The following is a 142,394-nucleotide window of genomic DNA, read 5'->3' as shown; positions in this document are numbered from 1 at the left end:
CAGCTCCGTGTGTCACAAACCGGACTGGGAGCAAAGCCTGACTTTTTGGGTTTGGGTTTGTGAGAGAAGAAGGAGAGGAGGTGGGAGACAGCGAGAAATCAGCTGCTTGCAGCTGGATCAAGCACACGCTTTAGGTATTAGGAACATGTCTGCAGAAGCTCTCAGCACTCTGAATTCCTCCTGCCGGCTCGAAGAGCAGCCTCTTTTCAGGCTGAAGAGTCATAAAAAGTATTTGAAGATCCCCACTCCGATCCCACAAACAATCCCTCCTCATTTTATTTTTGCAACAGTTAAAAGATCTTCCTGACAGCGAGGTGTGACTAACCTGGCAGTATCAGATCGTGTCTTTTCTGGGAGCAGTGGATCCTGTTTAAAGCTGGAACCTGACCCGGACTGAAATAAAGCAATGTATTTGTATTTTCCATGTTCTTGTTTTTATTAATATGGGATATCACAATGGGATATTTGAAATGGAGCGTGGTGCTCTGTGCTGGTTGCTCTATACTGATGACTCTCGTACAATAAGGTGAAGGCCAACATTTTTGGTTTTAATCCATCTGAACAGGCCACCTCTGCCCTGGAATGAGTAATGGAAGCAGAAGAAAGTAAAGATAAATTTCTGGTCAGCTAAGGTAAAAATAATCGAAACTGTTAGCAGATAAAGGCAGCAGCTACCACCACCAGCACCACAAGGAAATGGTGGAGTATTAAATTAATATTTCTTTTCCATGTTTGTTTGGGGGAGAAAATCAGATAGTGTATTAGTATCAAGTTCTGGTGAAAGAACATTTTGGGCTCCATTAATAACTAGAGATGATGTTAAAAAGCAACCGCAGAAGTGAAATATTTTATAATTAGCCAGTCCAGGTAATTTATAGCCAAGAATTTCATAACTCTTGGAACCCGAACGTGTTGGAATATAAATGCTGATTCTTCATTTTGGGACAGTGAAAAGATTTTAGAGGACTATGAAAACTGATATCTGCTTGCTATTTAAAAGGACTGGGAAAGTGATGTGGGTAATACTAAGACTGCCACAGGCAAGAAATAGAGGACACATCACTTGGTGGATGATTTATTAAAAGGAAAGCATAAAATTGATGTAAATGAGTGTGCATATATAGAAAACAAGCTTTGTCAAATCAAATTGCCATTGTTTTCCTGTAAGAGAAGCAACTCTTGTCACTGATTTTTGGAAGGGTTTGGTTGATACTACATTGGAGGTGGATTAGAAAAAAAAAAAAGTTAAGTGCAAATTAAGTGGATCTAACTGGTTAAAGAGATATCTCAGAGTGTCACTGTGAAAAATGAAGCCTTGAGTCTATTTGCAGGGAAATCCTGTGGAAACTGGTTCATTGTTCTGTCATTGATTTGGGGGGAAACTAAAGAATCATTGTCAACTGAATTTGTAGGAATCTAAAACGGGGACTATGTGTATACATGTAAATAATGAAGAGGACATGAGTCTACCACCATCTCCACATGGGAACTGGGAGCAGATGGGTAGGATGTATTTTGATATGGAAAAACAAAAGGGTAGAATGAAGAACAAAATCTGAGACTGACGAAGTGATGGAGACCATCCCGGAAATTAATTATATTTCATAAAGTAGTTGTGGTTCTTGTGAATAATCAGCTGCTCCTTGTTGTGACCTTGGGGTGAATGCAGCGTTGGAATAAGGAAACAATTTCATATTGGTGCTGTACTGAATTATGATAGTGCCTGTAAAAACATGAGTAGCAGGGGAAAGTGATAGGGATGAAGTTCTTTTACAATTTAGTCAATTTTATTTATTTATTTATTTACAATAAAACAAATATTTTTTATTATTTAATTTTTTATAATTTAGTCAAATACAGAGGCGGGAAACTTTCAAATGTGTCAAATGTTGCAGAAGTCTCAGAAACCCTAGGGAACCTCAGATAGTTCTAAACACCCTCATTTGTGACCAACTTAAGTCCAAGGCACCCATTTTGACTACGGTGCATAATTGCTAGAACAAGTTAGTAGGGGTTATTGTGAATTCTTCACCACTTTTAAAATCAAGACGGGACATTTTTTTTTTTTTCTAATACATACTTGAAAGAAGTTGGAAAGAGAAACCTTAGCCTGAGTCCTTCTTCATGCATGTGAAATCTCCACAGTAATCTCCTAGCTTCCCATTTTCCCAGCATCGGTTGTACATTGAACATTGCACTATACTTGGTCGCTTTGCTGTTTATAGTCCCAGACTCAGAGCTTCCCTCGGTTGGTTTGCTGTCTTTGCACTGGGCTTAATTTTGCTTGGTGCAGATGCATCCAGTGGTATTTCTGTCTGGGTTTTAGTGCCCAGGTGATTTTGGTAATCTGGATACAGCTATGATGCCTGAACAGGAATCGTCCTCTCTTGGAAGTATGGCTCTTAGGAGAAGAGCTAAGCACCATGTTATCACCTAAGCCAAAAACTCACTCTTGAGGAGTGCTCAAAAGATGCACAGCAACATGTGCTGAGACCTGCAGGCCATGTCTGCCATGAAGGCTACTGGCAAGAAACACTCTGAGCTCTGTCCAGTCGTCTTGGCTATGTAGATGCTGTCTGACATATGAGGAGAATCATAGAATCATGGAATGATAGAATATCCTGATTTGGAAGGGACCCATAAGAATCATCAAATCTAACTTATGACTCCACACAGGACCACCCCAAATTAAACCATTTTTCTGAGCGCATTGTCCACATGCTTCTTGAACTCTGGCAGGCTCAGTGCTGTGACCACTGCCCTGGGGAGCCTTTCCCAGTGCCCGACCACCCCCTGGGTGCAGAACCTTTCCCTAACCCCCAGCCTGACCCTCCCCTGTCCCAGCTCCATGCCGTTCCCTCGGGTCCTGTCGCTGTCCCCAGAGAGCAGAGCTCAGCGCCTACCCCTCTGCTCCCCTCGTGAGGGAGCTGCAGGCCGCCATGAGGCCTCCCCTCAGCCTGCTCTGCTCTGGGCTGAACAAACCAAGGGACCTCAGCTGCTCCTCATACATCTCGCCCTCTAGACTCATCACCACCTTCATAATCCTCCTTTGGACACTCTCTAACAGTTTTATGTCCTTTTTATACTGTGTTGTCCAAAACTGCACCCTGTACTCAAGGTGAGGCCTCACCAGCTCAGAGTAAAGTGAAATGGAAGAAAAGCTACTAATGGAAGCTTTGGCCAGCAGGGAAAAAAAAAAAAAAAAAAAAGAATCTCCGATCATTTTGGGTAAAATCTCACTGCTAATGAGCAAGTTAAAGATATACCAGGATAATAGTGTGTCCCTTTTGAAAATCAGATGGATAGTCATGGCAGTGTTGTCACATTGGATAACTTTGCTTTTTTATTTTAATGATACAAAACATGCAAGAGGCATTAGCAAGAATCACAACAGTCAAGATACAATGATACTGGTCAGCTCAAGGTTTGTTACCTTTCAGAAACCAGCCTTGTGGTTTCATCGGGATATAGGGCTGTGGAACAGGTGCTGAAATACTTATAGACATTTGGGCTCCTATGACAAATGCCAAGGAAAAATTTATTTGATTTCTTCAAATAATTTCAGGCAATTTTCCACCAGTCAAGGCATGCCTAAGCCATACCTCGGAGTGAACCATTCATGTACTCAGTGAGGTACGTGACTGATTGGCACATGCCGAAGATTGGCAATGAAAGTACTAACCAAGAGCAAATAAGGCAAAGCCTGCAGGCTTTCATGAGGCTATAGAGTCTACATATGCAAAAGGGTAAGTGCAAACTAAACAGGAAGCAGAGCTGGAAAGCTCTGACTGGCATGTAGGAGACCAAAACTGACAAGTAAAGGAAGAGCAGCTACTGGATACCCTCTGTAGCAGAGGTCTTCTGCAGTTGTACCCTCATTTATTTAACACAGCTTGGTTAGAAATGTGAACTGAGAAGGCTGGTTGGCTTATGGCTGGAAGAATCAGCTACAAAATGGTTGAGCTAGAAGGACCAAACATACGAAGGAGTAAGGGAGATTCCTTCAGCCAAGAGCTCAACTCAGAAGTTGCCACTGAGAACCAGCTACAGAGGAGTCATCAAGCCTTGATGTTGACCACCATAAAGGTAGGCAGCCACTGAGTCTGTAGGAGGACGTTCTCCATCTGGCCAGCGATAAGCAGAATGGATAGGTGAGAAGGAATATATCCTCAGCAAGCATACCCAGAGCTGGGTAAAAGTCAAAAAGTAAGGGCAGTCAAAGAAAATAATCTTAAAAAGTAAGCAGTATTAAAACGTTATTGTGAAAGTCCAAATCAAGATAGCCTTTTGTAATAGATGTAAAGGAAGAAGAACCAGTGTGTTCTCCACAACATTAAGGATAAGGCCAGCCGCCACATTCAAAAAAGAACAGGCTGAGGAGATGGGTGAAATATTACCAGACTCTACACAGACGACCGATCAAGAGATGAAGAGATTTGCAGTATTTGGGAGATTATAACGCTTGAGGAGCTGGGTGACAAGACATATTTAGCTGGCAGAGGTTGTAAAGAAGGGTCAGGAGGCTGAAGAAATCTGAGGGGCTGAGAATGGATTGATGGAGCTATAGCATGGGTCATTGACCCAGCGAAGCAACTGTATGTTATCAAGAAGGAAAAGATCCCCTAAACAAGGAAAAGTGGATCCTAGTAAGCAAATTCCCGCAGTGGTGACCTTCCAAATTCTGTGCATTTCCCGATGCCTGAGAAAATTCCTCAATGTGTTCCTTGCTGAGGATTCAGAAGGTGGATTCAGGGACAGTACAGCAAAAGCAGTGCAAGAGGCTGATCACTGGCAAGTTCAGAGATATCAAGAACACGAACCTCAGTTGCACAATTTCAAGAAGTCATTTGACCCAGTGTGTTGCAATAGCTGCGTGGAGTGTCCTAGGGCTATATGATATGTGTAAGAAGCTGCTGAAAAACATTATGAAGAGGTGAGGTCAGCAGTCCTGGTCAAGAGAAGCTGAACAACTGGTTCAACACAATGACTGGTAGCAGACAGGGTGACCAGATAATTCACAGCAACTTCTGGAGCTGCCTGTAGAAAGTGAAGGATGGAGTTACAGTCACCAAAGATTTTGGGCAAAGTCAGACAAGAAGATCAAGAGCCTCGGGATAACCACATCTTCAGTGGTGGTGCCAGTTCATCAGATGTGCCAAGTCAGGTTGCAGTGTCCCACGATGAGTGATGTAGATCAAACATTGGCGTGGGCCGGACAAGGACCAGGAGGAAAGGCAGAAAGGATGAGAACTACACAAGCAGGTAGCAGCAGGGTGGACAAGATGGACAGCCCCATTTATCTGAGAAATTTCGCCACACGGGACAGCAACAGATCCCTCTACAGAGATCGGAAGGAGGATGTAGCTGGTGCGTGTGGGTGTAGATCACCTGAAACAGTCACGAAAAGACAAGAGTCATGGGTACATAAGTCATACTACCCAGTAGGATCCTTTCCGTGCTCTGTGTGCAGAGAAATAGACTTTCAGGAAGGCAAGACAAAAAAAGTGGCAGTCATCTATGAGAGGAAGATCCCATGATCTGGCTGCTGGCTCTCTCAATAATCACTTTCTAGGTACACTGTTGTGGTAAGGGGAAGAGAATTAAGATGATGATGGTAGGAGAAACAAGACTATTAATTTTTATTATTATTTTTTCTTTACAACTTTCTCAACAGACCACTGCACACTGAATTTATACCTACCTCTGTGAGCTGCTGTTTCTCACTCATCCTTCACAGGCCCTTTGGGTCTGCAGTCTGTGGACTTGAAGGAGAATAGATGACATAAGAAAACAAGTCCATGTTTGCTGGATGTGGCGGAGTACCTGAGAATGACTTATAACACTACTCTTTGGCCAGTACTCTGTGTGACAAAAAATAAATAAAAAAAATAATAAAGGGAAGATCTTTCTGAAAATGTAGGTGGCACAGGCAAGGGAACCAAAAGGGAAACACAAGATTTTTATATGCAGCAGTTTCAAGTTCATCCTTGAGCAATGAAGCCACCTTTGGTTTCCAAACTATGGACCTATGACACCATCACCCTGATGGGCCAGGTGAAAAGAGCTCTGCTGGACAGGAACCAGCACCAAGCAAAGAAGGGGCAAAACCTAACTCGAATTTCCACCCTCTCCTCTTGATGAACCAGGGGTAATTGGGCTCTTTACAAGTCAGGAGGTCTCTGCTGAGCAGTGAATTCACATTACATAGTCCCAAAGTTTTGGATGGGATCCCTAAAAAACAAATCAAATGCAGGACGGGGAGAACCAGATGATTTAATGTGGGTTGTAGGAAGGGTGAGTGAGATAGAGGTGATTGAGCAGCATCAAAGGGTGACAATCAATTTGAATTTCCTTAGAAGTGATGTTGATGCCCGTGTTGCTTCTCCCTGTGCTTTTTCTTTAATTAAATACCAAATGTTCCGTTAGTAGTTGGAATAACACACTGTTCTTGGGGAAAAGAAAACCCAAGTAATCCCTTCATCTGCTAAAATAGATGATTTCTAGTAGATTAAACAATGGCCTTTCAGCTACCAGAGCATAGTTCAGGCCATAATTGAAGTCCTCTCCTTGGCCTCTCCTCGGTCCCTCGCAGCCAGTAGCCCGTAGAGCCCCATCATCAGAGATAACCTCAGTGACTCTTGTCTGCAGTGAGTGTTTCTCCAGATGAGGAGATTAGGCAGAGATAAAGCATATTACCTGAAAATAATAAGTGATTACGGTCCCGGACTGTCTCTCCACATTCATTTCATGCTGGTTAACCCTTGCAAAACTGGCTGCTGCCAGGGCTGTAGGTCTTGAAAGAAAAGAAGAGGGGGAGGTGAGGGAGGGCTTCCCATGTCTGAGCAGAAATAAAAAGGAGACTTTTTTCCTTTTTTTTTTTTTTTTTTTTTTTTTGTCTGTATTTATTCTGCTGCATCAAGCATGAGCAGGCTGTGGGCTCTGCAAGTGACCTGCAGTAGTCCATGCTGTTAAATTATTAGCGTGGGCCAGGTTTGTTTTGGGGTTATCAGTACTCTCCCATGCCCTGGCAGGGCTCACAGGCTATTATTTTCTCGGTGGGCAGTTTCCACGGGACCAGTCTGCCATGGGCAGTGCTGGCTGGGGTGTGTGGATGTGAGCTCAGGGCACTTCAGTTGGGCTCAGGGCCCAAGAACAGCCCCTGATGGTTTTTCTACCATAGATGTCGCTATCATGACTTGACAACGTGAAACCATTTATAATTTCTGTATTCATTCATCAACAGGAGATCCAGAGAAATAGAAATAATATATATATATATATATATATATATATATATATATATATAAAATGAGATTTTAATGTCAAATTGGCTTAATGTCTAGGAGGGAAATAAAGAGAATATTGTGGTTTTCTAGAAATTCAGGTCACTTGCCCAGGTAGGATGGAGAGAAGAAATGTAAAAGGAAACTCAGATAGCAGAAATGCCTTGAAATCTGCCTATGGGGCATTGCTATTGTTGTCACTGAGAGGAGTAAGCCCCTGCGCTGCCAAAAATAAACATCCTGATGGGAAGATCTTTTCCTTAGTCCCCCTGCAAATATTAGAGGTGAAGTCCCGGCCTTGTTCAAGCTGCTGGGAATATTATTAATGCCTTCACGAGGGCCACCACCACCTCCTGGGTTTCTTTGACGAGAGGCGCCTTCCCAGCTCGCGTGCCATTACAGCATCCTCCGTCTGTCATCGGGCTGGACCCTGTGAGTGAGGGACGAGCGGCTTCATCCTTCTTCCCCGAAACGCTTCATCAGCCGCTCCCTTGAAAACTGTAAATAAAGGCCGCTGGGGATAGCTTTTCTGCTTGACCCCTCACCTGAAATGAAAATAAAGGTGGCTGGATTTCATCCTGATGCGCAGCTCCTTCCCAGGCTGGCTCTTTCCCGTCGCTGTTGACAGTTCCCTGCCAAGCCCCACGGTTACCTTTGATTTTGCCGTAATGACATCGAGGTACTTAGGATGGCTCTGGGCTCGTAATCCTCTCTGCAGCCTTAACCAATTTATGGGGTAACCTGAGCCCAGGCTCTTGCTTCCTCATGATTTTGCCCCTTGTTAACAATCACCGAAGGTATCAACAAACTCGAGCTTGCTGCAGGAACGCGGAGACTCCCTCCCAAATGCAAGGGGTTTGCTTTATTCAATGCCCAGAGCGGGCAAATATTCACATGCACATCTGCTCTTAACTCTGCTTTTAAGCTGCGTGTGCTCGCCACATTAAAACCGCACAACATTTTATTTTCCCAGTGTGTGGCACTAAAACAAATGCTGGGTTAGCCATCAGCAGGCAGCGCTCCGAGGAGAGTAGAGAGCAGGAGTGAGGATTCAGCCAAGCAGGATTTATCTGCAGTTTTGCCACCAGATTTGCTTTGTCTCTGAGTGCTTTGTCTTTAAAATCGTTCAAGTCAAAGTCCTTTGTCTGCCTGGTGTGTTTAGTGTTAAGGTCCTCTGGGCCTTTTTTTTAATTGTTTTGTTTGTTTGCATAACATCCTTTATAAAAACTCTATCTGATTTCTGGGGCATCTACCTGTGCCTATATAATACGGTTATAAAAGAGCAGCTTCATTGCTGTGAACAACCCAGGAATTAGAGGAGGACACGAGCCCCGGTTCCCCAACATGTATTAATTGGCTTTTCTAAAGGAAATCTCTGGGGAGATGGTTTACACCGGGGCGGAAGTAGGAGGAGGATCCCCGGGGAAAGCAAACACTTGAGACTTCAAGGTGGGGTGGGTTTGGTGGCACACTTCTCTAATGACCACCTGATCCAGGAGGTGCCCGCTTCCTAAGCGCAGATCAAAGGCAAAAGGTGACTTCTGAAATGACATGCAACCACCTCTCGCATTGCTTAAATTCTCTCCCCCTGCTAGCGTTTGATCTCGCTTTACTTCTCCTGTCACTGGGAGCAGGTGGTTGCTTTATTCTCCCCGACAAGCTTGGCTCAGCTGAACGGCTAATGGATGCAGTGGGAAAGTTGTGGACCCGGCCCAAACCTTGGTGCACTCAGCTGAAAGGCTCCTCTCAGTGTCCTCACTTTTGGACAAGGTCTAGGTTTGGAGCGGTTGCTTTGCCAAACATTAAGAAGTAGCTGTGCTTGTATTGCAGGCTGAGACTGGAGGGAAGTCCAGCCAGCTGAAAGCCTTCAGCTCCTCCAGACACACGGCTTTACAGGTTGAGGATTTTCCATGACACACTATGAACGCACAACCTGCTCATATTTGCTGCTGGCAAGGGCTGGTGCTTGCTATGCTGGGCTCTCTCTGGTGGCTCCACCGCTTGCCGGTGAAAACGTCAGAGCCTTGGCCACAGCGAGGTCTGTGACGAACGCGACTGCAGGTGACGGGCGTAAGTCAAGCCAAAGTCATATTGCTGGGTTAGATCAGGAAACTTCCCAAGACTCTGATTTGGCCAGCTATTCCTACGAGCCTGTAACACTCATGTGAGCCTATCTCTAATTTTAACCTTCTCCTTCCAAGGAGAATGAGTAGCAGAATTTACCTAACAGGCAAGCTCTTAACAAAGCCTCGGATATCTGATACACATAATGGTCCCAGAGGCATGTTTACTTTGGACTGAGTGAGTGAGTGAAAACCATTTTGGAAGGGCTTTTTCACCTCCAGCGACTTAACCTAACGAGGAGAAAAGTGATGTGGTTAAAGGGCTATTTAAACAACGGCATTAGCGAGCAGATTTAGGTTCTCCGACAATACACACATGTATTTGCCTTACACAGGTGCATAAATATGCATTGATTTCTATCACAGGACATAAAATGCTCCCACATAGGCAGTGAGGAGATTTTAGCAGCCCTCTGCTGATGGATACTTTTTTTTGGGGGGGGGGGGACTGTGAGCAAGCGACTGATTGTTTTAGGAAACTCCAGAAGAATGGCCCCAAGATTTGGGACTTCATCACTGAGTTTACCAGCTGCCCTTGCCTGCTGTGGAGGGGAGCATCGGTGTAACAAGGAGTTTGGCATTCAGGGCTCATCTTGTAAGTGATTTCAGTGATTTCAGTGGCTGGAGGATGGCTCCAGGTGCCTTAAATTTAGGCAGAAGGGCACTGTTTGTTTCTGGTCACTTGGTGCCATAAATGCCTCCACCAATTTATCGAGAAAACTGGAGAGGAGCGTGAAATAAACTCCCTGGGAACCCCTCCTGTGCTGGGCTTGCTGCACCGTGACAAAAGTTCATGTTTTTAGACCCAAATGCATGACTGCCCTCGTGCTGACAGAACGGGCTGTCAGCACTCATCCCTTGAAGAAGAGTCTCCCCTTTGCACCTTATCTCCTCGCGGTGATAACGCGAATGGAGATGCGCAGATTACGCCCTGCCTCTTTCACGCGATGGGGGTCCTTGCTTGCTGATCGCTTCCCGCTTTCAACATCCTCGCGGGGGCAATGAATCTTCCTCCCAGCCCAAAGAGCGCCTGTCAAGAGCTGGGCTGACAGGAGGAATGTCCTCCTTGCCACGTTGTCTCCCAGTGAGTTGTTAATAGCTGAGGTGGTTGACCTGAACCATGCTGGTACCCAACTCGGCACCTTGCACAACAGCAACACGGGCTTAGACAGCACTCTTGCCACCTCACGAGTGGAAAAAGACAGCGGGTAGGGGAAGTTAGGGCCAAACTGAGGTGAAATTCATCTATCTGCTGAGTCCTATGTGTACTGACAGTCCTACCAGGGCCACAAGGCTGACTTTCTGGGGGTGCATAGGTACCTCTGAGCACAGGGAAGTGCCCAGCAACATGCTGGGAAGGAGCTACATGGGTCAGGTACATGAATCTCATGGCTTTATATTCTAGCTAAAGTCCTTGATTCTAATTTAAACTCCTCCCAGCTGAATTTAAAGGACCTGAGCTCAGCTATCACACACTTGGGCCTTCTGGAGAGCTCACCCAAGGTGCTGTTGGAACACATAATTGCTGCTTTGACAGCCTGGTCCTGGCTGGCACGTTGGCCTTGCTTCAATTTCTTAATATCCACACACATAGCATGTTGTGGAGGGGTCAAAAGCACCAACACCCTCTGGAAACCTCCCTGGATTTTTGGGGTGATGAGTGCCTTGAGAAACAGGGGCACTTCCAGTCAGGTGCCTCGTATTGGTATCTAGTCCTGGAAATCTCAGATGTCACCTTTATGGAGCATGGTGAAAATAAATCCCTTATTTAACAGCAATTTTGATCTCGTGGTGGTTAACGCAGCAGGGAAGGCACAACTCCAGCCTGTGTGAAGACAGCACGATATTCCCGAGTCTTGCAGTTGGACCTATCCCTCCCGGTGTGTCTTGTGTGCTGAGATGTGTGCGGGGGTGCCAGGGGAAGGATGCGATGTGGGAGCATCCTTCTGCCAAGTGCCTTTGTGTTGGGGTCGTGGAGACATCTGGGGCCATTTCAGGGAACTGGTATTGTGGGAGGAGTAATGGCACTACAGCCCACAGGCATCTGTGAAAGAAGTTAAAAAAGAAGTCTGTTATGTGTAAAAACACTTAAAAAAAAAAAAGAGCATATGGCTGGTTTTTCTCCATATCTGAATTAGCAACCAGGAGGCAGATAAGCTCGCTCAGAGGTAGGGGAAGATGAGAGCTGGGAGTTTGGTTCCCACCCACTTCTAATTGGGATCCTGTTGGTAATTATCAGCCCCATCGTTTGGTATTAGGGAAGAAGAAATGGGAAGCTGAACAGCAGTAGCGGGCTGCTCCTGCATGACCTATGCTGGCAAAATGCCTTTTAATTTCATGTGAACTGTGCCTGCGAGAAGGCGGAAGGATCAAGCCATCATCAAGGAAGATTAGGGTTTGGAGCCAGCTTTTGGAAATTGTCTCCTATCTCAGTAATGAATCAGACACCTTAGGTGAAATTCGGATCCTCCTGAATAAGCATTTTGGGATTTTGAGTTTAGCAGGGCCAGGATTTCGCTAATAACTTCAAATATATCCAAACACCGGCGTGCCTGGAGCTTGGAGCTGGTTGCTAATGTTCTATCCTAAAATTGTATCTCATTTATATGAGTCGGGTAGGACCTGACTCCGCTCCCCCTGTAACCCATGGGAGTTCGGCTGCTGAGTTAAAGATGATGGGGCTGCCCCTCCTTTCCCATCAGATTTTGCAGAATGCAGAAATTTTAAAAGTGACTCATCGAATTTATGTTGCTCCTGATAATCTAGAGTGCAGATTTGGGTTTATTTACATCAGAAACAGGATTCGTTTTCCCTGCCCTGGAAGGAAGACACTCTTGAGAGCTTACTGATAGTTGTGTGTTTGACTTTAAGGCAGAAGTTTGTTCCTAATTAATTGAATAAGTGCTTTAATCCCTGGCCTGAGGGCTTCCCATAGAGCATTAGCTGTATTAAGAAGGAAATGGAGTGTAATCCCTTTAATATAAGCACAGGAGCATATGAGAGTTTCACATTTCTCGAAATAAATTATTTCCTTGTCGTGTTGTTTATTCTCATATTAATTAGCATAAAATACAGCGGGGACAGGGGACAAAGGGCTTCTCCTTCTGACACCAGCGCCGAGGGGCTGGCAGTGCACGACCCTTGCCGGAGTGTTAGCATCCCTCGGCTCCAGTTATGCACTGGTGCATAACAGGTTGCAAAGAGAAACAGCTCTGGAATTCGGTTCATTCCAATGCTGCCTGCGAGCCCAGGTCCGTGACCGGCTTTCCTCTGTAGGCAGCTCCACACAAGCACAGAACAAAACAGTTTCTCTCCCAGTTTCGAGACTCGGGAACCCCTTGGAAATAAGGTCCTGTAGAGCAGGTCCCTCTCCACACCCTTCAGAAGAAATTGTCAGCCAAGGAGCTTCGTTCTCATTGTTTTCAGTAAATTCAGCCCGGGATCCCGGGGCCGAGATGTCATATTTCTGACTCATGCATCATCGCTGGCATTTACCACTATTTGCATTACTGCGGTGCCAGCGAATCTTGTTCCTGATCTGATAGCCAGGCTCATGTGTGGCTACAGAAATTGGACTCTTGGATGAGATTCAGCCGAGCAAACCCAGGCTTTCCGAGAAAGCAGCTCATTTCTTCCAAAAGTACACATCCCCGCTGCTCACACAAATCAGGCTGAAGGAGCCAGGAGGCCAGGAAGGCTCGGCTCAGAGGGAGACATCCTCTTTGTGGACGTCTAAAATTAGTTGAGATTAGTCTTGGATGAGGTGGATCAAAGCCTGCTTAAAGCTTGACGTTTTTAAGAGAGTAATTGGTGTTTTGTGGCTGTGGTCTGGTGTTCCTGTCCATCTATAGGATCTCCTGTCCACAGAGTGGGTCTCTTTCTCCCTCCTTTCACCATCTTTTGCTCCCACCTGTGCCTTTAGCAGAGGTGGAGGCCTCAAGGGCTCGCAAAGGGCTTTGTCCCTCTCCTGGCCATGTATCCTTCTCCTGGCCATGTGTCCCCATGTGGCTGCAGCTGAAGGAGCAGGTCGCAGCTTCCCAGCTTTGACTGTGGGGTGGCTTCTCCTCCATGGAGCCTTCACCCCACACTCCATGGGAGGCCCCATCCCACCAAGGCCTCCAGGGTTCTGGAGTGTGGGTGCCTCACAAAAGACAGGAGCTTTCCCTAGTCCACGGAAACGCTGCAGCCAGCAAACACTGGGATATCCCATTGTGCACATACCGAGGCTCCTGTCCTGGGAGGGGACACCCAAATTCACCTCCCATCTGGCTGCTGGTGCTGGGTTCTCATCATCTCCAGCCTGCATGGTCCCACCAAGCTGAGGGGTCTGGCTCTGTCCCTGCTCGTTTTTGGATGGGTACACTCGGCACTGCTGAAGCTGGATGAACTCAAGCATAGCCTAAATGCCAGTTTGGGGTGTGCAGGGGTCCTAGAGCCCCGTCTGAATCCCCTTGCTCCTGCCAGGACCCACACGAGGTCTCCAGATAGATCCTTCACCCCTTGGGGCGGTGTGGAGGAGAAGATCTGGGACGCTGGGTGTTAACTGAGTGACTTCTGGTCCAGGTTCCTGTGTCACCATGGCAGACGCGATGAGGAAACCCGTGCACTCGAAGGTGAAAAAAGAAAGAGAGTCTGGGGTCCCTCTCTCCCTGTGGTTTGAGTAATGGGTTTGCAGTCTGCCAGGCTGGGAGGATAAGAGGAGCTGGTGACCACAAGCTTCTGGGTCCCAGCCCCTGGCAGCCATTTGTCTGGGAAGCCTGGAGAGGGAAACGAGTGAAATGTTGGAAAAGAGTAAGGAGGATATAAAATAGATTCTCGTACATAATGGATGGCATTGCTGGCAAGGCGCGAGGAGCCTTCCCAAGAAGCTGCGTGCTGGTGCAGTTATTGATTCCTTTTTATCGCAGGAGGTGCCTGAAGTATTTCAAGGCTGTCCAACACGCCGAAGTTGTACATTTTCCTTTGAAAGCGTTTGGCCAGGAAGAGCCGAGGCTCTGACAGTGTGCCCTGCTGGTTTTCAGGCAGCTGTGCCCTGCTACCCCGCAGATCTCCTCGGTCACAGCCCCAACACGAGGCGTGGGAGTGCTGGCTCCATGGCCAAGCCACCCCCGCGTGGTGGACATGCTGGTGTGGCAGTAGGGCTGGCAGTGACCCTTCAATTCCTCCTTTTAATTAGGGCTCATCTCCCCCAGCCCTCTGCAGAGCATTTGTAAATCAGCCCGTTTAATCCTTTAACATAAAAGCAGCTCTGTTGGATCAGCCCAAAGGCCTGTTTCCCCCTCTGCCCTGTCTCCAGCCCATGGTGGATGCCAAGGGAGGAGCACGGGAAGCAGGAGGAGCGCACGGTGCTTCTTCCCTAAACCCCTCTCTGCGGTGATTTCTGGTCTCGGGGCTGGAGTTTTCCCCCATAACATCTCCAATGGCTTCGCGGAATGTGTAGTGACATTAGCCAGAGCTTGACTTTAAATCTGTGACGAGCACATGGGAAATATCGCTGAAACACGAGACGGAAGCACGTGCTTACTTAACCTGAGTGCCACTGGGGCCTCAGCACTGATCAAAGTATTTCAGCAGCTTTGTATTAGTGCTCTGCCCAGGGGTGGGCGTCCGAGCAGTCAGAGGAGGCCTGAGAAAGGCAGGAGGAAGGTGTTCACTGTGAGGGACCCCCTGGGGCCAGAAGAACCCCAAAGCTCATTGCCAAAAGAACTCAGGACCTTCCTGGTCACCCTACTCAGGGCTTGACCAAGCAAGGGGACAGAGGTTGCGTCCAGAAGATCAGCTCCTGCGCTACCAAGAGGCATTTTGTGTTTGCGTCACTACCTTCAAAGACTTCCCCCAAATCCTAGCAGCTCCTTGTGTTTGCCTCCTCTCCTTCCAGCCTCCGGTGTCGCTGGGCATGTACAGGAGTTCATACAAGAGGGACTACGGGTGGTACGATGAGAACCAGACAACCTCCGAGGTGTACGCGCAGGTACTGTGGGCTTCTCGTTGCTTCACTCTTCGACCCCTGGTGCCAGATACCCACTCGTGGCTGTGGGACAGCCAAGGGGGGTCACTGGGTGCCTTCTCCACCAGCAGGGTGCTGGGGCCACCTCGGTCCCCACCACCACGACCCACCGGGTCCCATCAGGCCCCAACGCCCTTGGCTCGTGTCCCCAGCCCTTCTGTGGGAAATCCCCCTCCAGTAAAAGCATCTGGGGCGGGCTGTGCTAATTACACTCATTAAGTCAGGGCACTAACGACTGCTCGCTGAACTGCACCTAAGCCTTGGACTCCTATTGCTCCCCGTGGGGCTGGTGGGGTGAGTCAGGATCAGACCCATCCCGCTGCCGCCCTGAGGAGGGGGGCCTGCATTTGGGATGGAGATGTCTCCGTGCCCCGACACGGGCCTGAGAAGGCTTCTTGGGGGGAAAGCTCGCGTTGCTTTCCATCTAATCTCTGCGCGGAGTGAGCGACCCCCTGAGCCATTTAATCTGATTTTCCGCGCTCCGCCTGCCCCGGCCTAATTGCTTGTGGCAGCCCCGTGGGTGCCGGGACGTGGCGGGGGCACGCTCGCCTGCGAAGGCGCTTTGGGCTCCTGCGCTCACGGGAGAGGAAGGAAAAGTTCAGGCTGGGGAGGGAGAACGGGCGACAACAGAGAAATCATTGTGTGGAGGAGCCCTCCAGGGCTGCCTGTGCAGGAGGGTGGTGGTGGTAGGCTTCATCCTGCACAGCAGGACCCCAGGCTCCCGGCCACCGCTGCTGTCCTTGTCCCCTTTCCTATTCTTTATTTATTTTTCTTCCTGTGGAGGTCTTGGCAGAGTTGAAAGGAGGAGGCACCTGAGATGTGACCACTTTCACTGGGTTGCACATCTCCTTTCGACTCTCCATTGCCTCTCTATTAACTCCTCAGGCCCTCAGAGGAAAGCTGTCCCATGGGGCCACGTGCTGGTGAGGTCCTCGGGAGGCCCACGTTTCCCTCTTGGACCTGCTCATTAAGTGTACAAAACAACTTTGGATTTTTTTTTTTTTTTTGGCATGTGTGTGACATTTTGGACGGTGTCCTGTTCCCAAGAGAAAGCTGGGGACCTCCTTGGGTTAAAGCAGAAAGTATTTTCAGGGGTGTTATCCCCACCATGGGCCCCTGGAGGCTCTTATCCCTCTGGAGATGCCTCAGGAGGAGCTTTTGTCACCCTTGGCAGAGGAAGGCCCCAAATTCAGGTGGCTCCCATAGCTCAGCAGCTCCCCGCTGCCCTGCTGTCTGCACGGCGAAGAAGTCACCGTGGTGTGGGTGGTGACAGGGGAGACATTGGAGACTGAGGGCCAAACAGAACCCCATGGAGGTCCTCACAGAGGAGCTGGTGGACAAAGCATGGTCCTAGCAGGCCCCAGCAGCCTGGCAGAGCTCACGGCAGGAGTGCCTTTTGCTGAGCCCTTAGGAAGGAGCAGTTGGCTCTGGACAGAGCCGCGGTGTGAGGCTGCAAAGACGCTGAAGCCAGCAGATCCCCACAAGTAGCCTCAGCAGCCTTTCCCCGCCACGAATCCTGGAGCCATTCCCTCTGCCAGGCCTGGCTCCGTCCCTTCTGCTGGCGAGATCAGCAGGGCCTGAAGCCTTCAGCCTCCCCCTCACGGGCCAGGTTCTCCTTGCCAGTGGCTGAGGTGCTGAGACCCCACAGTCAAATCATGGGAGCTTCTCCATGATGGGAGGTCATGGAGATGTAAAAAACTGGGCTACACCAGTGCCACCAGCCAGAAATCCTGCTGTGGGACCAGCTGTGGGCCAAGGCCACAACCAGCGAGCTCTGGGCTTGCTGCTGGGCTGCTGCAGGTGGATCTCAGGGTCCACATGGCACTCAGCAGAGTCCTGAGCCATAAAAAGGACAGAAGATGGCAGCTTGGTGTCCTGTGTGTTTTTAATGACATTTGTGGAGCTGCTTTGTGGCTGTGCTGTCCCCTAAAGCTGGGGGCAGGTAGCGCTGTTTGACGATGCTTTACAGATTGTCCCGCTCGCTGGGGCTCCACTCACAAGCCCCTTTTTCCTGCAGAAGCTGAAGTTTGCTGATGCCCAGCTGAAAGCCAAGGAGTTCTCTGTGCCTGAGGAACCACGGGTGATGACATACAGCGATGTTGATGGGGAAGGACGAGGAGTCACCCCCGGCCCTGGGGCTGTGCGAAGGAGGAAGCAAGAAGGCAGTGCCTCCAGCCCCCCACCATTTCAGCAGGCCGAAGAAGAGCAGCGAATACGCTTGGGTTCAGCCCTTCCCCTTGCAGAAACCTACCTCCCGAGGCCCTGCCCTGCCGCCGAGCTGACAGCAACCCAGGCGGAGAGATTGGAGAGGCCGCGGGCTCTCAGTGAGCTGGAAAACGAGCTGCCTTCTTCCCAGCGCCTTCTGGCTGCTGCTCGTGCCCCCGGAGCAGCAGGTAATCCCCGCTCGGCTGGCGCCAGCTCTGGCGAGCAGCTGACCGGCCGGATCCAGCCACCCGAGGGGCTGTCTGCCTGCTGCTTTGCCAGCTCAGCTCCCCCTGCCCCTGGGCTGAGCTGGCTGGCCGTGAGGGTTGCAGGCTCCCTAGGAAGCAGGGTTGGGTTAGCGGGGTACCAGGGCATCAGCACGGCAAAGTCTTTAGGGGTTTTGTCTTTAATCTCCTTTGGGAAGGAGGGAGATGCAGTTAACCCCGCGATGCAGGTGGTGAGCAAAAGGATTTGGTGAGGCAAAAGGACTTCATGATGAGCAAGGTTCAGGTTCTGCTCCAGGTATTCCTATCTGGCAGCAAACGCAGCAAAGGGACTGATGATAGCCAGACCTTGGCACCCCAGTTCATGGCTTGGTTGTGTGGCTTAAAATACTGATGGAAATCAGTGCTGAGACATCAGGAAAACAAAATCAGTGGCCACCATCCCTGTGCAACCTTCCCAAAGCAGCAGAGATTTCCTCTGAGCTCCTAGGGCAGCACTGCTCAGTGATGCTCCAGCACCAAACAGGATCAAGGAAGTCCTCGCTGCTCCCTGAGCTCACCTCTCCCACCGTGGGATCTCTCTGGATCAGCCCAGTGGTGCAGTATTCCCTGCAAAGTCCTTCCATTTCGTGCCCTGACCTTCTGCAAAGGGTCTCAGCTCCTTTTAGCACTCTGGAGCACAGTGGAGACAGCATGGCTCCTTCCACTTGCTTCGCATCACCATAAATCTTTTCTCCCACTGGCTTCATGAACCAAATCAATTCCAAATTGATGCAACGCAGCAAAGCCCTGCTGAAGAGAATGAGCCTCCCCTGATTTATGCCAGCTGAGGCTCCAACTTGCATCAGCTGTTTGTTTGCCTGCTCCCACCCAAGGGTAGGTTTGGGTAATTGATGCTGCTTCCATCTAATTCACTGTCTTCTCCCGTCTCTCAGGGATGTTGCAGCACAGGCAGAAGCTGGATCCGACCTGGGGCACCTACCAGCACTTCATGCTGGAGACAGGCCGGGCAAAGCAAGAGGAGGCTCAGCAGAACAAGAACATGTTCCTGGGCTCCTCTGTTTTGGCAGAAGGTCAGTTGGGGCAGCTGCTCCTTGTGGGTGACTTGTGGCCTCCAGCCTGGCTTTGGGCTCATTTAATTTCATGCAGGAAGAGGCTTAGGAAGGTGAAGGGAAGGTGAATAAAATGGGAAGCGCCTGCAGAGTCCCCATAACCATCCACCTGTTGGTGGGGAGAGGAAGGGCAAGGAAAAACAATTTACTTCCAGAAAAGGCTGGGGCGCTGGAAATACCACCTCTCTCATCCCCCTTTCCATATGGGCCACACCAGAAATGTCTGGGGTCAGTAGCTCTTTGTGCATCCTCCCTGCTTCGCTGTGAGAGGTGGGCAGCGGATTTTCTGCAGGCAGATCTGCTGGGTCAGAAGGATGCATACCCCAGACAGGAGATGACACCCTTCAAATCAGCTCCTGCATGGATTTTTGGGGGTGAGAGCAGAGCAGATGTGCTGGTCCTCATTTGGGGGCTGCCCTCCCTGCCTACATCCCCTTTGCCTGCAGCACCCTGGCAATGAGCTGAGCTGCCCTTTTTCCAAATTCCCATGATATCTGCACTAATGGTGGCTTGGGAGCACAGGATTTCCACAAACCTGTTTTATTTGGGGTCACTCGCACACAACCACAGACACAAATACGAGTGAGGGAACAGAGTCTTGTGCGACTGCCCAGAGTTCAGCCTAAAATCAGTGCCCGTGCATCCTCTTGTGGTAATGCTGCACAAGAGGGGCTGTGCCTTTATTTATTTGCTCTGCAGAGGTTAAGCAGACCTCTTCCTTGGTTTACTCCTGATTAAATAAAGCAGGGATGCCTTGCTCTGGCATGATAAAAGAAGAAAATCTAGACACTAGGAGAAAATACATAGCTACTGGTCAGTGTCCAGAAGAAAGCAGGATATCATTTCTAGATCTGCCTTGCATGACTTCCATTATGCTCAAGAGGCCATAGGAAATGAGGGCTCGATAATCTCATGGGCCCTTGGCTCTGCAGGGAGGCAATTCTTGCGTTTCTCCTTGGCTAACCCTTGTTCCTCATCAGTCCTGGGAGCCCCAGTGGGAGCACCAAGAGCATGAAGTGATGATGAAGCCGAGGAGGAGGGGAAACAGGCTGCAGGGTACAGGAGATAGAGACCCCAAAACGTTTCAATGATTCGGATTCTCTTTCACTAGAGTGCTTTGACCTTGACCGGAGAAGTACCTACACCACAGACTTCCAGCGCTGGCCTGCAGCCCACGATGGATGCTGCAAAGCAAATAAGAATATTTCGCACATTTTCCCTGAAGATGGGCACTTCCAGCAGTAAGGGGCAGCTGGGCGGGGGCAGTGGGTGACCAGGGGGGGACCGGGGGACAGGGTAAGAGTAGGGAAGGGAGGTTCCGGAGCCAGCTGGGGTTGGAAGGTGTTTCTCAAGTGTATTTCTCTGTGTCCACATTATGCAATGGGTTCAAATTAATTCCCTCGGGGCCAAAGCCTTCCCCAAGGCTCAACTTTTTGTTGAAAGGTTTTGTAGGCACGAGCTGGGAAACTCCTCCAGGGACAACCTCAGACACGTCCCCTTGGGAAGAAGGAGCCGAGACCCCTGTGGGACAGGGGCAGGGAGGCACAAATCAACATTTCAGCACCTGGGCTTCCCCTGGGAAAGGGCGCTCTCAAATCAGACAGGGCAGGAGCTGTTTGCGACGTGACTCATCTGCGCACTATGAACAAACAGGCAGAAACTGCTCCTGAGCTCTCATTTCTCACCAGAACGGCAATTCCTCCCCACTGTCTCATCCCCCCGCCTCCCCCTAGCACACACACGTTTCAGCTTTGTGTCGAAGCCTCGATTTTGATCTACGATCCTGGTGTTAGGTGTGGGCTGGAGCCCGAGCTTGTGCAACGGTTGATCGAGGTGGGCGACTGGTCCCAATGACAGCCGGTCCCGATGGACACAGGCTTTTCTTCTCCCCGTGCCATCAGCACATGATTTTGGGTGCTCCAAATGGTTTTAAGGCTGGGTGGCCAAGCAGAAAGGGAGAAAGGACCCTGTCTGGGTGCACAAGGCAAAGGATGGAGACCAACTTCTCACCCTTTCTCCATCTCTGCAGGAACCGCTGGGTGTCTGAGTACAAGGACAACTACAGCATTTTCTTGCATAGGCTGAACCGGGCGGCTCAAGAGCCCACCACGGGGCTGAGCTCTGCCTTGAAGCCCCCAAGGCTGTCCTCCCAGACTGGAGTTGCACTGGACACAGCCCCATGAGCCAAGGTGAGTGCCAGGATTAGCATGTTTGCAGGGAAAGCTGTGAGTATTATGGGATTTCAGGGGCTGAGGCAGTGGGAAAAACCATCAACAGATGTGAAGCCTGAGACAAAATAGTAAGTGATTTATTGCTGGAATGTTCTTCTGAATAGCAGCATTTTCTCCTAAAAAGTGATTTGCCAACCAGTCTCCTTTATAGGATCTTATTAGGGGATTGTTTTTTACACGAGGGTGGTCAGACACTGGAGATGATCAGACAAGGCCTCATCTAGCTGGCCCTGCTCTCAGCAGGCTGGACCAGGACACCTACATTATTTTGTGAGTTTCTGAATGATTTTAGGATGTGTTACCTATGTTATTTTGTGATTGCAGCTCCTTGGCTCTCTAAACTGTGTGATATTGCCCACCGGAGACCCTGGAAGACTGGAAACCTCTCTTCCAAAACCCCAATTACTGAATGCTTTTTAAGTGTTCAGCAGAATTTTTTTTTTTACAGATATATTTTCACTGAAATCTCACAAGAAACCTGAGCTTTTATTGTTGTCAGAAAAAAAAAAAAAAAAGGATTTTTTGGACGATGCAAGTTACAGAGCTAAAGGCACCCAGCCAGTTTCAATTTATATACTCTAAATAAAAATTGCCAGTAAACTTTGTCTTACAGCACGAAGTTATTTTAAAATCTCTGTGTTAATATGGTCTTAAAAGTCTTGCGTGTGTTATCCAGGGCAGCCAGCGTTGATTTTACCGTGCTTTTTTTGGGTTTAGGGAGATTTCTGGGATTTCTGCACGGAGCAAGGCTGCTGCCAGCCTGAAGGTGGCAATGAAGAGCTGCGGATCCCATGGAAACTGCAGGGAAGGGCTGGTGGCCCTGGACAGGACCGATCCTGCCCAGCATTGTCACCTTGGTGCTCTGCCTTGGGGTCTCCTGAACTGGCACCAAAATTAGCCTGCAGTGGGTGGTGTAGAGACTTCCCTCCCCTGTTCCTAAAATGTGCTGCTTTTAACAAGACAGCCCTATGGTGCTCGGGGATAAGCAAGTTATTCCTAATGGGTACTGCCAAAATATCAGAAGGGAGCAAGAATGCCAGCCAAAAATCTCTCTTGCAGCAATACTGAGCATACCTGGACCATATGGTGATGGACTATGCAGACACAGCAACACCCTGCTCCCTGCCCCGAGGGGTTTATCAGCATAGGGAATCACCTCTCCTGGATACCTTACATCACCTTGTCAGCATAAGGAATCACATTTTCCTTACACTCCAGAGGTTTTTCACCCCATCACCACTCCCTGGTGACAAATTTTGCCATTAACTTGCCACAGGACCCTAGGAAAGCCACGTGCATGGCTGCAGGAGGAGAAGCTTTGGAGATGTTCCTGACCCCATCAGTGCAGCGCTGGGGATCGAAGGGCTTTCCAGTGCAGCTGTGTATGGTGGGTGGAATTTGGAGAGCAGAAGCAATGAAACTGCCTTAAACTTTAAAAGAGGGAGAAATAATATTTGCCTACATCAAGCTGCAGAGGAGACAGTTGTCCAGTTTTCCTGGGGAATGGGACCCCACAAATAGAGATGTTCTTAGTGAGCTGTGTGCTTTTGCACCAGTTAAAATGAATCCGACAATCTCACTAATTTGTTTCTCTTCTGAAAGAAGTGTCGTCCTCCTGCCTCCCCAAGCTGGAGTCCTCAGACACGCTGACATTGCTTCACTGCGGTGCTGTTAGGCTGAGGGGCTGCGCTGCGACGAATGATTTATATAAGGTAATTTCAAGTCATCTTCACGAGGAACAAATATGCTGCTAATTGCTGATCAGCATGGGTGACCACGGTGGAAACAAATGGCCGAGACAGGAGATATGCTTACAGTACAGCCATCTGAGCACTAACAGAGATGTTCCATCAGGCAGAGGGATGCTGGATTTGCTGTCGTTGGCCTTAAAGGTGTGCTTGTCTGCAGCAAAGGTGAGACCCAACAGGCACCAGCCTGCACCAGGGCACCCTGAAATGTCGTCTTCTGGGTCTTCTGGTGCATGGCACCTTCCCTCCGCAGGTTATTCCTCCTCTCCTGGGAGCTGGGGATCTGAGGCAGGCCAAATCACTCCTTGGGAGAGAAATACAGAACCGCTGCTCTGGCCATGAAGGATCCTGCCCATTTGTCTCCCCAGAACCACATTTATTTCCTTTCCTACCTTTGTTTCTTATCACCCCTTCCCAATATTGTCCCATCTGATGTTGGCAGCTGTTCCTCTTGATGATTTATTTATTTTTCTCCCACTCCCTGCTATGGAAACAGATGGCTCCGAGCCAGCTCCAGCACACAAGTGGGTAGGCAGCAGTCAGCGCAGTGCAAAGCGTGGCTCCAGAGAACCCTCGCACCACTCTGGGAGGTCACGGCTGTTTTGTGATGGTGACAATCAGGCTGCATGCAAATATATTCAAATCACAAAAGGGAACAGCCACAGGGACCACTTCCCTCTCTCTCTGGTGCCCCAGTGATGCTTCTGTGAGCCCTGCGGATGGAGCCACTTCATGTGAGTGACACAGGCTTAAAATAGAAGAGTGCTGGGGCTGAAAAGAGGTGAGCAGCTCGAGTGAATGCTGGAATTAACCAGCACCGTCCATTTTCAATCCTTTTTTGCACAGCCGTGAATTAACTGCCTGGCCTCACAGCACTAGATGACACCAGCCGTGAGCTGTGTGGGATTCAAAAAGGGATGAGGTGTTTGTATGGGAAGTGTTCCCTCTTAGGACGCTTTGTTGATCCCATCACAGGCTGCACAACTCAGGGAGTGCAGTTTGCAGGTTTTCTCCCCAGTGCATGCCTAACTTCAGAGAAAAATAAGTTTCCACTAGGGCTGTGGTGATGCTTTTTGCGTGAGTGCCTTAGTGCCATCTCCTGGGTGGAAGGGGAAGTTCTCCCTTTGGAGGTGCAGCGTGTGCCCCAAACACCCTCTTAGGCCAGGCTGTGCAGGTAGCAGGTAGTGGGATGTGAGTGTGGCATTGGGGTGCCACACGGTGCCCCATCCCCTTAAATGCTCGGTACATTTCCTCCCTAAGCTGCATAATGGGGACGGCTGCCCAGGGAAAAGGATGCCCTGGGACCTTCCCTTCTCATCACCGTGAACTTCCACGTAGCGTTTTCCATCTTTAATTTTGTCCTTTATGCTTCCAAGCATACAAGAACAAACTGAAGGTTGAACTTGCTTCATCCTTTATGCGAGAATCCATTCAAAATGATCAGAAGGTAGCCCAGTAATTACTATTGCCCTACTTACAATCTTTCTAGCTCTCACTGCAGATTCCCTCCCTGGTCATTAGAGGTGTAAAATGTGCTTGTTGAACAGTTTAATGAATTACACGGTGCTGAAAGCCTGCCTAAAACATGTCTGTGGCCATACTGGTCCCCACTACAGAACATCTCCTTCTTCATGGGGCGACCAAACAGCCTCACCAAAGCTTCCTGGGAAGAGTGTGGTTTGGAAGAGCTAATAGTCGGTGACTGAACAGGCCTAAAATTTCAGAGGTGTTTGTACAAACATAACTAGAATCATGAGTGAAGCCAGCAGAGCTGAACCAGCATTTGGGATCTCTCACGGCTTTGGTGGTCGTGCCCTGGATCACCGAGCAGAAGGGGACTCCTCCAACACAGCATTTCTTAATTGCAAGATTAAGACTCGATGTGTGCTTATAGCTGAAGTATGTTGGAGAATGGTGTTGGAACAGGTTCTTCACATCTTATTTTACAACGTAGTAGACATTAAGCAGCTGGGAAATGCTTTTCTGAAGTGGGGGCTGGAATGCTGTGTGCTGCAGTGAGGTTTGCACCTGCCTGGGGCTTGGCCACCAACTCCAGGAGCTATGGGCAAGGGGAAGGAGCCAACGTGCCCAGTAGCACATTTCAGCAAAGCAGGACTTCCATCAGAGCTTTGGGAGTAGTACAGTTTTAATAAAACTTTCTTGAACCACTGATGGAGCATGAAAGAGATGGGCCTGGTTGCAGGACTCAAGTCACAGAAAATCACAAGCACCTAAGTGGTCTTCACTGCCTTTGTTTGAGCTCACCTAAATGACGAGAGGTTCTTCACTTTGGTTAAAAACCAAATGAATCATCCAGCAGAAACTGAAAGAGAATGCGTTATCGAGCAGGAGTGACGCCGTTTATTGTGTACACATCGCCCTGACGCAGCCACAAGGTAAAATAAAAGTGAGCTTACAGTTATAAATAGCTACGTGATGATCACCCACACTACAAATGCAACTGCTTGGCCTGTGCTTGGCTCAGGGACCAAACCCTTCACGTCATTTTTTTGTTCTTTCTCCTTTGGAAGACCACACACATGGCTGCATTGGGCTTGGCACCATGGTGTTGTGATTGGGTTGGGTGCTGCTCACTGGATTTGCTGACTGTGCCTCCATCAGATATCAGCTGCTGGAATTTTCCATTTATTATTATTATTATTATTATTTTGTTTTATTTGGAAACTGCGTATTTTCTGTAATATTAAAGTTTTGATTTTTCCAGTTTTTTTTTTTTTTTTTTTTCCAATTCTCCTTTGATGACATCAGAATTAAGCATTTCACCTGAGATCGTGTAGCCTTTGTAAGACATAAGCCAGTGAGCAGTGGTGCCATGCAGCCAGGTCTATCAGACCTAATCTATTCTAATTTTATACTGAACCAAGCCTGTATGCACCATTTCTTCTTCTTCTTCTTTTTTTTTTTTTTTTTTCTTTTTTCTTTTAAACAGTGTCAAATTGAAACACACTATCATAGTTGCTAATTCAGTTTTCATCCTTCCATGTCCAGCTGGGGACACACAGCTCTGTGTGCTACTCAACAGTTGAAATGAGATGCCAAAGACATAGGAAAAAAAGAAATAGATTTTATTTCTCAGTAGGCTGCATATCTGGGGAAAATATTCCAGCAGATGAGACGTGGCTCCTGGCCAGGTTGCTTATAATGAGGCAATTAATTGAATAGGTCAGCAGGGCAAATGGTCATGTCAGAAATCTCCAGCTCCAAGCAACATTTGAGAGTCTTCCAGGCTGGCTGTGCTAACTGCTCGTGCTTTCAGTCTCGGTGCATGGTATGAGATTTCCCTGTGTTTACCAAGGAATGCACGTATAAAAATTGTGAACAAATACAAGAAGAGAAAACAAGCACTTAAGAATTTTAATCGAACCGTCTTGAGTGTCGTGTAGAAGAGCAGACAGGCTGAGATTTGCTGCTGTGTATAATCACCTACAGCCTCTTGAATTCAGCTGTGACACCTTCTGGCATAAAACTAATTTATCTGGAAGGGCAGATTGCACCATACGTGCCAGAGAGTCTCCCAAAATTGTGGCTTTTCTCACTACAGCATGATGACCATTGTGTATCCCTGCAGGGACAGGTGGGCTCACACACCCTGAAGGCTCCATCCCAAGGCAAATGAGTTCCCAGGAAAGATTCCTTCTTGTTTTGAGAGGATCAGGCTTTAGAGCACTTAAAAAATACAATAAAATGAGGTTTTATGTTAACCGTACCTTATGATAGCTTTGCAAGACCTGTGCTGAGTTAGGCTCCTTTACAGGATCATGCTGAATGGACTGGAGCTGGGAACCAGGTGTGATGGGGCGTTACAAATGGGGTAAGAGCAGAGCCCTTAAAAATAGGGACGCTGGCTGAAATCAACCCCTGAGAGACAAGCAACTGCCTGAGGCCACTGGAGAAGTATAGCCGTGAGAACTGGGAAAAGTTGCTTCAAGCCTAGGAAAACAAAAAAAGGCAAAGAAAAAAGAAAAAAAAAAAAAAAGAAAGAATGGGTGAAATAAAGAATAAAGAGCTGAGCAGCCACTGATGTGCCTAGGGAATACAATGACCCCACAGCACGTGGGGATGGGGCAGAGGTCGATGGCTGGAGGCTGCATCTTATAAAAACCCAGACATTGGCGTTAGGAGGAGATGAGGACCTCATAGCAGGGGATGAAGGTCCCCATGGGGTCCCTGGAGCAGCAAGCGTGCTGCCAGCCCCACAGCCCCTGGGGTTTCAAGGACCTTACGACGTGCAGGAGGAGGATGGAGGGCTCTGGACCACGATACGTGGCACAGCGCTGTGTTCGCAGGAAAACATTGCAGCGGCATTTCTGCCGTGGTTTAGAAATTTGGGACCGGTCTTTGAACTGGGACCAGGCCTCCTTTCCTTCACACATTTCTGTCTTTCCCAGGAAAGGGCAGGAAAGCAGAACAACTTGAGAAAAATCAAAACGTGGTCTTTTAGAAAATGATAATGGTCTTTTTCCATTTGTTTTTGACCCAATCTGACCACCTCCCTATCCCAGGGCAGTCAGCTATCCCTACAGCCAGCACCATCCCAACAATGCAAGCACAGGGTAAAATCCAACTGAATTCATAAATAGCTTTGTGGCCAAAAAAAGAGTTTGTTTTTCTGAATGAGCTCTGCATTGAGGGAACCCCTCTTTCCCCCAGTTTCATCCCCGGTGATGAAGGAGGGGAAAAGTGCCTGAATGTGAGCTCCAGGTTCCCAGCCCTGCTGGGGAAGGAAGTGCTGGGTGGACTGGGGGTGCTCCTGGGGACAGGGCTTGTACTTCAGGACAGAAATGAGAGGCTGGAGATGCCAACCCTGCCCTGAGTCACCGCAGCTCTGCAATGCAGGTGCCTTCCCGCGGCTGCTCCCACCACCCCTGCGGGATGACCGCTGCCTGAGTCACTGCCTCACAAAGCTGCTCCTGGATTCACGTTTTCCACGGTAACTGCTCGTCCTGTAGCAGATGCTTTCCCATTCAAGCACTGTTGTTGCTTTTTTTTTTCCCTTGGAGATGGCAGGGACCCACTCCTTTTTCAATCAAAAAGCTGACCACTATGAATAATCAATGGCCTGATCTGGGGGTGGCAGTGAAAAATGACCTTTTTTTTTTTTTTTGGTTCCCATATTTAAACAAATCATGGAGAATGGGGTAGAAAGGAATCCTGAGGGCACACCTATAATGCTAAATCAGAGGGTCAGGCAGTCAGCTGAAACATGGGACCACCATGGTCCACCTAACCGAGCAGCAGCTTGCTCCGTGGCTCCCCAAGACAACCTGCTAACGAGGGTCAGCCTTAATTAGTGCAGATGAAAGCCAGCTCAGGATGCTCAGCCTCGTGGCCAGGGTTTCTTCATGACCATTTTTCATTTAGTGTGTGTATACATGTGTCTGGATGAGTATTTCTCAACCCAGTGACAGGCACAACACTATATCTGTAGGAAAAGAGTGTGCACCCCGCACCCAGGTGCCCAGGACCTGAAGTGCCCACATTACAGCTCCTCTTAATCCATCCCGTGTGCATCACAGCGTGCTGCCTGCTCCCCGTCACCACCTGCCACTTCTCTATCACGACCCTCTCATTAACAGAAGTCTTTCATCCTCTTGCTAAGCACCCGGGTGAACTCCAGTAATTAGCAGCTTTGCAAACTCAATTCACAAAGCAGAGCTTGAAACCTGGCTGCACACCTTCCTCTGTGCAGCACCACGTCAGTAGCTGAGCCCTTGCTCATCCTGTGGTACCCTACATGCATTTATTAAGGGCTACACGATGACGTTCAGCTTTTATCTCTTCTCGCCTGCATCAAGTTTAGCTCTTCTGGCAGCAAAGACTGCGGAGAGGTGAAAATGGATGACTAAATAGCTGATGTGGCATGGGAAGGAAGCATATTTAACCACCCAACCAGTGAGTGGTGATATCCAGAAATGCCAGGAGCATCGTGGTGGTCCCTGCGTGCCCTTCACCTCCAGGGTAGCACTAATTGCATTGCTGGGCTTGGCCCCGCAGCAGAACACACAGCGACAACTGAAATCCTTTTTTTTTGCGTGTGTGAAGACAGCTCAGAGACATTAATCAGCCGAATTTAAACCTCCTCTGCCAGCTCATGAGATCTGCATTTTCCCTCCCATTCTGTGGCACACATTGCTGAAGCCTATCACTGTTCAGCAGGCATTTTGCAATTATAAAGTAGGGTTATTAATTATAAAGCACCTGTTTCAGGCAATTTATTGTGCCAAGGACGAGGCGAAACCTCAGCCTTTCATGTTGAGAACACAACATTAGGCCTGCTGCGTTCCAGTTTGTTTCAGGAGGACGCCACATGGCAGTGGATAACAAAATAATTGATTTAGTCTAATGCTTAGCTGGGAGCTTCAGCACAGCTAACACAATATCGCCACAGCTCTCACTGAGGCCTTCAGCTTATGTCAGGAATCCCAGGAGCATCTTCAGGACAAGCAGTAGCACTGTAAGTAAATTTGGGTCCTTCACGTGTTCCTGTTGAGACTCATGGCTTGTTCTCCTCCAGGTTTTTGTAAGCTGTAGTGAGAGCCTTGGCCATGGCTTGTAGGGCTGAGGACGGGATGTTATGTAGGACACTAAAAAGGATTATTTTTTTTTTTAATTATGCCCAAAGCCCCATCCAGCCTGGCCTTAAAAACCTCCAGGGACGGGGCATGCACGTCTCCCCTGGTCAGCCTGTGCCAGTTTCTAAACCATGAAGAATTTCTTCCTTTTATGTAATCTAAATCTGCCCTCTTCTGGTTTAAAGCCATTACCATTTGTCCTGTCACTACACACCCTGGAAAGAAAAGGGACTGAAGGGTTGGTAAAGAAAAGCCATGCAGGGATTTAGGTACATGAGTCCAAATGATGGCTTTGAAAGCTGTACTGGAAGTCCATGCATCCCTGGAGTTTGGGTGTCAAAGGTCTCGAGGGAGTTGTCAGTATGCCAAAACAAGCAAACAAAACCCCCCCACCACCAAACATTTGTTTCTCAGCTCAGAAGCAGAATTTCTCTGGGTTTCCCTTTTCTCGGTGTTTATTGCCAATTCAAAAAAAAAAAAAAAAAAGAGGTACAGATGAGTCCCACTTAAATGGATTAAAAACGATGAATAACAGAAAATTAAATCTTTAAAAAGCAAATGGGCTTTTCCTCAAGCACAGATTGGGAAGGGTAGAGTCAGAGCACTGGGTTTTAGCTGGCTATTTTTCACGTGTCAAAGTTTTAAGTGGAAAAATACAGATTGGATACGGTCCTGTTTTTTTCTACTACATTTATCACTGATGGGGATGACGATGAAACACAGGAGAAGGACGTGGCTTCAGAAGGAACAGTGAGTGTGACAGTACTGCCAGTAGCCTGTAAATTACACACGGACAACTGCAGCTCCTTTAATCTTATACTCAAGGCCAATTGATAGATTTTCTGGTCTGCACTGGTGGAAAGCCACAGGCTCTCCTGGGTACCTCGGGAGCATGTTTTCCCTGTCTCTGATGACCCACTTCTGCCTCTGCAATGAATTTCTGCTTGGCCCTGGTAACTTATTTTCAGTATTTTCAGTATTTTCAGTATTTTCTGTTGCACTGTGAGCCAACTGAGGGGTACGGCTGGGTAGCTGTCTACCAGGGAGTTCAGCACATCTTCACACACTATTTTTCTTCTTCAAAGAGATGCGAGTACTGGGTTTTCCCCTTATTACTTTCCCATGGATTCAGTCTTACAGAAAAGCAATTTCAGCTGAGATTAACTTATCCTTATAAAATGCCTGCATCTTTGCTTTCGAGCTAGTTATTTTTCATCATAGATTATCTATTTTTCAGCCAAACTAAAGGGATTTTTGCATTTTAATGGGATTTTTCATTGTATTGCTAACTTAAGATGTTCTGCACGTTCTGTTTCTGGCATCAGCAGCCTTCCTGCGAACAACTTTATGAAGTCTCTGAGATACTTTTTTTTTTTCCCTTTCCCTGTTTTAAGCATGAAAGGTTGGGTTTCATACTCATCCTGCTGCCAGCAAGGCTTTCGGCAACCCGCTGTCCCATTGGTATGGGATTTTCATGCAATAATTAGAGGCAATAAGCCATTTTTTTTTTGCAATCAGCCTCATCAACCACCTCTCTGGCCACCAAATACCTAAACACCCTCTCAAGAAGATGCACAGAGGAGCCTCCGTAACACACCTTTTTAGCACGCCTTTCAGTTTCGGAGCACTTCAGGCATTTTTGGCCGGGGTCATCCTAGTTTTCCAGCCCAATCTTTTAAATACATCTATTAACATTCAAGCGGAGGAGGATGCCGCTGCAGATCAATTACTCAACACGCTCTCGCTTTAACAGCCGAGCTGGCGAATTGCATATATTGGCTTGGCGAGCCACAGAAGCACAGTGCCCACGAATGAAATGCTGCTTACTTTTTAAACGCCAGCCTGGCTATCAGAGGAACCTGGGGAATACGATCGATCCATCAAGCAACATCCTGGGGAAAAAAAAATAAAAAAGAAATAGAGTTGCGGGTTTCTGCTCTGAGATCTTCAATTTTGTGACTCACGCAATTTACAAGCGAACATTAAAAGAGTTCTCGGGCTTTAACTTATTGCAGTGCAGGGGCTGCCAAACTTTGCTGATTGCTACGCCTGTTAAAAAAGATATGAAGAAATTTCACATGCAAGGTTCCCCTCCTAATGCATGTTTAATTAAAAACTTAATTGGCTTGAGCTAAATAATTCTGAACCCTGCTAAAGTAAATGAACATTTAAAGCACCCTCGAGGCCATTATAACAAGCGCTAGCCAGAAAAATAGGATTTAGTTTCACCACGAAATAAAGGCTTTACCACAACACAAAGGGAAACCGAGACCTGTCCCACAGCCAAGAGGGCAGTGGGCAGGAAAACCCAGCCTGAGTGGTGGGGACCCTGCCCTAAGTCACAGTTTTCTTCTGTTGCCAAAAACTCTTCTGGATTCTGTTCCCCAAGAGATTTTTCTTGTCTATATCTCCACAATGTCTTTTCTTCTTTTTAATGGAGTAGCATTTCCTTTTCCCAAGCAGTCCTCTCACTGCAAAGAGCTTGAACCGCTCTAATTAGTGCAGCCTTTGAGGACATCTTGTGTTTGCACTAAAGGGGAGCAGCACACAGTGCTCCCCATTAACGCCCTGTGCAACATGGACTTTATACAGACAGAAGAAAAAAAGAAAAACAACGATCAGAAACACCATCTTGATATCCCTCTCAATTTTTCTAAGTTATTTCAGATTATCTGGTAGGCTGACATCTGATGACCCATCAAAGGGACCCATTCCTCAAGATGCAGCTCTGGGACTTGCAGCATTCTGCATCTGGGGACCAATTTTCAGCCAAATCTCTGCTGACCGTCCCCACTGGGGACAGACAGAAGCCAGCAGGGACCAGGCACAAGTGCTTTCAATTCAACCTCTTGAATAAGAAGTGCTCAGCTCCTCCCTATGCTATTTCATGGACCTGTCAATCTCTTAGAGCTGAGGCTGGCAGCCTCCTACCTCTGCTGATGCACTTGTGGAGGTCTTGGCTGTTCCAGCGATGGCTTCAGCTGAAATTATTTCCCTCCTTTTGCTTCTCGGTGCAACGTGGGACTCCAGCTTCAGCACCAAAGCACTCTTCTTCAGCCACGGTCTGAGATTTAAGGGATGAGTGCTAATTATTGACCACAAGTTTCTGCCAAACATAGCCAGTTCCAAGTGGTTCATGTCAGATTGCCCAAAATTGCTCTTGGTTGACGGAGGATGGGAAGGTCCCCCCACACCTGCCCAGCCACCCAGCCCTCATCTCCTGTTCCTCAGACACTTTCCCAGGTAGTTTAGCTCCTGTTAGCCACCGATCTCAAAAAGATATTTATCAGAACATCTAGAAAAATACACTCCCACTCTGGATGAACTCACATCTCTCTGCTGACAGAGATACCACGGATCTCTGATCTGACTCTGTGTCTCTGCATTAGCACGTGTCCCTGCCTGTGTGCACAGATGTCCCTGCTGAGCACACCATGCAGAAAGAAATCTGAGAAGAGCACGCATTTCTGTTTTTGTCTAGCTTCTATTTCTCCACAAAAAGATTGTTTTTCTATCGATTTGGAGAGAGGAGCAAGTGGGAGACCAAAAGCCCATCAGGACAGCTGGCTGCATACTCTCCATTTAGATAGGTTCTTGGTGTGCGGTGGTAATAAGTGAAAAGTACATCAGGCCTGTTGTGAAGATGCAGGTAAGAAAAGTCATTTGAAATTCCTCAAATAGAAAGAACGTCTTCCCCGAATTGCCTAGTGCTGGGCTGCATCCTGCCCATGGGTTTGCTGTGGCAAGGGCAGAGGATGCTCCCCTTCAAGAGGATGCAGATGTAGGATGCAAATGTACAATAACAAAAAGTTGTGTTGTGCAAGTACAAAATGTGCAAAGTACAAAATCTGCCCAGCTTGGCTTGTCTTTAAGAATGAGTGCTAACCCTGCCTTGCACTGCCCAGTTGGATTAAAAGGCCTTAAGGGTGCAGAGAGACATGAACTCTGCAGCCACCTTTGCAAACAGAAGACTATTATTTTGGGGTAATAATATAACGTAAAAGACATTTACAGGAGAAGCAGGTTTATGGTGGAAATAATACCTCTCTCAGCCCTGGGAAGGTGCCCCTCTTCACTCACCAGACTCACTGGACTCCTTGGGCTCCTCTTGACCTGGACTTTTTTTTTTTTCTCCTTTTTCTTTTTTTTGGCCAAAAAGGCAAATTTCACAGGACCAGAAAGAAATGAAGTGAGCAGCTTTGTAGCTAGGTAGCTAGGTGCCTAGGGAACTCAGTTATTAAATGGGGAAAGCCTTAGAGACTGGTATTTCAGTACTGGTGAATTTTCCAATAGATAATCACTGAATAAAACCCAGAAGGCTTGGAGCTGGCCTCTCTTCCCTTCCAGAAGCTACTCTGGTGACTACAGAGAAAGGTCTTTCCAAAGCTGCTGCACTGTGAGAACTGCTCCTGGAGCTGGGTGCCTTCTTCTTCTACTGAGAATTAGGCATTTCTGAGAATTTCAGCTCTTGCCCCCTGCATTTGTAGCTGCTGGGAAGCTTTCTGTTTTGTGCAGCCACCAGGAGTTGAGTGCAGTGCAACCACAGACCCAACACAGACTCTATATCATACAGGTTTTTACTCCAGCCCTTTGCTCTCCCAAGGATGGGAGTAAAATTCATGGAAGAAAGCAGAGAAGGAAGAATATTGCTCCATTTATCATAGAAATTGTAGCTTTGGCCCTGTAATGGTGAAGCCTGATTTCCCCTGAAAGCAGTCTTTTGACTGAAAAATATAAAGTAGCCACACTACTGTTATTAAATACGTGTGATTTTTTAGCACACACATAAATACATATTTATAAGTGTATATATATATCATATCTCAGTATACTCCTTCTCAGATTTGTCTGTGATAGAAGCTCAAACACCAGAAGCATGTAAAATGGAAGAAAAATGTGTATTCTCTCATTGACCAAGGCGTTCAGCAGAATTAAAGGTTTCCAAACTCCGTTAGGATCAGATTGCTGGAGCGAGGGCCAGCCATGAAAAGAGAATAACTGAAAAGTAGGAAAGTTTATGTTTTAATATTCCAGATCAGGCAGTAGAAAGCAGGGAGAGAGTGTGAAAGGAGGTCTTTGGGGATCCACAGCCTGACACAGAAGTCAACAGCAAATCATTTCTGGTCTTTGTTCATAAGTTATGAGAAAGTAATAGAGAAAGAAATTCAGGCTATGGTTTTTCATTCCCTCCCTCACTTGCTTTACATTTACTCCTGGAAAGGATGAGCTTTTGACAAGATGGATTTTTGCTCTGTTCCTAAAAAGCCATGAATTCCAGCTCATGATATAGTTCATCTCTTTGAACAGATTCAGCCTCTTCCAAGGAACAACCTACAAACCCAGGCTTCCCTCCCTCCTGCTGCTCCAGCAGCCGTGCCCATCTCTTCATCTCTTACCTTCCTTCACTGGCTGTGCATTTACATGCCATCCCTTCTCTCACCATCCAGGTTTTATGACCTAGTAAGATTCACACATCGAACAAGGAAAAAAAAATAGTCCTTGGAGTATAACATCTAATTTCCAATACATGCTCCTTCCATCTCCCCAAGGCTTGCCTACCTCTGGAGCAAAATACCATGGCCAGCGTTTGATTTCCCATCAAAGTGGAGCAGCATGTTTCTCATTCTGCTAGTTTAAACACATCCCCGTTTCGACAAACGCTTTCATAGATATTCAGATCAGGTGTGTATTCTCAGCACAACGCTGAGCAATTATCCCACACTTTCCGGTGAAGCAGCAATGCTGGGGCTGCTCTGCTCAACTTTCCACCCTGCAAGGCATGGTACAGCATTAGTTAAGCTTAAGACAAGTGATGCTGGTTTTTATATGTGAATGCTCTACGGATTTAGCATCGCAAAGTTACCAAAGTTAGTAATTTTTTTTTTCCCTATGTTGGCAAGGGAATTAAGTTATAAAGCTCTAAAATATTTTGTTAACTGTGCGTGTGATTTTATGAAGAGGTACTGGGGGAAAAAAAAATCATGTTCTTAATGAAATAAAGTTATTTGTTTCAAAGGAAGTGTGTGTAGATCAGGCTTTATGATTTGTAAATATTTTGAGATCCTCAGGTGAAAATACATATTCAGATGTGAAATATCAGCCTTGCCAGACAACTTTTTATTCTTCAGCTATGAATCACATCAGTAAACAAGTCCCTGGTCTCTCCTGGATTTGGGATGAAATGCCTTGGAAAGAAGAAATATCGATTTGCTGTTGCTGTATTCTTCAGCATGATGTAGCCTGCTACGCTTGTATTTATGTCTAATTCGCTTGATCTGGGTGGGCAGTGATAAGATTTGAAGGGAGATATTTGATTAAAGCTAAAAATAAACCACATTTATACTTGCTGAATGACAAAAACGTAATGCAGTTGTTTGCAGAGAAGAGCATGATATATCTATGTAGCACAGGCAGCTCTGAGATTTTACGGTCGAAAGCCTACTTCTCTTACTCCCCCCAATTTCCCTGTCCACCCAAGTACCTTTTCTTGATCAATAATTTGCTACCGTGAGTCCTTACTGAAGATCAGGCACCACCGTCCTGACATCACCGAGAGATAAAACTCTTGCTCCAGGCGCATTGGAAGGAGCCGGCAGGGTGAAAAGGCAAATTTCACAGCTCGGCAGCTGGTTTTGGCTCGAGCCGTGCTGGAAATGCTGTGCATGTGAATGAGGCCGGGCCCCGCTGATAGGAAATCACACAGCAAGAGGGTGATTTTTCAAATAGGACTGTAAAAGGTAAACAGCGATGGTTCTTGTTGGAGCAGATGGGTCCTGGCCCAGGAGCTGTCAGGAAATGTGTGCCATGTCGGCTTAGGAACAGCATTTAGGAAAAATTGTGTTTCAGAAATACTCTGCCCACTCCACCCCACTCCTGAGACACCTCAAAGTCTTTCAGGCTTTTCAGAGGTACCTTTGATTTTTGGGGGGTGAAGCTTGTCTGTAGGAAATTCGTAGAATCATAGCAGCATTCAGGTTGGAAAAGACCCTTACAATCATCTAGCCCAGCCTTTAACCTAGTACTACAGTCCAGCACTAAACCATGCTACCAAATTCTACATCTACACGTTTCTTGAAGACTTTCAGGGATGGAGACTCAACCGCTTCCCTGGGCAGCCTATTCCAATGCCTCACAGTCCCTTCAGTAAATAAATTTCTTCTACTATCCAATTTATTGGGTATTATATATTCATATTTGTTGGATCTGAGACTTAATCTTTTGGCTCCATCTTCTGCTCAGCCCAACGTGCTTTGCCTGGGCACTGGGTTGCCCGGACGCGTGTAGTCCCAGGACAGAGAAGAAGCTGTGCTGTGCTTCTGGCAAGACCCTGCTCTTCCAGTGGGGGCTGTGAGGACTTAAAATTTGCCTTTGCTGCACCGTCTGCAGCTGTGTGAGAAGATAAAGCCTCGTGAGGACATCAAGGTCTCACCTAAAGCACACTTGAAGCCCTCCTCCTCACCACTTGGTCCAGAGCAGGGCTTCCAGGCACCAGCCTCACTCCTGCACAGGAGGTGCCTGTAAAGATTTTAATACAGAGAGGGCTCTGCTTTTTATTTCAAAGCAGGAGGCCTAACATGTGGTTTCACTGTCCTTTATTTTGGATGTAAACCTAAATGTGACGTCCTGTGTTAGAACTGCACAGCCCAGTTAAGGCAGGGCAGCCCCAGAGGAGCGCTCAGCTTTTATTTGTGATACAAATGCAGCTTGTGGTCCCATTCAACTTGCTTCCCGAGGTCCATCCAGGGCAAGAAGTTCCTATTATGACAGCAGAGGTTTGGCAGGAGCAGGCTTGGGGTTTGGTCTCGGCGGCTGCTACAGGTGTAGGATGTGCAATGGTATAGGAGAAGAAAACCATACCCAGGGAATGGTTGTGTTGTGCTCTTAGCTGTTGTCAATGTGGGTGTCTCCTCTTCCACTTGGACAAAGCTCCATTTCCTCATGTCTTCTGGGTTGCAGAAACCATAACACCCTGCTGTGGGTGTTGCCGTTGAGTGCACTGGCCCGTCTTTTAGTGGCTTCTCTTCTGCAATGTTTACAGCACACAGCAATCCCCGATGTCCAGTGAAATCTTCCTCCCATCTCCTCTCAATTACTCAGCCTAATCCTTGTCAGCCTGTAATCAAGCCAAGCAGCCTTGTGAGACACTAATGTGTTTCGTGGTTGTAGTTTGCTTGCCAGCACCGATGACATTTGGAAAGACAGTGGTGAGTCATGTGAGACAAATGGTTAGTGCCTTCTATTTTTTATGTATGTATATAATTAGATTTTTCAGCACAAGAGAAAGCAGCCCTCGTCCAGCTTGTCAGGAAAATAATAAAAAAGGGAAAGAAAATCTTCTTTGGCAACTTATTTCAGCCTGAGAAGTGGTTTTCATGATAAGTGTCTTTAGATGACTTTTTTTTTTTTTTTTTTCCCAGAGATTTATAAAATAATTTCACTGTTGTTGCTAGAAATGAATAATAGAGCCATGAGACAGAATTGCTGGAAGCAGGTAAAAATCCTGCAACTATTTAAATAGGGACCGCACGGGTCTAAGTTACACAGCTCTGCTGCAAACCCAGCCTAAATATCCCTATCCAGGTGCTTAGGATCAGAGGGCACTTTGGGGAATGTCGGTCTTACTCACCAGGTCCTGGTTTATTGCTCATTAACGTATGGGTAAAAACACCGAGCCTCCTGCCTGACAATGGGCTCTTGTTTGCAAAACAGGGTGACCCGCAGGTGAAAGCTCAGTGGTGTAACCAAGGGAAAGGAGCGTGCCCACGTTGAAAAGCTGCCCATCTGATAACTGGGACGTGCCCTTTTCCAGGTAGAAACGTTTCGCTCAGAAGTACCATCAACTTTCTGGAGAAGTCTCCCGCATGAATACAAGGCAGCAGCTACACAGAGATAAACAAGCCACTTCAGAGATGTGAGTGAAGTTTTGTGAGAGTGCATGGCAGACGCACGCACGCTTCGTTGCAGGCTAACCAAAGTTCCCAGAAAGCTTCCTGGTAGGTAACAGCTGGTCCTACTGTACAAATCGGGATTGCTTTCATGTAAATTTTGGGATATTTTCCTACCAGCCTTAAATACCTCTGCTTGAACTACAGAATATCTCAGGAATAACTGCGTGCAAGGACAGTCGATGTGCAGGGACCGTGATCTGACAGCATTAGATCTTTGCAGGATATTATTAGGTCTCTACAGGATACAACGTCCAGGGTCACCTCAAGGTGTCAGAAGAAGACTCAGCTGGAGCTGCTCACGGCCATGTGGAGTGATGTGTGTGGCTGAGCTGAAATGAAGCAACAGCAAACAATTCGAGCACTAATAGAAGAGAGTTCAGGAACTGTCGCTGTTACAAGGCACAGGCAGTGCTATGCCTTGTCTTTTTCCAAATAAGCTTCTGCAGCTTACAAGCTTCAAAATCTTCCACAGCTCAAGGAAGAATCCATAATAGAGCAGGATTTGGATATAGAGCCCCATATGTTAATTAATTTGTACCTACAGCCCTGCAGAAGAGGGGTTGTAAGCAGAGGTGTGGGGAGAACAAGAACAAGTCCACTTGGAAACCACACCTTGCTTGTTTGTACCAATGAGAAACCCAGGTAGAATACCAGAATAATGATATTAAAACTTATTTTCATGAATAACAATTACCAAATGTACCCTGTCCTTTGAACATGAGCCACACAGACTGTACTTCAGGAGTTCCCCCCCCCCCAAATCACCCTCATCTTTGCAGCTGTCCACTCCTATTCTTTCTCAAAGAGTAGTTTGCATCCCCAACACCACCAAAGACTGGGGTGGACCAGCACTTACATGGGGGACTTCTACTATATTTTCAAATTTGGGTTTGGAATTTTGAAATGACAAGTGGCCTTTCTTCTCTCCAGGGATTCATCCAATGACCTAAAATTGCCCTATAGGTTGAAAAATGTTGGGCACTTCCATAAAAACATCCTGATGCTTATAAACACTTGCTGCTATTTAATTTTTTTCTGTCTGTGAATCCAATACTATATTTTCTTCTTCCTGATGTAAAATAATGGGTGCTGAGATAATAAATGTAATCTGTCCTAGGTTCCAGTAATTCCCATGGATTTCACTGGGAATGTTTTGTGGATTTCCAGTTTCCTCAAAAAACAGGAGGATCTTGATTTTTTCAGTAGAATGACATGGGCTACATGCCATTCCCTACTATTTACTTCAAGAATATAAATTAGATACAACTGAGACTGCAAAAATTAGGAGTGTGTATCCCCTGCACAGCCTTTGGAGAAAAGTGCATCCACTTCTGGGAGCAGAGAAGCAGAACAGAGCAGCAGAGCTGAACGCCTGCAGCGTGGATGAATGGCAACAGGACTCATCCCTCGGTGTTCATCTTAGGGGTGAATGTGTCAAACTAAAAGGTTTATGAATCCCACCTGAAAGAGAAAACATAAATATACAGGGAGGGGATGATGCGGGAAAGAAGGAAAGGAAATTGTCAGAGAGAATTCATTGAGAGCAAGAAACGTCTCAGCCACAACAGGACATGAGATATTAAAAAGCACAGCCAGGGAGCACAGCAGGCATCGTGTGCCAAAGGAGCTTGTTCTAGAGCTGATGGGTAGCACCGCTTCCACAGAAATCAAGCCCAGCACATCAACGGGAGCTGACAGAGAGCACACCCCAGAGGCAGCTGTCTCTGCTAGAAAAACAGTGCTGAGCAAGAGTCTTCAGTGGCTTCTGCTCAGAAGCGCTGTCAATCGGCCAGGTTATTAACGAGTTAGTCTATAATGGAGATGACTTGGTACAGCTTCACACCTGGCTATATCAAGATAGACAGGAAAGCAAATGCTCATTTCTTTCTGCCTTTTATGCAGCTGCCCCAAGAACGATGCTGATCAAGGGGCTGTACCATCATTGCCAGGCTCCCCCTAAAAGGACAAACGAAGAGAAAACACAAAAAAATCTGACATTCCTCCAGGCCTATTTATCCAGTGCCATGTGATTTAGCTTTTTTTTTTTTTTTAATATTATTATTTGTTATTTCCTATACTTTTGGCAGATCTCCTGGTGTGATAGGGTTATCATGTGCCACGGTGGTATCCTCACCACCAAAGCCTTGATGTCTAAAACCCACCCAGGAAAGCATTTCCTTGCATCCTACCACTTGGCAACTTAACATGTTCCTCAGAGATCCTTTTCCAGAACAGCTTGCTTCTTGCAGGGACTCCACTTTCCAGGTTAGTATTAAGGGCAAATAAAGCCTCGGATTATTCCTGAGTCTTCCACACCCAGTACCTCTTATTTGGCAATTCAAGGAGATTTGTTGCTTTCTACCTTTAGCTGTACCTCGGTGCCTGCATGAACACAGCTCTAACACTGATTTTCTGAGGTCAGGCTGCTTTTGATATGCAAAAGACTGTGGGGTGCACACTTCCTATTTCTCTTCTTGCCAAGATGAGAAAGTCAATTAAATTCTGTTTTTCCTGACTACTCCCTTTCCAGATAGCCTGGCATAAAAAGTAAAAACAAAACCCCAACAACCCATTTGAACCTTTTCCTGCTTTACAATATTCTAGAAATTACAATATATGCTAAATTGTGCTGTTTTGATGGCTTGTGACATGTCAGCAGGTGGTATTGATCACAAATGACATTACTCCAAGCTGTTGACACAGCATCTGCAGCACGTTGTCCAAACCGCTTTCTTCACCTTCTCACCATTATCTATCTTTTTTGTCAGTTTTTGGGATCAGTGCTATTATGCTTGAAGAACTGCAAGCCTTTATTACTACTCTCTACTCCTTAAAAACTCTATTATTTGAGTCTGACAGTCTTCCTAGATTACACGATGATAAAGCCACTGTGAGAGCAAAATGATGATAGCTGGCTGAAGTGAGCCAGAACCCAGATGGGTTGCAGACCTCTGGGTACCGCAGACAGTAAGAGGAGCTGCCATGAGCCCAAGTCATTTAATGCTCCCATCCAACCAAGTACAGTTAAATATAACCCATGATAATGATCAATTAACTGTAATTTATTGTCAGAGGCAGGTTCTTTCAGGTTTTTGGAACTGCTTTTGCACTATAAATTCAAGTGACATTGAGAAGAAGAAAAAGCATGCTTTAGGAAGGGGCTGTCAAAAAGATACAGCTGTTACTTTTAAAAAACAAGGGTTTTCTTATTTCTTTATTATATATACCCATGGCAGGGGGTTGGAACTAGATGATCTTTAAGGTCCCTTCCAACCCAAACTATACTTTGATGCTACGATACATATAATATCGTTCTATGTGTTGAAGTTTGGTTGTCAGCACTGGATAAATAACAGTTTGGTATATGCTTTTTTTAAATAAAACCCTCAATCCTTAAATTGTTTTTTATTACAACTCCTTCCCCTTTGCTTGTCTTCCCCAGCTTGGCTCAGTGGCACTGACGGCAGAAGGCAGGAAGACAGAATGTAGCTTCAAGAGCTCGCTGGCAAACCGTACCCTACAACTTTCCTCCAGGTTTGAAAATTGTTATATTTGACCTAAAACAAACTATTCTGTTTGGATTTCAAGCTTTCTAAAAGCCATTTTGAAATAAAAGGAAAATTGAAAGATAACTTTAAATACAATATTATTATTTTCCATAGATGTCAAAACTGACTTTTTAGAAATGCACATAAATTCTTGTTGATTAAGGCAATGAGATAAATCATGAAATATTCTAATCCATGCATGTCTTATTTCTCCACTTTTATACAAAGTATTTTTTCCAATCTCATTAAAAAAAATACAGAGATGAGATGGGTTTTGGGTATGATATGAATTTTTTTGCATTTCTTTCTTTCCTTTCCTGTTTTATTTCATTGCTGCAGTGGAAAAGCATCATTTAGAGTAGATTTTATTACTTTTAAAGGGTAATCTTCTGTTTCTGAAGGAATAAATAGGATGGTAAGTGTCCAAATTTGCTCATCCATCCCAGTTTGATTACTAATGTCAAGCACAAGCTTGAAACGTGAAAGGTCGATGTCCAGCCCAAGAGCTGAGCCATGCTAGGGAGATGACGGTGCATCTGGGTTTCTTCAGTTTTCACCAACCCTGCTCAAGATGTTCCCTCTCCAGACTCTTTGAGAAAATTCTCAAGGACGTTCTCTGTGACAGGTGAAGCCATGGTCTTAATAATCAAATTGGTGGGAGAGGTAAGTCAGCTTTTGGTGATGGTCAACAAGTGTTAAGGTGAGCTGGTGTGTATGGCTGTGGGACTTCGGGCTTGGCTCAGGACAGGAGCCATGGATGAGTCGCACGCACACCAGCCTTGCGTTCCCGACACCCAGGCTCTCCAAGAATCTCATTTTTTAACCTTTCCTTGCCAAGTTCATTTTCTACTGGAGCATGGAGCTGAATGAGGGGACTGAGAGGTACCAGCCACTGCTCCATGCCCAGACCTGAGCTGGGAGAAGAAGACCAGCCCTCCGAGGAGCACACGCCACCTCCACAGGCTGCTGCCAGGCACCTCACGTGAGGTGCAGGAAGCGAGTGAGCTCACCTCACAACACTCCCAATTCTCCCCCTAAAACCTGATATTTTTACACAACGGTGACAAAAAACTCCACAGCAGGGGCAAAACCCTACTATTTTTACACATTAGGGGCCCAAACCCTGTATTTTTACATGAAACCCTGCTGTTTTTCCACAACAGGGGCCAAAACTGCTATTTTATCACAGGTAGGCTTAAACCCCTCTCTTTCTTTTTTACACAACAGGGGCCAAAAACCCCGCTCTCTCCACACAGCGCAGGCAAAAAACCCGCTATTTTTCCCCAAGGCGGCCCCCCAGAAAGCACTTTTTTTACACATCGAAGGCAAATATAAACCCAAACTGCTTTATTTTCACACAGCAGGTGCCACGGTGAGGCGAGGAGGCCCTGAAGGCCGCTGGGCCCGGAGGGGGAGCCCCGGCCCCTGAGCCCGGCCCGCGGGGCGGTGGCTGAGGGAGGCGGGGAGAGGCGGGGCGGCTGCCCCGGCCCCGGAGCTCCGGAGCCGGGCTGAGGCTCCAGCTGCTGCCGGTAAGAGCCGACGACGGTTCCCAGGGATGGGACATGGGGATTTGACCACCCCCGGCACCGTCCATGAAGGGTTGGGTGTGCCCCCGGGCGCCGCCCGGAGCGCTCGGTGCTGGGGGCTCCTCATGGAGGTTGGGGTTTTGCATCCCGGGATTGGGGTTTTGCATCCTGAGGGTTGGGGATTTGCATCCCAGGGGCTGGCGATTTGCCCCCATGGCATGGGATTTGCACCCCAAGGATTAGGGATTCGCCCCCCGTAGCATGGGATTCACAACAAGGGGGCTTGGGGTTTTACACCCCAGGGGTTGGGGATTTGCGTCCTGGGGCTTGGAGGTTTGCAGCCACCCTGGTTTAGGGTTTTGCACCCTCATGGGTTGTGGATTTGCATCCCTGGAGGCTGCTGCTTGCACCCCAAGATTTGGGGTTTTGCACCCCAGCTCATCAGCTCCCTGTGTTCGCATCGTGGGTTTAACTTTGCCTTGAGTTGTAGCGTACGATCGTGCTCCTGCCTGTGCCTGCTCCTCGGAGAAGTGCTACAGACTCGCTTTTCCTGCAGAAAAAGTGCGTGCTGCTTCTGTGGGGGAGAGATCTCGAACGGGAACGGGCTGTGCTATTTAATGATGCAGGTTCGACGCGTGGCAGTGGAGCGGGGATGATGCTCACACGCAGCCCAGCCGAGATCGCTTGGTGGGAAGGGACCGGGGCATCCTGCAAGCTGCACCCTGCTGCTGCTCCGAGATGCTGCTGGGATGCTTTGAGCCAGCTGGCTGCCTGCAATGGCCAGGTTTGAAGGTAAGGATCATGCTTGCTTCTGGTGGGCTGCCAGACGCAGGTCTGGCGAGGTGTTGGAGAGGTAGTTGGGGTTCCCCTGCACTGATTTGGGGATGGAAATAAATCATCTGTGCCTGAGAAATGCTGCCCTTCAGATGGAATAGGGAGAGAAAAAAGGAAATTCAAGACAGAGGCACACTTGCATGGCCTCTTCGAATGCATGTTTTACAGGTGGGAGCATCCACAGGGACTTTCCTCCTCCTTTATCACCAGCCATGCATAGTAACTTGCAATACACTGCTGTTAACACCCTGCTGTCCTGCTGTGGTCTCAGCTCCCACAGAGGTCCTGGGGTAGCTGCATGTTGCCCTGTGCTAGCTCTTACTCAGTTTAGCAGAGGAGCAGAGTGGCAGCAAATGTATTTCCCATTTTCACAATTCCTGTAAGATTTTAGAGTGCAGTCAGCTTTGAGATTGCAGAGTGTTTTTCCCCCCTTTCCATCAAAATATGCATGTTAGTAATGAAATTAACCTTTTACTTGGGATTTGTTTGCTGAATAATTAGGTCAGACTTTCTGTATATTCAAGGAAAGCTGCTGAGATGATGGAGTTGCTTCTAGACTTCTCTCGGGCAGACTGAGAACAGAATCTGTCACATGAATTTTTGAAGAGAAGCATAACTGGGGTGTCCAAATAGAAGCAACACAAACCCTGAGGCACCTGAGGTCCCCATTCCTTCTGGGCTGATTGCATAGCATGGTGCAGTGGGGCATTTATCCCACTGATTTTAGGGGGCTCCTTACAGGAAAGCTTGAAAGAGATGTTAAAGACTCTGTGCTATGTCAGCAGCATAGCCACATGAGCTGCTGCAGCTCGTACAAGAATTTAAGTACTTATTATTCCAATACTTTGTGAAAGTACATCCCTTGGGAGGATGGCACATCCCGTTTTGTCCCAAAGATTTCCACAGAGATTTTAAGATTGTATCATCCCCTGCTTTCCTGTATTAACAAGGCTCCAGATGGTTCAGGGGTAAGTAGCACTTCTTAATAAGAAAGAAATAAGTTGCTGGCTGCCCAGTCAGAGGCAAAATAAACACACAAATAAATAAATAAAAGGATGCTTGGCTGTAACATAAAGAGCAGATGAGCTGTGGATGCACTTCCAGGGGCTTTATGTGGGGATGCTTGAAATGGAGCCCGCAGCAGCAGGACCCTGTTGTCTGCACCTTGAATCCAAACCTGAATTTCAAGCATCCATCATCCCTTCTTTTTTTGCTGAATATTTGTGGTTGGAGAAGTGGCGTGGGTGGTCAGGTAAGTGTGATTTCCAGCTGCTCAGTCTGTCCTGGCATCACGACCGAAAATAATACAAGAGTGTTTCTTTGATATTTTGTGAGTGTGGACACGTTTGTTACTTCTGAGCATCGTTATGTTGTGCTCCTAGATATATCCTGCATTAAGCAGCTTGCTGCTGGTTTTCCACTTGGAAAGACCTAACCAGGGCTATCCTGGTGGCCAAGGTGGTACTTGGGTATCACAGAGAGCTTGCAGAGATGGACTCTAAGAGCTCTGTTCCCCTTCTGCTTGAAGATTGAGAGCAGTGTGTGCTCGCAGATCAGTACCAGAGCAGCTGTGTGTAGGTGACGATCTGCTTTAATTGTTTGGAGGAACACTTGCACGCCCTGAACCATGAGCACAGCCCGCAGGAGAAGGAAGATCTAACTTCTAAGCTCTTCTGTTTCAGAGTTACATCTGAAAACCTCAGACAACAAACCCAGTATCCTCATCAATAATTATTCAAGGCCAGAGGGAAAAAAGGAGAATGTTTTGAAATGAAGCAAAGCTGATTTGTCCTGTTAATGCCTTGGGAGCCCATCTCAATGCTGCATGCTCTGCTAGGAGAACAAAAGGATGGCTGTGTGGTGGCTGTGTGCTTAACCTGGTTAGGGACCAACTTCAGGTGGACACCAGAGGACTGCTTCCAGACCTGCAGCAGCCCTGGAGTTGTGGGGACACCAGCATCTTCACCATGCTGGCTGCGTGAAGGTATCAGGAGGAGAGCAGGCTGAACAGTTTTTCTGCCAAAAAATGGGGCTGCATCAAAATCAAACAGTGCTCAGCAGCACATCCATTTTGATGATCTCCTCAAAGGGACTTAGAGCGAAAGCCCTAGGCTCTCCTCTTCTGTTAATAATGGGAGAGCTGGAGGTAGGATTTTATATTTTTTTGTATGTGGTGCTATCAGGATGTGAAATGTTGCCCAAGGCTCATTTTCCTTGTGACTGCTGTACTTAAGACACCCTGCAGCCTTTTAGCAGCACCTGCCTGGGGCCTGATGCCCAGCAAAGCTGCTTGTTCTCAGCGCTGGTGGGGCAGGAGAGCTTTGGGTCCCAGGCAGCAAGTCCCTGAAAAGGAAAAAAAGAAAAAAGAAAAAAAAAAAAAGCTTTAATGGGACTCAGTGACTGAGCGTTAAAATGGAAGAAGAAATTCATCTGTGAAGTGATGGACTTTGAGGATGATTAAAAGGGGGGGAACCTAATTTCCTGATCTCACCCTACCTTTGTGTCTGCAGCAGTGGGCTCTGAGCTGACCATTACCATTCGGGAAGGAGATCTTTGGATCGTGGAAAGGTCAGCTCGGTGCTAAGTGCCAATCAAAAGCAGCAAACAACATTAGGAATTGCAGTGAAAAGGAGTCAGGGACAAAACAGAGAACATCATTACACCATCGTATAAATCCACGGCGCTTTTACTTCTTGGAAACTGTTTGAAGTTTTGGTCCATCACAGTCTTAGAAGAGCTGCAGAGGTGTCAAGGAGCCTCAAAGCAGGCTGGGCAAGCAGTCTCACCTGGTCTGTGGACAGCAAAGATGTAATGAGAATGTATTCTGGGGGGATGGCGTGCTGCTAAGGGGGATTTAGCAGATCTGCTTTCAGTCTGGATTTCAATTTCTTGCTTGTCTTCTCTCCGCTCACAGAGCTTTTGTTTGATTTTTTTTCCCCTTGTATCTGCTTCCCCTGATAACACACTTGTCATCCACAGGGGAGCTTTTAGGCACCGTGAAGGACTTCAGCCTGTGCCGCACGTTTATCCTGACATGTTTCAGACACTTCTGGGCTGATAACCACGACGGACTGATAACCATGGGGCAGTGATGGCACAGACGCAGCAGGGTGTGTGGAATTTTTAGCGGAGCACAAACGTGGCTTCTGTGCTTCCTTTCACCGCGTGTTGAAGTTGTAATTTGTTTCCCCTTCTCTGCCATCCAGATTTTAACAGTGGGAGGATGCTGATGGACAAAAACGAGTCCTGGCTCTCTAATTTCTCCTCCGCTGCGTCATCCTTTGTGAAAGGAGGTGGCAGCCGGGCGGGGATCGGCCTCCAGGAGGTGGTCATCGGGTTAATACTCACCCTCATCGACTTGGTCACGCTCCTGGGAAATACAGTGGTCTTTATCTGCCCGGTGGTGGAAAAGAGGCTGCGGACCGTCACCTACATGTTCATCATGTCCTTGGCCACGGCAGACTTCCTCGTAGCGTGCCTGGTCATGCCGTTCAGGTAAGAAGGGATCCCCTGAGATTCAAACGAAACACAGGATTGTGGTTGTTCCTTCTGGCTCCAAAGGTGACACACTGGTGGAACTCGTGGGGAAGGATGACAGCCTCGTAAAATTAATCATTTGCCTGCACGAGCAGAAACAGTGCAGCCTGCAGTAGGGTATCAAATGTGATTCACTGCGTGTGGGGGAATTGTTTCGCCCCTATTACCATTGCAGATTGGTGGCTGTCGTGTTGGCATGGGGACGAAGGCCATCACCCCTCTCCCTGTGTAAAAGTAAGGGTTTTAATTAATTATATATATATATATATATATATATATATATATATATATTATTTTAGGATTTTATTTCTAGGGTAGTTTAGGTTCTCTCTTTATTTAAGTGCCTCTTCAGGCTCTCAGAGGATGATTCTCCCTGCACGAGGTGTGTATTATCAGCACCTTCACTACCTGGCTACAACTGTGGTCTAGATGATCCTAGGGAAACAAATCCCCAGACCAATGTTCGTGCTGGGTCTGTCTGTCTTGTGCTGCAAAGCGGCCCTAAGTTTGTGTAGGGTGGGTGGCGGAGCTGCATTTAGAGCTCTTGGAGCACCACAGAGGAGCTGAAGGCTATTTTCCCCTTTCGAGCTGTCGTTCTCACGGGGCTGCCTACGCTTCTGAGTTTGGCACTGAAAGGTATTTTCCCAAAACAAATTTACAAACTGAGCTAGTGGTTTATGCTGTCAGGTGGGAATAAAGCACTTAGCGGTGCCCTACGAACAGTACCACTGCCAGCTTCAGCTCTGAACTGTGTAAATTTTTAAATTCTGCTTCTCGAGTCATCCATCCATGCTCACCTGTCCTCCCCACTGCAAATATCTGCGCCGGGGGCTTTTATTGCAGCTTGGTTGGAACCTGCTCCTACCCTGCTGCGGTCGGTGGGAATTAGGGTCTGCACCGGGAGGTTTGTGCTGCTGCTGGTGGGGTTTCTCCCTGGGGTGGTGGAAATGCTGCAAGAGGGTGGTGGAGGAACGCGACTGCTGCTGGTGCAGGACAGCCAGCAGCTCTGCTTCTGGTCTGCACCCCTCAAACATTGCAGGTTTCCTGATGCAAGGTTTGGGTCACATCGTACCCAGCTTCTCAGCTTCGTGCCCATGCTGCTCTTCTGAAGCACAGTTTGCTCCTTGGTGCATGTGGTAGGTAGCACATGCCAAAGAGGAGGAAAAGAAATGACCCCAGGAGGCAGTTTGGCTCAGCAAAAAGAGGTTTTGTGATAGAAAGGAAGGAAAAATGTGGTTGCCATCTGATGCATTAACGTCGTAGGAGCAGGACTTCTGCTTTGTTCTTGGCTTGGCTTGCTGGAAGGAGCAGCTCAGCTGTGCTCGGCTCATTGTTGAGATCCTCCAACCAGCCCATCTGTTTCCAGGCTGAGTGTTTCGAGCTTTACAAGCAAAAAATGAAACACCGAGGTGACTTCATTTCTGCTGGTGGGGTGCGTTTCTTTGGGATTTTATTAATCCTTTTTAACCTGCTGCATTCCTGGGCCTTCAGAGGCTGCATGCACCAGAGAAAACGGAGTGGGTGGCCCCTGCCTTGTGCTCCGAGAGCATCACTAGGCCAAGGGGGTCCCAAGAGAAGCGTGGTTGTGGCCATTAGGTACAGGATCTGTGTGCAGGGATGTTCATGACAGCAGTATTGTTGGCCTCTGGACAACCAAGGTGCTCACACCACAAGCTTTTCAGGCAAGCAGAGGGCTCCAGGGCACAGGGACAGATTCTGCTGGGGGATTTGTGAGCAGCAGCCCACGTAAAATGCTGCCCGCAGCTGGAGCCCTTCAACAGCACTTCCAGCAATGCACTTACCCTGCTTGTTGTGCTCTAAAACAACCTTTACAAGTGGTTTTAATAAATGGTGGCTAATTAAATGCAGAGCAGGTGTTGGCTTCCAGCTCCCGATAGCAACTTGGCTCTTTCTGCCCCTGCCAGGCAGCCAAGCCCACCTAAGGGTCCCGCAGCAGCTCTGCTTTCCCTCTGCTCGGCCGTAAAGCTGTGAAGTTAGAGGATAATTAAAGCTTTGCAGCAATAGGTAGGTACTCAGCCTTCCACACCAAATTCACACACAATGGTTGTTTCAGCAGCACCCCAGGAGTTACAGAAAGCTGCTGAAAGAAAGGGGAAGCAAATTGCAGCTGATTGAGTGCTGTAGGAACACGCATCAGCCTTCCTACAGCTGCCATATGTTCCTTCCTTCGCTGCTCACTTCTTACAGGCCCCCCTGACTTTGTTGGGAATGGTTTTGGCATAACGTGCTGCTTTTTGCTGTTGTGCTTCCCTCACTGAGGCATTTGTGAGCTATGTACAAGCCACTCAGGCTTCCTCCTAGGAGATATATATATATATTCTTTTAATCCAAGACTTGAAATCCTTCAGTTTTGAAGCATGAGACCAGATGAAAAGTGAGCTTCTTGGCAGAGGCAGCATCTTCCACACCTTAAAAACTGGGGAGGATTCATAAAACACCATGCTTCATATGGCATGGGAAAAAGCTGGGATAAACAAGGCTGTGCAGATGTGTGTTTTGGGAGCTTTTGGAGCAAAGCATCTTGACCAAGGCACCTGCAGGCAAGAAATGGGTTTGGTCTTCTTCAGCCATGCCCCACCTGGGGGTTAATGCCTTGGATTACACTTTGAAGGTGAATATCTGGTGTCTGAGCTTCACTCCATGCTTATCTCGAGTACCTCCAATAAAACATGATGTTTCTTCAGTGGAATCTTGAAATAGATTCAATCAGCCTCTCTCGCTGATTGTCTCTGCCCATTTTCTCTCGCAGCATCATTTACGAGGTGACGGGGATGTGGCTGTTCGGGAAGCTGTTCTGCAAAGTCTGGATCTCCTTCGACGTCATGTTCTGCACCGCGTCCATCGTCACGCTGTGCTTTATCAGCCTGGACAGGTACTGCTCCGTGGTGACCCCCTACCACTACTCCAGAAGGATGTCCCGTGGCAGGTGAGTGTAGCTGCTTCTCATTCTGGGTCCTTCCAAATTTTCACTTGGCCAAGGCCTATAATGAAAAGGGACCAAATGAGCCGTTGGCTTTTTCTGCCCCAAATCAGAACACAAGAATCTTTGCACCATTTAAAGTTTTGCAGAACTTTGCTCTGCCAAGGTTTCATGTGAAACGTTGAAATGAGGACTGCAGGGTGAGGAGGGTTGTCTGAGGGTGGGCAGAGAGGACGTTTCAGGAAGGATCCTCAGCAGGTAAGATAATGGCTGGATATTAACGCTGGAACCAATTGGAAAAATCTCCATGCTGTTGTTTTAAATATTAACAAAAATCCTCTATAAAACCTTCCTTCATATTTTTTCTGCCAGCTCTGAGCATTCCTTACGCCAGCCCCAATTCTGTAAGCCACAGATCCAAGCACCCGGTCATTAGTTGTTGCTGTATGGACGTGTTGTACCCCAGCTTTTTCCCTGCTCAGTGCCTCCTCCAAGCCCGTTGGGAATACTGAGTGGTGATATCCCACATGGGTTACCGCGGGGATTGGGCTGTACTGCATGTTCTCAACTCAGAATAACTCAGACCCTCTCTCCCCTCCCCATCTCTTGCCTTCGGCAGATGCATTGTGATGACCTGCACGGTTTGGGTGTACTCCTCCCTCATCTCCTTCCTTCCTGTCATGCAAGGCTGGAACGAGATCCCCGGGGTGGATTTTGATGCGGGCACCGAGTGCGTCTTCGTCACCAACTGGATCTTCGCCATCGTGGCCTCCGCCCTTGCGTTTTTCGTCCCCTTCATGGTCATGTGCAGCATGTACTTCTTCATCTACCGAGCGTCGCGGCTCAAGGCCACCCGCATCATGTCGCAGACCCTGGAGCTCCACTACCACCCCAACAGCAAGCGGCAGAACCACCTGCAGCTGGAGAACAAGGCCACGCGGACCATCAGCATCATCATTTCTGTCTTCGTGCTCTGCTGGCTGCCGTATTTTGTCCTGAACGTCTGGCTGGCTGCCCGGGGCACCGAGTCTGCTAGCACGGTCCTGGTGGACACCTTCAAGGTCATCACTTGGTTGGGGTATTGCAACTCCACCATCAACCCGATGCTCTACGCCTTCCTCAACAGGGACTTCCAGCGGGCCCTGAAGAAGCTGCTCATTTGCAGGCCCCGGTCGCAGGTGGACATCGGGGAGGACATGGTGTCCATAGCCACTTTTTCCAGGACTGCTCCTGACCTGGAATATAACATCACCGTGCCGGTGCCCAATGGTGTCCTGAAGGGCAAGCCCAAGCAGTAGGGACTCAGAGATGGTTGCTGGAGGTGGTGGTGTAGAAAATGCAAGAGCACGTCCTCGTGGAAAAGTGCATGGCAGGAAAATAGGGGATGGAAGGGCTGAAATATTACAGCTGGGGGCATACGGCAACGATGCGTTTCTTTCTCTTCCACGGTTTTATGAACAAAGAGGAATTTGTTGTAGCTGACAGAGCTCATTCTTTCCTGAGTAATTATTTTTTTAATGAGTATTTCCTAATATGAATCCAATCTTCATGCTGGGGAAAAGAAATCAGTAGAAAAACGTGACTTTGCCTTACTGTATGCGCATCCTGGTGATCTACAGCTCAAGTTGTGATGGTATTTCGTCCTGATTTGAGCCCTGAAGCTCTCATCTCGCAGTTTGTATTACAGATGTGACCAGGTATAGTTAAGTACACTGTTCACACAGTCTGAAGCCTGGTTTGTCTGCACAGCATTCAGCTTGTTCGCTTACTTCTGAAATAGAGGTTTTGGGCTTTCCCAGGCTCAGGGAGTTGGGGTTGTTCAGCCAGGAGAAGAGAAGGCCCCGGGGAGACCTTTACAGCGGCCCTCCAGGACCTAAAGGGGCCTGCTGGAAAGCTGGGGAAGGACTGTTTGATAGGACAAAGCAGAACGGTTTTAAACAAGAAGAGGGGAGATTTAGGTTAGATATAAGGAATAAATTCTTTACCATGAGGTTGGTGAGGCACTTAAAAGGCTGCCCCAGAGAAGCTGTGGATGCCCCATCCCTGGAGGTGCTCAAGGCCAGGCTGGATGGGGCTTTGGGGAACCTGGTCTGGTGGAAAGTGTCCCTGCCCATGGCAGGGGGGCTGGAATTAGATGATCTTTAAGGTCCCTTCCAACCCAAACTGTTCTGTGACCTGAGTTCAGAGAGAAACACTTTGGTCAGGGAAAAGATGTTCTTGGTCAAAGCATGGAGGGACCCTGGAATACATAACTACTTAAATCCAGCACAGAGGTACACCAAGTAAAAAGACAGCTTGTTCCTTACCTTCTGTTCTCCATTGGTATTCACTGACCTAGCAGAGAAGCTACAGTAGCGCCCAGAGCTTCACCCAGTTTAACACAGCCATTGAATTGTGCATTTATAACTGACATTGAAAACTTGCAAATACAAGGGAAGAGGACACAGTCTTGTTTTGACACAGCAAAACTTGATTAAAATCCTAGTTTTGACCAAATACTCACTACAGCATTTTGGCTTTGACTGGACAAGCCAGCATCCAGGTCAAGAGCAGTTGAGAACACAACAATGAAAAATTTTGCACGCCCCTCTTGGCTTCCACCACAAGTAGTCAGATGGCTTAATTCTAGTTGCAGTATCATACCACGGTACAGTGATCCCCAAAAGGAGCTGAAGTAGTTGAAGTCCAATTTTTTAAGAAACTGATTTCAAGAACTACAACTTCAAAAGTAAGCCTGAAAACTACTGTAGAACCAGAAAAATGCATTTAGGCAAAAATTGTTCTAATAGTGTAAGAGTTATCCCACTGATAACATTTGAGAGATTATCTCCAGGACTCCATAATCCACACTTAAACGGAGGTTTAGGACAACTCAATTCCCTTCTCCTGCCACCATCTCACTTCCAAGCACTACATACCTCTTTGCATCATGCACTGTGGCAAGTACAGGACAGGAAAACAAAGGCAGTTACAGAAACCAAGAGCCTGTCCCTATTCCAACTGCACGAGGCTGCCACCTACAGCAGGCACAATGCAGGTTTTCAACAGAAGCAACCACTGTTTTTTTAAATAAAAAGTTTATTAAATCATTTAGACTTGAAAGAAGTCACAATAATTAATGCACTCAACAATTACAGCAAGTGCATTCTGTACACCACCAACCCAAATGGATTGATTCTGTATTTTATAAATAAAATTTAACATATTTACAATGAGAAATAAAAGCATGGCATTAGGCAGTTAAATTAGCAGATTACACAAGTGCCTACCAGTTGATTTTTTTTAAAGTACAAATCTACAAGATTACATACGACACGTATGACTTCATTAGGTTTAAATTGGCAGAATCACAACATTTTCGTACATAATTTTTACTATGGCTCTTCCAACCATTGCCTATAAGCCCTCTTTTAATGGCTAAAAGCTCCTTTTCCTTCCCTACAGGTTTATCTGTATAAAATGCATTCCCTAAGACCTACTATAGTGCAGAAACATGAGAAAAATTTCCTCTAATGACTGGCTATGGAAAGTGACAGTATGTACAGCTGTGGTCATTTTTTTTTTTGCTTTAAAAATAGTGCAGATTCCCAGTTTACCCACCAGGGACAAAAATGGAGTCATTTTTTTTTTCCTCCAAAATCATCTTCATTTCACTGAAGAGCAAGTGATTCAGATATACACTCACTAGGCTTAGAGACTGTAATTTGCTATATAAAAATACAGTATTTTAATTCTATTTACATGTTACAGATCTCTCACTTACCCAGCAAGCTGACATTTACAAGCTTCAAAAAAACAAAATACACAAAACCCGCCCCAAAAGATAATGGAGTACAACATTGGTAAGCACAGTAGCTGGACCCATCCACCTAGGAGAGTTAAGGTAAGAAAAATGGAATGTGAGAAGTGTGGTTACTGGCTTTTGTTGGCTGTCAAAGTAAACAAAAATCTGTCCAACATGTCTTGAACATTAATCATGGCAAAAAAAGTTAAGTAAACGTTTCCAAGATAGACATTCTGCATCATAGGATCCTTTTGCTGAACAATCCCTTTAAAACCTGCTGAGTGGAAGAAGTGATCCTGAGGATAATTATTTGCTTGGTTGTCTCGAATGCTTATTTCCTGATAAACTCATTGTCCGTGACCTCTGCCTAAGCACTGGTTTTGCTGGGATTTCCAAGTCTTCAAATACAGGATTCTCTATGATTGCTGCAGCCTCTGGTCTTTCAGTGGGACTTGGAGAGAGCATGTCCTTCACCATGGTGTACTGGAAGAAAACATGAGATGTATGTGTTTAAATTCATAAATTCACCCTTATTTGATGTTCTGACTTCAGCTGTCTGTATGAACAACTAGAAAGTGTTCCCAGTTGCTTTCTAAGTAATTTGGGTATTAGTATGTTGGCACAGTAATTAGAAACACATGAAATGTTTGAAAACATATCACTGTGCATTCCTTAAATTGCCTCCACTATCAAGGACTACAGTCTATTTGGCAAATCAAATCTGACCCAAGATTCAATAGTTAGTTATACAGCCTTTACATTATTTGTAATCATAAGGATTTTAAAACAAATGAAATGTAACTCATGAGTGGTGTTCAGCTTTATGCTTAAGCCACCGCATTTAAAGCCATGCAAGTAATTTTTCATGGTGAGTTAGAAGTTTTCCTTTAAATACACAGGTAGTTTGAAAATCTGTCTTGAAGTCAGAATTACTTAACAAAGCATCTTGCAGAGTAGAAAACAAAATGTCCTGTTCTAGCTGAGCACAGCACATTGAATTCCTCTGGACAGCCTGCAGCTGTAAAGCAAAAAAGGCTCATCTCATTTAGCTAGTGGTGTGAAGCTACCAAGAAAACACAAAAGCACTTCAGCTTTCCACTGGAGAGGTTTTGTACATCACCTCCTCTTTTTATCTGAAACTGTATCATTTCAAGGATTTGATTAATTTGGTTTCCTGCTCAAGGATCCAGTTCCTGGAACTAAATCCCATACAGCCATGATGCTACTGTGATATCTTCACTTTCTGCCTAGAACTCTGCACCTTCTCTTTGTGAATATGGATTTGTTGCAAGAACTCATGGCAAGATGTATGCAACAGGAGTAACATCAAGCAACAAGAGAAAACAAGTAATATTATATATTACTGGAGATAAACTTGTGACAGAAGCACCAGCATCCACACTACTATAATGTTCTATAATGTTAGAATTTTGGAAGAAAGTAAAATTCACAGGCAGAGAAATGTGTCTTAAACAAAAGCTGGTGTTTTGGGTGTTTTTTTTCCCCTTCTATTTTACTTGCAAAACAGTTGGAAAGCAAAGAAAAAAGCTACAATTACTAGCATGAAACATACTTACTTCTTGTGCATACTTCTGAATGAACAGCGGTGGAAAGTTCAAGTTTCGAACATCACTCAGGGTCTGCAAAAATTATACGAAAAACATGTTAATTTTCCAAAATAGCATTCTTCAAAATAGTTATTATTGTTGAAAAATATGCCACTTCTGAAAACAAATCAGCCTGATGGAGAAAAACTTTGTTTACAGGTCTTGCTTTAGTGGTTACATCTCACTTAACTAGGCAAGTTGCTGCTTACAGCCTGAACCTGAAATCACATTACATAAATTGGCATGTTACAAGAATTGTGATCTCTGCAGCTTTAAATCATCCAAACACATTTGTACTTTCTGTTCTGGCCCAATAAAGTACTCTGCAGCATCTGTAACCCCCAAGATCACCTACACCAGTATTAAGACCCACAAAATGACTGGCTCTGCCTTAATAATGTAAGCACAGTGTTTGCTTAATATTTACGGACCAACATTTATCAGCAATTTTGAAAGAAGTTGCGTATTTCTGTGTCCTTGCAATGTAGCTAATCCCCGTCAGTCATTCTTTCTTGCTTAGGCAGCACGTTGGCTCCATCTAGTGACAGGATTTTCTCCACACTGAGCCACAAAATATCTGCAGCCTGGCTGCCTCATGAATTGAAATTGTGATTTCCAGAAACCCATGACCTACTTCAGCATCTTGTTAGTGCAGAAGGGCAGTATTTAGCTCTTATTTTAATGAAGATCTCCTTTTGCACAATTTTGAGCATAAAATATATGAACTCTGACGTTAAGTTAAATCCACTATTACTCACTGAAAGTACAAACTGATCAGTTAATAGTGATGGGCAACAGTCAAACTCCTGTTCAAGAGAAATTAGTTTTATGGCAAGCTATTTCAAAATGCTTCTTTCCTTTACCAAGTCACTCTGCATTTAGTGATCTGTTCTCAACATCTAATCTGGAAATAAACTGCACTGCCAGAGACTTAACTGCTGACAGTCTGAGACAGAGGCAGGTCTCGCATTCCTCCTCTGGGGGGTTTTCAGCCCTTTGTCCCGGACTGCAAGGATTTGCTGTGCTCCCTGGGCAGGCAGAGCATTCTTCGCTTCAGCTAACAGCAGTAAAACTTGGCTGATGCCAAGGAAAACTTCCAGTGTAACAACTTGGAAGCAACTATTAAAGAAGCTAATCTCTGGGACTGTAATCTCCAGGGCTGACAAGAAATGGCTGGAGGTTCTTTTTAATCAAAAATTGGAAATCGAGGCAAGTTAGGGCAATCTTCTTCACATGCATTTTAACAGCAAGGAAGTGAAACCTTCCAAATTCATATTTAATCCAATAAGTCATCTGTTATTGGGAAGACTGCTTTAAGATGAGCAATGAGCTAGACTTACCGCAAAGACAATATCAGAAAAGGAATAAATATTCAATGTCTTGGGTAAAAAAGCTCTGGAGATGCAAAAAGAAGAAGTCATAAAAACACAGAGCATGACTCCAATTCTTGAATAAAAAATGAGCTGGTAGGTTTGAAGTTACAACCTTTGCCATTTGAGATCTTGAATATCCTAACTCAGTAGTTTCTCTTACTTGAGATAACAGAGGAGCTTTGTAAAAAAAGTGACAGCTTCAATCTCACTGCACAGATGAGGAAAACTGCAATTCATTTCCAGTGATTCAGGGGGTATGTATAAGGCTGATAAAGATACTGTGTTCCTAGTTCCAACACTGTTTCAAAGCTGTGAAGAACAGCTTGCAAGTGTTTCACAGAGCAAACAGCTCTTTTAAAGAAATGACCAAACTGAAGATAATCCTTGGTGCGGTACCATACATACCTTGACTCTCTCCATCTGTGTGCTGAAAGGGTAAAGCAGCTCGAAGAGAATCAGTCCCAAAGAAAAGATATCCACCTTGTGCGAATAGGTGTTCCCACAGATCTGGAAATTCAGAATTAAGGTCAGGTCAGTCAATCTAATCACTGTATGGAATTACGTACAAGGTAATCAGCCCCTTTCAACACAGGGAAGTGACTAACTCAGCAGAGCTGAAGACAGGACAGGTACTGTAACAGCCTCTGTGCACATGAAACTATCAAATGAGTATGGCTGAGCAAGCTCCTGATCATCAGACCCATCTGCAAGCCAAAATGTTTCAACTTAAACATCATGTACAATAGTGCATCATTAACTAACTTGAATATTACACAGTTATCTTCTTAATATGTTAAGAGCAACACAAATCAATCCATCAAGTAGAAATCAGCCACTTCTTTACTATTATGTATATTTTTACTATTATATATAAAAATTACATGTATGTATGTCTTATTACATATGGCTTTATATATACGTATGTTAAAAGTACTAATTTTGAAATTCAGTTTAGCTCAAAGCTCTACTTTGATGAGAAATAATGTAAATATCTCAATAGCAACAACTTTCTAGAAGGAGTGCCTGATCTTTGAACTCCCAAATTCAGGTGTCTCCCAGGTGGTGCTGGAAATAGCTTCAGAGTAGAGAGCACAAACCTGTTCTGGGCTCATGTAGAGTTTGGTCCCTACTTGTCCTGTGTGCCTGGCATAAGCTGGCATGGGGGTGAGTACCGACTCCTCCTCCTCATCTTGATCCATTGCAGTTACCAGTCCGAAATCCCCAACCTTTACTACGTCGTCCATTGTGAAAAATATATTGGAAGGCTGAGAAAACAAACGGGAGAAAAGAAAATAAGTTATAAACAAGAATGTTTTCTGCTAGATACAACAAATACTTGGTAGGTATTCATATAATTCATGCTGTCAAGGCTAAAAACGCCCTTTAAACATCACAGGAGCAGAACCAGCTAAGAATCCCATCCATCCAGGAAAAGAGATTACCCCTGCATTAACCAGGCTCCCTTCTGGAAACCCAGGCTGCTCATTTCTTGTCTTCCAGTAGAGGGACTACAGATCTAATGAGTAACATGCAGAAAAGTCAACAGCTGTGGGGAGCAGCACCGATAAGTTATCCAACTTTCCAAACACATGGCAAGTTCACATCATGTGCTAGGGTTCTGACTTATTTTTTTATTCCAATCTCCAAGTGCTGAACTCATTTGCAGTATCAAGATGATGTGTTACATGCTGGTTATCATCTTACAGATAGGCTGGAAGTCCAGGAACAAGGTGTGCTTTTCAGCTGGTACTGCTTAACTTAACTGCGCGAATAACCATTTGTGTAACAGAATTAATTCATTATTTGAAGCTTAAGTACTTCACAAGAGCAACAACAGCAACAATTTGCCTTGTCTTTTAACCTACTGATAAAAGGAATCAGAACTGGAAAAAAAAAAAAAAACAACAACAAACAGGGGTGCCTCACTTGCTAATGGTACCCATCTCAGATAGTCTCTTCCAGAGCTTTGCATTCTGGCTGATCATAGGATCCCTGAACGGTTTGGGTTGGAAGGGACCTTAAAGATCACCCAACTCCATCCCGCTGCCATGGGCAGGGACACCTCCCACCAGCCCAGGTTGCTCAAAGCCCCATCCAGCCTGGCCTTGAGCACCTCCAGGGATGGGGCAGCCACAGCTCCTCTGGGCAGCCTGGGCCAGGGCCTCACCGCCCCCAGAGTTAAATGATGATACAACACACGCCAAATGAGCAATTACTTCTTTGAAAGCTGACTGCTCCACCTGGCTCACAGATAGAGACAGACACGATTCTGGGAAAATAACAGACTGCTCCTGTCAGGGGGAAGCAGCAGCACTTCAGGGTTATGGACAGGGAAAGCTACGTGTGAAAAAAGCAGCAGGTGGTGCTGGGCAGGCTCCTCTCACTGCTCCAGCACCTTCAAGGCTGGGAGAGCCTGCTCCAAGCTTTGTTGGCATAACTCCTGGAACAGGAGAAGGCAGGCAAACACAGGGCAATATTTCTCTGCCTGACTAGAGGACTACAAAGCTGACCTGTTTCAAAGTCCATCCGACTTCCTCAGTTAAAAACAAACCCACTCTGTGCAAGGAAGAAGACAGAAGAAAAGGCTTCTTGTTTCTCCAAGCCACTGAAACACCCAGAGAGCTTGGTGATAAGCAAGCAGTTAGATGCAACATGTTATTTCCACGGTACCCACATCCTGCCTCTAGAACTGCCATCTGAGCCAGGTCTTATCTCCTGCTGTGTTTTCCAGCGATCAGTGTCCTGTCCTTTGGAGTCACAGCTCCTTTAGTGCACAAAAGCTGCCGCCCTGTAAGCATATTCTTATGCTTCCCTGGCTGAAAACAGATCTCTGAATGGCCAGGCATATAGTTTCTACAAATTAAGGCGAATGGGCTGTTATTGGAAACTGCCAGCAAAAAGAGACCACATTCTGAAAGAGGACATTTAAGGGAAATACCCACAATTTTGCATTCACTGAGAAGAATACAGCCACTCTCTAGTTATCTTGCCACCTCTACAAAGAAATTTCTTTTCAGATTCTGCAGTCAGAGCAAGAACTCCCACCTTTTCTCACAAATGCGAATAAGCTACGTCTGGAAGACTTTCATTCAATTAATGCTGCAAAACATGCCTAAGACTATTCTGTCAGTTCTGTGATACCCGATTTGACAGGACCCACTGTTGATTTTGAGCTGTTAAAGCATGGCCAATAGCTTAATCTGGGAGTAGCAATACATTCACTGGACAGACAGACTTCTGTTTCTGTACTCTGTTTTCTTCAAAAGAACTGGAATTGTGATTTATCCACTTGCCTGCCTGAACTGCCATCCTGTCACGACGATCTCTCTCAGTACTAGGAGCCTACTTAACGTACACTGTTAATATTTAAAGTATTTTCCAGGTCTCTGCTACACAGAGCTAACTATTAGCAGAAGCAAAACAGCTGTGCAGATTATTCCTGCATTAGCACTGACACAAAGCTGGGGTTGCACAACCAATCTCTTGGACCAATTACAAGAAGTGTCTCAAGAAGCTTCTGAGAACTGCAGACAGCGATAAACGTGGCTGCTGTTTTGACCAAGTGAACAACGAACACCCAACTGGACTTCCAGGATCCAAGGATAACGTCAGACACGCAGGGCAGGTTTTCTGAAGCACCGAAGTTGTTTGCTCAAGGAGTCTTTTCAAGTTTTTTATGCCTCCATTGAACTTTTCAGATGTCCCAACAGAACTCTACACAGCAATTAATGGAGAAACAGCTTTACAATGACCTACGTAAGCTTTACTGAACAGTGTTCTCAAAGAGTCTGCAGTGTTCCAACTGCAAGTATTGTTACGAAATGTTACTGATTAACGTGTCTAGCAACACATTAATACAGGGATTAAATTACTTCTTTGGTCACTTTCTTCAACACTAAAGATTTCTTAGATAATTGGCTTAAGGTAACTGCTTAATGCTGATGCGGAAAGAAAATACTCAAATAGGTTCATGAGTTTTAGGAGTTTCTCCAACTTTGACTTACTTTTGTGTTACCTCACTTGAATCCCCTGTTACCACCTTGTCTGAGATGGCATCTTATCCTTTGTTTCTAGTGATGTCAGATGACTACCACCTGAGGAGCTACAGGAACAGCTCCTGTAATCGTTTCAGAACTCACTCCACTGTATCGATGCCTCCTCAAACAAGTGCAGGGGAACAGGAGCTGCCTCTCCACCATTCAGCAAAAGCAAAGGACTCCATTTCTCGCAGCTTACAGGAATAAGACTAACTTCATCCAGGCTCTCTAATCAAATTCTGGCATCTGGTAACAAATGCTGACACTTCCAGTGCTAAAAGCTCCAGCAAGGTTAGGTACTAACACAGGATCAGAAGCAAAATGAAACAGGCACAAAAAGTTATTCCTGACTTGAGTTATCTGCAACATCAGGGGTAACAACCACCGCTGCCTTCCAGTCTTACCAGGCTGGGTGTTATCAGACATTCAAAGGTTGTGAATCCTTCAGAAGGCTGCTGTAACAGCCAGCGCTGACTCAGAATCTGACTCCAGACCAGCCTGCATTTCAATCCTGGAGCAGCAATATTTGACTTTTATTGTCCCTAACCAGGGGTAACGCTGCTGCTGTTCAGAAAGAAGAATAGCAGCATTGTTTCATTTCAAAAGGCAGAAAAAAATTCAAAATAGCTTTTTCTGTTTTGTTTCTGAGCCACACCACTGAGCAGTGAGTGAACCTGCATACAGTTCCTGACCTAAAAATGCCATAAAAGCACTGCCACCGACCTGTGCCAGGTACAAGAAGTCTTGCTGTAAGACACCCTTTGACTGCAGTAACGAACAATCAGTTTACTTCCTGGAGCACTACAATCCCAAACGATTACACAGACATTAAACTCAGCTTTTGAAACACCGATTCTGAGGTCACTGCTAAGTAGCCAGCTATCTTGGCAGGATTCTCCTGTGAGAAGAGACTGGGAGAGCCTGGAGAAGGGAGGCTCAGGGGGTCCCATCTGTGTCCCTAAACCCCCGAGGGGAGGCTGCAGGGAGCAGGGGCCAGGCTGAGAGGCGCTGGGCACAGCCTGGAGCCCAGGAGCTCCCTCTGAGCACAAGGCAGCCCTGCTGGGCTGGCCAGGGATGGAGCCTGGCAGGGGCTGCCCAGAGCCTGGGGGGCTCCTCTTGGGGGGCTCCAGGAGCCACCTGGATGTGGGGCTGAGCCCCCAGCTCGGTGTGGCCCTGCTGGGGCAGGGGTGGGACCAGATGGCCCCTAGGGGTCCCTTCCCACCTCATCCTTTGTGTGGTTTGTTTCCAGTGCTGTACTACTCCAGTACACACCCAGAAGTTACCTGTACCCACACACTCCTGATCTGTCACTTTACAGCAGAACGTGACACAGCTAAACAGTGGATGGAGTCAGTCCACGCGTTTCAGGAATTTTACAGTACTAGAGACTTTTGTTTGGCAGTTTGGGCACAGATAATTCAAGTTACGATAGCTCCAAAGACAATCTCACAGCAGTGAACTAGGAAATATCTGTATACAGACACAGCCAGTGAGACAACTAGTTAAAAGCAGAATGTGGAATGTTCATTAGAAAACTTCAATAGTTCAACAGATAACAAAAGCATTTCCTATAGTGCCCTATGACTACAAACCTTGAGATCCCTGTGCATTAATCCTTTACTGTGCAGGAAGTCAACCGCTTCAGCTATCTGCAGAAATATCTGCAGACACTCTGTCCTCTCCCTCTCCTCTATCATACATCTCCTGCTCATCCAGTCTTTAAGGTTCTCTTTCCTGCAGAGCTGCATTTGGATGTAAAGATACACCTTTGGAGAGGTGGGCTTGACTTTTTCCACAGTATTTTTAGAAAGGTCCAGGCTTAAACTTGTTGGCCTTGGTGGAGAAACAGAGAGGGGACTTCCTGAAGCTGATTTCTTGTTACCGGGTTCCTTTGTACTTGTCGGCTTATCCTCAGAAAGATTTTCATCTTGTGAAATGTCAATTTTATCTTCCTTACTAGAAGCATTTCCACAACCAGAATCTTCAAAGACAATGGAAGAGGAGGTCCCTTCTCTCAGGTGTACAACAGGGACAGGCAGAGGACAGATTTCCAAGGGGTGACCCAATGTGGAGTGACCCAACTCATTACTGTTGATAGTGCTGTCTTCTACATCGCAGCCTGTAAGGACGCTGTCCTGAAGGTTTAACAGTGGGTCTTCTGACTGCTGCAAGTCCCTGTTGTCTGAAGCATAAAATTCCAGAGGAGAGAACTCACTTTCAGACGAATCAGACTGACCACACGGTATTCCCATGGAGAAAGACTGTCCCCTCTCTGATGAAGTGGCAATAACTTCAATGTGGTCCTTTGTAGAAAATGGCTCTGTTCTGATCTTAAACGATGGGACATCCATTGGACTGGGAGAACTGAGAGGCCAATCAGTGCTAGAAAAAAATAAATCAAGAGATCAGAATTATAGAGCTTCATCTCACTAGAAATGTATTTTCAGAAGACCAAATGTAAACAAACGCATCCTCTGAGAAAAAAAACATTGCACTGTAACAGTAAATAACTACCCATGTATGGGAATCACTAATAACCAGGATATGGCACCCACTTAGTGGGCACAACATCTCCTCATTGTGGTGGTTTTACTCAGCTGGGCAGCTGAGCTCCACCACAACTGCTCTCTCACTCCCCCTCCTCAAAGGAAAAGGGGGAGAAAATACAACAGAAAGGGCTCAAATCACTCATTAATCACTGTCACAAGCAAAACAGACTCAAAAGAGGGAGATTAATATAATATATTACCTATTACTAACAAGCTAGAGTTGTGAAAAACTGAAAGCAAACTAAAAACATCTTCCCTCTACCCACCCTCTTCTACATCCTCCCCCTGAGCAGCACGGGGGAACAGGGAATGGGGGCGGCGGTCAGAAAAAAAGTAAAAAAACCATCAGCAAACTCTACTGCCTACATTTCTAGCATGCAATCAGGTTCATCTTTAGCTCAAGCTCAAGAAAACTCATCCCTTTAGAGCATGCATTGCAATGACTATTTAAAGTCCTCTGGAAGAATTACAGCTGTGAAATGTTAATTTGGTGCCTGAGATATAAAAGTCACTGTATTCTAAAAATTGTTAGGCATGTTAAGGTGTTATTACAAGACTGCTAAATAGTGGATCAGAGGAATATGAGGCCTCATTCTTCCCTTGCCACCTTTAAATGTTGCTAACGTACACCCACTTTTTCCTTATTCCTAACACCCTCTATGTCCTTTACCTAATTCTTCATTCTTAGCCTATTTCTAACAAGCCTTATGAATCAGTCTGATCATCTGTCACAAATTTGTGCCAAAACTTTAATTGAATTACCAAAGTACTGAATCAGAGCTATCAAAACCAAAACAAAGAGGAGGACACCTGTGGAAAGGAACAAAGAGGACAGAGATGCCAAGGTTTAAAACCAAATCACTGTACCAGGGCATTCCTAAAAGCCCTGATTACAGAAGTTAACTTAAGAATTACAAGATCTAAACTGAAAGAAGGACCTTAACACAACAGAGGACCCAAAGATTGATCAATGCCATGCAGAAATGTGGTATTTGTACCTTGTTAAACTGAGAATGTAACAGACTAAGTTAATAACAATTTCTTTCTTACATAATCTCTGCATCTTCCTGGATCATCTACCAGTTCCCCTGTTCTGTTGGTCTACAACCTCAAATTCAACTGAGTAAGAAAACCCACAAGTTACCTTTCATCTTTCAACCACTGTTCATCCATCTTTTCCTGCCATCTCTCAGGTGGAGCTTCCAGCCAGGCGTTGAAATACCGAACAATACCTGGATGCTCGAGTTTAGCTAACGCCTTGACTTCCCGCATCACCTTTTCACGAGCCAGCTCCCTAGGATTTGGGTGAAAAGGAAAACAGAGACAGTCACATAAAGCAGCAACACAGCATAGAAATTTCTGCAAAAGGAAGTTTAAACAAAGTTAGCCCAGTATAAGCCAGGCTAGTAATATTGCTCTTCACATGAAAAGATATCTGTTTAAAATTCCTCAGAGGAACTCCTTCAGGTTAGGAGCACGGGGAAGCAGTATGTGCTCATAATGGTTAAGCATTTAGTCACACCTTTTCAAGTAGTTACAGGCAGCAAAACTCAGAAGAAAAGGTTCATCTTGCTCTCAACTATTTACAAGGGCAGAAAAGTCCACTAAATAGCAATATTCTACAGGGATGTAGAAGACACTGGCACAAAAAAGACAGACAGAAATAGCTTAGTGTTTCTTTTTTAATTGGCAAAACATAAAGACTATCTCCGTTCTACAGATAGGAAAATAGGTAGCCTGCTATCTACTGAAGTACATAAACTCTCTTCATAGGAGCGTAACTCCATCAAATGAATTCTGATGGTTTTATTTAATGGATTTAGATATGCTTGGAAAATAATTCAGGCTACCTTAAATCTCCAACCAAAACCCTTAATCTTAAATAATCACACTTCTTTAACACATTCAAAAATTAGTAATTCTAGATTTCATTGCTTTACCCCCTCCCTCTACTGGCCTGCCTGTTGCTGTTCTAACTTGAGATTTCCAGCAGCAGTGTCTCCCATCTCCCACTAAAAGGAAGTGCTGCAAGTTCTGTGTACGGTAATTCAGCAGCAAGGCTTGACCACCTATGACTGAAAGAAAAGGTAGGGGTTGTGGGACCAGAAAACGAAACAAATGGACAAATGGAGTCAAAAAGGCCAGAGAGGGAGAAAGAAAGGGTGGAGTAGGAAAGGTGAGGAGAGGAAGGAGAAAAGCAAATTAACAGTGCTACAAGTAACTAGTGCTGTTATCAAAGGCTCACTTCATCAAGGAAATCAAAGGAGTTCCCATGTAGCTGCAGCACCCTCACAAGGGCCCTGCTATCTTACTAGTTTAGCCAAGCAGGTCACCCTTCTGTTGTGAGTACACATGCCAAATTCTCGATGCCAAAATTAAGTCAGCCCCCCATTAAAAAAGTATGTCATTCATTATGATGCTGTATCTGGGAAATCAGTTCAGGAGCAGATGGCTCAGCACAGGATCCCACCATTCATGACTTTCGCTGTATCTCATACTCATTCAGTACCTGTTAGGTAAACGGATCCTCTTGATAGCATAGTTGCAGTCATCCACTTTATTTCTGGCTTCAAAAACAACTCCAAAGCCTCCGCGACCCAGACACTGAATTGGCTCAAAATCTGTCAGGTATCTGGGAAGAAAGGTGTGAGAAATGCAGAGAAGAATGGATGGAGGATAAAGGAGAAAAATGCATTAGCAAGGATAGTTTAAAAAAAATCATTTGTGAAAGCGTAAATAACTTTGGTGCAGGCAATACAGGCTGAATGAATTCAAGTATTTCCCTCCCTTTTTTCCCCTCTGTTTACCCATCCGCAGAGGCAATCAGATGGTTACCTACTTATGAAACAGACAGGTGCTGATTATCTTTGGCAAGACCCCTTACACATGCACCTGACAAACTGAAGAAGTTTCAGAGTATCAGGTTCACTGTATACTGGATCATGGATATTTAGCTTAAGTTCCTATGCCCAAATTAGGCAGTGATAGCCAAGTATTTTCTAAATCGTGATTTGCCTTCAACCCCTATTAAGTATTTTGCTACTAGTCCTTCCAAGCACCTCTTCTGAAACAGTTCTTAAATCTCACCTTTCTTATTCCTCCTCGTCTTAAATATTCCAGTTCCTATTTTCAGTGGGCTACAAATGCACACATTCACATTTTTTCCAAAATACCCTATACGCTCTTCAGTCTTAACTACTTCATAATAACAACAAAGGTTTGTTCCAAATATACTCTGCTTATTCTGTAGAGTATATAAAACATGTTTCCATTCACAATTCCCTTAACTCTATTTTACTCCACAAGCACAGAATCAGAGGGAGTGAACACAGGTTAAGAACCTTAAAATCCAATCCTCCATTTCACATATCTGCAGTAAATAGGTGATCAACACTCCCAAGCACAGGTTCCACATATGCTCTTGGGGATTGCTTAGACTAATCAAAAGAGCAGTCTCCCACTGATGTGGGTGTCAGAATTCTTTCAGATTATCCCGAGGGGTCTGAGGACTAGGACAGGTAAGAGCTAGTGAACTCTTTTCTCCACACAGTATCAAATGTCATACTGATTAAAAACTCTGTAAATGTCATATTGAGCTGAGCTCACCTGGATACGTATCCAGAGTTCTTGACATCACTCCAGCTGGTGTCCTTAACATCTCCACAAGCGGGCTCGTATTTACTATCAGTCTGACACTGTGTTTCAGATTCCTTCCGCAGCTAACATGGGTGACCAAAAGATCAAACAACAAAAAAAAAAAAACAGTTCAAGTCCTAGTACTTGAGACCAGGTTGTACCCTTAGATATAGCATTAAATAATTCCAGTGTGAACATCTCTGAAGACAGCAGATATGGCTGAAGCAATTTGTTTGCTGAAGCAGTTAAGTAAATTGCACGCTACAGCTGACAGCCTTCACAGATAGATTAAATAACACATTTAGGCTATGTTACCTTGTAAGTTATTAACTTATTAACACCACTCAGTGCAGACTCAAAACCAAAAGAAACAGCTAGAATATTACTTTCTGTATTTAGGATTCAGCAAAAAAATAATACTTACTCTGCTGTGAGGCTGGGGATGGAAGAGTTTGCGTACGATGAAAGTTGTGGCCACAATGCAAAATATGATGGTGCCAACAATTTCCTTCCACCAGTGAAGTAGAAGAACAGGATCTTTTTTGCGAATGTTCTTGTAATTCATATCATCAAAAAATCTGACGGTGATCTGGGTGCTCCGTTTACCTCTTTCTCTTTTGTAGTAGGGTAAGTAATATCCATTATCTGTGTATAAAAGACAAGGAGGGCATGCTTTGCAGTTGCCTACAAATAAATGGAACTGTCTTCTCTTTAATAGGTTTGTTCAACAGACACCAGGTGGTTTTGTTCACACGTTTTGTTTTGAAACACTTCAAAATTTAAAATTCCACCTACCGTACGGATACTGTAGAACCGAAAGTGCTCCATTGCTGTATTCTTCGTGAGAATACTTGTCATTGCTCAGACACTTGTCAAATTCGTCAGACCCCACCAACACCGGAGTCCTGGATGGAGAATCTAAGCACAGAAGAGACAACTTTGAGCTGAATAAATCAGTCTACTTATAGATGAATTTCATGAGAACTCCAATTATCTTAGAAAATATCAGATTGTTGGACCAGTAGGTAACAACGAAAACTAACACAAACATTCACAAGGTAATCGTTAAAAGGTAACCATTACTTAACACCATTTGCCAGCCAAAATACTACTTTTGACAAGCCAATTAACTCATTCACATCACTAAAATAACAAGCTTCCTCTTTTAATAGAAAAAAATCGTTTAGAAGACCAACATTTCATCATTTAAAATGACCCAATGAAATTCAGAAGTAAAAGGTAAAAAGTAAAAGTCATTTACAATTTAAACATCTAATTAAAAAGAATAAATAACTAAGAGCATAAAGGTGTTTCTAGCTGTAAACTAGTTTGGGAACTATTAAGACTAGTTTGACACATAATATAAATCAGAAATATGCTCTGTCTTTTCAGAGCTAAGACCATATAAGAAACTCTGGATTGTTACTTACGGATTAAAGGTTTCCATTTAATTTTGGGAAGGGGAATAATTGCATTATCATGCCTGGATCCCAGAGCCTTCGGGTTAGTTGGGAATTTTTCAGAAATTCTGACTGATGACTGAAGATACAGCTGGCCTCTGTACATACCTGTGTAACAGATCAGAGAGCATATTAGACTTAGCTTTCTTCATCCCCAGCGTAAAATCATCCAGGTAAGATGTACAGCTGAAAATATTTTGGAAAATACTTTATGTTCTGAGAATCTGAGATACTGACTCTGACTGAATTCAAGTAGTACATGCTCCTTTTTCCTCTGGAAAAGCAAGAGACTAGAACACCTGGGTAGCTGAGGCTTCAGAAAAATATCACAAATTCTGAAGAGTTATAAAGCACCTTGGGCTTTGCATAAGTAAGGCTTCCTTCAAACGTCTTACACTTGCATGCTGGTACACAGAACTCTTCAACAGCTGTTAACAGGAAGGCTAGAAAAAAATCTGTGTAACCACTAACAGGAAAGGTGTAAAGACTTACAGAGAAATGCTAAGGGCTTAGAAAAAAACAAAGCACATCTGCCTCCCAGAGACAGACAGCTGAGAGGAAGGACCTGGGGACACTATTCCTAGTTGTCAGAATTCACATCATATGAATACTGACAGCTGGATGAAAACTCAGTCACAGGAAAACTTAACTGAAATTTCTTCATAGTAAGTTCCTGTAATCACTGCAGAGGAAGAAACGAATGTGACAAAACAGAGGGTCAGAGGGCCCTCTGTTTTTCAGTCTCCTTTTCCAAAACCAAAACATCATTTAGCTACCACTTTAGGCCAAACAGTCATAGAAATGGATTCTACCAGAGCCAAAGCTATGCCATACCTTCTGTAGAAGGTAAAGTGTACCAGAAGGTAAACATTACTTTCTGTAACTGACAGAATTTCTATGATGGGTACATAGAAATCTGACTTCAAGTGACGAAAGTAAAGGTGATCAGTGCAGGTTAGGAAGGGATGAGAACAGAGATCTATCTTTTTAAGCTTTTTAAATCACAGAGAGTTGTTGTTTTTCTGGGATATATACATTAGTAAAACCTCTGTTTTGGGGGTTTATAAACAGTCTACATTATATGGAGTATCAGACTGTACATGTTATAGCTCCTCTTGAGGGTGCTCTACCAGCACGGAAAGATCTGCTTTACCAAAAGCTCAAAGAAAATGATAATGTTTACAACCAAGTGCTCAGAATTGTGCCTCACCCAAATAGACACTGGATTCTGTGGCCCCTCTTGCAGCTTCCACAAGGTCCTCTTCATCTTCTAGCACTTCATTGTTCGTGGTGTAACTTGTGTCATCAAACAGACTGATTGGAATTACCTTGCCATCTTTAACCAGCCACGCAGAAGCGATTGGAGTGCAAAACTGAAGAAGAGAGAGGTAACTGGAAAATTAATGTTATATTAACTAGATGTTATAACAGTGTGCTTAAATTCCTTGGTTTAGTTTTTGTAAGAGATGTAACAGCTCAAAGAGCCGAAACTCAAGATGAAAGACATCATATATGATGCTGTAAAGTGTCTATGTGTTAACATTTAATACCATGTCTTTTCCCCTACCTGGTATTCCCATTCCAGATGTCCTCCTCGTTTGTTAAAAGCCATAACCTTCCAGTCAGCTACTGAGACTTTTATCACTGTATCTTTCATCATAGCCTCCTGCTCATCCACATCTGAAATTATTTTTGTTTCTTCTTTGTTCAGATGTAATTTAAAATTGCTCTCAATGTATCCTGCTCTGTTTTCTATATCTGGGACGTAGTGCAGCTCAAAGTGGCCAACACTGAAATTCCACCTAAAAGAAAGAAAAAAAACTTCATAGAAACTGATTGCATACTCCAAGTCAGTCCCAAACCCCTCCAATCGCAAGATTCTTATGCTGAATTACATAAATTTGTCCCACATTTTCATAGTAAATCCTCAGATTACCAGATGAGCACAGGTTTACCAGGAGAGGAAGCACTAATCCTCTAACTATATCCAGAATACAAACCAGAGAAATCTTGTTTGCCAACATGATGTAGAGTTGAGAAAACAGCTGGGAAAGTAGGGGCAATGGCATTAAAGGTTTAGCATATGAAGAGGGTAATTAAAAAAAACATGGAGGAATACAGCTAGGTCTGTTTAGGTAAGAAAAGGTTACATAGCTGATGAAAGCAACAAGCATTTAGGAAGCAGCATTCTCCAAAAGACACGCTTCATTAATAAAGCATGTTTTGAGATGTATGGCTTTTGAGCTGGTGGAAGGATGATACTTTTTTGTTGTTGTTTTCTTTTAATCCCACACACAAGACTTAACAGAGGATTTCTTTGACAGGCATTTCAATGAAACCAGCATTGCTCGTGTCCCAGGTTAACATACTCTCAAACAAGTACGACTGTATAAGGAACACAGAGTTGTCTTGCATAGCCAAAGGCTCTTTAACTTTTACAAGCCAACAAATCAGGGCATAAACTGAATTATTCTCAAAAAGAAAATAATGAATTCTTATTTCCACCATACAGCCCAATGCTGTAGAAAGATACAGAGGGGAAGCAGCAGTAAATTTGTGTCTTGAACAGCAACAAGGGGGAATATACTTCTTAACAATACGCTTGGCTGCCCGAAGTTTCCTAAGACCAACCAGGAGTCAAAATGTCTCCTTAAAAAAAAAATCACACCACTATGGTAAAAGACAAGCATATTTTATATAATAAGTTGAACTTTGTTTATTAAAAGCTTTTCTTTCCTTGGATTGAAAATAGAGCTATCTTATAAACTCCACAGCAGTACTGTTCACCAGGAAAGCATCTCTATTTCTGACAATGAAGAAGAATTCAGATACACAAAGTATCATGGTATGTTTTCAAGAGACGTGTAGGAAAGAAAAGCATGTTTTTGTGACATACCTCTCCCCACCATCATCAGCCCCCAAGAATCACAGAATCTAAGATCTCTCTTTTAAGACTTCTCATCTGCTAATCTACTCGAGTTCTAATTAGCTTATCTGAGACTACAGACACAACGTGTCAAATCCTGCTGCAAACAGAAGAGGGAGCAGGTGAACAGAGAATGACTAGTCCTCCTCTGAACGGTTGGGCAGTTATTTTATCTATGTATAGTAACCAGCCTTTTAAACCTGTATTTAAGGAAGGTGGGATTTTTGTTGTTGGGTTTTGTTGCCTTTTTGTCCAATTTGTCTATTTTTATAAAAATATTAACGTATAAAAACTTGTGTGACAGCATTAGGGAAGACAGAGACTGAACCACTTCTTACAGATTGCAAAGATCAGAACACCTATGTTACAAAATTAAAGGAGACTTAAGAAATAAGGCTTTTTAAAATGTCTTTAGTCTTTTTTTTAATCACCTTAAAAAGAAACCTGAATACATCAAATATAATAAAAAAGCAAGAGTTACCATGAGTAGGTAAAGAACTGAAGTGAATCAGTAAGTTGCAGAAGGCTTGTAAACTATCTCCTGCTGTACCAGTCAGCAGTTTGAACAAACCAAAGTGACATTTACTGTGCATAGTAGAACACTGAGACTCTTTTGAGGTACACAAGGACAATAAAGTCGCTTTCATTTGATTTAGGGAGAATAAGTTAATGCAAATATTTTTTCCTAATGATCCATAACACTGAAGATAAAGAGATTTTTCAAAAACATTGAGGAGCGAAGGGGTTAGGTGCTAAGTAAGCCTGCTGCATTCCTTCGGTTAACAGTCCAAACTCCCTTACGCAAATCCTATTCTAATGAGTAAAACCAAGTTTTTTATATGTAATGCTTTAAGGATTATGACCTTCTCTCTGTCAGACTGTTTCTGAGCAATGACCACACTTACTTCTCATTGCCACTGCGTGGTCCAACAGCACGGACTGTTTTCTGGGTTCGGCGTAAGAGGAGTGTGTCTTCCTGGTCTGCTTCATCGTCATCCCACTGGCGACAGCCCATAGTTGAGCAGATGTACTTCACCTAAGGGACAAGGCAAGAGACTCAAACATACTTGGAAATCTGTAGAACTTCAATAAAAAAAGTAACAAACAGGAATGTTCAAAGCTAACAATTCCTACGAAATGCTTTCAGCTCTCAGGGGGATTTGGAGCTCTGGTTTGAGATGCTTGACCTGACTGATGGATGTCAAGGAGTCTGGTTTAACAGATAAGTGTTCTTCAAAACTACAGAATTCCTAGAACTTTTTGAAGATTACAGTTTGGACCATCTTTAGTCAGCCTGGGTATCTTCAAATATATATATATTATATATTATAACTTACAATTATATATTTATTTGACTATTCTTTGTGTGTTCTACTTGTGACAGAAAATGCAACTCTTTTTTCACTGTGTCTATGGACATAGATAATTTCTCCAAGTTTTCTACAAGTAGGCTCCTGGCATAATTCTGTTTTCATTCCATATCTGCCTCAGCATAACTCTATTATGAACTTCAAATGAAGAACTATTGATTTATATACAATACAGCAGAACCATCCCACTTTATCTTTCAGCTAATAAAATGAGGAAAAAAACTCATTAATTCACAGTCACACAGACCTTGCAATAGTCCTAATCTCAAACAGAGTTTGGATTTTATTGGCATTTGTGTATTGAAAAAAGCTGGACACGCTTTCAGGAAATCTGAACTGATGCCAAATTGACGAAGACACACTGCCCAAACTCTCAACAAGGCACTATTTCCTGTATGCAGCACCTCTGCTACTGTAAGCATGAGCCTGGAATCAAAGCAAAAACCGAAATTTCCACTTCCTGAACAGTGTGGGGAAGAGCAGTCTGTTGGTACAGTGCCTTTGCTATCAGTGTGAAAATCAAAATAATTTCATAAACTCTTGCTTTGGATCTAGACTCTTTATCACTAGTGATCACTGTATACAATGCAATAAAAGTCCTCTATATGACAACATCTGATCAAAATGCACAAACTGATTTTGTTGAAAGCAAACACTGGAAGTTTAAAGTTTAAAACATCATTTTTCTTTTTACCCGTTTTAAAGATGCACTTTTTCTGACTTAGCAAATGTCTGTTCTTCACTACACAAAGTGTCTACAAGTATTTTAATAATATTTGACATAAAAGGTGTGGAAGAAAAGAGGGACAAAGTCCAGAACTCAAATGCAATAAATTCCTGTGCTTTTATTTTTTTAAAAATATACAACTATTAACCAGTGGATTTCAGAAGAAAATACCAGTCAGATAGCAAGTAGTTTTCAAATTAAATTTTAAACTCGTATGCAGAAGTTAAGGGGAACTTCTAAGAGGAAGCACACTTGCTGGCAACAACTACAAACCTCAAGTGCTCGTGTATGTTGAATGTTTTCTTGTTTTCAACCAGATACCCCATTAGTCGTGAAAAGATTAAAATCTAGAAGTGTTAAAAAAACATGCATCATCTAAAACTCTTTGACATTCAGTAAGCTGAACTGCAAAGTCTACTTCAGGCAGAACTAGATATATATATAAAATTAAGCTGAAGTCTTCCATTTCAACAGCAAAGGGTCATTTCTTTCTTTTTCCCCTCACTCACCTCTAGTCACAACCCCCCTATTCCTTTGTGCTGATTCTGGCACTCTCCCAACCCCTGGCTGAGCTGACTAAATTTGCTAACCTAACAGAAAAGCATTCACTTTTGATTGGGTTAGTTTTGTGCTGGGTTAGCTGTTAGTTGCATCGGCCCAGCCAGGGGCAAGCGTTAAAGCAGAAGGGACAGAGCAGAAGCTCAAGAGGAGACAAGAGGACACTGCAGTGATGCTCTGAGCCATATCACCACCACTCCAGCCTGCTGCGTTTGTTTCCCAAGAAATTCAGCTTCTACTTTTTTGTGCTGTGCAGTTTTACACTAGAGCCATAGTGAAGTTTAAATCTTAAGAGCAGCCTTTTGGCAACACGGTGCTAGAAACAACGACACGGCAACTTTTCAGGCTCTTACCTTCCCTGTGTACGAGCTCAGCCCATAGCTTGTTAAGGACTTTCCCCCAACTAAGACAACATCCTCGCCCAGCTTGTAGGAAGACTCAAGAAGAGATTCCACTGTGAAAGGAACTGCCTCCATGCTCTCTCGATCCCGATCCCACTGGAAAAGGTCCCCATCCAAGGAAGGAATTATCATCTTATTCCCAAATACCTACAAGAATTCAAGAGAACATTAGGTAGCATCTGAACGCATTTTTAGTGAAATATATACAGACGGCAAATACAAAATGAAGCATTATATGAGCCAGTACAGTGCTTTATATTCCAGCATCTTCCTTTACAGTTGTATTTTCTTGTTCAAGGCCAGGCTGGATAGGGCTTTGGGCAGCCTGGGCTGCTGGGAGGTGTCCCTGCCCATGGCAGGGGGCTGGAATTGGATGGGCTTTAAGGTCCCTTCCAACCCAAACATTCTGTGTCTCTATGGTAATCCAAACTGCAGCAAATGTAAAAGGAGAAACATTCCTGAAGAGACTGAACAGTCACTAGTTAGTAAGCAAGTACTGCACGTTATTTGTGATGGTGCCAAGTTTCAAGACAGTGGCATTTTAGGTGAAGTTCCACCTTTTTCCACCCCTCACCACAGCTGATTTACTTCTAAACACACAATCAACTGTTCGCTCCAAGTCAGAAGACTGAATTTTGTTGTAAAATAAGAGCTGAGGCTGTGTGCGTACTCTTTTGCAGTTAACGACTACACCAGAATATCCATCCTCCTTTAAAGCAGGCAGAGCAATTATCACTGACATCAGAGCTCACGTTTCATTTTTGCCTTTTCAGACAGTTCAATCAAACTTCTCCTCCCCAGATTTTTTTTTTTATTTTGTTTATATACATTTCCTTTAATACTCTCTGGCTTTTCCTTAAAAGGCACAATAGGTCAAGATTTTTTCACCAGGATACGGTTTCATCCATTACACAGATTTTTCAAGGAGATCCTCACTCGGAAGGATGAGTCATTGTCAATGAGTACTAAGGGACTTATTAAGGAACTCATTATCAGCATCACAGACCATAACTAATACCGTGGAGCCATGGTGGCTGTGTCCATCATGTACAGTAAGAAACTATAATCCATACGATCTTGGCTTTTGAGGATATGGATTAACATGGAAGATGTTAATAGTTTTTTAGGCCCTCTGTCCATTGAGGCAGTACCTTATAATTTAATGTAATTATGTTGTAATGTGTAAGGGATCTGGATTTAAATTTTAGTTCTAGTAAATATGTGTTAGTCACTTCAAAAAAAAATATTCCTGCCAAACTGCAAGGCACAGATTTGTAGTGCACAGCTATACAAAAAGATCCAGAAGGTTTCTTAAGTGAAGATTTCTTCTTAAGTGAAGATCTGAAACCACAACTTCTGCATGATTGAAGTCTCTAGGATGAGACTTGCTATTTGCACTGGGTCACAGAAAAGCAAACAGGATTACCGAAGTTGAGATTCACATAAACAGGGAGAGAAAGTCAGGTCTTGTAAGTGTGTGCATATCATGACTAATCTCTCTTACCCTGTTTGGTACATGTGATTCAGAGACAAACTTCAGGTGAATTACCTGATAATGCTGGTGATTGTATCTAGGGTCCCTTAGGATCCAAGACCAGTACTTTCTGGTTTTGGAAAGCCTCATGACAAGTGACAAATTATTCTCAGGATCACGACGTGTAACTGAAGAGATAACAAAAGCAAGCCCCTGAGTAGCCACGAAGTTCTTTGCAAAGCTAAATGAAGTGTTTTCTTTCCTTCCCAGATATTTACCTTACAACAAAAGAGGCCAAAACATGTTGGAAGAGACACTGTAATGCAGCATTTCTTGTGCATCACAGCTCTCACAGCCTCCCATGTGGGGGTGGAGGGGATATACACCTACATACACATGGCTCTATACACACACTTCCAGAAATAAAACAAAAGCAAACATTTGTGCACAGGGTCATTCGTAGAAATCACATGATTAGTGGAAAAATAAAGCAAACAAGGTTTTACATAAACGTTCACATTCAAGAGCAGCCTTGTGATCTTCAGAACAAAGACATACAGATCATGGAAAACAGTTCAACAACAGAAGAAGTCGGCGCCAAACTTGCAGCTTTGACCAAGCTGGAGAATTTTGCTAAAACATTCAACACAGCAGAGCACTATGATAAAGTGTTTTTTCGTAATATATTCTTTCAGAAATGCATAATAGTTACAAACCAGAACTTAGAGCCTGTGGAGATTACATTAATAAATCCTCCATTTGAGTTCTTCCTGTGCATGGTTCGGCAAGGACCTAAACCCAGCTTCCCAGGAGGATCCAGAAGAAGTTCTGCTGGGCTACCAGCCAGCTGAATTCATACAGCCTGGGCAAGCTACGTGGTGCTGCTGGTAGCCAGATAGCTACTTGTGGGTCCCAGCTTTTAGATAAGCTTCCTGAGAGCCACAACAGCAAGGGCTGAGCACTCCTTGAGCACCACACTCATTGCCATGCATTTGTGCAGGCTCCTCATCCCAAAGCTCTGTCTCCAAGTCCTGACCAGCAAATCTTAGGGAAAATTTCCAGAAAATGGCAAAACGTCAGCCCTTTCTGGGAATACAAAACCCAAATTCCCCCCATGGAAGTACGCTCCCAAGATGTGAGTCAATCAGGGTGATGCCTTGCTCATCTTCAAGAATTTCCCAGGAGTAGGGCACTAACAGCTCATCTGATACAGCCTCCGTCCCCATCAGCTGCAAGCGACAGACGAGACGGCTCTGGTGAGCTCTGCTGATCACCTGCCCCTGCTCCCAACCTTGGGAGCAGCACGTCCTGCGTGACATTGGGAAGGAAAGGCTGAGAAAAGACACAACTGCTGTGGGTGGACACATCAGGAAAGCAAGTGCAGGGAGTGGGAAGAGCTGTAGTGCTGAAGGACAACGCTGGAGGAAGAATGGATGGGGTTCAACTGAAAACAGGTAAATGTAAGCTAGACATCTCAGTTAGTAACCATCCCAAGTGGGGTATTTCACATCAAATGGAGGAACAGAGGCAAAACTGAATAATTCTTCCTAGATGAAGATATTCATAAATTTGGATTACAGACATGGCTCTGGCAGGGGACTGTACCTAATTGCCACAACACTCCTCTCTAACTAAATAGCTCTATTGTAGCTGAAGAATGAGGCAGGTGTGCAGATGTGCCTACCTCAGGTGTACACACAACAAAAAGGCATTTGTGGACACGCCACTGCCTTTCACAAGTGTGGTTTTCAGCGCAGAGGCTTTAAAGCACAGCAACAATATCAATTCCTAGCAAATCCAGCACCTGAGAAGCAGCAAAGGGACTTTCCTTGAAAGTAGCAGCCAGCAGCATCGGCATGCAGCTCAGGTAGAGGAATGACATCACCCCGTATCTCTACAGCATTACCTCATCTGCTAATCCGAGGAGTGAGTCACCCAGGCAGTCAGCTGCAAATCTCTTGGCACAGAAAATGTAGGTTACCACGATGCACTTACACATTCCTCTGATCTGTCAATGTAAATAGCTATTTGTTCAGCTTCACCGGTCAGCAATATGGCACATAATTGTTAAGTGGCTTGTCTTTCAGAAGTAACACTTAAATTAAAAAAAAAAAAAAGCCCTACATTAACTAGCGAGCCCTAAACGAGACGCTGCTCTTTTTTGCTCATTAAAGAGTTTGAAGCTGAAGTTCTCCATTGGCTCGGCGCAGGGTGCTGCAGGCCTATCAGCGGCGCTGGCTGCTCAATCTCCAGGCCGACGGGTGAGGTAATGCAGTTTCTAAAAAGCCTTGACAAAAAAGCCAAAAGGCGGAACGATCCGAAATGGCATACGCTACCAGGGAATTTGCTGTCTAGACTCTTTGCTGGAAAGGAGGGCAGCGCACGAGAGCTTCCACGACAGGTTGCTTCGGTGCAGGAGGAAAGCTGCTGATTTGTTGTAGGGGGAAAAAAAAGCATCGTGTAAACAGAGATCAAAAAGCTTCCCCGAGCTGCTTAACAGCAAGCATAACACTCATTTCCCATACCTAACGATCCTTACCATACAAAATACCAAGCACGCTCACCTACAGAGAGCTGAAAAAAATGATGCCATAACAGTTAATATTGTTTTCAGCTGTGCTGGACTTTCCAGTAACTCCAAGAAATAACTAAACAGAGATCAAATCCTTCCCTTAGAATAGGAAGCGTTAAGTCTTTGTTTTTCTAACCCTTCAGCTTGTGGTTTTCAAAACTTACTCTTATCATGAGATATCACTCCTGTAAGAGCTTTATTCCAGTTACTAATTAGCTCAGACTAACCTATATGATCTTATGTGATAAGGGTGCCTTTTTTTGTCTGTTACAGTAATCTCATTGTAGATGTAATCACAAACAAGATCAAAGCCCACATTGGGTATGCTCTGAGAGCTACTTCCCAGTGAGAACTGTCTCTAAGCCCCTCTAAAATTTGTCTAGGCAACATTAGGAGCCAATTATAGCAGCTTTGCTGTAAAGGGTGGAAACAGGAGTTTGCACAAACGAATCAGGGAAGGAGAACGTAATCACTTTGTTCCACATTAAAAAAAATAAATCATAGCAGCATAGAGATAGCCCTCCCATAAACTTTTAGAGGTTTTTCAGGTCACACACACACACTGCAAGGCTACTAGTTCACGTGTCTGAACTGATTTATTGCCTGCCTTTTTTCAATACACTTATATATTGAATATATGTTTTTATATATTGAAAAAATATGTATTTAAAAATACATATATTTACATATAAATAAAAATATAATATATAAATATATATTTATAAATATATTTTTTTCAAGTATATGTATAGGGAGGTGGTGTCTGCACAGCTGCACTGGTTTATGACTTTCTTCCAATGGAAATGGCTATTTCTCTGCCTCAGCTTGGATTTCAGGATGGTTAATTCCCATTTTTTCCCTTCAGGTACCTTCAGAAATTCTGAAGCATGGGGTATTACACTACAAGGATGTCAACGTAGTATTTACCAACAGGAAAACCTTATTCAAACAAAAACACACCAGCATGAAGGGATCAGCTAGAGTCTAAGGACATAACTGCTCTGCAAACTTTTTGCAAGGTCCACACCACTGACGCTTCCTTAAGAAGAAAAAAAGACCCTAGCATGATATTCTGGAAAACAAAGGCTGCCCAGGTAAGCTATGCCACTGCCTAAAGAATTGGTAAAAGAGCAGAGAGTTCTCCAGAGTACACAGTGCTGTTTAACCAGCCAAGGAAGAAGAAAATTGACTGAAAGAAGTCCATGATTCACATCAGTCATATGTCAAGTGACCTTCTGAGATGTACTCAAGGGCAATGAGGAAGCTGAAAATACCTACAGACAGGCTGTCATCAGTGTCTTGTCTTGAAAAACTTACTTTCTTGTAAATACCTTCACTTCTGATTCAGCACAACAGTTGTTTACCCAATACGTACCTGCTCCTACTTGCATCCTGTTTGTTAGCCAGTGTACGTGCTGAAAACACCTTCAAGATCAGGACTGTGAGAAAGGTTCTCTTGAACTGCTGATGCACTGGTATTTGTTTCACGGTTTATGGAGGGAGAACATGGCCAGCCTTCTCTGAAGGTACAGCTTGGGCCAAGCTGGCATGGCAGAGAAGCCAAGGAAATGAGCTTTTATCTCAGCCAGATTGTGATAAAGTGTAAAGGTACCCAGGCCTTCCAAGGAATAGTCACTGCATGAGATTCTGAAACACAGGATGACTTACCTAGGAACAGGAATTCACAGGATTTCTGAAGTGTTCTAGCCTGGCCCCTGCCAAGATCCATATGACAGAAATACAGAAGTTTTTACCTTTCCTCTTCTTCCACCGTACTCCCCTACTTGGTAGTTTCTACTTCATTTTTCATTGGCTAGAACAGACTGGGACAAGTCATGAATTTAACTTTGTGGCTGTGTTTATCAGGAATATTGAGTGCAAGGTACAAGCGTGGAGCCGAAGTGATGTAATCCTGTGCCTAGAGAACCTGTTTGAAAACTCCTTTTTATTGTTTCCTCCAAGGAACACCTGCAACATGCTTCCAACAACTCCACTGAATGACTGCAGTCAGCATCTCTGGCACAATTCTATACTCCAGGCCTTAAAACCTGATCAAGGGTCAGGACCCTGGCTGCCTTTTACACCACACACAACAGAAAGTCTCCTTGCCAACATAAGGGGCACGGTGTCCTGTTTGGCTCAAGTTTGCCATTAGAAGCATTAGCCCTACCCTGTCCTCTGCCCTCCCTCGAGCAGCCACGCAGTGAAACAGAGGAACCGCAGTGTGTTAAGCAGCCTGTCCCAGCTTCAAAAGGGATCAATTCCCCAACGCTGTTTGCTGTGCAATCAAAACAGCCCCTTCTGAAGAGGGCCAGTGAACTAAAATACCACTGTTACTTTAATCACAGTCAAACAAGACTTGGGATTTTGACTACAGAGATGCCAGCCTGCCTCGCTGCCATGGCAACAGACTTTTTAAAACTGTTCTCCTTAATAATCAAAAACGCACGGTGCTGTAAGAACGACTTTATTTTGACATTATTCCATCCCCCTCTTTAACGTAGCAAGTTCTGTTCAAAAGAAAAAGACTTCAGCAGTCTTCTGGAAGTTAGGAGCAGTCCTTTCCAAGGCATGCTGGAGCTGCTGCTACTGAGCCCAGCGCTGAGGTCACTGAAACCAAAGGAACGTTTGGGAAAAGATCAGTAAGGCAAATTACCCCAAACCTCACTCCTTCAGGAACAGGCACTGTACAGAAGCTCATTAACTACCATGTCAACATTGGTGTTGTTCCAGTACTGGGATGTTTTAAGATGTTTTAACCTCCTGAAAGTATCTTTCAGGACTGCACAAGCTCCTATAGGACCACTAGGAAGAACTTAGGTGAGACTTCTCTTAAGAGATGGGGAAAACAGGCAAAAACACCAACCCACATCACTTTGGGGGTCCAGCATTTAAGTCTATCTTTGCCAGGCCTGGGGCATTTTTTCCCTAAACCTGCCTGAACAGAGTGGTTTTTTGTTTTTGGTAAGGACACAAAGTCCCCATGTCTTGAAAAATTCAGAGTCACAGCAATTCCTATGAGAAAAGAGCCCAATACAGGAGAATAAGAGAAGATGGCAAATGCAAAGTCTCCTTTTTCAAGGATGCAAGGACCACAGAGGGGTTAGAGGACAGAAAGCACGAAACACACAGTGACTCTGACAGAAAGATTAATAGGGTTACCTGTGGATAGAGGGTAAAGTCCAAATGAAAATTAGAAATGAGATGTCAGCAGCTGGGCTGCAGGAAGAATGATTTGCTAAACTGTCTAAAATGCTTAGTGCTTGAAAGAAGCCCTTTCTTTTACAGGGAGAGATAGAGGCTGCAAGTTCAAAACGGGTTTAGGGCAGAATAAATCGCTGTGTTGTATTTTGGGCAGCCGAGCTCCACATATCTAAGTCATCCCTTCTCTGCAATGGGTATTTGTCTAGGCATTACTAGAGATGATCCATTCCCAATTCTGTAAAGAGCAGAACCGTTTAGCAGACGACACAAAACATGCAGCCTACCATGTGTAATTAAATTACCAGCTACCATCAAGGCAACCAAACACCACAGAGAGCAGGCTGATGATGAACGACGTTCCCAAGCTCTGCTCCAATGCATTTTGGCCACGTCTGCCAGCGTGACAGATGAAAGTCAGCCACCACCATCAGCCCGGGGTGCTTCTGTCAGAGAAAACTTTGCTGGCATTGTTTGAGGAAGAGCATCGCTGGTGATGCTCAGGGCTGAGCGCTCTGCTATCACACAAGCCACACTTGTTATTCTGGCTCCCCACGTGCCCTGTAACGGAAGCTTCCCCCCCCAGACATCGTTACAGCATGAGTTAGAGGACACGTGTCAGCACTTTATCAGAGCTTCATCAGTACTAACTGCATTAAGTGTCAGCAAGAAAGCCACCGAGCTGCAGTTATAGGAAGTTGGTATTTTTTTTTTTAATTGAACAAGTCATTAAACTCTGATGATTGTCTTTGAAAATGTGCATTTTGATAAATACTTACAGCCACTTGTCTAAGCAACAGATCAATTTGTCACCCTGCAGAAGACACAATGCTGCATCACATTAAACCCCCCAATTTAGTTCAGGAATCCACCACCGAGTCCCACTCCCAACAGACTTAACAGTTCACACTAAAAAGTTCAGCTGGATTTTCTACAAAAGCACAATTTCTGGCTATCCAGATACTTTAAAACAATTACTGCCTTGCCAATAATAGTCTGATCACTACTTCTGGCATTATTAAAAAGGTATTTTCAGGATAATTATAAATCTTTTTTTTTTTTAATCTCACCCAGAAAGCAGAGATTTATACTCAGAAACACACAGGTAGCCAAGTTCTCAAAGCATTCTCTTCATTGCCAAGCTCACCTCGCATGTTTCCAGCAGCAGAAACAAAAAAACTGTTGGAGTCATCAGTAATCATAATAAATCTGTGTAGTTAAAGAGCAGTCGCGTCTATTCTCTTGTAAAACACAGGCTCCTCTCCCCTTGATAGCCCTAATAAGCCTTCTCTGCCTCAATTGCAATTAGAATTTATCTTCCTTTGAAGTACAATTCTGGACACTCACTCCTTATTCATTATGAGCTTTTCCAGGACCATTTAGGACTCTTAATCTCTCTCTCTGCCCTCAGGCAGCGTGGGATCACATTTCCTTCCCCTGCAGAGGAATTGAGATGGCAGCTGATAACCCATCACAGGATCTCAGCACACAGGGTTCTCAGTTTTTAAATTGATCACCTCCGACCTTCAACAAAACTGTTGTTATCAATTCCTGCATCTTGTATTTCATTCAGTACAGTTTAATTCTATTTCTATTACAGAGAACTTCTATGATGGAGAACTGGCTTACGCCCCAGCCCTCCTCTAGAGGAACGATACCTCCAGCTCTCTGAGCATCTGGTGGTCTTGTATCTGTTCCAGCAGTTCACAAAAGTAAAGATGAGCTACAGGACACAAGGAACTCTACAAATAAACTCTTCCAAACAACTAAAATTATGCTGCTTCACCTGCAAGGAAATAGATTTTCGCCAAATTAGTCATCTCAATACCAAGTCCATTGATTTAAATACTCTGCCTGCTTGAACTAAGTGGAGATTTGGGGATTTGCAACTGGTTACAACACAGCAGGGATCGAAGATAATTTTGCAGCATCACTAGAAACTTAAAACATTAATTTTCTTTGCTTTCTGGAGTAAAATTTTGCTGTAGTTTCACATGCTAAGGCACAGAGAACCAACTTCTTATTCCGTGCATACAGAAGTCAGACCTCACCACCCAGCATTTGCTCCTTCAAGCACTCTTCCAAGTGCTAAGCAGAACAGACTGCTTCTGCTGCTGTGCCCCACACCAGCTGTTTTAAGATGCATAAATACATTTAAAGTTCAGATTAACCCTAGCGAGTGATGCAGATTCATTTGTTTGTAAGCCAAGAGCCGGTAAGTACAGAGAAAGGCATTTTCTCAGTGTGTGTGTAGCTTGAGATGCACCTCCATTTGTTCTCACCAGTGACTGCTGGGAGAGCCAGAACGGATTTGTACAGGTTTGCTAGAAATTCCTAATATTCAGCACCGTAGTCAAAAGCTGCTATAATAACCCTTGAAGTGAAAGCACTCGAACAAGTATGACTGACAGTCCTAAGTACTCCCCACCCATGCCGCAAACAACCACAGCTCAGCTTGCCATTGGATGGTATTTACAGGCAATGACTTAATTGAAAAACTAACCAAAGTAGAGAACCACGGGCCAAACAAAAACCTCGGTTTTATTCAGGCTAAAATGCTGCTGCAGGGGTGCCTTAAGTGGTGGGTGTGATTTTCCTGAAGCTGATGTCACAAGATTTCTCTCTCAATGAGACAGTTAAATTATTCCCCCGCCCCTAACCTCTGGGAGGGCACATAAAAGAGAACCCAGAAATCACAACTCAACATCCCCTCAGGGCGTGTTGACCTCCTGTCTTGCCCTGACCTGCTGCAGTGTGGGTTTTGCAATTTCTTCTGCCCTGAAATGTAAGAGGCCAAAGGATGAGAGTTGTTCAATTTTTTTCTGTGCTCCCAAAGCAACCCAGGACACTTTTTGACCCTTCTCCGGCCACAACTGGGTGCAGCAGTTGCTTTATCCAACGCGCAGCAAAGTCCAGGCAGATAATGCCTTAAAGGGATTCCCAGATGTCTGGACGCTTCACTGTAGAAATTCTTATTTCTTTCATAGAATCAAAACATGGAAAAAATTAAAGTGTTTGTGATGCAGATAAAGAAAACAAAACACTCATATTGTAAATTAAAGCCTATGTAATTAGCAGAGCTTTGGAGACTTCGAAATCTTCCCCAGTTGCCTGCTCTAAGCATCACACTGTCCTCTCCAAAGGGTAAAAAAAAAAAAGAACAAAAGGCTTGAGATATCTATGGATGCTCTTTGCCTACAGTGCAATTACTTTTCAGCTGACTTCAGGATAAAACTTCTCTGTATCTCTATGTTTCTCTGAAGGAAAACAATCCTGGACTATCCCACAAGAAACTGCCACTAAGGACCAAAAAAAAAAATCTCCCAAATCCCTAAGGCTGTAGAAAAGCTTATTTTGAGTTGCTACGCTAAGAGCTTTTAGAAAATAAGGATGCTGATGAATTTTACAACAATACACAACCCAAATTATTTCATTTTTTTCCAGTATACTGTAGGATGTTCACTGTGACTCCTACGGATGTCAGGCTGGTGGACCTGACTTCTCATTTTGTCCCATGGTCCCAAACCTCTCAAATAAGGAAGTGAGGTTTTTACTCAGGGATTAGTCTGTAACAAGAGACTTACGAGCCAAGGCAGTTTTAGCCAGTAAATATGATTTGAGCCACCCTGCCAGGCTGAACTCCCTGCAGCATCCCTGACAGTGCACAAAAAAAGTGTCAGCCATGAATGTATTTTTAAGCTGTTACTCTCACATCACCACCATCAAGTATCCTACTTGTTTTTCTCCTGTCTCATCACACAGAAGAAAACAAGCTACCAGCTTTTTCACAGCAGTGTCTTTACAGATTATCCATCTTGCAGGAGGCTTTTTTCTGTCTCTCATTTCTTTCTCCAGCCTCCCAACTGGTCATGTGCACCTCTACTGGCCAGTGATTTCAATATAGGGGCAAGCTTACACCTGAATGTCTTTCATAGTGTAGTATAGAGAAGAAAGAAGCCCATTGAGCAATTTAGTATTAAGCTACGCAAGTAAAAGAGCACTTCACCCTTGTTAGGAAGTGACAGCAGTCTCGATGATGTGTATAAACCCTTTCTGCTGCTTGAGACAGCCCTCTATTTTGACATGCTGATCCTCCCAGATGTATTCTCTTCTAATTAGACAGTATATTCAGTACAAAGTTTAAACTTAAAGAGTAAACAAGTGTGTTTGCATTGAAAGTGCACTTTTGGAAAAGGTGAGTGTCCACGACTTTACCCTAAACTTCAGGGAGCAATCTTTATGTGCAAGTAGCAATGAATCTTGAAGTTACACAGGGAAATAGTTTTTAAATTTTAATGCACAAGACAAATGTGGTCCCAGATGTTTTCAGCACTGGCCCCCTGACCATGGTTGTATACACTGGAGCTTAGAGCCAAAGAAAGAACGTTACTATTGCAGTTACCCAAACAATTAGTGGTTCAGCAGACTTCCCTTTCTAATTGATCTGTTCACATAACAAATGATGAACATCTCTCTTGTCAGCATCTTAAGAACTAGTTTCAAGATCTGAAGTGTTTGACAGAGCTGCTGGAACATTTGAAATTTTACTACCTCACTTTTCTAATTAACACATGAGCTTCAGACAGTCAAGTTGACATTTTACAGTTAAGCAGAGGAAGTAACTATAGCTCTATTAAACACTCAAGTTTGAATTCCTAATGCCTTTTCTTAAAAGGCATTCAGAAATTGATTTCATGCTTTTGCACCAAGACTTGGAATTAGAGTTCATTGCACTCTCAGCCAAAATAGTTAAAAATTAAAAAAATCCAAAGAATTAAGACATAGCAGCAAACACTTCCCTCATCCTGAAGAAACACAACACGACTCCGAGTGTAACGCAGAAGGAATTTCTCACCTGCCATTTCTTGCAAGATGTAGGTTAACAGCTTACATAATGATACTCTTTTATGCAGAATATAATATTGTGGTTGCAGGCACAAAGAACTCCTCTACCTCAAAAATGTTGGAAGAGGAAGAAAAAGCCTCAGTAGTTACTTTAAGAGAGTAAAAATATACCACATGCCCAAATCAGAAAGGAAATACTGAACTGGAGACAGACTTTGAGACCTTAATGAATTTAATATATTGCATGAACAAAGGACAATTTCTGCTGTTCAGGCACCAACCTTTTGTGTCTAAGGTCACATCACACTGCAAAAAGATAATCCCGGCCAGACCTGTTCAGTCACAAAAATCTGGATTTGCAAGAACACTTCCGTGATAATAAATGTTTGAATTCTTGAAAACTTTGAAAATCTGGGATCACATCTTGATTTGTAATGACAAATTAAGTTTGTATTTGCATAGATTTCAAGAGTTTGTTTTATACATGGCTGTTTTGTTTTCATTGACCTCTGTTCAGAGCAATGGGTAACAGAAGTATTTCAAGTTCCTAGTATTGAAAATATTTGTGGAGAACAGTTCCTAGCAGATACTTTCCTCTTTATGGAGCTCTTTACAATTTTTATAGTCCTTTCAATTCTGCTCTAAAACAGTTTCACTAAAATTCTTGCTTTTTCTTTAAAAAAATGAAGAAAGTTTCTGAACAAGTATCAAGAAGTTGCATCCACAAGTAAAATGCTCTCTCAGAAATAATGGAACAGAAGTCAACGTTCATATTACTTTTGCAATCAGAGATGCTTATTAATAGCTCTCACCTTTTGCTACCACAGCATCAAACTAAATCTTTCAGTAGGCTGTTTCTGTATAAAGAAGAGGTCACAAAGCAGACGGAAACACAAGCAAGATGCTCGTAGTCTGAATGCCCCTTCTTCAACTTTCATTCTCTGTTGTTCATGGTGAAGAACTCAGATATAGGACTGGTTATCAAATCCAACCATCCTTGATAGTGAAGGACCACGCACTTTACCAACATCAGACAGTACCTCAGAGTTGGTGTATTTATTTTTCCTAGTTGTAGGAGTGAATGACTCATGGATATCACTTCAAGGCAGGAAGTAAAAAAGAACAGAAAACCACCTTCCTTCTGATTTCTAACTTAAGTTTATTCAAAACTGATGGAAATTCAACCAGTGATGGTGAAAATGGCACCAAACAAGAAATTTTACCATCTGATTTTCCTCGTTACAGCTCATCCACAAGAAATGATGCAACCTTTCTCCACTCCATACTTCAGGGTGACCTTCAGTGCTCTATTTCATTGCAAACATTTCATTTTATAGGCAGCCTGCTTATCTAGTATAAGAAATCTTTTGTTCATTTGCTAAGTCACAAGGACTTTTGCTTTTGTTGAAGGGGAAAAAAAAAAAGATGTCAGCACTTGCCAAAACACACCGTGGTAATACAAAGCAGATGATCCTTCCGTTTGCTTCAATTTACAAGTAACTCGTTTCCAATCAGCAACTGCACACAATTCCCAAACCTGGTTACATCATCTAGTTTGATAGTTGTCACATATGTCAATGCCAGGACTACAATGCTGACTCTAGTTTGAAACGGAAACATGATGTAAACACCCCAAAAAAAGTTTTAAAATAGTTGTTTTGAAAATAGTTGTCAAACTTTGGCCATACTGAGTTTGCTACAATATCTAACATCCGTTAAACAGAGTACTGTTTCTCCCATGTTTATCATAGAAAATTAATTTTAAAAAGATTTAGTCAGGAGAGAGATAAAGCCTTACCTCTGGTTTACTAAGGCTGGATGACACCAGAGAACCTGACCCGACATCTAGATCCCACTGTTTCCTCCCACTATTTTCTGGGTCCAGCGCAGCAATCCGTCCATCCAAAGTGCTGATAATTACTAGAGACCTGCAAGAGGAAACATTCACAGTAAGAGCTCCAGCAATAGGTCATTTATTGGTTAGCTGTTTTCTAAAGTTGGAAACCCACTGCGTTAAATTCAAAGTCAATATACGCCACAAAACAGGGTTTGATAGTTCTACCCTGACCAATGAGGGAGAATTGAGAAGTTGAAGTCTGGGGCTGGATATCAAACAAGTTCACGTGCTGTAAGATGCTTTCAGAGTACAGTTCCAGAGGGAGAGAGCTGATTTCTTGCTCTCACACACGTGTTGCCACTGCAACAGTGGATGAGATCTTCCTCTTTTCAGGAATTTGTAAGCATAGCACAGACCCTATTCATTCCACAGGGAGCTTCAACATCCAAACAACCCAAACCTGAAACAATTAACCAAGCACGTACATAAAGTCACACCTAAGTAAGTTTTCATTGCTTCTGGATGAAACACTGATAACCTTGAAGGCATTTAACAGCATCTAGTAATAAAACAAGCCTTACCCAAGAAACACTCAGGACACTACAAACAACATCCAGCCACTACAGACAGCAAAGCAAGCAAATTGCCTTATGCCACGTCTGCTTTAAGGAGCCTGTGCAGGAACACACGGCAACAGCAAGCTTGCTCTTGGTTTCTGGAGAGCCTGAAGCTTATCCATTTTCTGACACAGCAGTACGATCAGAATAAGCATTTTTAATCGGGCTAGAATTCAAGCCTTATTTAAAAAAAAAAGTCACACTCCACCCACAATGAATGACCAGTGAGAAAACACTGACAAGGCACTTTTGAAGGGCCTTTTTTTTCCCCTTGAAAGTTGTTTCGCTCTGACCTGAAAAGGCAGGGCATGTGTAGGCAGCTGGGGCTTGCTGCAAGCTCACCAAGTTTCAAAGGCTGTAGGAGCAGAGCTCGGTCGCTTTACAGACTGCTTGCACCGAGGGGGGCTGGATTTACTGACCCAGAAGGACTTTTTATAGACAGTGCTTTCAGGGAGAATAAGGAGCTGTGCAAATAAGCCTGATGAGCAGATTGCAGGGGAGGAGGGGATGGCAGTGCTCATTCAGAGAAGCAAAAGAATTGGGAAACAATGAGGGTCACCAAATCACTGTGCAGAACTCCAACCAGATATATCCACTTGGCCAAGGTTACCAGTGCAGTAAGCTGAAGTTTAGAGGGGAATTCATGGGGCTGGCATTTTTCTTTAAGGAAGAAGAGCTAAAATCATGATCTTAAAAACAGTCAAGGGCAACAACTTATACCACCTACAAAGGTCATCTAAAATATTGCAGTTTTAGATGTAAAAGTAACCCATGCATGTTTATAGGACCCTATGCTGTACTATAGGCACTATATTATTAATAGAAAATTAAATACACCTTCAGCCTGTACCAGCAATAGTGCTGCAGCCCTCCTTTCTGGAGGTAGCCACGCATCACATTCCTCCAAACTGCTCAGTTTAAGGAACTCCTCTAAGAGTACCACTTGTGCAAACATTTGGACAGAATACGCGAGTTTTTATAAACTGAGTACACTTCATTATTCCACCCGTGCAGAAACCAAGACCGGGTTAATAACCAACCCGGCTGCAGACTATCTGTTCCCAAGCAGTGTCAACAAGGGCTCGCACACCAGTGGCCTTGGACACACATTTAACAGGATCTGTTTGCGTTATGCTACAACGATTTATCCAGAGCCCTCTGGCATGGCAGAAAAATATTATTCCAGGTGGATCTACTTAAGTTTTATGTTGATCCAGCTGACAACTTGGTTATACAAAAGGTGGAAACACAGCTAGAACAGAGGGAATCTTGGCAGCAATGCTGCAGAGAAGACAAACCCTAATGTCACATGGCAAAATGTTTCCTACCTACTGTCTCCCATTGGTTTTCTTCTTGTTTTGTCCCTCAGATAAGAAATATTTTATGCCTTTGTGCCTTACCTTTTCATATCAGCTTTCCTCACCAGATGCAAACTGCAGCCTTCCCTGGGAGTTCTTGTATTGAAGCCCTGCCACCCAACAGAGCAGCTTCTGAATGACCTCAAGGCACTCAAATCACAGTGCAACTGCTCCTAAGTTTTAAGTTTAGCTGATTAGAAATGGAAAACAGAAAATAAACATGCCTTTGGAGGGAACTTTTGTACCAATGGTACACACCCCTCGTAAACTGGGTGACCAACTCTGGCTGTGTACCCAAAATATCCCCCTGGGACTTGGTGGACTTCATTTTACCACCTCCACTTCCAGAGCAAATGTCTGGGTGAGACACATGGCCAGGACCAAGCCAGCCAGACCCTCCAGGCTAAATTTTGCAGCTGGCTACCTTTAGACCTGCAGCTAGGTGCAAGAAAAACATGTTTCTGCCTTTCTTTTTTTAATGAGTAACTCATTTTAAACAAAACAGTTGCATTTCTGGTCCTATCTTTGTCTTGCTCTTCAACAATATTCTTGTCCGTCACAAAAAAAAAAGCCAAAGATTCCTTGGTTACTTACTCTGTTTCTTTGTAAATTAAAATCTAAGTAAGTTCTCCCCATCTCTGACCAACTTCAGCAACTTAAAATCCTGGCACTTGTACTCTAGTTGGTTTAATATTTGTGATTTGTCTACCTGTGCCCTCCTCAGACCAGTAATGCAACGCTCAGCTTGTGTTGTATTTTCTCACTAGCACATTTGCTAAGTTTCTCCCTTATCTCTGCGCAATTCCACTGCTTGTTGCTTCGAGCACTGATAGTACAAAGTGATGTCAAGAAGAAATTCCCATCTTTTGGGTATTCTGGTCAAGCACTAGATTAATACATTCTGATAAACCCAATTTAGGTGGCTTCAAGAAACCACTCATTTGAAAAAAAGGTGAAAGCCACTTGCTTTTTGTCACCCCATTGTGCTATCTTAGGGTAACTGTAACTTGTAACACCAAATTCTTACACACACCAGCAGCATATGGCTAAGTGAGAAGTTATTCAAGAATGAAGACCCATCTTTTAGGAACCGTTACTGGTTCCAGACATTAGGACTGTCACTGCAATTACAAACATGAAAATGAAACAGCAATTTTCTTGATGCATCTTCAGGACACAATCAACACACTGCAAGGAAAGGCATTTCCTCATCAGCTCCTATTTTGGGTGAGCCTGATGAACTTTATTATCCTCTGCAAAACCAGACCTTATCACTGGTGGTATCAGCACCACCTCCTGCCTGAGGCAGCACTTACAGATTGCAAGAAGCCCAAAGCAGCACCGTAAGAGTTTCCTGAGACTCCCACCAAGGCAGACCTCTATTTTGCATACCGTCCCACACAAAACACCAACTGCCCAACCTGAGGTCAAAGGTAAAAAGGCCAAAACCCACAACCAGGGTGTTGAGGAAGCGAGGGAGACAAACAGCAACACGGTTGCAAGTATAGCAAGGTAATTGGTGAAAATAAACCAGGAGCCACTAGTGAGTGAATCACATCCCATACTAGTAGGTAAAGGAAAAAAAAAAAAACAAACAAAACACCAGCATTACAATAATCTCCGCAAGTCTGGATGAGATGAAAAAAACACAACAGAATCGCTCCTAACTCCAAACCAGGCAATGAGTTGAACTCCAGGATGTATGGAGCAGGCACCTGGGAAGCAAACATCAGTAAAAACACACACATCTTTACCTTGTCTTCAGCTGGTGCTCCAGATCATGTGAGGAACCAGTAACAGGGGGCAGAAAATCCCTTCTTGTCTCTTACAGGTGGCCCCAGTAGCAGGATTAAAGCAAGGGAGCAGCACAGCACATACAAATAACTGTAATCACAGCTGCTGACAGCCTGTGCTAATGCTATACAGCCACATTTTATTTGTACTTTGTCAGTATGAAAAAGTGTATGTTTTTTTTTTCCCCACACAGCATCTATAAATAACCTCCACAGTTGAATGAAAGTCTGCTTGCTTCCCAATTCCTAGCCCTTGCCACTCACGACACGAGGTTGTTATGGAAGCATATTTATGAAGTTCCCTCCCAGAACTACGCCAAAGAACCTGCTGCAAACTTTTACATCCATTTACAAAAGGCCACCCCTGGACTTCAAATCATTGCATACAACCCGTCACGAATCCAACCCATTTGGAGAACAGGTGCCCCGAACACAGCTCTGTTCTCCCATACAGGAACTCAGCACTCTCATTTACCTACAGAGAGAGGAAAAGGGCCACGCTAACAGGGGAAGATGGAAACAGGACAGGGGGAACACTTATCGGGCTTGTCCGCACGCTCCCATTGTACAGAAGATTTGCATCTATTCAAATGACTCCTTTTGGTTAGAAAAGAAAGCAGAACTTATCATCACTTAGGTACAATATGTACCACAATTCCTGTGTCAGTTAGGAACAAACAACCCCAATATTGGCCTCAAAGTACATTTGGGGTGTTACCAAGACAGCTACTTGTCAAATCTGAACTCTAAACAGCTATCCCAACTTCAAACCCTGAATGTTTGTAAGTGACAAGCACGGTACCTCGCTAACCACCACCTTTATTTTATTCTGGGAAAGAAAAATTCCTCAAAACCATGATAACATTTATTTGCCTACAGCAGAAACAGGCAGTGGGGTGTTTTTTCAGATGGCACTGACCCCATTGTATTACACGGATATTAGGTAGAGGCAGAACAGTTCGCTGGGGTGAGCAGAGATCTCACAAATACAGGTGGCAAAAACCCAGACAGGCACACAGGTAAACAGTACAGAGCTGGCGATATTCTATTTTAATCCGGCAACAGCAAATTCATCCCAAAGCACTGATCAATGGCAGAACAGCCACGTTTAACCTCAGGCTTCAGCTATTTGACTGAACACCTCCAGCGCCCTCATTGAACTCCAGGCATAAAACAGAAAGGCTCAGGCTTCAGTTATTTGACCGGACACCTTCACCGTGCGCATTTACCTCTAGTTATGAGGCAGAAAAATTATTTTTTAAGGATTTTCTGAGGCTAAATACATTTAAAAACCGAGAACAACACTTGTGTGCTCTGTCACCTCCCCCCCAGCCCTTTCACACCCCCTCAGCCCCTTCACACCCCCTCAGCCACCCCCCTCAGCCCACCTGCCGCCGCTCCGGGCCTCTCCTCCGCTCCCCTCGGCCTCCTGCTCGTCGTCCTCCACCGTCACCTCCCCGCCGGCCGCCGGTAGAGCGGCGCCGGCCGCCCCCAGCGAGAGGAGGAGCAGGAGGAGCAGCGTGAGGGCGGCCAGGGCGCTGCGGGCCCGCGGGCCCCGCATGGAGGGGCCGCGCCTCGCCCAGCCGCACGCAGCGCCCCCCTCCCTCCCGGCCCGTCCCGCTCCCCACCGCCGCCGCCGCGAAATGGGCGCCCGCCGCCGGCCCGCCCGCCCCGCCACGTCCCGAGGCCCCGCCCCCAATGCAAGAAGAACGGTGATTGGGCGGGAGGAACGTCGCTCAGCGCGCCGCTGCGTTGTTATTGGTGGAGAGGGCGGAGACACGGGGAGGGAGGGGGGGTGTTTGTCAACACGGCCGCGGGGCCAATCGGTGGCGCGGCGCTCGGGCCAATCGGGAGTGCATGATTCACCGAGCCGCTCGCTGATTGGCCGAGCCGCCGCGCCACGTGTGTTGCTGAGTGGAGGAGCCGGGCCGCGAGGCCCCGCCCCTTCCCGGCTGGGCTGGTGACGTGGCTGTTGCTGCCGTGGGCCGGCAGGGCGGGGCCAGCGGCGCGTACCACAAGGCGGGCGGGACGGGGGGGGGGAGAGGCTGAGAGGGGCTCCCCCCGGGAGGAGCGGAATGGGCGCGTCCAGGAGGAGGGAGGGGCTGGGGCTGGACCCCGGGGGGGGGGGGAGTGAGGGGGCTGAGGGGGCACTGAGGGGATTTGGGGGGGGTCTGAGGGGGTACTGGGGGGATGAGGGGAGTTTGGGGAGGTTGTTGGGGGTGTCTGGAGAGAATTGGGGGGGTCTGAGGGGGTCTAGGGGAGGTCTGAGGGGGTCTAGGGGGGTCCTGAGGGGGTCTAGGGGGTGCTGGAGGAGGTGTGAGGGGTATTGGAGGAGTACTGGGGGGGTACTGAGAGGGTCTAGCGGATATTAAGGGGGTACTGAGGGGGTCTGGGGGGCTACTGAGGGGGTACTGAGTGGGTCTCGGGGTGTTAAGGGGGTCTAGGAGGGAACTGACGGCGTCTGGGGGCCTTGGGGGATACTGAGGGGGGGGTCTGGGAGGATAATGAGGAGTACTGAGGGGGTCTAAGGGGTACTAGGGGGGTCTGGGGGGTATTGGAGGAGTACTGAGGGAGTATTGAGGGTGTCTGGGGGGTGCTGAGAGGGTTTGGGGGGTATTAAGGGGGTACTGAAGGGATACTGAGGGGGTCTAGAAGGGTACTGGGGGCATCTGGGAGGTAGTGGGGGTGTCTAGGAGGGTACTGAGGGGGTTTAGGGGGTACTAGGGGGGTCTGGGAGGTACTGGGGGAGTCTGAGGGGGAACTGAGGGGGTCTGGGGGCTTTGGGGGGTACTGAGGGGGTCTGTGAGGATAATGAGGAGTACTAAGGGGATCTGAGAGGTACTGAGGGGGTACTGAGGGATAGTGGGGAGAAAGTGAGGGGGTTTGGGGGTCTTGGGGGTACTGGGAAGGTCTGAGGAGGGTCTGGGGGGGATAATGAGAAGTACTGAGGGGGTCTGGGGGGTATTGGAGGAGTATGGGGAGGTACCGAGGGGGTATTGAGGGTGTCTGGGGGGTACTGGGTGGTGCACAGCTTTGTGCCTGGCTGCCTTATCACACAGCCACTTTATCTGGACCCAGCTTTGAAATCGCCTCTCATCATCCTGATTGTGCCGCCTGCCAATGTGGATGTCAACTGCAAATTGTATTAGAAGTGATTTTATCTTTACTTGCAAGTGACTAATGGAAGTATTGATCATGTACGTGTGTAGGACTGATCCGGGAGGGACCCCATTAGAAGTAGCCTTACTCATTGTTTTATAACCAATTCTAAAAAAAATAATCCAAGTGGCCAGTGTTTTATATATGCTTAATTGATGTTGCATTACACTGCTTTTCTTCTCATTAACACATGGTGCAGTTCCAAGGAAAAATTATTTGAAAAGTTTATTACACCTCCCAGAAGAAATATATATATATTTTTCTTTTTGTCTTCTTGAAGCATGAAATGACATTTCTATTAGGCCTCTGGCTGCCATTACTACTTCCTTAGTAACTGAGTCGCATACCGATTTTTTTGGTACTTAGCCATTTACTACATCTCGTGCAGCTGCCCTTTCTGAAGACACATACCAACCTGGCACTTTTTTTAGCTTTCTAGCATTTCAGTAAACATCTAGGTTTACAGAAAGGGAATATAACAGGCATGGGATCTCCACAGCCTGCTTTAGATCTCTCCAGCTGGTTTAGAGCTCCTCGGCCACAGTTACCACCAGAAGAGCTTTGCTGGTTACTAATGGACTGAAGTTTATCAAGTCACTGTTAAGTAATTCACCCACAGATCTTCCTGGGTCTTGACATGCATAGGTCATAAATGTTCAATGAACACTTCTGCATCGTTATTGACATTTTCATCATGTCCAGCTAGTAATGGGCCTGTACCATTACTCGAGTTTTCTGGTATTTTTGCTGTGCACAGCCCTGCCAGCTATGGATTTCCTTTGATGTGCTTCACTTCCAATGACTACTCTGCTTCTCATAACTTCCCATTTATACCAACGCTTTTTGGTTTCCTGTTTTCTTCATTCAGGCTACTTATTTTTTCATTTTTCGTCACTCTCTCTCTGGTCTGCTAGTAACACAGGAATGGCCACAGTATTTTCCTCCTTGATCTTGGAGTCATCACTCTTTGACCATCGTTCTTTTGACTCAGTGAACTCTTTCTGAAGAGCTTGTAATTGTCATTCATAAACTCCTACCTATTTTTTTCTTCCTGCGTGCACTCTGATGAGTTGAAAAAATAGCTCCATTAAAGCACCAGATGTATGCAGAGTCAGGTCACGAACGCTCCTTTCCAGACAACCAGTGACTTGGAATACAGAGAATTTTTTTTTTGGCATCATTCATTACACTCCAGTCCAAAAGAGTTTACCTTGTGCCGCGTGCCAAGCGGCTTGTGTTAGAATATTGTCATTTTTAGTAACTCAAATGACACTTTATTATTACATCCATATGGTCTTTTGCTAATATTTTCTTTATTTAGATAACTCTTCTTTCTTGAGTGTCTACCCCTTCATATGTTTATAAAGAGTAATCAAATTCCGTCTGTTTTGCTAGGCAAACCAAGCCAAAGGCTTTTATTCTTCCCTTACACTTTTGGCTCTCTGTTCCCCCGTTCATCTCACTAGCCCTCCCCTGCACCTGTTCCCATTTAAATTAACATTTCTTGCATAGCAGTGCTTTCAACAGTCACGTTGAAGGGTAACTCTAATGTATTTAAATTTAAAACTCTATTGTATTTATAGATTGTGCCCAAAATTTTAGCATTGTGTTACACTTTTTGCAGGAAACTCTTTATTTTCCCACCAGTTATTCCAGTGGCTTAGAAACAAATACTCAACAACCACAGACACCAGCACATTTCAGGGTATCTGAATGCTTCCTTCACAACAAGACTTGCACTTCTACCTTTGTGCTGATTCAGGAGGGTTTATTACACTCAAGGCAAAACAGAAACAGCCTTGTGCAAGTGTCCCCATCACACCCACGAGCATTAACTCATTTTCTCATGTTACTCCTGTCCCACCCAGATCAGAAATCTGCCAATTCCTGCTTTTTGTGTTAAAGGGTCCAACAGTTTGCAGGTGAGTCCATGTTTTCTTCTAAACACCTTACCACTGCAGCATAAGGAGTGATGATCCTAATCCGTTCTCACTTTTCTGTTTTGGAAATTCATTTCTCTATTACATTGGGCAATGCTGTTCAGAAATCCTTAAGCCAAACACTGCACTACAACAGTAAAAGTTTCTCTCTGTATTAAAATCTTGTGCCAACAAACCCAAACTTCCTGCTTTTTGCAAAGCATGACTCACATGCTCCGTTCTGTTTTGACTGAGTGACATAAGAGATCTATTTCAATCATATGACAATAACTTAAGATCCAACCAGACATTTAGCTGGAAATCAAAGCCTGTACTTGCAGGACGATGGATGTTAATAGGAAGGGTGCTTTACATAACTCCATTTAAGATCTTGCCTGCTTTTCTTGAATAACTTGCTCGCAGAGCAGCCAGGCAAAGCAGTGAAAGCTCAGCATGCCACCTTGTGGCTGCCCTGTACCAAGGGCCATTAGTAGTCCCCTGAAAAATGATTTATTTGTAGCCTGCTGTTCCCCCAGGAAAACTCAGGCTCGCAAAATACTGCATATATTGGAATTAGTATATCAGCACCCTTGCTGATATCTTTTACAAGCAGAATAAAGTCAAGCACCAGATCAAACCAGAGGTGGGAAGTGAAGCAGGTGTTGTCCAGGAGAAATGTCACCGAACTGCAGTTTGCAGGATAAAAAAATTAGGTAGCAAGAATGTAATTGCTGGGATGTGAGTGGAAGAACAGGCTTGGAGAGCCACTGCCAACCAGAAAAAGAGTTTGCCTGGAAGGATGAGTGCTTTAAAATGCTTCCACTTGTTTTCTCCTGTGTGTTTGTGAAGTTTTACCTTCATCGGTTGTATCTTTTTGACTGTTTCACGCCACTTAGGAAATGAATGAGACAGACAGTTGGATAAACACGTCTGACACCCTGAGACTGCTGTGCCTCTGCTAGGATTTCACTCAGGTTAGCACACACTTTTGCAATAGGTTTAAACTGGGCTAAGCCTGTTACAGAAGGCTGTTACTTACAGCCTTCCCACTGCCTCTTGCTGCCTTCCTCATACAGGCACAAATTCAGGAAAACCACCTCTGATTTTCCTGGTTGTTTTACCTTTCAGAAAAATCAGCTCCTCGCCCACATATGGAAGTAGCAGGAAAAGCTGGCAAACGGATATTTCCCCACCATAGGGTGGGAACACTCCTTTTTGGGGATGGTGCTTAGACTGGAGCAGCTTAAACTAGTTATAAAATTCCCTTTCAGGGGGGTGTTACGTGCTAAGTTTGTCTGAGCCGGTTCAACCTCACACACCTGGCAAGAAGCTGCTCTTTTCGCCTGTGTGGCAATCGGTTCGGCACAGGGGCTGAGCAAATGGCAGAGCCAGCAAAATCTGTATACCCAGGACCAGAATGGATGGTGGGTGACGGGAGTGAGGAGCACAATCTTCCCTTTTGTCAACAGCAAGCTGTTCTCTCTGCTACCCTGTGATTTCCTAACGTGTAATTTCAGCCTCAGATGAAAAATCAGCTCCCAGAATCATGCAGCCACCCTCCCCAGCCCGACGGGCCACGCTTCCCTGCTCATCAGTGTGGCATTTTGCTAGGGTTAACATCCTGCAGTTGCCACCCTGTTCGACAAGGAAAACATTTATTCAAACAAAGCAGGTTCAAACGCCTCCCTGTGTACTGAATGAAGCAGAGAGGATGAGTGTTGGCTCCCAGAGCGGCTTTGACAAGGGGCAAACACAGGCTTGTACAGAATGACTTTGAGCCCTTTGCAAATAGAGCTGGCTGTCACCGAAACTTAGGGAAAATGCATCTCTAAAAGGTCCAGTGCCCTCTTTTTGTGCACAGGCAAGTCTCAGCACACCTGAAATTGAATATTCTGGGAAAGACCTTCCTGCACTCACTGGAACTGTACCTCACTGACCGATTCAGAGAAAATGCTAACAGAAAGCAGCATTATCTGTAAGTGGAAATGTTTGCATTCCTCCGGGCACGTGCACCGCGGGATGCGTTTCAAGCCAAAGCCAGCAGCGGTTGCTTTGAGGCTACAAACATGTTTATCACCTCGTCTTGAACTTCAGCACCAGCACTCCGCACTCAGGCAGGATTTAAGAGGCTCTTACACGTAAAGGTGGGTTTGCTGATTTGGTGTAAAAACCTCAGGATTGGTTTTTGTTCCAAGCAGAAGTCAAACACTTAGGATGCCAAACGAGGTGACACCCAAACCCAGTCAGCCTCTCCTTCAACATTGAGGTGTTGTGTGAGAACACAGCACTCAGGAGGGATTTCTTTCTGAAATCTAGATTTCATTAGCCATGCGTTTTTGGACTTTAAAACGTGTATCTTGTGGAAAAATCGTTGCCAGCAAACAAAACTCTGGGCTCCTCTGTATAGCAGTCACATGCTCTTAATAGCGAGTCACCTGCTCTGTACAGAAAGGTAAGGCCTTAGCTCACTCTGATAAGCCTGGCTGACGATAATAGGGCCATTGTGGAAATAAGGCCCCATTGTTCAAAGGCTGGCGTGCCTGCCCAGGGAAAACAAAAGGAAACGTTTCTAGCCTTAAAAAATCACAGCGGAATTGCAGGGGTTGGCAGCAGAACAAGTCAGTCATGTGCAGAACTAAAAAAAAAAATAAAAAGAGTCAACAGCAGCTTTTCTGTTGTGCAAATAAGAAAAGGTTCTCCACTCGTTGTGACCTTGTACCTGCAAATCCCAGCTGTTTATGTGGGATGAAGCCTGGAAAGGGCTTTTTTTTTTTTTTTTTTTTTTTTTGGTACCAGTGCCTGGTCTCAGCTTGGCTACCAGGCTTGGGCTTGGGATTGTCTAGGGGATGGTGTCAGCAGCTGACAAGCCACGGAAAAGGGGGAAAAAGTGCGGAAAAAGTAAAAAAAAAATAAAAGGAAAAAAAAATAAAAGGTTTTATGCACTCCCTGATGGCAAACCCCATTGAGTTTTACACTGAGAGAAGCAGCAGCGGGGGCCGGCCGCCCCAAGGGCCAGCACCTCCTGTCCCATCCACGTCCCCATTTGTCCCAGGGGGGGGACACTGCCTCTGTGGGAGCAGCTCCCCGGCTGCCAGGCGGGGAACAGGGGCTGTGAAGGACTGAAAAAGGCTGAGAAAGGCTGTGAAGGGCTCCAGGTTCCCCTTCAACCCCACAGCCCAGGCGGGATCCGCTCCCCCAAGCGGGCACTGTTGGGAGCTGTAGTCCCGGGCTCGCCGCACTACAAGTCCCAGCCTGCCGCAGAAGCAGCAGGAGGAGGAGGAGAAAAGGAGGAAGGAAGGAGGGAGTGAAGGGAGGGAGGGAGGTGGGAGGCATCCAGGCGGCTCGGCTCAGGGCCTCAGCCCGGCCGGGAGAGCCCCCCGGGGGCGGGCCGCGGCGGCATGCGGCTCCCCGGCAGGCTCGGCCCGCTCCGCAGCACCGCCCTGGCTGCCCGGCCGCCGGGGAGGGACAGGGGCAGGGGCAGGGACAGGCACACGGATAGGGACAGGGACAGGAGCAGGGACGGGGACAGGGACAGGGATAGGGACGGGGACACGGCAGCCTTCAGCCGCGGGCGGCCGGCTGGCACCATGGCCGAGGAAGCCAAGCGGCTGGCAGCCTGCGCGGCGGTGGACAGGCACGTCCAGGTGAGACCCCGGCTGCTTTCTCCGTCCCATCCCAATCCCCAAATTCGTCCCCGAGCCCCACTTTCTGGGTGGGACACCCCCAGCTTTTCCCTGCTTTCCCTCCCTGTGAGCTGGGCTCGCCCCCAGGCTCGTCGCCCCGCAGCCCAGCGAGCCCTGTGGGGGTGGCAGCCCCATGCCAGGAGGGAGAGGGGCGAAGGGTTTGGGTTGCCCCATCAAGGGTTAGATGGGATCGGAGGTGTCCCAGCTTTGGGGTAGGTGGTGGGGAACACCTGGAGGATCGGTGGTTGTCGTCGAGCAGTGGGTTAACATCAGGGAGTGGGTTATCGCCGAGCCATGGGTTATCTCGCCATCTCTTCAACAGCGCTGAAGAAGGGGTGTAGGGCTCCAAGTCCATATTAGCACTCGTGGGGAGGGAAAAATCCCTTTTTCCACCCTGCTTGCCCCCAGCCCGATTGCCAGCAGCTTCCCCGGTGTCCCACAAGTGTTTTGCTTCCTTTGCAGCCACTCCGTCCTCCCGCAGCGCCCTGCAAAGCTGGCAGTGGGACGGGGAGATCCCAATTTGCAGTGGCATCAGCTCCTTCCCTTGCCGAAAGCAAGCCCCAAATTTCACAGCGTGTGGGTTTGTGAAGGGTTTGTGCCACCAGGAGCGGGGCTGCTCGGTGCCTGGCACTGCGGGGTGTCATGCAGTGGGTGCACTTTGGGGCAAAACGTGACTCCCGAGTCATGACTTTTGCACTATTTTATGGCCAGGACAACTTAACGGTGACGTTTGGCCCTGTCCCAACTGGTTGAAGTTCAGGGCCTGGCTAATAATGAAAGAGGCAGCGGTGGGGGTAATATCGCAATGTTTGCTCTGCAAGCTGGCTTGAAACAAGTTGGAGTCCCCCCAGAGCTGGATGGTCTCAGCTATTGCAGAAAACCCGTCTCCCTTTCAGCTTGTATCGGGAGGGAGCAGCTGCTTTGCCCGATAGTTTTGCTTTTGGCCGTTGCTGCTATCGCTGCTAGCAGAGGGAGCAATAGGATTTCCAAAAAAGCAGCCTCCTGTGTGTGCCAGGCACATCTGGAAGGTGCTGCTGGGTTTGGATTTGGGTTTGGGGCTGGGTTGTGCAGGACATGGCTCTGCTGCAAGCTCACGGCACTGGGGCTGCCCTCCCCAACATCAGCTCCTTGGGCAGCCTGCAGCAGCTGCATTAGGTGGGGATCAGGAAGGGATCCCTTTTTTCCTTTTTCCTCCTTCTTTCTCATTTAATTAAAGCCAGGTCAGTGTTTTTACCCCCAGCGCTTGTCCCTGGGCAGGTGTGAGAGCAGAACCCACGGTACCTCGAGCAGACACCGGGATGGAGGAGCTCCAACAGGAGCAGCGCAGGTAGCACGGAGCCCTAAGCTGCCTGGGGACAGCTGGCTCTGCCTTTATACAGCTCCTCCAGCGCCACAGAGGACTGAAGATGCCCACGAGGAAACTTCGGCCTTCATGCTGCTCATCTCCAGTTCTTTGCTCATGTAAATCCAAATCTTGGAAACTTGTGCTGGACTGGCCATGCCTATGAGGTGTTGCTGGTCCGTAGCTCAGGGCAGGCTTGCTGTGCACCCGTTTTTAAAATTTTGTGGGTTTGGGCTGGTTTTGCCCCTGTTCTGGCTGGGGTTGGAGCTGAGAAGGGAGAGATAGGAACCGTGGTAGGTCAGGGGTTGTGAGAGCACTGCTTTAGAATGGCTTAAAGTGAATTTTGGGAAACCAGCTTAGCCCAAAGGCTTGCCACCTCCTACGGGAGGGTGCTTTGCCCCTCCTCACTGATAAACAACTTCAGTTTTATCTCTGTTGATGAGCCTGGTGAGCTCTTCCCACATCATTACAATGGGGTGGCTGATGCCGAGGCTTTCACCATTGCTTTAGGGCTTCCAGAAAGTTGTCCCAGCCTGCAGAGATGAGGTCAAGGAGATGAAACTCCCCCTTGCATGGCCAAAACGAGCCTTGCTCGCCCCTTGCAGCTGCTCTGCTGGGCTCTGCCAGCCAGGCAGGTGAAACTGAGAAGCCCTGGGAGCTGTTGGGCTTCTCCCATGTCGTAGCTCTGCTGGCAGTGTCGCAAGCACGCGGCGGCGATCTGTTGCTTTCCCCTTCTTTTGCAGAGTCACGGTGGTTAGGAAGAGCTGGAGCTGTTTGTGTGCTGGGTTTCAGAGAACTTTATTATTTTTTTTTAAGCTTTTAAGCTGCAGAAGGAAGGGAAGTCATTAATCGTAGGGGAGGGTGACCTGCCTTGAGCTCTGCCTTTCCAGGCAGGCTCACGTCCCAGTAACATTTCAGCTGGTTGAAATGCTGCAGATGTGGCTTTGTCCACATCTGCTGAGCTCCGACTTGTTGCTCACGGAGGAAGAGCTGCCTGACATCTGAGAAGGAACACCCAGCAGCTCTGTGCCTGCACTTCTGGCTGGCTGGAAGTCTTTAGCGTCTGAAATCTCTGTGGTGATACCATGCCTCCTTAAGTCAATTGAAGCTTTGGATCCCGTCCAAACCTGGGGCAAGTACACTGAAAATGAGTGTGCAAGATGCCACAGGCAGTTCTTACTGGGTGGGAGGCTGAGCTGATAATAAAACACAGGTTTACACAGCAAAGCATCCTCTGGGGCAGGCAACACGACTGCGCCCAACCACCCTCAGCCTGCGGCGTGCTTTAGAAACGTGTCTGTGTTATGGGTGAGATCGCAACGATCCTGGAGCCGGACCACGAGCAGAGAAAGTCCAGGGCCGAGCTGTGTTTAAAACGTGACCCTCTTCAGCACACGCTGCCAGGCTCACTCATCCTTCAGGGCTGTCACCGGAGCCTCCTGCAGCCAGCTCTGTGCCCTGTGTTAGGGGATGGTGTTAGTGTCTTCTAGGAACTGCTTTGCTTCGGCTGCTGGTGCATGCCCAGCATTATTAACAACCCTGCTGGCAGCAGCCCGCTGCTGTTACTGTGCGGCTTCTTTGGGAGATGTTATCTGGAGGCCGTTTCACCTTCTTCCTCTGTGGTATTGGGGGAAGCTCCCAGCTCTCCGGCAGGAGAAGTGCTGCCGTTGCCTGCTGGTGAACCGCAGGGAGCTCACGTTCCTCTCTGCCTGCTCTCAGAAGGAAAAGACTCGTCCTGTGCCAGGGCTGGGGCTTGCAAACGGGGCTGCTTATTTCGAGGAGACGTGCTGCTGGCTGGGAGTGCCGGGAGGCTGAGCCGTGAGACCCCGTGTGAGTGTTTCTCAGGCTTCCTTCCTGCTCTGCGCTGGGCTTTTGTGGGGGAGGACAAATCCTGTTGTTTTGGCTGCCCTCGGCACAGTCCCTCAAGGATTAGTTGGAATTCAAGCCCCGATGTGCTGCTGCTGAGGCTGCCTCTGGCGCTGCCAGCAACCAGCAGCGAGCGTACATTGAGCGCCCCGAGAGCCAGACACAGCGGTACTTAGAGAGCTCAGGTCCTGTAAGAAGTGAGTGAGTTGCTTAAAATCCCTCAGGGAGAGCAGGCAGCAGTCCTGCCACGCTGGAGCGAGCTCCTCTCCTTGTCAGCGGGCATCTCCAGGCAAAGTTCCCCTCGCACGTGCCCAAAATACAGTCTGCTGGAACAGCAGTGCCCCACTAACAGCTCTCCTGTCTCTCTCTCTTTGATTTACAGAACAATCAAGTCCTTGGCATCGGAAGCGGTTCCACGATTGTCCACGCGGTGCATCGATTAGGTAGGGTGCTCCCCGTCACGTCGTTCCTCCTGCAGAAAGTCCTCTTGTCCAGCTGCCCCAAATAACTGGAAACCAGGCGTACGTAGAGCTCGTGCTCATACACTGGGTGTATTCACCCCGCTGCCCTGTCCTGCTCGAAGCCGGAGGTTACAGCCGGGCCTCGTGCTCCAAACTTTTTGCACAGAGAGCCCCGAGGAGGGACTGATTCCCTCGGCTTTGCTCAGCAGGGCCGTGCTTTCCACCTGTTCTCCCCGCAGGGCCAGGCGATGCGCTTTACTGGCACCCACCACAAACTGGAGCTAAAAACCTTCCGGCTCTGCCCGGTCCCAACTTGCTTTGTGGCTCCAGGCCCTGCAGCTGCTCTGCTGCCATTAACCCATTCGCATGCAGCTCACGCTGCTTCGTGCTGAGGGTCCTGCTGAGGTGTGAGCAGGGCAAGGAATGAAATCCTGTTTCACGTTTTTTTATACCCCGCAGCTAGGTCGCTCTGCTTGCCTCGAGGTGCAGATTTGCTCGGGGTGTGATTCAGAAATTTTCAGCCTCTTTGCAAAATTCTCAAGCGAAGCGAACGCATTTTTGCAGAGTGACTGTGAGGGTAATTATCCTCCTACCTCATTACGGCGGGCACAGAGGTTTAAAGTTCCCTTTCGGCCTTGGGACTCTCATTTGGAAGCAGAGCTCGGTGTGCCTCCGGCTGCTGTGGCTGCAAAGTGACTCCCAGCTCCTTGGGCAGAGCGCAGGGCAGGGCACAGGAGGGATCACACTGGGAGGTGGCTCGGGAGCTGCCATTCAGCTGCCTGGGTTTGGCTCAGTGTAACAGCCACTTCCAGTTTTAACACGGGATCGATCTCAAAAGAAAAGTGAGATGTGAGTTGTAGCAGCACATGGCCCTGTGTATGTCATCCCTGCAGGGCTGCGGTGCCTTGAAGCCTGTGGCCCACGTGCTCGCTCTGATGAGCTGGCTGTTGCATTGTATTTACAAAAACCACATTTTTGGCTGTAGCAATATCATACTGATAGATTTTCATCATTTAAAATTAACCCAGGGGAAGAAATCTTTCCTTCCGTTTCACGGCATACAGTGCCTCATTAATCCTTTCCCTGCCGTATATTTAAATGTTGTATAAGAAATGGGCGCGATGTCCCCAAGGCAACGAGCCAGAAAACCTCTCAGGCAGCTGCTGCGGCTCTGTTTACAAGGAGCACAGCAAAGCTTGTCTAATGGAGTGAGAGAGGGGAGCGGGGCCGATGTCCCAGGAGCTGCTGATGAGGCACAACCCTCGCTCCTCTGCTGCTGGAGACCCAAAGGTTAACAGCTCGTGGGGTCCGGGGCTGGGGGGGTGTTCAAACACCGCTGCAGAAACAGAGCCTGAGCCTCTGTAGGGTGGCACCTGTTGGTGTTTTGAGCGTGACTGAGTTATTTGCAAGCCAAGCAAGTAATTGCGGTGATTCAGAGGGGCTTTTCTGAGCTGATTCCTTAAAGCGAGAGTTGCTGCGCTGTGTTTCCTTCTGCAACGAACAAACCAAGGCTTCTGCTTTCTTCCTCCAGCCGAGCGGGTTAAAGAAGAGAACCTGGCAATTGTCTGCATCCCTACGTCCTTTCAGGTAAGTGCTTCCCTCCTTTGTTTTCTTTTAGTCCAGGTGCTCACAAACATCTTTCCTTTGGCTGTGGTGAAGCAGGCTCATAATGCAGAACATGTTGGAGACACTGAGTCTCCTTCCCTCATTCTGTACCAGGCCCTGAAAGCTGTGAAAATCACGGTGCAAGCTCTTGTGCTTTCAGGAGGAGCTTGACAGCATGTATCAGCTGGGTTTTACAAGACATTGCGGGAGAGAAATCAGCTTAATTTTTCCTTTGCAGTGCAACTTTTGCAGGGATCAGCTCATACCAATCTAGCTGTTAAGAAGCTGGCGGGGAGAGGGAGAATTGTGGCTCTGTGGTAAAACTCAGAGCTGCTCAGGAAGCTTTTGAGCTGCTTCCATGCCTTCAGGCAAATGCCTTTGGTCTCTCTGCCTCTGTTCCCTGAGGTGGAAACACAGCTGCAGAGGAGCAGCTGTGCACCTTGTCCCCTTAGGGTAGAGAGGAGATGGTGCCAGCCCGTGGGACAGGGGCCACCTGCGGGGTTTTCAAGGCTGGGTGGCAACACTCCTGTCTGGGAACTGGACATTTATCCTTTTCTTAGTCCTGATGTGGATTCTGGGATTGTACTTTTGTCACAACTTCGTCACCGTGAGGACAATCCTACGGTGAGGCAGGCTGCCCAGAGGGGCCGTGCGCAGTTTCAGAGGTTTGTGTAGCAAAGCCCTGAGCAGCCTGGTAGCTGACCCTGCTGTGAGCTGGAGTTTGGATGGAGACCAACCTAAATTACACTAAAACCTTATGAAAACTTAATACCCTCGTGCCCTGCGGATGCTCTTTAAACGTGAGGCTCTCTCTTCTCAGCAGTTGCAAACGACCAGTGGCAAACTGGATGTAAAGCAAACTGCTGCAAAGGGAAACAAGTAAAAAATATATTTTTTTTCAACCTGTATCAGTGCTTCTGTTTCACTGTAGTGGTGGCCTTTCTTTGATCTGACTAAACTGATCCCCATCCTGAGGTGCCATGGGCTGTCAGAATGTAGAAAAACTCCTCTGAATTATGTGGTTAGGTCTTAGAGGGAATATTGATAAAAGTTTCGTGGCGAGTGTGGGCTGGAGCCTGCCCTGCTGGGATCATTCATGTAACATTACAGAGCTTCTTCCCAGTAAAACACCCAGGTTGCTGGTAAAGGGAGGAGATAGGTCACACCTGCACGAGCCCAAATCCCAAACGTGGGGCTGCCTCGTACCCTGTGCAGTCTCTCGGACCTCAACCCATTCGCAGGGCAACGTTCCCAGGTCAGCAAAACAGCCTCTTATTTTCGCTACGTACAGGTGTAAATGGCTGCCTGAGGTCACTGGCAAGGAAGAATTGCTTTCAGTGGGCTTTTATTCTTCTCCCTTCCCTGTTGTAAGGTTGGGTGATTCCATCACCATCAGTAAAGCTAGTGCCGGGGTAAGTATCCGTCCCTTGGCTTCTGCATTGTCTCTTCTTTGCACCCGGACGCGTGCCGAGAGCACGGAGCCAGACCCTCGTGGGCAGTGACCCATCACTGCCAGGTCCTGCCACTTTGCCCCCCGTTGTGGGAGCTCTGCTGCTGATTTCTGCCGGCCTGCTCTCATTGCCTTGCAAGCAGAGGGCCCAAGGAGAGCCACCTCATTTCCACGCCGCTCGCTCTGAGCCTGTTTGGGATCTGGCCTGCATGTGCAGCACAGTGTTTTCCAATGCTTTCAATTCCCAGATCCCTGAAATCTTCCTACACGAACACCATGAATGTACACCCACTGACGGGAATCTTTTTGTACTTTGGGAGCCCTCGGGGCAATCCCAGTGCACAGTTTCATCAAGAGCCCTCAGCCCATGGGTGTTAAAGCTGCATGTTATGAAGTGATGTAGAAATATAAAAGGTACAAGTTGTTTCTCATTGCCAGGGCTATCATGGGCTAATCCTCTTTAGCGTTTCCACATGTGACTGGTGCACTTTTTAGGTGGGTAAAATTGCTGGGAAGGAGTTCATCCAGGTTTCTTGGAATAGCCACAGCACAGGGGGAAGTTCAGACTCGAGCAGAATTTATGCAAGGAGAGACTCTCACTCAAACAGTGATCTGCAACAGAAAATTCAACCCATTTAAGGTTCTGTAAGCTTCATCTTACATTCAGACAGGTGGACCAAGGGGAGAGTAGCTCCAGGTGCTCTGTGTCGTGTTACCACTAGAGGGAAATGCACGGCTACTTCAGTAAAAGTCGGTCGGGGCCACCAAAGAGCTGTTCCAGGAGGCTTCCCACACTTTTGCCATGAGTTGTGCTTTTCCTTTTTGCTTTTTCATTTGGTGTTTGTTTCTTTCTGATATGAATAACACATTCATCGTTAGCTCCACATCGCTATGGTCCAGATAATTCATTTTCCTGCTCCTGTTTTTCAGCCAAAAGAAATCTGAGGGGCTAGATGGGTGCAGGGGAGTATAATGTCCCAGCTGAAATGAAAAACACAGGAATCAAAAATCCCATATGTGTCTTCATGCGTAGACACAGGTGTCTCCCACCAAGCTGATGGGGCTTCCCGCTGTCTAGGATGGAGAGACCTGCACTCAGGCCATTCCCTTTGCACCGTCTGAGCATTTTGAGTTCAAACCATCATTATTTGGACAAAAGAACCTGGTGTGGAAGCAGCGTTTTTTCTTTGTCATGCCTTGCTGCTGGCCAAGGCCTCTCTGTGAGCTCAGGACGGAGCCCTGCAGGCTTTCCAGGGTGCCTCCATCCTTGCTGTGGCGTGGGGAACGACCCCACAAGGCTGTTTTCCTTCCCTGCCCCTGGTAACTGGTGTTTGCTGTGTTCTTGGTGCGCAGGCCCGGCAGCTGATCCTGCAGAACGGCTTAACGCTGAGTGACCTGGACCGACATCCAGAGGTAAGCGGGACTGAGGCCTCACCTGCCCTGCCTTCAGCCTGGCCCTTCCTAAAGCACCAGGCTCATCTGTCCTTGGGGAGAAAAACTGCAGGATGGGAGAAAACTGGCTTAGTTTATTTTTTTCCCTGAGCTTTTTAGTTTGCTCAAGCAGTGGTCTGGCTGAGAGGCTGGGTTTTAGGGTGACTTGGGCAGGGATTGTGGGCCAGGAGGCTGTTGAACCGGGCTCCTCCATTTCACAAAGACCACAAATGCCCCAAAATCCCAACCACCGACACCACGAGGTGACCAGAAAGAGCAGGGCTCGTCTCTGGGTGGTCCCCTGAGACGGCAAGTTCGCCTCCTGTCTTCACTGAGAGCAGCACCTTGAGGCTGTGTGGGTGAGGTTTCCACACCGAATTTCTTCTCTCCCTACAGCTCGACGTTGCCATCGATGGAGCGGATGAGGTGGACTCAAACCTCAACCTTATCAAAGGTGGCGGGTGAGCCTTGCTGTCCGTGTGTCTGCGTGGGGCGCCGGTGGTGGGTGGCTTTGGGGCTCTGCTGAGGAGCAGTCCGATGTTATCTGATGTTTTCTGACGTTTTCTTTTATTCCCTTGCAGTGGCTGCTTGACGCAGGAGAAGATAGTTGCAGGATATGCAAAATGCTTCATTGTTATTGCCGATTACAGGTAAATATTAAGGTTTGTTACACCTCTGTCTCGTGGGAGGATTTGGGTGGTCCCATGTTAGGCTGTTACAGTTCTTCCAGCGGGTCAGGGGAGCAGGGATAAGTGGAGACGAGCCTGATTCCCAGTGCTTCCGCAATTGAATCTGGCCTTTTTGCCTTAATTTTCAACTCAGCAGGCCTGCTTACAAGTCAGCAGAGCTTGTGGGGAAGCTGCTGCTCTGTTCTTTCTGAGCTCAGTGATTGTCGGCACAGAATAAATTTCCCCTTCTGTGCGTGCAGCCATGAGGCTGTGGAGAAGCCAATTTCTGTCCTGTTTGTTCAAAGTATGTAAAAACAGGGCTTATGAGCAGAGCTTTGCGCATTAAACTTGTTCTTCCTGCACACATGCAAGTGCAAACTGAGCGCTCTGTTCTCTAGAGCCTTACACCTGAGGGTTTTGTAAGAGAGAATTTGATGTGTGTTATGTTAATGGTAGTAGCAATGTAATGTCTGACACTAATCCCGCCTCAAACTGTGTCCTCAGGAAAAAATCAGAGAGTCTCGGGGAGCAGTGGAAGAAGGGAATCCCCATTGAAGTCATCCCCATGGCTTACGTCCCTGTCACCAGAGCCCTGACCAAAAACTTTGGGGGTGCTGCAGAGCTGCGGATGGCTGTTAGCAAAGCGGTGAGTGGCCCTGATCGGCCCCGGGTGCCCAAAGGAACTACCTGAATGTGACTTTTTGTCTAATTAAATCTGGTCCCTTGTGTAATTCTCCCCCAGTTACACTTCGGTTAATGAACTGCGTGTTTAGATGTTGGGCATGCTCATGGAAGGCCTCTCTGGCCTCCCTCTCAAAGCAAACAGCCCCGAACAAGGGGAAGAGGGGTGGCCAAGCCCACGTCTGAGGGCTGCTCTGGGTCTCTCTGTTCACAGCACATCGCTGTGCTTTTGGGATCCCTCTCTGTCCTGCTGGGGCCTCCATCTCACCCACACATACCTGACCTGCTGCTTCGCAGGGATGTTTGGGGGTTTGAGGGCAGTCTGTGCTGCTAATGTGTTATGTGGGCAGCTCCTGGTGATCCCAGGCTCCTGAGTGTTACACAGAGCAAGAGCTGCACTAAATTAAAATCAAGGTTGCTTTGTTTCCACCGCCACTGTCCTATCCTGGCTGGGGCAGCGGGGCTTAGCCAGGGAAAAAGAGAGCTGTCTGCAGGAAAAAGCTGGAGCTAACGCCTGAAGGCTGAGTACTTGGTGTTGGTGCATTTCATCCCTTGGCTAGAGGTTGAGGGGCTGTGTTTAGGAGCCTGAGAAGAGCAAACCAGTTGTTCTCCATATATTGAGACCAGCCTTTCTTGGGAATGCATGTTGGTGCTGCTCCAGCATGAGCCCTGACCTTGGAGGATGCTTTTTTCCTGCCGTGGTCCTTGCTGGCATGTGTGGTCACAAACCCTGCTCCAAGCTGCTGAGACATCTTGTTCTCAGCCCCAGCTGTCATGTCATTATTGAAAGGACCCAACTGTTGGGGTTTGAGAGTGCTGAGCACATCTGGGACACTGAAGGCCAGCAATCCTTCAGCTCCCAAAACCTCCCCATAGCATCCAGCAGTACATGGCACACCCATATTGCTGGGGTGGAGGGTCTTGTTTTGGCCTCAATTGTGTATTTTTACCAAGCCTTTTTAGGACATTCATCTGGTTTTACTCTTGCAAAAAGGATCCTTTATCACAGTGATGAAATCACATCATTATTATTTCCAGCTTCTGCTTGATTATCTGTGAACTGTATGCAGAAGAATGCGGGAGGCGTAGTTGCCTCGGGTGATGTTTTTTCTTACAGGCTTATTGTTCTCCTAGAGCAGTGCACTGCCCTCCTTTACTTGAACGATGACTTTCTCTGAACTGGTGCAGCGGGGACAGCTCCCGGTGCAAGGCGGTGACAGTCCCTCGCCGTGCTTGGTAGGAAAAGAGCTCATGGTGCTGACAGATGGGTTTGCTTCCCAGGGCCCCGTGGTGACAGACAACGGGAACTTCATCCTGGATTGGAAGTTTGACAAGGTTCATGAATGGAGCGAAGTGAACACTGCCATCAAAATGATACCAGGTAATGTCTGTAACTAAAAAACAAACACTGGCTAAGGCTTGGTCCATGCTAGAAAGCCCTGACCTTGGGATTGTGTGTGTGTTTGTGTGTATGTGTACAATATTTTGTATTTTAGTCACACCAGCCTTATTCTCTTCCTTACTCTCCTTGTGTCCATTTAGCAAGGAGCTTTTAATGGAGCCACTGGTGGACTCAGGAACGAGGGGTTTGCACTGGGCTGTGTTATTTTCATTTTTGCACTGGGCTGTGTTATCCAGAAACTGCTTACAGCTCCGTCTCATTACTGTTGTGTAGTCCTGGGGGCTCACCTTGCTGTAAGGTTGCAGGATATCGTACCTGTTACAGCTGTTTATGTGCAAAAGAGAAGCAGTGGCCAGTGATTCTGTTTCCAAATGGAACAGCTTCTCTGCAAGGACTCCTGAGCAGATGAAGCCTGGCTCAGCCTCTTCTGGCCATCTTGTCTGGAGTTCTTAGCAAACGTCTGCTCTTGAATCTGGCCAATTTTTGAATACATATTCTTGTATCTTTTATCTTTGAGTTCATCCCAGATAACTGCCTGCCCTGCAGCACACAGCAGGACTGCCTTTAGCTTTACTATTGCTCGTGTATTGCCAGAACGCATAGGAACAGTCTGGGATCCTGTTGCAAAGTGGCAAAATATTGTCCTGGCACCATCATTTAAACAAGACCAGCCAGAGGCCATGAATTTAGGCTTGGTGAAGAGTCCCCAGTAACTTAAAGCTGCTTCTGTTTAGTGGCTTTGCTTCCCTCTGTGCTTATTGGAAGGCTGACTTGCTGAAAACAAACCCTTTCTTTTCTCCAGCTCTCAGAGCAGGCTGCCAGGGTGTTACCTCTGCCCTGGCTTGTCGTGGTGTCTGCGGTCTGAATAATTATTTGGCACTTGCTCGCAGCCAACAGTAGATGGCGGGTTCAGACCTTTGGCAGGAGCAGATCTAAACAAACCAGTGGCTGGTGTAAATGAACCAGAGAGCGCTGCTGGGCTGGGCTGTCCCTGTGCAGTGCTCTGTATCCTAGCCAGTGTGTGTGGGCTCACCCAGTAATCTCACTGCTTGCTTTGAGTATTGGTGGCCTCTGTCTTTGGGTCTGTTACAGGACCAGGTTTCTGGCATGCTGAGTGCCACGTGCACCAGCAAGCTGCCGCCTTGAAAAGTCTCTGGGTGCTGCAGAGCTGTGCATCGCTACAAACTGCCAGTGTTAAAGATGTTCGAGGATTTTGTGTGCCTCAAAACAGAGCTGATGCTATTCTGGGCTCTTCTTTTGGCTGTATAAGGAAGGACCAACTGGACGAGCATCGCTTTGATGCTATTTATTTTTTTCTTCCTCCTTGATCTTTGGCCTCAAATCCATTTTGCCCTTAATTCCCTGTAGACAGTGTGATTAGCTTCTCGTGGGCTTTTCTGTGGCTGTAATCTCTGTGGTATCAAAGGTTTAAGCAATGTGAAAAGCTGGCTTTTCTCCCCTGTCCCAGAGGAAGTTTCGGTTTGATTCCTAGAGGAGTCTTTTGCTGGCTGGGAGGAAAGCCTGGAGGCTCTGTTTGAACCCATGGCACTGGCTTGTATCCTCCACCTGCCTGGTTTGGAAACCACGAGCCTGGGTGTTTATGGGCTCTGGCTGCAGCTCAGTGACCACTGTGAAGTTAATAGCACCCCATAATTACGTAATTAAGTGCAACCAGAAGCATACCTGCTAATGGGCTACAAATTGCAGAGGCAGCAGCAGATCTGCTGTCTCTTAATATCCGAACAAGCGTTACCCAGGTGTACTCCAAGAAGATAATTTTTCAGACATGTTTAAAAGCTAAAGTGGGTAAGTTTATGGCTGTGTGGCTTCCTCTGACTCCCGTGGGCTGTCTGAAAATGCCTTGTTTGTGGTTGTGTTAGTGTAAAAACGGTGGCTGGGGTGGTGTGAACATCCCGGGGAGCTCTGGGAGATGTTTCTTACTCTCTGTAGAGAGTTTCCTCGGGGGCTGGCTGCGGGGAAAAAGCTTCCCAGGTGTTCCCGGTGTGGCTGATGCAAGTCACCCAGGCTGGACACATTTCTCTGAACCTCTGGTGGCTCCAGCATTAATGCTCTCGTTCCCAGGTGTGGTGGAGACGGGGCTGTTCATCAACATGGCAGAGGTGGTGTATTTTGGCATGGAGGACGGCTCGGTCAGCGTGCGGGAGAAGCAGCCCCGCTGATGCCAGCGCGCTGCCTGCTCTGCTTCACCTCGGGCCACTTGGATTCAGCTGTGGTAACGGTGCCAGCCTGACGTTTTGCCTTAACGAGCAGCGGGTATCGCAGGAGGCGGACGGGGAGTTGAGCAGAATCCGCTGATGTGATACTGAATGTCTTTTTTTTAAAAAAAAAAACAACAAAAAAATTATATTCTATTTCTAGATATATATATATTTTTACTTTACAGGAATGTTGTCTTTTTTTAAAGAATCATTTAAACAAATTGCTTTAACATTTTGATTTTCTAAGAAATATTTACCAAAAAGAATACTTCTTGTTTTGTGTTTTATTTTTTTGTTGTTGTTTTTCTTTTTTTCTTTCTTTTTTTTCTTTTTTTTTGAACAGAACTTGAACCCTTCGGGCTGCTCTTAGCGCTCAATGATTGAGGTCACAAATACAATCCTGTTGCATCATCCTTAGCCACCTTGGCTGGGAGGATGGTGTGCATAATGGGAGCACACCCAGTTGGGACCTGCTGATGCCTTATTTGGAACCGTTTTGGTTCGGTATTTTATGCCTTTTATTTTTTCTACACCACTGTTTTTTAATAGTCGGGATGTCTGATTAATCCTCTGTGCATATGACAAATCTCTGAGCCTAGGGGCACTGTGGTCTCTGCGTCCCTGTGTCTGGGACGTTAATAAGGGCCTTTTTGGGGCCTCTGTATGGAGGAGACATTCATCCTTTGAGCCAAAATCTGTTCTTGTACAACTGCATTAACCCAGTACCTCTGTTAAGCCTGTTCCAGTAGCTGGAGATGTTCAGAACTTCATCCTTGTAAAAGGAGAGCAGAACCTGAGGGTCCTTGAGGATGTTTACGGAAGCATTTATGAACAGCTTGGGGCAGTGCAGAATACTGTTCTGTGGCAAATTACTGGTTTGGAATGAAGGTTAATGATCACCTCTCGCAGCTGGTTGATTTGTGGAAGGATGGAGCAGAATGCGAAGGAAAACCGAGTCTTCCTGCCTAAATTTACCGTATGTAGCAGGAGGGAGACACTCATTTGATATATTGTTCTCTGTGTACAGGTGCTTTGCATGGTTCTGATGTCAAAATGCAAGCCCTCTTTTTGTGTTAGAGACACTGAAATAAAGAACTGTTATACCAGGTCTGGTGGTGATTGCATTCTTCAGGTAACTACTCCATGAGCAGGTGGTTGTGAGACTGATTTATGCTCTAGTTCCTTTAAAAGTTTCTGTCTGCATTTTTCCCTTAAAACAGCACTTCACCCAAGCTAAATTCACCCTGTTGCATTTGATTTCTTTTTGCTTAAGGTAAATACATTATTTTCAATGAACCCTTCCCTAATCATCATGTGTTAGCTGCAGCACTTACCACGTGCCTGTCTTAAATCCTCGTGTCTGAAACTTGGGCATGGAAAATGCAGCTCCCTTTTGAGAAAAAGGAGCTATTTTTACGCCTTTAAATCTTCCCCTTTCTGCACATCTATTCTGTGAATTCTGAACCTCTTTGTACTGAGCACGCTGGCTGCCACCCAGTCACCAACTTGCTGGAAAGGCTGGAGCATCTCTTCTCGCAAATCTGATGCTGCAGAAGCCCTTCCCAAAATCATAGCCCTGTTTCGACTGCCACGGGCTGCTTTCAGATTGTCTCGGGCTCCTAATGTAATCCTAGATAAACAGAGAGCAATCAAGCAAAGCTTTGTGAGGAAGCTGCTTCTCACACAGCACGCTTCTCAAAATGAGATTAGCGGGAGCCAACGTTGCTGTTGACTCTCTGAAGTCAAACAGCTCCTTCTCAAAAAGCCAATAAAACCATTACTGCACCATTACTTCCTGGCCCTGGACCAGACGTGATCTCATTCAGCTCTGTGCTTAGCAGGGGCTTGTTAATCGGAGCCTGAACGTGGCAAGTCTAATTCGCCAGCTTCTCGGGGTGCTTGGGATGCTCGCGGCACTGCCCGGTGCTTTGGTGGCAGCTGTCCCTGCTGGGGGGACTTTGAGCAGATCTTGGGCTATGGGCTGTCATGCAGAGTTTGGTGTCCTGCAGGGATGGAGAAAAATTGGGGTCTGAACCGGGTCTGGAGGCTTTGTGTCGATTTTTATGCAGGTTTGGTGCAAAGTCCTCCAGCTGAGATTTTCGGTCAGTGGATGTGTTCTGGATCAGGGCACCATGACTCAAAATCCACCGAATGGAGCAGGGACTGGTGCTGCCCTGCAGCTAGCAGGGAGGCTGTTGGGTCCCTGCCACGCTGTGACCATCCAGGGCAGGGGCAGTTCCCCTGTGAGCACACCGGAGGGCTTCTCCCAACAGCTCCTGGGCCTGAATTCGTGTTTGTTGCAATTGATTTTAACACCCTGGGTGGTTTGTAGAGTGGCATTTGGTTTTTGATTTTTATTTTTTAAGGTGCTGTCTAAATTAGCCTTAAGAAGCGTTTAGCAACAGGGCTGCCACCTCTATCCTAACCTGCTCAGGAAGAAGAGCAGGGATGCATTTTTAGAAGATGGAATTGCAAAAAAATATATATATATTAAAAAGCAAATGGGAGAAGTTGTCCTTTTAACGCCCAAGGCAGAGTAGCTGTGACTATTTAGGGTGCGATATCACTGCAGTTCCTGTTACCCAAAGCTTACCACGGTAAGGGGGCACGATCCATCCCCTGCACGCCAACGCTGGCCTCGCTTTTAGCACTGAGCACAGCGGGTAACACACAGCTGATGTACCATTAGCACTGAATTATGGATTAACTTGGCCCCGGAGAAAACAAACGTTTCAAGGAAGATCAACAGCAGCACTAAAATTAATGAGGATGAGAGGTAATAAAACACGAGGCTCATTCCGAAAAGAACCCCCAACTGATATAAATATAATAATAGAGTGCTACAGATCCAACCAAATTAACCTCTGGTTAGCAGGTTAAATAATTAAGCTGAATTAATTAAAGTAAGGGGAAAGAAATTAAGTGTTTAGTTAAAGTGAACCACCTCGTTCCATCTTACAAACCAACTCTTTCCATCAGGTTCCTGCTATTGTCACTGCAGGACTAGTTTGAGGAGCTGACATAATTATTGCACTGAGAAGCTTGACAAAGATGGAAATAATTAAGGAGGCAGCACAGAGGATGTTTGCTCCGTGTATTAGACCAAACCAAGTGATGAGGAGAAAATCACATAAGCAGTGAGAAAAATGAGCTGTAATGACTATTAACCAGCCGTAATGAGCATTGATATCTGTTAAACACAGAGCCAGGTCCATCTTGCAACCAGGGAAAGCTTATCTGGGTTGCTTACCTGGGTAAGTTGGTTAAATCTGGGGGAACATGTAAGTTGGGCTTTAACCAGATACCTTCTGGTGGCTTTGGCTTTGGTCTAGCTGCTCCAGGAAGAAAGGAGGAAGAAAAACTTTTTTTCAAAGGGACTTTTCAAATGTATCAAACCTTCTGAATCCCCCCAAACCCCTTTGCAGCTCTGTTTTACTCAATACAATAGCAAAAACATCCTGTATCTCAGGTTAAAAAGATAAATTATGAAAGCCATTTCTTTTTAACCTCAAGCTACTAAAGATTATGCATTTTCCTTTCCAATAACTTCAGTGGGTTTTGTATCATCCCCGTATCTCTGTAACACACCAAGAGCAGCCCGGTTGGAAAGCCCCAGTACAATTTCAGCACTCCACAGGTCAGCTTTAAATGTCCCGATCTCCTGACTGGGCACCATGGATTACCACCAAGATCCCTAATGTTTTGGTGTTGAAGAGTCTTTTAAGGTCATTTCTATAGGAAAACTGATGTCAAATATTTACCATTTTCAGTTCAAGAGACTTTTGCTTGCATTTTTACAGGCAATCACACACGTACATCTTCCAAAGTCCCTTAAGTACAATTCCAGCCTTGTGAAGAGAATGTCAGATCATCATGGTAAATGCGGTCAGCTAAAGAGTGAAGGATCAGTGACTTGGCTTTTTCTAAGAAACTACATAAATATGAGAAGTTACTTAAACTACTAAGGAAAAAAAAAAGTTTGTACTAAAATTTCTTTGTGTAAGTAAGTTTTGTAACAAACAGCCGTGGTTTCATACAGAGCTCGTGCTGGAAAATTATAAAGTGTATATTATTTCTGGAAGTCAGTAGCAGAAATGAAACTCAGTGGAAGAAAAAGAGTGTCATTAGTCAGCATTCAGCAGCAAAAAGAAGCCAGCAGCACGGTGCTAACTTTAAACAATCATCTTAGGTCTGTAAACATCCGTGCACATTAATATCCAAGTTAACTTGGGAGGTTGAATTAGGGATATTCTTGGATCACCGTAAATTCAAAGTTCATCTAATGCTGTAATGTTAAAAGGATGATAGATAAATGTGATCACACAAAACAAAAAAAATCACAGAAGCTGAAGTGCCTACTAACTGGAACAGTCATTTTTTTTGTACATCAGCCTCCTCATTCCCTTGTGGTGCTGTTCCAGTGCAAGGTTGATTATAAAACCAGTAACACCACGTATCCTTTCTGCTTGCAGTGTCTGGCAGGTTTGTGTCATCTCTTAGTGAAGCTGTTACTGGAAGGCCTTAAAAATCAAAATCATTAATTAAACATTAATTCCCTTAAAACGTTTTCAAAGCTGTAATTTCAGTAACTTGTGAGCTATTTGCTTGCTACAGTGCACTGTCTTCTGGTAATCAGGATTTAATAACCTGTACAGATTAATCCCAATGTAATGTATTTGGCACTGTCAAATTAAATTGAAAAAGCCCACTGTAAATCTAGACAGTATGACACTTGCCTCGCTATCTTAATTCCTTGCTTAAAAGCCGAATCTTGTCTTCCTCTTGTTCTTACACGAGCATTGGTTTTCAAAGAAGAGCTCACCATTCGCTTCTTTAGTTTTAAATAGAGTTTAGTGAGGATGGGGCCAGGTCAGCGAGGAATCCAAATCCAATGGCTCATGACTAATATAGCAAAACCTTATGTAATTGAAGAACAAGCAGCAATTTAAATGCTTTTCTCTGCTGAGATGGTAGCAGGTACAAATTGCTTTTAGTTCAGACCTGTACAAGAACAGGCAGCTATTATTAATGGGAATTATTTCCTTGTTGTCTTTGTTGAGGCTGCTCGTAGAACCGCCCTGTTGGCCTCCAACAAACCTCTTCCTCCTGAATGTTCTCTTACATTTCAGGTTGTACGGCAGCACAAAAATAAAATAAAACAAAATAAAATAAAAATGTAGCAGCTATAGAGTCAAAGCTCTGATTTTTTTTTTTTTAAACTATATTTTAATGTTAGCAGTTAAGAACATCTTTTCCATTCAAAAATAAAAATAAAGGCTGGTAAGATCTGGTTAAAATTGTTCCCTGCTGACTTCATTTGTGGGGTTTCAACACATTTGGATATACTTTGGAAAAAAAAAAAAGATATTAAAATGATGGTGGCTGAGATTTACTGGCCTTAAACACAAATATACCAGGTCCGTATGCTCATATTGTCACAAATATGAAGTCAGTCTCATCGGTGTCACTGAAATGCAGACAAAAATTAGGTGGTACTGCTACTGGTTCCCTTTTAAACAGCTTTTTAATAGAAGAAATTGAAAATCTGTCTGGTTTATCCTTACTAAATTATAAGTGGGCACTCACAGTTACCTTCAATTTTATGTTCGTATGAAGGAATCACAGTCATGAAATGAAACTCAGAAACTCATTCTTGGCAGTTACTGACCCATCTGGGATAACAGCATCCTCAGCATGCCGTCACCATCCAGTGCACCCGATGCAAGCAACGATAGTAATTTAGTCTTTTAAGTCGAGTATTCATTGCCTGTTTTATTAGGCTATAAACTATAGGCTATTTCTGGTGATAACATTTTCTACCTCCGGTATGAAATGAAACTTTTTGATCTTCTAGGGTTTAGCAGGGATGCCTGGGCTGGAAGGATTCACCCCCAAACTGTACCCCCTTCTCTGCTCTCCTGCAATGACTTGGAGAAATGCCCACCAGAGGTGGCCACCAAGTGTCTACCAGGTGGTACAAGCTTCTCTAGGGCTTTTTTATATAGCCTATAGTTTAATGTTTCTCCATGTGTGGTTGTGAAGTTAAATTGGCATTGGCTTCCCCCAGAAGTACAAAGTCCCCAAGGATGGGGTATTTGTACTTGAGTTGGTCTTCTGTAACCAATGGATATTTGTCATCCATGTATTTATTTATGTATTTAAGTAACTTAAATATTTATGTATTTAAGTAATTTAACATGTATTTATGTATTTATGTAACTTGATTTTGGCAGCGTTGCTTGTAGGCATCTGGATACCATGGCTCTGTCCATCTCCATGTGCTCTGTTCCTAAAGGAGGGCAACTGGTGGGTTAATGGAAGTGACCAGCATCTACAAACCCTTTAGAGGTATCAATAGCTCATCTGCAGTGGCCTTTTTACCTGGGTTTTAAATAAAGATAATTTTATACTGCAAAATGAACTGGGGAATCAGAATTCTTCCTAACACTGGGAATACAGAAAATTAATAGGATCGTAGAATAGTTTGGTTTGGAATGGAGCTTAAAGATCATCTGATTCCAGCCCTCCTGCAATGGGGCATGTTGTCTCTCTTGATAATATATATATATATATATATATATATTTATAAAATATATATAAAATATAAATATATAATGTCATTTCTCTATATAATTGTCTCTACAGTTATTACTTAAGTGATTTGAATGGCAAAAGACAGCCAGATTGTGTTACAGTAACATCAGTGGGTATCTGCAGAGTCCTCTTCAGTTTTACTTTACTGCAATATTTGAAATTCGAGGCAACATTTGGCCATTTGTATTAGCTATTATTGTGTATAACAGCTATTATTGTATTATTTGTATTAGGGAAGGCAATGCAGTATAGTAAGTGCAAGCAGTGCTCTGCAAATCATTTTGTTTTGTGTAATAAAACTGCTTAATTCCTTTTTAGTTTAGCCAGAACTCATGAATTAAGGTGAGTCAGTGTGAAACTTAACAGCTGGAGCTGTTGCAGAAGAATCACTGTAAAAACCTCTACTTTCAGGATTGGGCATCTGGAGGTGCCAGCAATGTTTTGCCACATTTCAATCAAAATCTTATCAAACGCTACTCACAGGTTTGGCATTTTTTTTAGCTAGGTGTGTAATGCATCTTCTTGTAGCTGCTTAGAGTCTTCCAAATTTGCAATGTTTTGGCTTTAAAGGGGCTAACAAACCTTGTTTGGTCAATGGTTGCTTAGAAAACTTCCACATTTCTGGATTGCTTGAAGTTCTAAACTGAATATGCAGTAAATAAGAGGGGGAAAAAAGTGCAATGCCTTTCTAGCCTTCATTCGGCTAATGGAAGAGAAATAAATAAGATGGGAGAGAGTCCCCATTCTGTAGCTGCTCTGCAGTCGATGGCTGCCTTTCCCGAGCAAAATTCATCCTGTGAGAAATCCATGCCTCGAGGCCTGTACTTACTGCTTGAAGAATAAGTTAGGTGTTTTAGGGATGTCATTAGTTACAGGATCAATACTGCTATTTAGCCAGACAGCTGGCTAAGCGTGGACAAATCCTGTCTGCTGTAATACATTTCTCTGCCTATCGATCTATCTCTGCACCCATTTTGCTGATCAAACAGACAGAGATAGCAGGACCAGGAGCAACTTATTCCTACTTTTGCTGCATCGGTAATAGGATTTGTCTCAAGTAACTTGGCACTCAAGGCCTACATGAGCAGGTAGCTTGAGCAAATGTGGAGCCCTGTAGAAAGAGCCAAGTGGATTCATCTTATCTAATTTAGACAGGACCTGTTCCTCCTGGCAACACCTACCGAAGTCCCACTGCCTGGTCCTTATAACATTGCTTTTCAGGATGAAGGACATCTTTAAAGCTCCTGCTGCTGTTTGAATGGGTCAGTAACGATGCTTTGGTTTCCTCCTGCAATGTTCATGTCCATTAAAAATCTGTTCAGCAGAAATCTCTTGTGACAATTCACAAGCCTAAGCAGCTGGAGGCAGGGAGCTTTCTTTTTGGAACTGGAGACTGTGCTGCAGCTGTTTCTTTTGGAAAGATGTAATTGGGATAAAGCAAGATTTAAAGAACCTCAGAAAAAACAAACAAACAAAAACTCACAACCCTCAGCTTTTCCTGTACCTAAGGAGTTCTGTACCAAGCCAGCAAAGTCAGAGCTTTTCATTTGACTTTGGACTTTGTGAGGCTGTAGAGCTCCTGCTGGAGCTCATCCCACCAGCACCTCCCAGGACTTACCCTTACAACACTTGTACATGTTATATTTATAAATTATATATATTATAAAAACTGCAAAGTTGTTAACTATTGGCTAGGCAAATTAAATTACTTTGGAGGTTGGCCCTATAGTTTACTGCACAGGCTCAAGCAAGTGGAAGGAGGTTCAGTCTTGATCTAAGAGTTGATGACTTGATTAGAAAACCCCCAAAAAGCCAAGAAGGTATATGCAGTGCATTAGGAAATAAACATTGCTTTTTTTTTTTTTTCCTTGTTTGTTTGTGTTGTCTGATTTTTGTTTGTTTGCTTGTTTTGTTTTGTTTCTATTCTGCTCTCAGTGTGATCAAGTTAAAGAGGGCTTTGTGGCTTCATTAAAGTGATTTTCTACTTTCCATGGTGTGGTTAATTACATCAGTCTTACACTCTTTTGCAGAACGTGCAGGCCAGTCAGTAACAGCCATACCTTTACTGGGTGCACACCAGGGCCAGTTGGACTTTCTGGATAAAAATACTGCTCTGAATGTGTGAAAAGCCCCAGTTAAAATATGTCTCATTTTTAAAGAAAAAAAATGGAATAGATTTTATTCAATTTCCAGAAAATATTTTGAAATGGGATTGACCTTTATTTTTTCCCTCATAGGGAATATTTGTTGTTTCTAACAGGATTTGTATGTACAGTGGTGACATTTTACCAGTCAGAGCTGCTGCTGCCAATCCCTGCAGCTACAAATGGGAGAGAGCTTCAAAGACAGAGGTGTTGAAAACTCATTTTTGTCCCTCCTCAGGAGAACAACTCTCTGTAGCAGTTACGCTGATCCTATGAAGATCCAAGCATGTTGTTTTTTTTATGTCATTGGGAACTTATTTCTAACATTCCCATTGATTTTAGCTAAGTTCATTTGGGCTCTCATAGCAGTGATGCTCCAGATCTGTATTCAGGTTAAAATCCTGGTGCTGTTGAGCTCAGCAGCAAAAATTCTAATGATATTTTAGGGATAGTTTCCCCCATTGTTTGCCCTATTCACAGCAGCATCCTTTCATAACAAAGACCAGCCTCCTTCATCTGTGAAGCCTCGACTATGCACATCTGCTCAGCAAAGTGTGTAAGCACGAGCAGATCTCTCGGTCTCAGCTGGTTTTCACCTGCATTTGAAGTCAGATGCACAGATGGACAAAATAAGCTCTGCTTTAAAGTGCAGGAGAGGAGTTTGGCTAAAGGCTCTGTAAGAACTAACCTTGTGACAGGTGAGTTGGGGAATGTGGGCAAACAGGGTGGGAGCCATCTGGCCAAGCTTTGAGGGCAGGGAGTGAGCAGGAGGTAGATTTGGGAAATCCAAAGACAAGGAGAACACAGGGGCATCGCTCCAGCCTGTGGAGATCGAGGTGTTAAGCAGAAATCCAGTGCTGGGATGTCTCAGGCTCTTGGTGGCTTCAGCTTCTGCAGAAGGTGCAGCAGGTGCAGCACTTGCAGGGGGCTGATTCCATCCCATATCCTCACCCCACATCATCCAAAGACTTTTGAGACTGGGTATGTGGTTGCAATGATGCCTAGAAGAGCTGGGGAAAACAGCAAGTGCGCAACACGACATTAATGAGGACTGGAAAGCAATCTACTTGCTCTAAAAGGCAAGCCAAGACTTAACTTCCTCATAGCTTTCCTCTTGTAAGTACGTATTTATAATTGACTTGTCATCTTTGACTAATTAAGATTTATTAAGATGACAGCGATCTGAGATGGGATTATATCCCTTGCTCTCCTTTATACAATATTTCCTTAATTTGCTTGTTCCTCCCATTAAGATGATGCATATGTCTGCACATCAGCTATTTATTTTAGCTCTTGTTTAGCTATGCACCAGGTATTATTTTAATCAGGTATTTTAAAACATAGTTACTGAATGTCCTATTTTTTCTATCACCTTAGGTACTTAGCATTAAAAGCTAGACCCAAAAGACCATCAAATCAACTCAGTTACTCCACTCTAACCAAGCAGGAGTAATAAATTACATATAAAAGAATAAAAAGTGCAAACTGGGGCACTTCTACCCATTGCAGTTCCTATGGGTATGGCGGATGGTGCATGCTATGCACCTGCTGTTAACAATAACGAGCGACTTTGTGTATATCCCTGCAGAAGGTGTGACTTTCCTACTGCTGCATGAGCATATTAAACCAAAATCTTATTTTATCATTTGGAGACATCACAGAATTGCAGGGGTTGGAAAGGACCTCGAAAGATCATCGGGTCCAACTCCCAATGACTGGGAACAAATGATGGGCAGTACTTCACGGTGACCCTCCTCTGTATTTGGGCTTGTGAAGCTGTGAGTAATCCCATTGATTTTGAACTGAACTGCAGATATTGCTGTGATGGTGAGCGGCTCTGGGTGTTTCAGCAGAGCAGTGATCTGTGAGCAGAGTTAAGGGAAGGGAGGAAAACTCATTTTCTCTCCAGCTTGCTTACGAAAGTTCATCCCAATTCCAGCTCGCCCCATGTCTGTACAGTTGCTACAGCTTGGTCATTGCATGTGACGCAAGGTTTCCTCTGCAACCAATGATCCGAATCTCATTCAGGTATAAAAGAACCATTTATTTCTGTGGGATGTTTTATCTGTTTCCTGTTAAATGCACTCAGCCATTAGAAAAGGATCCTGAGGATATAAATTAATTTATATGACAAATGCAAGTGGTGGGACACAAAGTTCCCATGCTTTTTAGGGATGGAATTAAACCAGATTTGTCATTGATTTAATCCCTGCTTTGGAGACAGAGAGAAGCAGCCTGAGGAGCCTGCAAGACAGTCCTGGTGTGTGTGGAGGCTCAGTGCTGGCAGACAGCGTGTGAGAAGCGACGAGGACAGCTCAGAGCATCCAGGGGGTGGCATGGCACTGCGCAGGTGTGAACCGTGCACATCTGGCCTGTGGGACATCATCACACAGGCTGGGAATGAAATGCCGGCACGTTATTCCTGTGGGCAGGAGGGAGCATTTTTGCCCTGTGCAGAAACAGAATGAGAAATAGCACTAAAATGTTAAATGGCTCAAATGAACACAGTAAGAAGCTGGCTGCTGTGAAGCGACACATGCAGAGGTACGGGGAAGAGATGTGAGGCTCAGGCTGGAGTTTGGTGAGAAAGGAGATAAGATGCTGTGGAAATGATGGAAGTTTGAGGCTGGGAAAGGCTGGGGATGCAGTGAAAGATTATTTTGTGGGGTGGTGTTTGCTTGATCTTGCTCTGGGCTGAGCAGGTTGTGAGCCACGTGGATTTAGCACATCACTGCTCGTTGATATGAGCTGTTCCTTGTGTCCACCCACAAAACCTCACATATGGCGCTTGTCAGAAGGGCAGGCCCCAGAATCACCAGGCCTGGCCCAATGGCTGTGGCTGGCAGAGGCCTGTGGGGCCTTCTGCTCCAAGCCCTGCCCTAGCAGGGCCACCCCGAGCAGGGGGCCCAGCCCCACGTCCAGGTGACTCCTGGGGACCCCCATGGAGTCCCCACAGCCTCTCAGGGCAATCTACAGTCCTGAGACATCACCATTTAGGAGAGAACCCACACATGAGCATGGTCACAGCAGCTTCCTCCCAGGACTGAATTCCGATTGCCATGAGAAGCCAGCACAAGCTCATCAGGGAAAATGAGTCTGTTTGCTTCTTTTTAGGGAAAATAAAAGATGGCTCAAATGAACCCCAAATTTTCAAATCCTGTGGATGTTTTAGTGAAAAATTCTTGGCTTCTTGCAGCCACCTCTTCAAAGACTCCTTGTGCTGCACTCTGGGATCTGGCACCTGGGGAGGGAGGCAGCCGTTCTACCTTATCTGCATGCTCAGAGCTGAATTTACACTCACATTTAAATATGTGTTTTGTAGTCTGGTTTTAGACATTCCTTTGAATGGTGTTTGAGTGGAATTGGTACATCTGCTCTGCTGAAAGGTGCCCAGAGCTTTTCCCCAGCGCACCTTTCCACCACTAATTTCTCCCTCCTTCTTTTTTAAGCATCCCTCAGAGAAGGGGATTTGCTAAACAGAAGAACCACCGTGCAGCAGGAGGGGAATTTACATTGGCAGGAACGTTTTCCACCATCTTCATCTCAAATACTGCAGACTGTGAGAGCAAAATCCATGGCAGAGACCGCTCTGCTTGGAGGATGGGGCTGGAGAGGAGGGATCATTGTTGATTTGGTGTTTTCTTTATCAATTTTGCCATGGCCTTGCTTTCACTGCAGTCTTTGGTTGTAGATTATGATGCCAATCCTCTGGCTGTTGATTTCCATGGGAAGACAAGAGCAGTTGCCATGAAGCCCACGAAGCCTGTGGCACCATGCCACGTCCTGAATCCAGAAAACTCATCTAACCTTTTGGGGAAAAAAGCAAGAAACTGAGGCTTCCTTGATATAGGTGTCAAAGGTTTGTACTGAGTGGAAATTTGGTGGTCCTGTAACTGTAGATGAATTAAGGAATTGATATTTATATTGATGCAATTGTGTGGGAGCAAATGGGAAGCCTTCAGCAAAAGCTGATGGAAATGTTACTTCTCAGCACGAAGTCGGGATGAACACTGACTTGAGCTTCAAAGTCCAAATTTAGAGGCTGCTTTTGTAGAAAATCATGTCCTGCCAGATGCTGCTCTGCTCCAGGAGACAGGAACCCCATTTTCAGTTATGCCAGGTGGGGTTTCCATGGGTGATGGGTCCTGCAATAGCGACAGCCTGGTACCAGCCTCCCGCAGTACAGGAGATTTGCACCCAAGATGTTTGGGGCAAGGTTAAAATAATAATACACAGCAACAGAAGCTAGGAAAATTGACTCCATTTAGAAATTGTTTTTAGCTACTTCCTGATTTGCACTTGACTTCTCTTAAAATTTCTCATAAGAAGCGCATTAAGGGAATGTTTTAATAGCAATTTCACAGGAATTCAGTTCTGGTTTTGTTTGTAGCATAAGTGTTGTCATTGGAGTGAAAAAGAACTCCACAGCAGCAATTACCGGTCACGCCAGAGTGAATAAATGAATTAATTATCTTCAGCTTTGTTATTACTTTCATGTGCATAATGATGACACAGGCTGCTGCACTAACTGCAGTGTCTTTAGAAGAGGAAGACAGATCCTCAGAAGGCTTGTGGGAGATAATTAGTTTGAACCTCCTTCCAGAAAAGGTGTATCCTTTCTGGTAACCTCAGAGCTAAATGAAAAGGTTCCTACGGGTGAGTCTCTGAGAGGAGACAGAAATGCGACTGGACTGAGAAGGGAGGCAGAATATTCTTCCCCTGACCTTCACGTGGCCCAAAGAAACAGCGCTCACTCCTTCACACTGCAATTATTTGCCTCTCTGCCACAAATAGAGCGGAGATGCAGCCAATCTCTGTAGCTGTTTGGCACTTAAATTAGCTCCCTTTGAGAGAAAATGCCCCGATTTTGACCTAATTATATTTGGTTGATATTTTTGTTATTCCTTAACTATTTCAGGAGGAGGAAGTAGGCATCCCTGAGATCCATCCAGCAGGCATTAATAACCATGGCACCAGGGCAAATGCCATTTGTTAACTCTAGAGAAGGTGTAGAAAAAATTACTTCTTCCAACAGTGAAATTACCAGCACAGAGGAGGAAGGCAGCCCCTTCTCCACCCCGATTTTCTGCTGCTGCTTCCAATGGCCAGGGTTCTTCTGCAGCTCTGATGGTTTCCTTTAGCCTGAACAACCTGCAGGCTTCTTGTGCCTACCCCGTCCAGCCAGAGGACTTCAGAAGGACTTCAAATATTTGCTAAAGAAAAGTCAGCCCTAAAGCATCTTTCAGCTGGAGCCTGGTTCAGCTCAGCACAGTCCTTGCTCTTGAGCCTGTAGCAGCCCTTCTCCTGGAAGGCTGCTCAGAGCAGCCCTGGGAGAAGGTCAAACAGCGAAGCAGCTGTGACATCTAGTGGTACTCGTGGCTATTTCAGCACAGAGAAAAATATTCACTGTAAATATGACCATACGTATATATGACCACCATGCCTTCATGACCTACCTGCAATTTTCCTCTGTGATGGAGCTACAGGAAAAATGAAAATAATTCTAGTGAAGCAGAGACTGCACTTTGCATGGAGGAGTAGGGCTGTTCAGCCATCCACTGTTTTTTTGATGCTGCAGCTGGTTTTGAAAGGTTTCCCAGAAGATGAAACTGGAAGAAACTGCTGTAAAGGAGAGATTGAGTGTCATTCTGTGGGTCTTCACCACTGCCAAGGCAAAATTAGGAACGAATAGGAAAATATATATTAAACACTGTTGCGTATGTGAGAATAAGCACGTTTAAAGAAAGCTGGTTTTCAGTGTGTTTGATGTAACAGGTGGAGATCTGACTGCAGCTTTTAAGGATTTGGAGCCAGAGGACTCTCAAGAGGCCACAAGGTCTGAAGTGCTGCCGTGGGAGTAACTTCAGTGCTGGTGCTCTGCATTTAACCGTAAGGATGTGAAATGCAGGTCAGACTCTGCATTTAGTTTAGATATGTTTCCTAGAAATTCATTTTCAAGAACTGATCCTTAAGCAAAGCATTTTGGTGGAACATTAACTTGGTCCTGCAGAACTCTGCACATTGCTGAGGTAGCAAGATCAGAGTAAAGAAAAACCTCAGGGAAAAATCTTCACTTTACAAAGAAGCACTTTTAAAGTTGTCAGTTTTTTTAGTAGTATTTTGGAAGTAGAAAGATGACTTCAGCACAAAAACCCTCCAACTTGCACAAAATACTTTTTTATTTAGGTGAAAGACAAATTCTTCCATGGGATAAACCTGAATTTATATTTTATTCTGGGGTTGTTAAGCCTCCAGGAAAAAAAGTGTGGACAGAACTTTGACTCTCCATCAACCTTACAAAGCCTGACAAGAAAAGCAATTTTAGTATGAAAAAGTTCAACAGATGCATTTATGCCATTGCTCTAGCCAACACTGAGATTTCCAGACTATGCAGGTGGCTTGTCTCGCTATTGCAAATGATCTGATCACATACAGAAAAAGGATAGTAAGAAGGTATAGTTTGGCAGCCCAGCACTTCTTAAGGCTTCAATGTATATTCAGAATAAAATAAGAATTTCAGCTGAGCTTTGCTTTGTACTTTCATGCTGAAAATGTGTCCCCTGGGGGGAAGGTATAGATCCTTGAAACCCCATGAGACTGATTGAAAGAAAGGTCTATCAGTTGGGGCTACTCAATGCTCCCAGATCCTGCTTGAGGACCATGCAGCCCAGCCAAAGTCATCCTCCAGAGGTTGTCCTAGCGATTTCCCCATGGATTTGTACAAATCAATGATTGTGTGAGTGTACGAGCATACCTGTGTTAAGAAAAATCTTGACCCATGGAGATTTCAAACTCTTAGAGATCCTTAGTTCTGCAGCCCATGTTATGCTATTGCTGGTTGGGGATTGCCATGAAAATGCCTGTGTGTAGATGGGAGCAAGTCAAAATAAATGCCAAACCATTCAAAATAAATCCCAAACCATCTAGTAGTATGGTTTTGCTATTTGCTGTGTTGTCATTTTGATCAAATCCAGAGCAAGTTTAAGGTGAGAAGGAGCAGAAAAACCTCACTCCTTTTTATTGAAAGCAGAGGGGAAAGAGCTCTTCCTTTTTCTGGTTCAAGGAACCTGCATCCCATTTTGCTCCTTCTTCTTCCTAGATGGCCGAAGCTCCACATCCTGTATCTTGCTCCAGCACCAGGAGAACTCCATGCAGGATTGTGGAGAACAGAATTTGCCCCAAAGTTCTGTTTTTCTTTTGTGAACATCCAATCTTTCAGATCCGCTCCATTCCTTATGACCAGGAGGTCTGGAAGAGCTGGCTGCCTGGGTGGTGCACATGAACATTTTCCAGCACTGCGGGGCAGCTCTAGACTCAATACCTGTGATTTTAATAAATTGTTGTGCTTGGCTGGCCCATCTCCGGCAGCAGGAAGGCAGAGGGATGTGTATGGCTGCTCTGACTGCAGCCCAGTGAGCTGCCACAAAAGCCCATCAAATGTCAAGGTTTTCTTAAGAGCTGGAGGTGCTGAAGCATCTCTGGCAAAATTTCCTGAATAAAATGAGTAAACTCTGATAAAACCCTGATACAGGACAGAGTAAGACTTCTAATCACAGAGCAAAAGGGAAAAAATATTTAGAGGAAAACCAGCTGATGACCAAAGGTCTTCAGCAACATCTGCCTTCCTGAAGAAGTGCAAATTTGAAATGGTCAGTCCAGGGCTGGCAGGCTGTGGGGACTGGTTGGGTGTCCTGTTCTTGGGGACTGCCCCCTTCTGATGTTGATGTTGTGACCCCAGTTGGTGCCAAGGTGAAATCTGAGCCCTGTTTGTGAAGCAGCACAGGAACAGCAGGCTCTTTGGGAACACCAAGCTGTGGCACTGCTTAGGAAAGAGGGGGGCAGTGCTGGTGTGCAGGTGAATTTTCATTTGGCACTGCTGAAAATAATAATCATACCAGTAGAAATACTACAGAAGTTTGGGTGATGTTTCAGGAGCAGAGAACTAAACATAAAATTTTCAAAACAATGTGTGAATTGCAGAGGAATGGAGTAAGCGAGACAACACCAGCAACCCCTGCCTCTCCCTCCTTGCCATAAACCCTTGATGGTTTTATCTCTGCTATCTGGAGCCACATCAGAAGTCCCAGTAAGTCCATTTCTACCTAATTCCTTAGCAGATGCTCTCAGCCATAGCTCTGTTACTGCAGCATTACAGGCTGCAGGGATAAAGACTCAGTGGCTTAAAGCACAAGCGTGGCTAATCCTTGCAGAGGAATCCTCACCTCTGATTTTCTGTGCTTTTCACAAAAAGAAGGAGAGCGGTAGACCTGGTGACTCTTCCAGGGCAGAGATGCTGACTTTATTTATTTATTTTTTCTTGCAACCTGTAAATTTTAGTAAAAATAATCCGCAGGTGAGCCTGTTTTAGGTCAGCATCCCTAGCTGCTGGAGGCTGGGTACAGGTAAGGCCAGGGCTGGTCTTCACGCTTTGGTCCCTCAATCCAAGGAAGATGAGAGGAATGACCCATTTCTTTGCACAGTCTTAACTTCCAGCGATAGGAGGTGATGGTGATGCTAAATCTACAAGATGCATGAGGATTTCAAGCAGTGGGGCTATTTTGGAGAGTTAGGAATGGGAGCCAGTGACCAAACATCAGCTGGTGCAAGGCATGTCAATCTGGTGTCACCACTGATGTGAGTAAAGGTTAAACCAGATGGAGATTGCTAAGCCAGCTTGTCCCTGCTTTAGCAATTCCCAAAATAAAGGCTCAACGGCTGGCCTTCTTGCTAAACCTTTCCTGCTAGAACCTGCTTTTGTCAAAGAAATGCTGATCACAGGGTGGGTGGCAGGTCTGCATAGGAAGGAGCTGCGTGATGGGAAGAGCAGAGCTGAAGGGGAACCTTTTAACCCTGGCCAGCACTAGCAGACAAAGCTGATTCTGAGTAGAAAGCCAATGGTATATTTTATGCCATGAAGTATTTGCCCATAAAGGCCATTTTCTGGCTTTACTGACTGTATTGTTCATATGGCTACTAGGCTGAGTACAACCATATGTTTTTTGATATATCTGAGTTTAACATACAGATTGAGTGTGTGACCCCTGCCATCATCCCAAAGGATATGAGCCTGGGGTTAAGGTCACCACAAAGCTTGTGGTGTAAGGGGCTGCAGTCCTAGAGCAGCTGGGTGGACAGCGATGGAGCAGGTTTCATGCTGGCACCAAAACATTGGTGCAACCTTGACCAGAGCCCCAAACGAACCCTTATCTCAGAGGTAAGTGCTGGCAAAGGTCTCCTCTGGCACAACGAGACCTGGGACAGCGCACATGTACTCACCTGCCACACAGGACCTGAATTTCCTCCTTAGCTGCATACCATTCTGGCAGCAAAGGCTCACATTAGGTGCCTAAATATAGGTGTCTGATGCCATGTAGGATGCACTACGGTTTCTGTGACATCTGTAGAGGACTGGCTAATTGGATACAGGACTGAAAGGAAACCCAGGTGTTTCTGGAGAGGTAGGAAGAAGCTGGATGGGGTGCTGCAGGGCAGCTCATGCTGCACTAGATGCCAGCCCACAACCAGTTTAGACATCTGAAACACAGAAAAGGAGATACATGGATCCATGCATAGAAATGTGCATATGGGAAAGGGACTGCTTTGTGTATTAAGGGGCGAGTTACCTGTGGGGATGGAGAAGGCTAAGCCTGGCAGGCGGTTGCTGTATCCATCGAGGCTTCATGGAGAAAAGAGACACGGGCGTTTGGTGCAGGTGACAATTAGACCTAGGTGCCAGAACCCAAAGCAGTCTGTGTTCATTGTGTGGAATAACATCAGGTCTAGGGCCTGGGGTGTAAACAGGGCACCCTGAAAAAAACAAAAACCAAAATGTGTTTTTGCTGCTCTTAGAGCTGGTAAATCCAGATATTTAAGGGGTTGGTGTTTTATTTGCATTGGACATTTTTAGCTGCTGATGCGAGCAAACAAAGCATTAGCATTGTCTTTTCTTAGAGAGGAGAAATCAAGGCTGGGAGAGATTGAGTGGTTTCCATGATGGTCCCAAGGAAGCATGCAGACCACTAGCACCATAGCCAGGGCCCTCAACTGCCCAGCCACGATGTAAAGAAAGGAATGAAAACCATTTTAACAATAAGTTTTAAGGGAGCACCAAAACCAGTTGTATTTGTTCACGCATTGAAACTCCTTTTCATCTAAAGGTCTAGGAATGGGAAAAGGTTAGCAGACACTGTGTTTTTATCTTAGGCTACTGCTGGAGCTCCCTTGTGGGTAAACATTAACATGATCCTTATGATCCTTTTTTTTTTTTTTTTTTCCGATCTGAAGGTCTGGTCCGCTGCAGATGGATATGTGGCAGAACACCCTGTGTTTAGGATCATGAAGAAGTGCTTTCAAACAAAGTTAACTCCCAACTCTGAGTAAGACAGCAAGAAAAATGTTTTCTAGGATTCAGTCCCTGGGTGTGTGATTTTCACAAGGTTCAGCTCCAAGATCCGTGTTGCTCTTATAATGAAGTTGCTCATTTCAAAATGCATTAGGGAGAGACCCCACCGCCTACCTGACATTTGATCTTTCTGCAGTGCCTGAAAAGCATTGTTTGTAGATTAAATCCCACAGTTGTTTTTAATCCTTTGGCTACCCCCCTCTGAGCTAAAATTCATTCTGAGTAAGGGAGCCCCAGTCATTGCCACCCGAGTGTTGCTAATTGCTGTATTGTTTCTCCCTTGGCTGAATGGTTTCTTTCTATGTAGTTGATTAAATTAACTAAATTAATATTAGTGGGTCAGAGTGTGCTCTGACGGGAACAAACCCACTTCCAAGAGCTTCTGGCCAATTAAATATTGTACAGCTGGATTCAGTACCTTGAAACTTTACTGTTGGAGTGGTAATGACTTTTTGATTATACATGAATATTAATACTCAAAAGACATTACAGGCATTCAGGTTTTGACTAAAGAGATGTTTATGCTACTCAGGTTTGGAAAACAAAACAAAACAAACCCACAATACCCTTCACTTTTTACAGTCCCACTAAAACTGTGCAAAAGTTGCAGTGGCCACATTTTTGACTTCATGCCTGCATTATTTTAAATTGGTGTCCAATAGACTTGTGATGCTATGTATCTCCGCATAACAGAGAGAAAGAATAACCCACTGTATAACTTATTTGGGGTTAAAACTTCAGATCCCCCTGTTGACAGGCCAGGGACTCTTCTGACCCTTGGGACAGGCCTGCCTGTGACCTGCCTCAGCAAGCCCAGGGGGGTGGCTTAGAAATAGCTGGGGTTCTGCTTTTTCCATTTGGTTTTCTGCTCTCCAGAATTCTAGAATTCTAGAATTCTGCTCTCCATGCAATTCTAGAACAACTTCTCTCTCCCTCCTGAAGACACAATTTTTAGTGGTGAGGCACTGAACAGGCTGCCCAGAGGAGCTGTGGCTGCCCCATCCCTGGGGCTCAAGGCCAGGCTGGATGGGGCTTTGAGCAACCTGGGCTGCTGGGAGGTGTCCCTGCCTGTGGTGAGGGGTTGGACTGGGCTGTGCTTTAGGGTTCCTTCCAACCGAAATCCTTCTGTGATTATATTTACTGAATTACTGATTTACTAAAAAATTTCCTTGGTGCGGTTGGGACGTGAGCTCTGCCACATTCCCACACATTGAGCCCTGAAAATTAGTAACATATGAGGTCTGTTATGTAGAGAGGAACATTTTATTAATTCACCAACGAAGATGTACGTGTCTTATGTTGTTTACTGAAGCATTTCCCTGAAAAATATTACTTATTTTTGTACTGGTGGCTACAGCCACGACAAACGAGTAACCCCCTGCGTAGGCAGCGCGCCTTTCTCCCCAGCTGCTGACCTAGCAGTGTACCGGGACATCTTTTAACGACCACCTGCAGACACCCATCAGAACTCATTTTTTGGGCTGAATGTATCACAATTTAGGAGCTAAAAAGTAGCGTGGAATGGCTATGAGGAGCCTGACGGACTACAACCCCCACAACCCCCCGCGCGCCGCCGGGGCGGGCAGTGCTGAGGCGGCGAGCGGGGCCTGCGGGCCGGGTGTCCTTGTGAGGGGACGATGGCTCACTGCCACACCGCCCGGCTCCTCGGCCGCTTCCTCCGCCGTGAGTACCGCTCCCCCGGGACCCCACAACCCTCCCCTGAGGTGCTCCGGGGCCCTCCCGGTTCCTGGGAGCCGCTCTCAGCCGCCGAGGCCTGCTCCCCCCCCCCCGGGCTAGGCCGCGGGGATGCGGGGGGGTGGGCACGGGAATGGGGTTTGGGGGTGAGGGGGGGGTTTGGGGGGTCGTTGAGGGGTGAGGGAGATCCTTGGGGATGAAGGGTGTGCCCTTTGGGGGGGTGTTGGACACTGGGTGGGGAGCCAGGGAGGTTTCATCCCTGGTAATGTGAAGAGCTCCTCGAGGAGGGTGGTGGTGGGGTTGGGTCAGGTCACTTTGAGTGTTTTTTTTGGGTTAGAGGCCTCTCGAGGGCCCTGAATTGTCCTGAGACTTCAGCACGACCCGATGAAGTTGTCTGTGTTGTCAGGAGTAACAGCGTTAGCCTTTAAGCACAGAGAACGCGAGCAATCTGCAGCTAAAACGTCAGCTCGAAAGCTTTTAGAGGGGTTGGTGCCATATAATAAAAATCACAGTAAATTAATTGAAGTGTTTTTCTTTTTTAGTGCTTATTTTGTGCAGTTAATGCTGTGTTCTCTACAGGAATCGGTGTGGTCATGCCTAGGCACAAGAGGTTTTTCTTGGAATTTCAGCTGAGGAAATGGTGTGTTCATCAGGGATCTGACAGCTGGCAGCAAGTGGGCAAAGTTAAACTTAATAAATTTCACTGGATCTCCGTGCAAGCAAAGCTTGTGCTTCCTATGGTAACATGCAGGTCAGGGACTCAGGACATGGTCCCACGACATTTTAGCTGGTCCAAGTTGTTCCCTGTGGCGCACCCACTGTCCCCCAGGCATCCCTTCCTACCTCTTGTCCCCCACGAGCACGAGTAGGAAGGAAGCTGTACCCCTTCCTGAACCCCTTCCCGTGGGGCTGACTCTGCCAGGCAGCTCTTTGAGCTGGCTCCCCTGAGTCTAATGCAGGTTGGTGCTGGTGGAGATGACAGTGTAGCACCTACACTTCAGGTTAATTTATGCTCCTAGCAAAAGTAATCTTGTGTGCAGCAAGAGATTAGGGAAGAGTGCTTAAGATGCTTTTGTGGGTTAAGGGGAAGAGGTGGACTCAGTGTTTCAGGAAGTGTTCTGCTTGCAGCAGCAGTTCATAAACTCTTTTAAGAAAGTCCTGTAAGAAGGAATATTTCTTCATTTGAAACAGTTTTTGGTTTGATATTCTTAAGGTTTGGGCAGTCTTTTTAATTTATTAAGTTTGGACTTCGTTCATGCAACAGTCCCAGTAACAAATAATTAACATCTCCTCTTAGTGGCAATTTAAAGCAGTGACTTTCTAGTGTTTTTTGTTGCAAAAGAGTGCATCTGTTCTTGTTGGTACACTGCTGAAGCAAGCCTGCAGGGTGTGTATCTGTAAGTTTCAGTTCAGGAATTTGTGAAAACATGCTATGCAATATGTTAATAAGTGGTGAGGGCTTGCTCAAAGGTCAGCTCAAAGCGCTGCTCGCTTATGGACCAAGACTTAAGCTTATCTTAATTATCGCTGGAGAGTCAGGATTTTTGAATGTTCTGGGCGAGCTGGAAGGCTTTGGAGAGCTCTTAGATTAAATAACCAAAGTAAATTTTGTGAATAATCCTGGCAAAGAAGTGCTGCAGAAATCATGATGCACACTGAAGAATTTGTTTGTTGCTTTTGTGCAAGCTCACAGACCCTTAGCTGCAGGCTTAGCGGAGTGTACTTGGTAAAAAGTTTGTTGTCTTAGAAGAACTTGATCTGTGCGGAACACAGTGTGCCTATTTCCACATGGCCCTGCAGTTTCAACTTCATAAATTAGGAGAAGAAAGCTTTTCTTTCAGATGCCGTCGTGTTTCCTGTGATGTCCGTGGCAGTAAGCGGGGATTTTTGCTTAGGGGAGAGAGAGGTGTTGAAAGGACTGAAATTTTTCTAATTGTCACTTGTCTGTCAGCTTACTTTTGTGTAACATCGTTGTTGTTACATAGTCATTACATCTCTCCTTTATAGACTAGTTAATTTACTTAATTCCTCAACTCCTATGCCATGTTTGTGAATTGTTTTTTCCTTAATTAAAAGGAATTTGGCAAGGAAAGGGTGAGAGAAGAGAGGCTGGGTACCAATAGCTGGAAATCCTTCCCTGAGCTCATAATCCTCTTAAGACCAGGAGTAAGATATTTTGGCAATCCCTCAACAGCATGAAAACTTCTTTGTCACTGGGGATCATCTTCTACTAGTGCAACCGATACCCTTCAGGATGAATTTAGACAGGTTTGGGGAAGGATTGTCCAGGATACAACCACGTGTGTGAATGTGCACGTATGGCCTGATCGGGATCATCACAATTGACGGAAGGACTGGGATGAGGAACTGTGTCAAAGCTTCTTGTAATATCAAACTTCGAGTCAGCAAACTCTTAAAGTTTGCTGTGGTACTTTGGCCTCCAGGCCACGCGTCTGTAGGCAGAGGGAGGAGAAGGGAGATGGTCATAACGAGGCAAATTAAACAGCGTGTGAAATATTGGGAGGATTTCTTAGAAACAAACTGAGGGTTGGAACTGATGGAAAGTGAGGGGTGTATGTGTGGGGAAAAAAAAAAAAAAGAAAAAACAACTGAGCATTTTGCCTTGCAGACTTTGTACTTGACTCCTCCCTGACTTTCCCTACCCTAGAGTTCATTTTCCCTGTTTGTATTGGAGCCTGTGTATTTTCTAAGGCTTTCTTACCTTCCACAGGTAATAGGAAAAGGATTATCTTCCTTCATCTCCAGGCCCTTAGGGTATTTCAAGGAGCAGTAGAGGGACAATTTCATTTATTACCTGTCCATCTTCTGACAGTGGAGGTGTCTGCTCAGGGCCTTGCGGAAAGGAATCTCTGCTGCCTTACCTTGCTTTTATATTGTGCTCATTTTGTGAGCACCTTCAGGTGCTTCCTCCACGATAAGCGTGGGCAAGAAGGAAGCACTTTGACTTGGATTCGTGCCTGTAGCTCTAGGGAGTCTTGTGGGAGGTCCTGAAAATAACAAATCTTCCACTCTGTAAAGTTGAGGAAGAGATTTAGTACCTCCACTGTCAGCTTGCTTTCATCTGGGATAAGCTGTGCAAAGGTGGCTTGGGTTGTGCTGTTTAAGTAAGGTCAGGATTTGGACATCCTGCTGCAAGAGTGCCTGAAACGCTGCAAAAAAAAAACAAACAACGGTATTTACATTTGATGTGTAACTTAAAATATCTTGCAAATGGGTTAATTTTCCTTTAAACATGTAAATTGGTGTTTGCACTCAATGGTAAGTAGGAGCATGTTTTTCTAGAAAGGCTTTGGAGTTGTCAGGCATGAATTACTGCTGTGAGGTTTCTTTCAAGAAGTGAATGTAACCGCGTTTCCCTGCTACTTGAGCTGCAGTGAGCGCATTACAGGCCTTGGCTGAACACGGCTTTGTTAATGTTGGGCCTCTGATTTGACAAAATGCAGCATTTCCACCATGCTTTTGATAAGATCTGCAAGTGCCAAGACTTGTCCTTGTGCTTTATGGCTTCGTGTGGAGCCAGCACCTTTGTAACTTGGCCTGTAAGTGAGAGCCGTGCATTAAAATAGCATCGGCAAGGAGTTTGGCTTTTCCTGGCTCATTGCTGAAGCTTTGTAAGCAGAAGAGCAAATTGTTTCTTGTCCTGCCCTCTGGAAGGCACATACATTTACACTAAGGCTCCTGGCTTTTGTCTAGTAAAAGCAATTGCCTGCAGGAGTTGGGAGTCGCAGAACGGTTCGAGCTGGTGAATGAAGGTCCTAGCTGGAAACTGAGACTTTGATTCTATTTCTGACTTACCTGCTGTGAACTTAGGCGTGCCATTTCAATATTCCACCTGTTTCGTTCTCATCTTATATCTGTCTCAGCTATTTAAATGGCCATTAGCTGTTTAAATTAGCTGTTTAAAAGCCCGGGGCTTGCTGCTAGTGCCCCATATGTATAGCAAAACCTCATCTCCACCGATTCCTCTGCAGGTCCGACTGTGCTGGTAGCCAGGGCCAAACCTTTCTGCTTCAGGCGAGGCCGTGGAGAGAAATACAGAGCTGCATCGTGCCAGTTAAAAATAAATAAATAAAATTTCATCCAAAGCCAGCCCAGAAAGTGCAAGGTGATTTTTTTCATTTCTTCCACTATATATCGGTTCCCAGACATGTGCCAGGCTAAGCTGCCTCTCTGGAGACAGCCAGCTGCTCTGCTCTAGCCAGGTTCTTCTGAAAAAAGCTGTATTTTTTTTTTCTGAATCAAGGCTCTTCACTCATGTACAAAGTACATACAGTTTTTAAGAGTAAATCCAGAAAAAGCTTGGCATTTAAGCTGTTTTTCAGTTATCAGTGCATGGGAATAAATATATCTTTTTTTTTTTTTTTGTACTTGATAGCTTATAAAAGGCACTAAAGATTCTTACCCGTGAAACATATGTCTGTATAGTCTCCTGAAGACTGAGAATTGACACACTTAAGGTTCTGAAAACATCTGTGTTAAAGGTTATAAATAGCTGAAAATAGGTACGGAATGGGCAGCAGAGCTGGGGCTGGAGAATTGCTTTCATGGTATGGAGAAAGAAATTACTGTTTTTTTTAATACTACAATCACTGAGTGTGTCCTGCTAACAGTCATCTCAAATTCTGTGCATCAACAGTTTATATTGAAGAATACTGTTTTTCTTTTTTCTTTTCCATCTTAGTAGTTTTTGCTTCCTTTGTAAGAAACAAACAATAAAAAAACCAACTCCCTCTGGATCAGCCGTGCCTGAGCAAGTGTGTGGAACAATCCAGGGAGCCTGATTCAAAACCTCTGTATTTTCATTTTGACTTCACTTTTTATTTCTGCAAATCTGAAGTGGAAAAGTTTTCAAATAGCTAATAGGTGCATAGTGCCATAATAGTGTCAGTGTTTGTATGAGGATTGCACTCTTCCACATTCACTCTAGGCACAAAATGTGGTCTTTCTCTGAAACTCTTGTAGGGAGTGAATCAGTTCAGATCTCCTCAAAACCCTGGCCATTGCAAAAGCTCATGGCAGTGAGAGCATCCTTTCTGTGCCTCTTTTTCCTCCTTACTCTCTCGAGTTTTCTTGCATTGGGACCTTCTTCACTTTTCTTCTTTAATCATTTGTTAATGCCCTGTTTTTCCCTCCAGCAGAACAGCAGTCGTTCTCCTTTTCTTTTTGAAACCAGCATTCACTGTGCCATTTCTCTACAGTTGTGTTACTTTTGTGTGCGAGCAGTGTTTACAAGACCAGAGTTGTGAGAACTAAATTGAAAACTGTTCCAGTGGAGTATCCAGAGAGCCGTATTTCTTCAAGAGCCCAAGTGCACTGAAAGCTGCAATGTACAAGCTCCCGTGGCTGGGCATCTGCTGGGGAAAGATCTCTTGCTGTGTGCCATGCTTGGAGTTAGGCCTGGGGGTCCTGTGGCCGTGTTGAGATCTCTTGATGTCTGTAGGGGCTGTGCTATGTTTGCACAACGTGTAGAGCCTCTGGGATATCAGGATCTTAGTTCTGCTTTGCGTCTTTGTGGCAGTTGTTAGGGGACAGAGACCTGTTCAATCACAAATGAAAGCAGTGAAAGGTGTTTGTGATTTGTCTTGACCAGAGCTCTGATGTTCAGTACCCAACATCTGATTCCCAGCAAACTGAGCAGCCTTAGAGAGTGAACTACAGCTGTTTCTTATCTTAAAGTTTGTAAATGCTTGCAGCTTTCAGGTCTGCTTTTAAAAACAGGAGCTACAGGATCAACATCTTTTCCTGTAACCATAAATATACACGTACTGACTTGTTAGGACGTTTTTTAATTTAGAGCATAACAAAGCAGTTCATTAACGATTTGTTCTCTCCTTGCTGTCTTCCTCTAGTGCACCAGAATGGAGTACGACACTGCTCCTACTCGGCGTCGAGGAAAAATCTGTACATTAACAAAAATACAAAGGTTATCTGCCAGGGTTTTACAGGCAAACAGGTATGTATATGAACTGTTTCTTCTGTCACCCTTTCAGTGCAGAACGTTAATTGGCCGTAAACATAGTAACATACAAAAGAGATGATGTGCTGGCCTTGTCTGTGTTAGGAAACTGGACTTTGTGATCAAGAAGATCCTTTCAGCTCTCTGGTTTCCCATTCTTCTGTCCAAATACCCTTTTTCTTAAATTGGTTAAACTAGATTTTTTTTCCACTACTATACAAGCTTAAAACTTTTTTTTTTTTTAGTTGTCTCCATGATGACTTGAGTTTTGTGGTTAGCTTTGGTCTTAAGCCTTAAGCTGTACATAACTGAAAGGGTTTCTTTGTAAAAGGAGGCTTGCAAAAAAATACAAAAACCTTACAATTTTCAAAGTGCTTCTTTCACAAAAGCCTCTGAATATCAATGGATATGAAAAAAAGTTTTAATTTCAGGATATTTAGTTTCTTTTTTTCACATTGGCTCTTACACATTTGCAAGGGAAGAAGACTGCTTTTGCTAAATCTGTCAGCTAGTCAAGAACAAGAATGCTAATTTCTTCTATTTGATTATTGTATTTGTCATCTGCCATAATTGATGTGGAAGATAAAATGTGGTTGCTATGTCTGCTGGTGTATTAGCAACACAGAACAAACCATTCTTTAGTGTGCAACCATAGTGCTCCAATTTAAAAGCAAAAAGCATGGCATGTGCAATAAATTAAGTGCAATGAATTGC

General features: G+C 45.5%; 4 protein-coding genes across 5 annotated transcripts in view; 3 read left to right on the top strand and 1 right to left on the bottom strand.

Annotated features, from left to right (window-relative positions):
- The first annotated feature begins 43,407 nt into the window (after positions 1–43,407).
- On the top strand, positions 43,408–52,567 carry LOC137855449 (histamine H2 receptor-like). Of its 2 annotated transcripts, XM_068679587.1 has the most exons (6): positions 43,408–43,548; positions 44,172–44,337; positions 47,359–47,489; positions 47,586–47,874; positions 50,687–50,863; positions 51,477–52,567. In XM_068679587.1, exons 3-6 carry the CDS (start codon positions 47,471–47,473, stop codon positions 52,153–52,155), a joined length of 1,164 nt encoding a protein of 387 aa, XP_068535688.1. In that variant the 5' UTR covers positions 43,408–43,548; positions 44,172–44,337; positions 47,359–47,470; the 3' UTR covers positions 52,156–52,567. The 2 variants fall into 2 exon arrangements, with proteins under 2 accessions (XP_068535688.1, XP_068535689.1); XM_068679588.1 differs by lacking the exon at positions 43,408–43,548 and having other exon boundaries at positions 43,929–44,337.
- A 1,348-nt stretch (positions 52,568–53,915) lies between these two features.
- On the bottom strand, positions 53,916–94,634 carry EIF2AK3 (eukaryotic translation initiation factor 2 alpha kinase 3). The gene is made up of 17 exons (XM_068679586.1): positions 94,371–94,634; positions 89,176–89,305; positions 75,238–75,432; positions 73,135–73,265; positions 70,871–71,105; positions 70,514–70,676; positions 69,274–69,411; positions 68,639–68,761; positions 68,268–68,488; positions 67,814–67,926; positions 66,717–66,839; positions 65,352–65,501; positions 63,251–64,040; positions 58,719–58,886; positions 58,027–58,128; positions 56,219–56,281; positions 53,916–55,124 (listed from the first exon to the last, which is right to left on the bottom strand). Exons 1-17 carry the CDS (start codon positions 94,541–94,543, stop codon positions 54,948–54,950), a joined length of 3,195 nt encoding a protein of 1,064 aa, XP_068535687.1. The 5' UTR covers positions 94,544–94,634; the 3' UTR covers positions 53,916–54,947.
- A 6,779-nt stretch (positions 94,635–101,413) lies between these two features.
- RPIA (ribose 5-phosphate isomerase A) lies at positions 101,414–115,976 on the top strand. The gene is made up of 9 exons (XM_068679585.1): positions 101,414–101,704; positions 105,334–105,394; positions 106,944–106,999; positions 109,821–109,880; positions 110,295–110,359; positions 110,480–110,548; positions 111,071–111,212; positions 112,529–112,628; positions 114,732–115,976. Exons 1-9 carry the CDS (start codon positions 101,459–101,461, stop codon positions 114,827–114,829), a joined length of 897 nt encoding a protein of 298 aa, XP_068535686.1. The 5' UTR covers positions 101,414–101,458; the 3' UTR covers positions 114,830–115,976.
- Positions 115,977–135,534: 19,558 nt separating this feature from the next.
- The window catches only part of SUCLG1 (succinate-CoA ligase GDP/ADP-forming subunit alpha), a 13,367-nt gene continuing 6,507 nt past the window's right edge, over positions 135,535–142,394 (top strand). Inside the window, exons 1-2 of the mRNA XM_068679584.1 lie at positions 135,535–135,691; positions 141,574–141,677. Coding sequence (XP_068535685.1) covers positions 135,646–135,691; positions 141,574–141,677 — 150 coding nt within the window. The 5' untranslated portion in view covers positions 135,535–135,645. The remainder of the gene's footprint in view (positions 135,692–141,573; positions 141,678–142,394) is intronic.

This window comes from Anas acuta, chromosome 4 (genome assembly GCF_963932015.1).
Source record: "Anas acuta chromosome 4, bAnaAcu1.1, whole genome shotgun sequence".
In the NCBI taxonomy this organism is placed as follows: domain Eukaryota; kingdom Metazoa; phylum Chordata; class Aves; order Anseriformes; family Anatidae; genus Anas; species Anas acuta.
This window is presented reverse-complemented; position numbering and strand designations above follow the sequence as displayed.

Excerpts from the sequence above, each read along its gene's own strand:
- LOC137855449 (XM_068679587.1), top strand. Across the intron at positions 47,875-50,686 it reads TGCCTGGTCATGCCGTTCAG|CATCATTTACGAGGTGACGG; the intron begins GTAAGAAGGGAT and ends TTTCTCTCGCAG. Across the intron at positions 50,864-51,476 it reads AGAAGGATGTCCCGTGGCAG|ATGCATTGTGATGACCTGCA; the intron begins GTGAGTGTAGCT and ends TGCCTTCGGCAG.
- EIF2AK3 (XM_068679586.1), bottom strand. The coding sequence starts at position 94,543 with ATGCGGGGCCCGCGGGCCCGCAGCGCCCTGGCCGCCCTCACGCTGCTC. Across the intron at positions 68,762-69,273 it reads TAAATGGAAACCTTTAATCC|ATTCTCCATCCAGGACTCCG; the intron begins GTAAGTAACAAT and ends TTCTGTGCTTAG. Across the intron at positions 68,489-68,638 it reads GGTTCTACAGTATCCGTACG|ATAATGGATATTACTTACCC; the intron begins GTAGGTGGAATT and ends TTTTATACACAG.
- RPIA (XM_068679585.1), top strand. The coding sequence starts at position 101,459 with ATGCGGCTCCCCGGCAGGCTCGGCCCGCTCCGCAGCACCGCCCTGGCT. Across the intron at positions 110,360-110,479 it reads AACCTTATCAAAGGTGGCGG|TGGCTGCTTGACGCAGGAGA; the intron begins GTGAGCCTTGCT and ends ATTCCCTTGCAG. Across the intron at positions 110,549-111,070 it reads ATTGTTATTGCCGATTACAG|GAAAAAATCAGAGAGTCTCG; the intron begins GTAAATATTAAG and ends CTGTGTCCTCAG.